This window comes from Anoplopoma fimbria, chromosome 23 (assembly GCF_027596085.1).
Source record: "Anoplopoma fimbria isolate UVic2021 breed Golden Eagle Sablefish chromosome 23, Afim_UVic_2022, whole genome shotgun sequence".
NCBI classification, from domain to species: domain Eukaryota; kingdom Metazoa; phylum Chordata; class Actinopteri; order Perciformes; family Anoplopomatidae; genus Anoplopoma; species Anoplopoma fimbria.
In genome coordinates, this window is record NC_072471.1 from 4,342,091 (window position 1) to 4,447,756 (window position 105,666).

The window sequence follows — 105,666 nt, forward strand, 5'->3', positions numbered from 1 at the left end:
ATTGCATGCTGGGTAGATTTTTTTTTTTTTTTCTTCATTTAATTAATGTTTCATTATCTTTATTTAATGTTTCATTTTCTTTATTTAATGTTTCATTCTCTTTATTTAATGTTTTATTATATATATATTTTTTTAAATTCACTAACTTTATTGAGACATTTGTTCATACATATAAAACACAATATATTTATATATATATGTATATATTTAAATTTTCAAGTTCTTATTTTTAAGATCTTAAGTTGATGCCACGAAGGCTGCAATATCATCTATTATCTTTATTTAATGTTTTATTTTCTTTATTTAATGTTTCATTCTCTTTATTTAATTAATGTTTCATTATCTTTATTTAATGTTTTCATTTTCTTTATTTAATGTTTCATTCTCTTATATTTAATCTTTTATTTTCTTTATTTAATGTTTTATTCTCTTTATTTAATTAATGTTTCATTATCTTTATTTAATGTTTCATTTTCTTTATTTAATGTTTCATTCTCTTTATTTAATGTTTTATTATATATATTTTTTTTTTAAATTCACTAACTTTATTGAGACATTTGTTCATACATATAAAACACAATATATTTATATATATATGTATATATTTAAATTTTCAAGTTCTTATTTTTAAGATCTTAAGTTGATGCCACGAAGGCTGCAATATCATCTATTATCTTTATTTAATGTTTTATTTTCTTTATTTAATTCATTTGTCTTTATTTAATGTTTCATTTATTTAATTAATGTTTCATTATCTTTATTTAATGTTTCATTTTCTTTATTTAATGTTTCATTCTCTTTATTTAATCTTTTATTTTCTTTATTTAATGTTTTATTCTCTTCATTTAATTAATGTTTCATTATCTTTATTTAATGTTTCATTTTCTTTATTTAATGTTTCATTCTCTTTATTTAATGTTTTATTATATATATTTTTTTTTAAATTCACTAACTTTATTGAGACATTTGTTCATACATATAAAACACAATATATTTATATATATATGTATATATTTAAATTTTCAAGTTCTTATTTTTAAGATCTTAAGTTGATGCCACGAAGGCTGCAATATCATCTATTATCTTTATTTAATGTTTTATTTTCTTTATTTAATGTTTCATTATCTTTATTTAATGTTTCATTTTCTTTATTTAATGTTTCATTCTCTTTATTTAATTTTATTTTCTTTATTTAATGTTTTATTCTCTTCATTTAATTAATGTTTCATTATCTTTATTTAATGTTTCATTTTCTTTATTTTATCTTTATTTTTTTTCTTTATTTAATGTTTCATTCTCTTTATTTAATGTTTTATTATATATATTTTTTTTTAAATTCACTAACTTTATTGAGACATTTGTTCATACATATAAAACACAATATATTTATATATATATGTATATATTTAAATTTTCAAGTTCTTATTTTTAAGATCTTAAGTTGATGCCACGAAGGCTGCAATATCATCTATTATCTTTATTTAATGTTTTATTATCTTTATTTAATGTTTCATTCTCTTTGTCACAGTCGCATTGCAGTGACTTTATTTATGATGTTTTCACGGATGTTTATCTGGACGGCTCATCCTCCTGTATACCGGTGTGCCGGATTACCGGCGTTTTTTTTCGGTACCGGTACCGGTGGATGTTTCAACCTCCTATTTAGCATAGCTAGATGAGGTTGAGCCGTCTGGGAGCTAGAGGAGGCGTCCCGGTAGAATCCCGGTGACCGGGAAATAGGTTCCGGCGATCACCGCGCATTGCATGCTTAGATTTTTTTTTTATTTTTTTTTTAAATTCACTAACTTTATTGAGACATTTGTTCATACATATAAAACACAATATATTTATATATATATATTTTAAATTTTCAAGTTCTTATTTTTAAGATCTTAAGTTGATGCCACGAAGGCTGCAATATCATCTATTATCTTTATTTAATGTTTTATTATCTTTATTTAATGTTTCGCGTTTGTCACAGTCGCGGTGCAGTGACGTTACGTATGATGTTTTCACGGATGTTTATCTGGACGGCTCATTCTCCTGTATAATGTTTACCGGCGTTTTTCACGGTACCGGTAATGGTTTATTCTCTCATTCCTATAGCTAGCATAGCTAGAGGAGGTTGAGCCGTCTGGGAGCTAGAGGAGGCGTCCCGGTAGAATCCCGGTGACCGGGAAATAGGTTCCGGCGATCACCGCGCATTGCATGCTGGGTAGATTTTTTTTTTTTTTTTTTTTTTAAATTCACTAACTTTATTGAGACATTTGTTCATACATATAAAACACAATATATTTATATATATATATTTAAATTTTCAAGTTCTTATTTTTAAGATCTTAAGTTGATGCCACTGAATATCTGCAATATCATCTATTATCTTTATTTAATGTTTTATTCTCTTTATTTAATTAATGTTTCATTATCTTTATTTAATTTAATGTTTCATTTTCTTTATTTAATGTTTCATTTAATTAATGTTTCATTATCTTTATTTAATGTTTTATTTTCTTTATTTAATGTTTTATTCTCTTTATTTAATTAATGTTTCATTATCTTTATTTAATGTTTCATTTTCTTTATTTAATGTTTCATTCTCTTTATTTAATGTTTTATTATATATATATTTTTTTAAATTCACTAACTTTATTGAGACATTTGTTCATACATATAAAACACAATATATTTATATATATATGTATATATTTAAATTTTCAAGTTCTTATTTTTAAGATCTTAAGTTGATGCCACGAAGGCTGCAATATCATCTATTATCTTTATTTAATGTTTTATTTTCTTTATTTAATGTTTCATTCTCTTTTCTCTTTATTTAATTTATTTAATGTTTCATTTATCTTTATTTAATGTTTCATTTTCTTTATTTAATGTTTCATTTATTTAATGTTTTATTTTCTTTATTTAATTTTTTATTATTCTCTTCATTTAATTAATGTTTCATTATCTTTATTTAATGTTTCATTTTCTTTATTTAATGTTTCATTCTCTTTATTTAATGTTTTATTATATATATATTTTTTTAAATTCACTAACTTTATTGAGACATTTGTTCATACATATAAAACACAATATATTTATATATATATATGTATATATTTAAATTTTCAAGTTCTTATTTTTAAGATCTTAAGTTGATGCCACGAAGGCTGCAATATCATCTATTATCTTTATTTAATGTTTTATTTTCTTTATTTAATGTTTCATTCTCTTTATTTAATTAATGTTTCATTATCTTTATTTAATGTTTCATTTTCTTTATTTAATGTTTCATTCTCTTTATTTAATCTTTTATTTTTTTATTTAATGTTTATTTAATGTTTTATTCTCTTCATTTAATTAATGTTTCATTATCTTTATTTAATGTTTCATTTTCTTTATTTAATGTTTCATTCTCTTTATTTAATGTTTTATTATATATATTTTTTTTAAATTCACTAACTTTATTGAGACATTTGTTCATACATATAAAACACAATATATTTATATATATATGTATATTTTAAATTTTCAAGTTCTTATTTTTAAGATCTTAAGTTGATGCCACGAAGGCTGCAATATCATCTATTATCTTTATTTAATGTTTTATTATCTTTATTTAATGTTTTATTCTCTTTATTTAATTAATGTTTCATTATCTTTATTTAATGTTTCATTATCTTTATTTAATGTTTCATTTTCTTTATTTAATGTTTTTATTTTCTTTATTTAATCTTTTATTTTCTTTTTAATTAATGTTTTATTCTCTTTATTTAATGTTTCATTATCTTTATTTAATGTTTCATTTTCTTTATTTAATGTTTCATTCTCTTTATTTAATGTTTTATTATATATATATTTTTTTAAATTCACTAACTTTATTGAGACATTTGTTCATACATATAAAACACAATATATTTATATATATATGTATATATTTAAATTTTCAAGTTCTTATTTTTAAGATCTTAAGTTGATGCCACGAAGGCTGCAATATCATCTATTATCTTTATTTAATGTTTTATTTTCTTTATTTAATGTTTCATTATCTTTATTTAATTAATGTTTCATTTCTTTATTTAATGTTTCATTTATTTAATGTTTCATTCTCTTTATTTAATCTTTTATTTTCTTTATTTAATGTTTTATTCTTTCATTTAATTTAATGTTTCATTATCTTTATTTAATGTTTCATTTTCTTTATTTAATGTTTCATTCTCTTTATTTAATGTTTTATTATATATATTTTTTTTTTTTAATTCACTAACTTTATTGAGACATTTGTTCATACATATAAAACACAATATATTTATATATATATGTATATATTTAAATTTTCAAGTTCTTATTTTTAAGATCTTAAGTTGATGCCACGAAGGCTGCAATATCATCTATTATCTTTATTTAATGTTTTATTTTCTTTATTTAATGTTTCATTCTCTTTATTTAATGTTTTTTTTCTTTATTTAATGTTTCATCATTTAATGTTTATTATCTTTATTTAATGTTTTATTCTCTTTATTTAATGTTTCATTATCTTTATTTAATGTTTCATTTTCTTTATTTAATGTTTCATTCTCTTTATTTAATCTTTTATTTTCTTTAAATTTAATTTATTGAGACATTTGTTCATTTAATTAATGTTTTATTATCTTTATTTAATGTTTCATTTTCTTATTTTTAATGATTCTTATTGATCTTTATTTAATGTTTCATTATCTTTATTTAATGTTTCATTTTCTTTATTTAATGTTTTATTCTCTTTATTTAATTAATGTTTCATTATCTTTATTTAATGTTTCATTTTCTTTATTTAATGTTTCATTCTCTTTATTTAATCTTTTATTTTCTTTATTTAATGTTTTATTCTCTTCATTTAATTAATGTTTCATTATCTTTATTTAATGTTTCATTTTCTTTATTTAATGTTTCATTCTCTTTATTTAATGTTTTATTATATATATATTTTTTTAAATTCACTAACTTTATTGAGACATTTGTTCATACATATAAAACACAATATATTTATATATATATGTATATATTTAAATTTTCAAGTTCTTATTTTTAAGATCTTAAGTTGATGCCACGAAGGCTGCAATATCATCTATTATCTTTATTTAATGTTTTATTATCTTTATTTAATGTTTCGCGTTTGTCACAGTCGCGGTGCAGTGACGTCACGTCATGATGTTTTCACGGATGTTTATCTGGACGGCTCATCCTCCTGTATACCGGTGTGCCGGATTACCGGCGTTTTTCACGGTACCGGTACCGGTGGACCGACCGGCTCAACCTCCTATAGCTAGCATAGCTAGAGGAGGTTGAGCCGTCTGGGAGCTAGAGGAGGCGTCCCGGTAGAATCCCGGTGACCGGGAAATAGGTTCCGGCGATCACCGCGCATTGCATGCTGGGTAGATTTTTTTTTTTTTTTTTTTTTTTTTTTAATTCACTAACTTTATTGAGACATTTGTTCATACATATAAAACACAATATATTTATATATATATATTTAAATTTTCAAGTTCTTATTTTTAAGATCTTAAGTTGATGCCACGAAGGCTGCAATATCATCTATTATCTTTATTTAATGTTTTATTCTTTATTTAATGTTTCATTCTTTTATTTAATTAATGTTTCATTATCTTTATTTAATGTTTCATTTTCTTTATTTAATGTTTCATTCTCTTTATTTAATCTTTTATTTTCTTTATTTAATGTTTTATTCTCTTCATTTAATTAATGTTTCATTATCTTTATTTAATGTTTCATTTTCTTTATTTAATGTTTCATTCTCTTTATTTAATGTTTTATTATATATATATTTTTTTAAATTCACTAACTTTATTGAGACATTTGTTCATACATATAAAACACAATATATTTATATATATATATGTATATATTTAAATTTTCAAGTTCTTATTTTTAAGATCTTAAGTTGATGCCACGAAGGCTGCAATATCATCTATTATCTTTATTTAATGTTTTATTATCTTTATTTAATGTTTCGCGTTTGTCACAGTCGCGGTGCAGTGACGTCACGTCATGATGTTTTCACGGATGTTTATCTGGACGGCTCATCCTCCTGTATACCGGTGTGCCGGATTACCGGCGTTTTTCACGGTACCGGTACCGGTGGACCGACCGGCTCAACCTCCTATAGCTAGCATAGCTAGAGGAGGTTGAGCCGTCTGGGAGCTAGAGGAGGCGTCCCGGTAGAATCCCGGTGACCGGGAAATAGGTTCCGCGATCACCGCGCATTGCATGCCGGGTAGATTTTTTTTTTTTTTTTTTTTTTTTAAATTCACTAACTTTATTGAGACATTTGTTCATACATATAAAACACAATATATTTATATGTATATATTTAAATTTTCAAGTTCTTATTTTTAAGATCTTAAGTTGATGCCACGAAGGCTGCAATATCATCTATTATCTTTATTTAATGTTTTATTATCTTTATTTAATGTTTCGCGTTTGTCACAGTCGCGGTGCAGTGACGTCACGTCATGATGTTTTCACGGATGTTTATCTGGACGGCTCAGCCTCCTGTACAGGCCCGCCGACAGGGGGACAAACGGGTACGTTGTCCCGGGCCCTGGACTGGCCCTGGAATGGGGGGCCCATAACTGGACCCCCATGAAGTTGGGATTAATTATTGTATGTATACTTCAAAATGTGTTGATTTAGAGAAGAAAAGTGCTTTATTTGCATTCAATTAATGACTCCTAGATTGTTTGCCTTCATTGCCCTTGAAAAAACGGCCAATAACCCCCTATCACCCCTATGCCAAAATGGTTTGGTCTTTGGAGAAGAAAAAAGACGACATCATTCCATTAGTGGTCAGTGCGCGAGTTGATTCAACATGCACAAGTCAGGAGCCCTGAAAAAAAAAAGAAAGGCGAAAAAGAGAGGAAGAAGCCGAAAGCCTGAGGGGATCTCTTTATAAATATTTCAGAAAAGACTCAGGATGCTGCAGGTACCAGTAAAGGCAGCTGTGCAGCACAGCCAGGTAAGACACGGCCAACTTTTTCCAGCCCCGTCGTCAAGTAACACAGGCACAGGCGGCGTGTCAAACATATTAGCGCAGCACCACATGAGCAAGTCACACGGAGATCAATATCAGACAGACAGGGGGCATTGAATAATTTGATAACCACAACGGCTTTATTACACTGTGTTTCATACGCCTATATCTAATTGAATCTTAGAATATGCACATTACCCCGCAAATAGGCCCATGTCCAAATCAAATGTTTCAGGCAGGCACGCGCTGCGCACTCCAATCAGGCTGAATTGATTTGAGAATCATTCCCAGTCAGCTGAATTACAGCCAGTGTAACGCGGCTCATGGTTTAAAATAAGCCAGTGGCATGGCAACATGTGAAATTGCCATTTAGATAGAGTTGGATGTAACGAATGGGTTATAAACGTGACGTTTTGGGGTAGCCTGTAACTTAGTTTCTGATTGCCGTTAACTTGAAACTCGCCAGATGAATGGGCTCCGCCTTGTTCCCCAAACATTCTCTGGAAGTTCAGCGGACATAAACGCGGGTCTGGCGATAAATAAAAGTACCCTTGACATGATTCCCCTTGGTCAAGTGAAAAATGGTCGATGAAATGTGCAGTTAATGAGCTCTAAGTGAATACAATAGCGTGAGTTTTATTGTGGTATGATTCTGAAAGCCATAACTTCACTCAGTCCATATCCATAGCCTATCCAATTAAAGTTGTAAATAATCCTTTTGGTTTATCCGTAATAAATGGGCTTGTCATCCCGACGTCATGTGTTTGGGAGCTGCACAAGGGAATTCTGTGGTTGTGTTTCGGCGTTTGACAATTTTGGGAACAAAAAAAAAAACCTTAGATTTTTAAACTTTTGTAGTCTTTGGGATAGAGTTAGCCAAGTTGATCAGTCTATTCTTTTCTGTGTTAAATCGTCAAATTAAGGGGTTTTCAATTTGTTCTTTTTTAAATGGTTCATTTTGACCCCTGTTAATTTAGATATAGCCCTTTTTATCGAAATATGTTCACCTTTATAGGAGAGGCTAGAGAGGATGAGAGAGAAGAAGAACAGGTTTGTTGAGTAATGAGTATTTTTTTGAATTTCCGTCATTTAAGGGTAGGGTAGGGACTGAGAAAGTAGAGGTGTGTGTGGTTTTTTTTTTTTTTTGGGGGGGGCCCATTGAGAGAATTTTGTCCCGGGCCCAGCCAAACCTGTCAGCGGCCCTGCATATATACATACATACATATATATATATATATATATATATATATATATATATATACATACATATATATATATATACAGTACCAGTCAAAAGTTTGTTCACACCTTCTCATTCAACTACTTTGAAGAATGTAAAATATAAAACATAGTCTGGTTTGTTGAGCATTTGTTTGTTTACCACATAATTCCATATGTGTTCCTTCATAGTTTGGATGTCTTCAATATTAATCTACAATGTAGAAAAAAATAAAAATAAAGAAAAACCATTGAATGAGAAGGTGTGTCCAAACTTTTGACTGGTACTGTATATATATATATATATATATATATATATATATATATATATATATATATATATATACTATATATATTAGAAAATGTCTGTTTCCATTTCAATGGAATAGAAAGTTCTTGTTTGTATATATATATATATATATATATATATATATATATATATATATATATATATATTAAACAAAAAGCACGTGATCTTAGAAAGTACGGAAGCTCGCTGGAGACAAACTACCTACTTCGCAAACATTACAGCGGTTGTTTCAGTGCTGCTGAATTCAATGCGTTTTAACAGGGTTTTTAATTAAGTGTGTGAATTATATATGAATCAATGAAATCCTTTTTAACAACTGGAATTTATGTGAAATCTCAAAAACCATTTTATTTATTTATTTTATTACAGTTTTTGCAGATCAGCTCATATATATATATATACATACATATATATGTATATACATATATATACATATATATATATATATATATATATATATATATATATATATATATATATATATATATATATATATATATATATATATATATATATATATATATATATATATATACATATATATATATATATATACATATATATATATATATATATATATATATATATATATATACATATACATACATACATACATACATACATACATATATATATACAGTACCAGTCAAAAGTTTGTTCACACCTTCTCATTCAACTACTTTGAAGAATGTAAAATATAAAACATATTCTGGTTTGTTGAGCATTTGTTTGTTTACCACATAATTTCATATGTGTTCCTTCATAGTTTGGATGTCTTCAATATTTATCTACAATGTAGAAAAAAATAAAAATAAAAATAAAGAAAAACCATTGAATGAGAAGGTGTGTCCAAACTTTTGACTGGTACTGTGTGTATATCATATATTAATCTACATATATATATAAAAATAAAAATAAAAATAAAGAAAAACCATTGAATGAGAAGGTGTATATAAACTTTTGACTACATACTGTATATATATATATATATATATATATATATATATATATATATATATATATATATATATATATATATACAGTACCAGTCAAAAGTTTGTTCACACCTTCTCATTCAACTACTTTGAAGAATGTAAAATATAAAACATATTCTGGTTTGTTGAGCATTTGTTTGTTTATCACATAATTCCATATGTGTTCCTTCATAGTTTGGATGTCTTTATATTAATCTACAATGTAGAAAAAAATAAAAATAAAAATAAAGAAAAACCATTGAATGAGAAGGTGTGTCCAAACTTTTGACTGGTACTGTGTATATATATGTATATATATATATATATATATATATATATATATATATATATTAGAAAATGTCTGTTTCCATTTCAATGGAATAGAAAGTTCTTGTTTGTATATATATATTTTTTTTTTTACATCTTATCAAAATGTCACATTACAAGTCAGTAATCTAACCCCAAGGCATTAAACATTATTTTTTATTAAAGTGATGTAAGATAATTGTCAGTTTTTATTTACCCTTTAACCCCTTGTAAATGTATTCTATTAAAGTTTGGCAGTTTCCTCCAGTGTCCAGTACCACTGTTGTCCGCTAGAGGGCGACATTCAATTACAACTTTTCATGTCAGGCAGAAAACAACACATCGAAGAGGGAGGAGGTGTTTACACAAACACCAAAGACAGAAGTCCATTACAGAAACAGTTATGTGAGAAAAAAAGCCATAAACTTATTGCAACAGGTGGTTGGATTGTATGTTTTTTGTTTGTTTTTCCCCTCTTTTGTCCTCCTACATTTTATTTACTCTCCCTTTATTAATGTTGTAGGCAATAAACACATTTATTTTACATATACGAATATTGGGAAAAACTAATACAAAGTTTGTCAGAACAAGCTCATAGTAAGTGTAACTACTTTTAGAGGGCAGACCTATAAGACATTTCTGTTAACATCATGTTTGTGCATCAATTTGAGAGAATCTAATGTTTTATATACAACAATGTAAAACAAATTCCTTAAAAAAAAAGTTACAAATATCCATTTACAATGATAAAACTTAGCAATGAAGGTATGTTTTTGGCCATTTCATTTTTTTAAATAATAAAGAGTAACTGCTAAACATTAGTCTTTAAACATAAATCCATAACTAATGATGCACCTGCCGAAAGAAAACAAAACAGTTTTTAATGACAAACAAATTGAAAGATTATCCCTCACATCACACACACAGAGATGCCATGGATGATACGGGTGCTTATGAGTTTTTGTTTTTATTGTCTCCACAAAGCGAGCTCTCCAAAGAAAAGAGAGAAATACAGAAAGTGGTTAAAGGAGAACTCGGGCGCCCAGATGTCATATTAATTATTACACTCGGCTATGACTGGAAAGCCCCTCAAGGAAAAAGAAGGAGCGCCCTCCCAGCCTCTGGAAGGCCAGAGAGAGAGAGAGAGAGAGAGAGAGAGAGAGAGAGAGAGAGAGAGAGAGAGAGAGAGAGTCCTCACAAAGCGCTAATTGGACTCTGGAAGCACACTGACAGGGCATGGATAGGTTTCAGAGAGCCAGGCCATGGTGAAGGGGAGCAGGGGGAGGCTGAATAGAACCCACGCTTCTTTTCTAAACTCTCTTGCTGGGAGGAAAAAAAAGGGCGAGAGGGAGAAAGAGGGAGAGAACAAGGGGGGAGGGAATAAAAGAAAGTATGGAGGGAGGGGGGGGCAGTGGGTTGGACTGGGGGTGCAAGCTTTTTTTTTTTTTTTTGAATGCCACTATCAACCCAGAAAAATGGGAAAATTACACACAAACTTAAAAAAACAATCCCAAGTGAGATTTCTCTATCCGAGCATGCACACACAACTGTCATACAACAACAAAAAAGTCATACAAACACAGAGAAGAACTTTATATGAGCAACAAATGAAACAATTATGCGCAAAGGAAAAAAGAAAAAGAAATTCCCACTTTGGTTTTATTGCACATGCATGCGTAAAAACCCCCAGAAAAACAGAGAGGGCAGTACAGTTTGGGTACAGTTTGGTTTTGGAGACGTGTTCTAGCATTCTGCACTGTCCACAGAGACCATAATGGAGAGAGCACACCGGGTGTATCCAATCAAACACAAAGCCTCCTCCTCCTCTGCAGATTTGCGCTCCTCCGTTCCTGATGATCTGCTCCAATCAAAGTGGAAAATTCGGCCTCTAACGCACAATGGAGGCTGAAATGAGCGGCATTCACACACAACACAACACACACTGGACTGGACCCAGAGGGAGGCTGATTTACGCGCAGAGTCCAGCCTGAGGAGAGCTGTCTTTCAGCACCACAGTTTGTCTCTGCAGAACAATCTAACAATAAACTAATAACAGAGTTTTCTTACTCTGAATTATGATCCCCCCTCCTCTCTGCTACCATGCAAAGACCTTTTAAGTGATTTTTTTGGAGGTATTTTAAAGTAAACAAAAACTATTCTTCAAACCACAAACTCTGAAACTCTTTTCCATGAATCTGTTTGTAAAGCAAGTTGACTGTGATAGTTTTGAAATAATCACTTGTTGATATGAGACTTTGACAACTCTGTTCAGTGAAACACAAAGGGGGGGTCCTCACACTCATCTTAACTTTACAAAACCCTTATGACACAGGACAGTTTTTATAAGACACACAAATATATATATATATACACAGTACCAGTCAAAAGTTTGGACACACCTTCTCATTCAACTACTTTGAAGAATGTAAAATATAAAACCGCATAATTCCATATGTGTTCCTTCATAGTTTGGATGTCTTCAATATTAATCTACAATGTAGAAAAAAATAAAAATAAAGAAAAACCATAGTCAAAGTTACAATCTACGCGTTGAATGAGTCCTAAATGGTGTTTTTCATGATATCCAAAATAATGCCAAGAACTATTAAACATACCGAATAAACAACTGTTATTTATTGATTCAAACATTAACACAAACAGGTTGTTTGCTTTGGAACAAAAAACCCTCACAAGTGTTGAGGACACACACACACACACACACACACACACACACACACACACACACACACACACACACACACACACACACACACACACACACACACACACACACACACACACACACACACACACACAAGCAAGAACAACTCACCACTGACTGTTTGTTTAGTGCTTCAAGTGGCACGCGTCCGGCAGGAGCCCAAAGGTGAATCCACGCGACTGGAGGGCGTGGCCAATCCTCCCTCCACCCCCACCCACCACCTCCACCCTCTCCTCCATCCAAACGCATTGAAAAGCAGAGTCTGTCCTCCAGGACCTCAGACCAGCTTTGAGAAGCGCACTGAGAACAAGTGTGCGTAAAACGGAGACGCACCGCCTTCAGACTTGGTTAACTCTTTTTTTTTTTTTATATATAACTTTATTCTTTTTTGGTGTTTTCCTTGGGAATGGACTTCACAGCTAAGATGGAGATCTGCGTCAGCCAGCAGCAGCTCCTGCAGCCCGCCTGCTTCTTCTCCTCCATGGCTCCTCAGAGTGTCCAGCTGAGCCCGACCAGCAGCACCAGCAGCTCCAAGTCGGGCTCCAAGCCTCCCAAGAGGCAGCGCTCCTCCTCCCCGGAGCTGCTGAGGTGCAAGCGGAGACTGAACTTTGCAGGTTTTGGGTACAGCCTCCCTCCGCAGCAGCCGCACGCAGTGGCCCGGAGGAACGAGAGGGAGCGCAACCGGGTGAAGCTGGTCAACAATGGGTTCGCCACCCTGAGGGAGCATGTTCCCAACGGAGCCGCCAACAAGAAGATGAGCAAGGTGGAGACCCTGCGCTCGGCCGTGGAGTACATCCGAGCCCTGCAGCAGCTTCTGGATGAGCACGACGCGGTGAGTGCGGCTTTCCAGTCCGGTGTGCTGTCTCCAGACATGTCGCAGGGATACTCTGGGGACATGAACTCCATGGCGGGTTCACCGGTGTCCTCTTACTCATCTGATGAGGGCTCCTACGACCCCCTCAGCCCGGAGGAGCAGGAGCTGCTGGACTTCACCAACTGGTTCTGAGCATCTATGTGGAAGGTGAGAAGACTGGAAGATGTCAGAGGTCATATGAGATATAATCATGATAAATACTGAACAGTGTTTTGACATTTCTTCTCTTCTTCTTCCTCCCACAGACATATGGATCAACTCACTTTGCTGTTGAAGTGCGCTTGGGATTGTCCCGGAGGAGGCTGTGGAAGTCCTCTGTCCTCTAACGCCCGGTCCTCCCAGACTGACAGAGAGACAGACCCGGCCTTAAGGTCCCCAAAACACTTTTGGGGGTAAATCAGGCCGGAGATCAGCGCCAAAGGATTAAAGGAAGACGGCTCACCTGACAGCGTGGGAATCCAAGCGCCTGTGCATTTGCCCATGATAGAGAAACAAACAAACCCTAAAGTGAATTCATGCTCTTCAACTATGCTAAACCCAATCACAGAACACCAAACCCTTTGGTAAACCTCTCAGACGTTTTCATTCAGAAACAAAAATGCTTCCAAGTCGCAGATTTATTCTATAAAATTCTATATCAAACGCTTTTTTTGAAATATATTAAGCTATTTTTGTATGTAAGAGATTTATAGATGTTTTGTACACATCCTTTTTGTATATATTTTGTCTATATATTGCGAAGTTGCTTCTATACCTCCTGCCTATGTAGACGTGTAGTCTATTATTCTCTGGCTCTTCTGTTCATGAGGTTTTCCAGAAGGAGTTTGACACTCCGACGTTTTTATTCTAGCACCAATGTGTCTTATTTAATAGCAAAAACCATGTTATTGCATCATGTCATGAAGTTCACAATGATCAAAACTTATGCAGCTATTGTCCAAACGGAGCACAGTGGCCATGCATTGTCTCTTTATACTGCCAGCTCTATGTTGTCTTCACATAAACAGATGTTGAAAAGAAGAAAGTCTTATAACCATATTTTCTACACTCAAGTCCAAGAATAAAATGATTTGCTACTGAACTACTCTGTCTTGTTTTTCTGGGGTGCATTTAAAGTAGGGAGGGGGGGCTTTTGGTTCCAGCTTTCAACTTCAAATGATGGAGATATGATAATACTGCACTGTAGGGACAAAAGGAAAGATAAACGACTTTTACGCACAATTTACGCACATTTTACGCACGATATATGTTCTTTCCAGTCTGTCGAAATCCATAACATAGTGGCTCCTTAAAGCTTTTAGTGTCATGTCCATCACTTAAACCCTCAATATACAAGTCTGCCTAATCTCCTCATTAAAAATGGACAGTATCTACAACAGAATGGATCCAATTTTTAGGGAAAAAGTAAATCTGGCGTCAGAAGTGCACAACATTGAAGCCATTTCTGTTTATTCCAAAGCATTATGAAATCCTACCAAACCAGCAGCTGTAAGACACAAGCACTGGTGAAATGTTTCTCAAAATAAATGAAGGAAAAAGTAAAAAAAGACCAAAAAAAAGATAATTTTCAGAAAACTAATTCATTCTTTATTTTGAGTTTAAACGCGTTGCCATCAAAGTTTGCAGCTTTAAAATGTGCGTTAACAGTTCCTGGCATAAACAAATACAAACTATATTTAAGGGCATTCACCATCTATAAAACAAATGAAGAGAGAGCATCAAAGTTGGAGCTTTCGGATGGAAGTATTTCTTATCCAAACTTCCCAAACTTTGCGGAAAATGTACATGAGAAAGTTTCTTGTGTATTAGCAGATGGAAGGAATGACGGTGTGATGACGACCACCAGTAGATTTTGACGGAGAGCTTGTGTTTAACTGCAAAACGAAGTTTGACAGGTAGGGCGGAGGCTGCAGCCGGACGCGTGTCTGCTCTAATGAGAGAATGGGTTCGTGTGGTGGTCGAGTGGAGACACGGAGCTGAATTGGCTGACGGCGTGTGCCTCCTGCCAGCAGCATGAACACACAGCAAGCACCACCTGGGAAGGAGGAGACAAGTGTGTGTGTGTGTGTGTGTGTGTGTGTGTGTGTGTGTGTGTGTGTGTGTGTGTGTGTGTGTGTGTGTGTGTGGAGGTACTATGGTTAGTCTTGTTGTTGTTTTTAGAGCTTTAAACTAGAAGAAATCAAATAAAAATACTCTCAGTTTAACAAAACAATTAAATATTTTATCCATAAAAAGAAACTAAGTACATTGTTGGTCATCAGTTGTGGAACCTGAAAAGGGGCATGGCTCCAAGAAAGAAGTAAAAAAAAAAAAAAAAATAGTTGTAAATATTTGTGATATTTATTGTTTTGGGGGGTTTGAGCAACACACATCATTACAGGGATTAAATGTGTTTCTGTTCGAGAAATGTTTTGCCTAATTGGACAGCAGTCAATACTTATTACTCAAAGTCTGCTATTTTTCAAACTGGTATCAAAATCTTTGGGAGTTTTCTTTCATATGCAACACAATTATGACAAATCTATTCTCCTCTGTTCGTGAATATGCCTCAAACATATGTGTATAATAACGTTACTAATCAGTCAAAGCTTTCAGTTACATCTGCATGTTTCATTTTTAAATTTTATTTGGATAAAAAAAACAAAGTATGAGGATTTCACAAATAAATTCACCAATAAAAGACACATAAAAATGCACAGTTGAAAACATACAATTATAATTATAAGCCACACCCTCAACCTAAATACTCAAGCCCTCACTCAGTTCACATGTGATGCAATTCAACATGTGAAAACAAGTCTTTGACTGAAATTAATGCATAAATGTGATTAAATATATATATATATATAATATACTGTATTTCTCTGTTCTGTGGTTAAATAACATAATGCTGATTTGTGTTATATGCCATACTTAAACTTGTAGAAACATTTTTACTGATTTTAAAGGAGATTATATATTTAATAATACGATAAGATGAAGTTGAATCCTTCCTGCAAACAACTTGTGGCAAAACTTTCCCCAGTTCTGTTACAGTGGTCATGACCAAACTGTAGCACAAGGCTGATCATGCAACAATTTAGCCAAATGATATGTAGAAACTATTAAAATTAAGTTTATTGTCAAAACTTCCAACACTTTGGAGACTCAGAGCTGCTACAGACATTTAGAACCATCGGGCAAGTGATCCTGAAAGAGTTACAGCTACAAATCATTTCCTCGCCTGTTAGCAACAGATTTTTATACCCAAAGGTCACATCAAAACAAGGAAGGGGTTGTAGTTGAAGGAAGAAAAGGCCAAAGTAGTGGATAAAACCCTGATAATAATCTTTATTTGCCATCAAAGATCTCTTATCAATGCTTGAATTGAACATCTACAGAGGATTTTTAAAAAGCTTTAGTTTGTAGAATCGCAGTTTTCTCTACTTTGATGTTTTGTTGTTGTTTCATGACGACATATGCTGCTTACAGGACGTCCCTCATCTAACAATCCAGGTTTGCTGCCTGTCAGAGTCCATTACGTTTTCCTCCATGGAGGTCTGTCAAGCGTGTATGAGCCGCAGGAGAGCACGGCCGTGTCTAATTGGCAAAGCTGAGGCAAAACAATGGCTCAAACTATATTGGTTGAATATCTCATTGAATATCATTCATCAGTGTTGATTAAATCGGATAGAAGAGAACAAAAGTCTGAGCTGCCCTAATATTGTTTTTTTAATTCAGAACAATACACAGTTGTTGCATCAAAACATTTTGCATGAGCTCCGCCCCTCCCAGCAGCGTGTATGTTTGTAGAGGGAGTTTTTATGTAATGCAACCAATATTATAGCACCGTGGTGCATTTGAAGCTTTGTCAAACTGCAGTGTAAGACTTTGTCCAGTGACAAATGATCACCATCCTCTGCTACAGAACATTTCAGGACCATAGACAGCACTTCACAGCTCTATGAAATGTATGTAAGTATGTAACAGGAACAAAAGATCATTTTATACATTGCCCTCTCATGAAGGCTTTTCAAAACTCTCTTAATCTCCCATCAATGATACAAATCTGAAGGATTCTAGAGAAGTCATATGTGATTGTGAAAAGAAGTTGTAAAAGTACATTTTAAAGATGCTCAATAGAGAATTCAAAGCATATTTATGTTTATGATCATTAGATACTAAGAACTTTGCTTGTAGAGTAAACTATTAATACAGTAGTGAATTTACTCCCTTTAATCAAAGCGCCTCTTGTTTCTTGTGTGTCCTTTTCACAGTACTGATACTTTAAGTGGCAGTTTGATGCTGGTACCTGAGCCACACGGGGGCTGACGGTGCAGTGACTGAGGTCAGAGGTTGCTGGAGTCATCCAGAGGGTTGGAGATGACCGACTTGTGAATGAGCATGAACAGCGGCAGGTAGGCCAGGAAGTCCAGCAGGTCCAGGGGAGGAATGTGCTGCAGCTCCAGCCGGACGGCCGCCTCCTGCTCCAGGTGGATTCCCCCGGCCTTCAGCTCCAGAAGCAGCTGCTCCGCGCTGATGAAGCCCCGCTGAGCTCCAGCGTCCCCTCGCTGCTCCTCCAGGAGGAACAGGAACAGTTGCTATATATGAATAATATTTGACATAAATAAGATTTAAAAACGATGCAGACTGGCTTTGAACTCACCCTCAGTGTGTGTGTGGGTGTATGCTCACGTTATTGTGTGTGATTCTCAGCCTCAGATTACCTCAACCTGTTTCAGGTCTTGTTTGAGTGCACCTGTTTGCACAGTTGATGCAGTCAAGGTGATAATTGCTGTGGTAGGGGGAATAATCCCTCTGGCAATTAGCCCATTCTCATGTTCCTCCTGCCTTTCAGTTGCTCAGCACTTCCTCGTATGAATGAGGGCCGGGCCTGCTAGCGAGCGGCCAGCTGGTAGGCTAGTCCCGGTCCATCTGAGATGAGCCGTGTGTGTCTCAGGCTGATTACAGGGCTGGGCGGAGTGGAGGGCATGTTCACTGCTGGGCACTTTAATGAGATTAGGGCTTTGCTAATCTATGAAAAGGGAAAAGCACCCCTCTCTTTCTTCCTCTGGCTTGTTTCCCTCATTTCTATGCATGCAGGCTGAGTGTCTTTCATTTAAAAAAAAAAGAAAAAGCTAGCTAGCTTTACAAAGCATGCTTTGGAATTGCTCTTCAAAGTGTTTACCAGTATTTATTTCATTATAATTATACCCGCGGAGCCATGAAAGAGAGGCGAAGACGGAGTTTTGTGGCATGAATGTGACTCATGTGAGAGTTAATCTGATGCTGCGTGGAGGCAAGTGCACCTTGTGAATACAAATTCAAGAGTATGAACATGTTTGGGGGTGGGGGGGCACATTAGCCCGAAGCAGAAGTTTAGGAGAATTGGGTGAAAGCAAACCAAACCTTCTAAATTACCTTCGCTTTGAAGAGCCTCACTTCTAACGAGCGGAAGTCCATGTCGGTGATTAGTGATCGCATGAACTCACTGGAAGAAAACAGCAAATTTAGCACATCAGTTGGTGAAAGACGCTTCTGCAAAAGAACATGTGAGCATAGATTTAAAAAAAGTTCATTTTCAATCGAGAGAGATTAAATCAAGAATGAGTTCTCAGTTCCTAGTATAAGTCAAACTGGATCCTACACCCCCCATAACGCATCTCAATAGCGTTTTGTGTTTCACCCTTCCTACCTATTGAATGCAAACATCCTCAGTTTGTAATATAAATTTCCTGTTATAAGTTTAAAGATAACCGTGACAACTTCATCTTAGAGGATGATTTAAAGTGTGATTGCGTCTTTAACAAGCCTACATTTCTCCAAACAGGGTTGTCGTGAATCACAATGACAATTATTTCACCCATCCACACTCAATGTAACATTTGTAACAGTTGTTAAATACTTTGGCGGGCACTGCAGACAAATCGGGACAAATCTGTTTGGTGGTGGCGGCGGCGGGTGATTTTTGGCGGGTCAGTCCCGTGCAAATGTTGTGTTTGCGGAGACGTGATGGTAAAGTGTTCTGAACCCATTGTGGTTGCTCACAGTGGCCTGGCTGCCAAACAATACGTGGGCACACGTGGACATCCCGCCACAGTAACGGATAAAAACTGCTCTGGTTTTTGGGGACAGTGGGTGTGTGTGTGTGTGTGTGTGTGTGTGTGTGTGTGTGTGGGGGGGGGGGGGAGTTGGAGCAGGGGGAGTGGGGTTAACAGGGGTTCGTGTGGAGGTTTAGGTGGGGGGATAAAGCGACCGGGGCACACTCTGGTGCAATGTGACCACTCACAGACCAACAAAATCTAGGTCCACTGGGACAATTAGAGGGAGACACGGCCGATTGTGTTGGGACAGACCTCTCCTGTCCAGCGTGTGGCACAGCGACGGTCGTCCCTTCTCTAACGAGCGCCCAGTGTTAATGAGCCCCTCCTCGCCGTGCACGCTCAATGATGGCCCGCTAGAGCGAAGAATGGCCGAGCGCTGGGCCAACGAGTGCAACTCACGCCTGAGTGCTCCCTGCGCTGCGACTGGCCCTTGTGCTCCAAACCACGGTGCAGGCGGGGGCTTGATGGGGATGAAGCGAGACAGGGCAGCTAATGATCATTAATTGCACTTGGTTTGCAGCAAAAGAGTCCGAACGCTGGTGTGCCAAGGACACTGGCCTGATAATGGCGAGCGTAAACGAGGGTCTCGGGGACTGGTGAAGATAATAGCAGTCTAACCCATTTTCTTTTGTCGGCCCTCCTCTGGCACCCCGCTGTGATCAACACAGAAGACTTCTCGCTTATGTAATGCGCAACATTTTGGCGGTATCCTCACAGGGGAGCCAGTATACAGTCCAACGGGGGGTGGGGGAACGCAAACATATTCTGACCTAATTTGATTTGACAGAATTGAGAGTTGTTTTGGGATGTTTTTGAGCGGTCTGCAGGGAGGGAAACTCTCTGGAGGAGGAGGAGAGACTCGTGTTGTTGGTCTTGATTCTGATGTCTCATGGTTCCACCAACGCCCTCCGCTTCTTGATTCATTTAAGACCAGTGAACTTCCAGTAACTCTCAGTGCACACATGCATGCTCACAAATCCAACACAAGCAACAAGGAATGCGAGAGACAAAAACAATGACTGCGACGGCTCCACTGATGCTGTTTGGAGAATCCTGTATGGCAATGTGCTTCTTGGCAGATCATGTGACTTGCCCCGAGGGAATGAGGCGCTGTGTGAGGTGGACTTGTTGGGGAGCACAATGCTACGCAGGGACAGATGGGCCGAGTCAAGGGCCAGAACAGTGCGGCGCAGAGAGTGAGAGGTAGGCAACAAGAGAGCCGGGGGAGAGACATGAGAGGGACGGACAGTTAAGGTTGGAAAGAAAAGAGGTGAGAGACGGGGGGTGCAATTAGTGCAAAGTAAAATTGGAAAATAAATATATATATATATAAAAACTGGGGATATACCTACTCGGATTTCAAAGCCTTACATGATCAGAGAGGCTGATTGTGTAACTACTGTTGCAGCTCATTCCTAAAATAGGATTAGAGACAACAGGATTAACCGAAACAGGTAGGAGGATCAATTTAGTTCAGTCGGGATGAGACGACAGAAGGATGCTATTGTTTTCTCCTTGTTTAGGAGCCGGGCCTTACGAACGCTGATCTCCTCTTCGTATTATTCAAATTGCAAAAAAGGGAGTTCTGTGAAAAGAGCTTTAATATGGTCATTCATTATCATTACTATAATTGCCTCCATACAGAGGAGACACCCTGGTCTCTCTGTGCCAGCGGAGCAGGCAGTCTCCAGGCCTCCTCTAACACACCACACAAAGGGCCGGCCGTAAATCAGAGGACCCGGTGACCCTGACCCTGTCCTCGCTGAGAGGGAGCTCTGACTCCGGGGTGAGGGCTTTTGGGAGCAGGCCTTGACCCTCGGAGACCTCCAGAGTAGGCTTGGCTCCACACACTCCTGTCTGTAGGGAAGCTTTACACCCTCAGGGCAGAAACAACAGCGATGTGTGTGGGAATCTGCGGCATATGGGTCATAATGTAGAGACATGAGGACGCTAAGGGACGAGTTCAAATCAGAGTGATGACTTCTGTCTGCACAGGGTCCTCTGTGCAGACAGTTACTATTATTATCGATTCATCTGCAGTAAATGCCGGTTATAGTTTCCCCACATTAACACCCTCAAATGTCTTGTTTGAAATTCAATTCAAAGTGATATAAATCAGAAATAAATCTGCAAATCCTCACATTGAAGAAGCTGAAGCCAGAGAATGTTTAGAATTGTAGTTCAACAAATAACTTGGTTTCAACATTGTTGATTCATTTTGTTGTTTGACATCCAAACTCATCATAACTTTGACCTCTAAAGTCATAAAATGTTTGAAGAGGCGAGAAGAAGAGGATCAAAGGCAGCTCCCCACACACGACGACAAATTCACCGGAACAAAATTTGCGTAGACACTCTTATTCTTGTTTATGGCGGGTCAGGGACTCCTCTTCCGGCCTCAATGAGGAGTTCAGAGTGTGTCTGCTGAAGGTCACTTACTCCATGGCGGCTATCTTCTGTGCCAGGCTTGCAATCACAGCAAACAGCCTCAGGTCCACGAGCCCATCTGTCACTCTGAAGTCCACCATCTCTAGGATCTAAAGACATAAAACCACAACTTAGGTTCAGACGCCATCATCAGTAAAACACTTTCATTTGTCCAACACTTTAGTTTTATGACCAAGTACCTTCAGCCACAGCTTTACTTTGTGCCTAGTGCTAATTAGCAAATGTTAGCATGCTAACACACAACAAGCTCTGTAACCATTCCACCTCACCAGGTTAGCAGTACTGGTGTTAGCATTGAATATTCAAGCTACCTGTAATAGCCACCACAATTTGAATTCCCTTGACCCAGATTTTCTGTTGTGCAGACGCGAAAGTGACATTGAATATGATGTCACAGAAGTTTCTCATAGTGTTGCTATGGCTTTTTGAGCAATTTTTTAGTAACATTGTTTTGCTTTGGAGTCTCTGATTGGGTTGTTTTTTCAGTCAAATGCAGTGTGTGTGTGTATATATGAATGGTGTACAGATACAGTGTGTGTGTATATATGAATGGTGTACAGATACAGTGTGTGTGTATATATGAATGGTGTACAGATACAGTGTGTGTGTATATATGAATGGTGTACAGATACAGTGTGTGTGTATATATGAAAGGTGTACAGATACAGTGTGTGTGTATATATGAAAGGTGTACAGATACAGTGTGTGTGTATATATGAATGGTGTACAGATACAGTGTGTGTGTATATATGAATGGTGTACAGATACAGTGTGTGTGTATATATGAATGGTGTACAGATACAGTGTGTGTGTATATATGAAAGGTGTACAGATACAGTGTGTGTGTATATATGAATGGTGTACAGATACAGTGTGTGTGTATATATGAAAGGTGTACAGATACAGTGTGTGTGTATATATGAAAGGTGTACAGATACAGTGTGTGTGTATATATGAATGGTGTACAGATACAGTGTGTGTGTATATATGAATGGTGTACAGATACAGTGTGTGTGTATATATGAATGGTGTACAGATACAGTGTGTGTGTATATATGAATGGTGTACAGATACAGTGTGTGTGTATATATGAATGGTGTACAGATACAGTGTGTGTGTATATATGAATGGTGTACAGATACAGTGTGTGTGTATATATGAATGGTGTACAGATACAGTAAAAGCCGACCCTGTAGACGTAGATTTCTTCCTCATCAGACAGCAGATCCGGAGGGATGATGTTTTTAAGAGCAAGTAGAGCCTGAAGACAGGAGATGTAGCCATCACCGTCACCGTCCTCCTGCAAAGAAAGATCATCATCATCATCATCATCATCATCATCATCATCATCATCATCATCATCATCATCATCATCATCACCACCACCATCATCATCATCACTGAGATCAGTGGTTTATTTGAAGGATTTTTAACGATCTAAGAGGCAAAAGTGAGCAGTATAGACAGTACAGGAAAATCTATATCATTGTATCTCCTTCTTGACCTCACAAACAGTTTGACACAATAACATATCTTAACTCACTATAAAAACTATAAAATGCAGTTGAAAGCAACAGGAAAACCAAGTGGAAATATGTTATTTTTTTCTTTTATCATGCCATTAAATTGTTGTGGGATCCCCCTTGGATATATCTTGAGAACCCTGCAGGTTGAGAACAACTGATCTTTTAGTCAATTAATCAATTAGTTGATTTACAGAAAAGTAGTCTGCAGCAATTATTATAATAGCTTAATGATTTAAGTATTTTTTTAAACATTTGCTGTTTTCTTCATCTCATATGCCATTCAATTTATAATCAACCGAATAATTAACTAAAATAATTGTCAGTTGAAGCCCTGTTATCATCATCATTGCTGTTGTTAGAGAAAAATCACCTTGTTCTGAATAGTGAGTGCAACATATTACAGTGAGTGAAAGAGAATATCCAGAATATAAAGGGTTTGAATGCCTTTTCACTTACTGCTTCAAAAGCTCTTTTGTACTCAGCCAGCTTCTCCTGACTGAAAATGCAATACTTTGCCAAGAAGTCGACTGCAAAGAGAAGAGAAGAACACAAAGACAAACCTTTAGAGCTTGAGGAATGAATACGAACTGGACTTTCTGACTGCATTTGTTCATCTGTGCTTCACATTTTATACACAAAAGTGATTTCCAGCTTGAGAAACAGAATTAGGGTTTCTCTGTGTGTGCAGAGTGGATTAGAGCAATATTTCTCTCCTCTGGTCGCACTCGGGTCACGGAGGGTGGACAATACAGGGCGAGTGGTTCACAGGACGTCCAGTTGGCCATGATCGAGAAGGGGCGGGGGGGCAGAGTGGCACTTGGCTGCTGAGTCTTTTTTATATAAAGACAGAAAGTGAGATGAATAGATGCTGGAAATTAAGCGGCTAAGAGCTTGAAATGAACCACAAGCAAAAAAGTAATTATAACATCTTATTTTGACCTGAAAAATGTATTGATCAGTCGATCTGCAGAAAATTAATCTTAAACTGTTTTGATAATAATTTAAGTCATTTGTTCATGCAAAAAATGCCCAAAAATGTCTATACACAGCTCCTTAAATTATTTAATTTGCTGCTTTCCGTTGTTCTTTTTAAATTAAACACTTTAAAACTAATTATTATGTTTAAGCCACAAAAATAAGTTAAAATATATCTGTAAAAACTCTCCAGAAGTAAAACTTTTTATGATTTTTTAATGTTTAAAATCGTCAAAGACTCTTTTTTTGATTAAAAACAGCACTTTATTCAACTCAAATGTAATGATGAATGTCTCCAATCTAAAAACAATGATTACACCAGGGGGAACAAACTGAGGCCAACCACACCCATGAATATTTCAGTAGGCAAATTTGGGAGGGAGAGTGACTTGGGAGAAAAAAAAAGGGGGTAGAAAATGGGGGTTTTTAAGCTGCTGCCACTTCAATTTAGGAGATGAGAATGAGTCTACTGAATAATGAATCTATTCAGTGGTTGGGAGAAGAAAGAGGAGCAACAGAGTTGATATCAGTCTGGACTTAAACCCCTGGACCTCTGGGGTTTCTCCGCAATAGCAGGAGGGCTGTTTGAATCCGCCATTTATCAGCTTAGGCCTAATCGAAACCGGGCCTTCCTCGGCCTCGTCCTTTCACATGCAAAATGTTACATTCGAATCTAGTCAACTTGACTTGTTAAGGCTTGATTGATCAAAAATAAAAACCTGCAGGGCCGGCTTCACGCATCTGTTTGCAAATATCTGTGATGAGAACAGGGTCTGCAGGACGAGGAGGATCTCTGGAGTCCTGCATGCAGCCCAGTTCAGCCTGCATGGGACCAGATTTAAAGTCCTGTTCCTTCAAAAGACACCCAACACACAGAGGCCGGATCAGTGAACTGGTCAATTTGCTAAAGTGAAACGGCAGCTTATGCGGGGGAGTGAATGGATCCACCTTCCCTCTTCTACAGCGAGGCAGGCTGAGGTTCACTGACCATCTGGAGGAGAGTCAGCAGTGATGACCTGTAGTGGTTCATTATTATTATCATACTCTACTAGAAATATTCAGGTTATAGATGTGTTATTATCTTATGACTCCATTTTTTTCCACATGTGGAAGAGCATCTATTCACATCCTATATTTAACCTCACTCATATACATTTTCCATTTTATACATTTACTCTACTTTATACATTCAACTCATTACTCATTATACTGCTGAATATACTAGTTTTTTTTTTGTAGATTGAGATTTTCCTTTTCTAGTTAGGTACAGTTAAATTCAATCCAATGCAAACTCTTCTGATATTAAGTTTACTTTTATGATGCTTTTTCTTTTTTACATAGAGTGTGCAGGAATGAATCCTAAAACCCAGAAATGAGTCAGCAATTAAAACACAAGCTTTAGAAATTTAAAAGTTCTGTTCTCCAAAATAAAATATATCAATTAATATCGCGCTTGTGAATTTGGGAGCTTTTACCTGTCTTGTGTTTACTTACGCTCATGTGACTGTGTTGTAGTTCCTTTATTACTTAAAGTTAGCTTTTTACTTCTGCCGATTGCACTTCTGCCGTTCCTGCACCATTCAATACAAAGAGAGTACTGAACTGTATGTCTGTATATGTGTGTTGTCTGGAGAATGTAGCCTGGTCATTAAATTATAAGTCATCTTCATCAACACCCACCTTGTTGGCATTGTACGCACTTGGGTCTGTTTCTTTCTGTCTTTTTTTGGGTTGTGTATGTAACTTCACCACAAAGAGCAGGCCATTTTTGTTCCAGGCAAACATTAGACATCAGTGGGATCACCAAAAACTCTTTAAAAAGAAAAGAACACCCGAGATGAAAGTAAAATATTTTTTTCTTAAACAGCATATTAGATAAAATGATCAGGGCCATTTCTATATTGAATGTTTTATAACCAATTAATTGGTTGATATCAAATTATGGACGCTATATTTATATCGGCGTATAAATTGAAATACAGAAATGCACAAATAAATATTTTGAACCATTGTCACTATTCTGTAGTTTCTTCAGCAGAGTAGAGACATTTTTTTTTTCAGCTGTAAAATGTTCTGCCCTGAACATTTCTTGGTCACAATTGTTAAAAAGTGAAAAAAACTAAAGAAACTTCAAGGGAATCTAATCAAAACTCAGCAATTATACTGGAAAGCAATCACCATAAAGAGATGAAATGGCTGTTTTAAGGAAAATACATCATATAGTCTATTAAATCATAAAACTAACTATGATTAACTTTACCATGATATAAACTGTGACTCTGAATGAAGCAGAGTTTAAGGAAGTTCAACCTCAACATCAGCCCTGACCACAGCCTTGCCTGGTCTTGTCTGCACTGCACTGCACTGCGACACACACACACACACACACACACACACACACACACACACACACACACACACACACACACACACACACACACACACGCACACGCACACACACAGTGGTGCTGGAGGAGGTCGGGGGGTCCCTGTCTGAGGGGAGCACTCCGTCAGGGAATCAGCCGGACAAAAGGTGCAGTGGAGTGAGAGATTGAGGGAGGAAGCGAGGGCGGGTGGAGGAGCAGGACAAAGCGGAGGCAGTAAAGCCTCCTGCCTGATAGCCTTATCTGATTCCACTCCAGCGCTTGATGGCTTTTTTTCCACCCTGCCTTTAAAGCGCACAGGTTGTGCCTTTGGTGTGAAGCCTAGCAGAAAATGTTAATCAAGAGAGGGACTGTGTGGAGAAAAGGCGAGAGAAAGGGGAGAGTCACTCTGTTGAGGCCATAATCTGTAATGAGACCGAGGCGATTCAGTTGCAATAGAGAGAGGAAGAATGGGGCGAATGATGATGATGAGCAGGGAGGTTCAGTCTTTCACTGGCGTTTGTTTTTTTTATGTTTTGTTCCTTTTCTCTTGCAGAGTCACTGCTCGCGCACCGGACGGTCACGACTCATTTAACGTACGCGTGGACGTCATTTTCTATGTCTGCAGTTGACAGATGAAAAACACTGCTGACTGCTCATCTGACAACTATTAGTACTCATCTGTGTATGATTTATGTTTTCCTTTTGTGACCTCCATGCTTTGTTTTTTTTGGTTCTGATATTGAAAGATGGAATCAAATGTCTTGAATGATGATTGAAACATTCAACACTTGAAAAGTTTGGCTTGTTTTGTTAAATGAAAACGGTTTTGTTGAAAAATTCTACAATGACATTAGATAAAAGGTGAGTAAAAACTACTGATCCAAAAATAATCCCTCACAATTATGATCCATTTGAAGTGTGTATCTACTCTTCTATTTTATTATTCTGCTATGTTCAAGACTGTTCTGGGTGTCTAAAGGGGCATTTGGCATTTTTAAATCATACCAAGCTCTACTAACTGCAGTTTAGAATAAAAGACAATCGTTTAGTGTGAACTTCCATAACTGACCTGTCAAATTTATAAACACACACACAGAGACACAAAAACACACACGGGTCTATTGTGTTTTTTAACGAGTTCACTTTTGTTGCTCTCTTTCCCGCTTAATCCCAGACTTTTGTTTCTGCTCATCATCACACTGTATAAAGTGTCCCGTAATTCCTTTAACAAAGGTCACATTCAGCAGGAGAGGAGGTGACCCCCTTTTTTTTTAATAGCAGGAGAATGTCAGAGTGCAACATGCCCCACATATACAGCCCTAAAATATGTGATTAAGAGCGCGAATTTAGAGCAAATAGCATTCACACACACACACACACACACACACACACACACACACACACACACACACACACACACACACACACACACACACACACACACACACACACACACACACAGATAAACAGAGTCTAAACCGATCTTTAACTGCAGCAAATGAGAAATAGGTTGATGGGATGTTTTTGGGGTTTGAGTCGGTAAACATGTGATGATGCTGTAAATCTACTGCCTCAACACGATGAGACAAAGACAAAAAATATGAAGTTTAGTGCTGGAAGATAAGGAGGTGAGAGGTCTTGAGCGGTGGCAGAGTAGACCTTTAAACCAGGCCAGGGGTATTATTTCATAATAGTATAGAAAGTTTTTATTTAAACAGGCTCCACATCAAAAGGTAAAGATGGAAATCTTATCTGAAAAAAGCTCTGTAAACCAGCAGGAGGTGCAGTAGAAGTGACTGATGAAGCATTTGAAAAGTTGATTTTCCTTCTATTCTCACATGAGTTTGATGCTATGATAGAGTAGAAATGCATGTCATAAAGGTTTAAATGAGCCTATGAAGATTAAAGGATTAAGATTAAAGGATAAGTAAACTGAGTCCCTCTTTCTGACAGTAAACCTGCATATTAACTTTACTCTCCCAGGAATGATGCTCACACATTTATAATAAATGTCAATATCTACAATGTCAATTAATATGAGGGAATACTAAGCAAAATCACTTCCTATTTACTTACTATAGTTAAAATAGGAGTTTCTTAGTCACTTTTTTCGTCTCTCATTTACCATGCTTATAAATCTGAATACATTTTTGTGTGTGCACGGTTTCCATAAAATAAATGATTGAATTGTGGCGAATCTAACCGATTTAACGATGTGTAATGTGTCCATATCGACCAAAGTTCCTCGGCGTCTAATTGAGACACAGCCGATGAGTAAAAGGGGCTCGGCTCTTAAATGAAGTTTTACACTAAGTCATTTTTGCATTGGTCAAAGGTTCCCTTAAATATGTTTCCAAGACAATAACGACGAGTCCTGACTGGTACATCAATATTCAGAGCGCCCCACCAGTGTTGTATGATAACAGTCTTTTCAGAGCAGAATTTGGCAACGTGTGCTGGTGTCTCTTGAGTGGGCTCTACAATGTAAAAGAGGGTGACAGTATTTGGCAGCGTTCTCTCGCAGGCGCTGTTGTTGCTCCATGAACGCACGACTCCTCCCCCTCACTTTCTCCCAAAACACTGAGCAGTGTGTGTGTGTGTGTGTGTGTGTGTGTGTGTGTGTGTGTGTGTGTGTGTGTGTGTGTGTGTGTGTGTGTGTGTGTGTGTGTGTGTGTGTGTGTGTGTGTGTTGAGGGGGCGGTTATAGCTCTGGCAGGAAAACAAATAAAGACAAAAGGTAGCGGCCACACTCCTGTCTCTGGCTGCACGCCACCGGCCTCACCACAAACCACAACTTATTGCACACACACTCAAAGTGTGCCACACACACACACACACACACACACACACACGCCTACGCCCCAATCAGCTCCAGATCCACGCTGATATGCCCCGCCGAGACTCCAAATCATCTGTCGTATTGCAATACCAGATCTCCAGAGATTACCTCACAAAGCAAAATCATCTGCTATTATTGCCCTCCCGCTCCTTGACATTGTGCCATTAATAAGGCCATTGTGGAGGGCGCTCTGTGTTTGGACGCCGTATAATAGACTCTTTGACAGATTGACTCTCTCCCTCTTACCCCCTTCCCCTTTTCTCTCCCTCCTATGAATACAGCGGGCATATTCCACGCTACCGCTCATCAATAGGCGAGCTGTTTGTTTGCCGAGTCATTCTGGCCTGATGGTAAATACATAGAGGTATTCCCCACCGAAAGGCTGAGCAAACAGGGGTTACATAAAGGCACTGTACCCAAACAGGCATTGGAGACATCCCAACCCCCCCCGCACACATACAAACAAACACCTCGCACTAATGCCCGTAACCTCCCTTGATCTCTCTTTTAAGCGACTGGCCTTTCTTGTTCATTCGGTCGACCGTATGCGTCTTTTTAGGCTCATTCACTGTTTGAACAACAATTAGGGCCTGATCTCCGCCCACAGGTAGAAGACAGTAATAGAGGCTGCTGCTGCTGCTGGTGGTGGTGGTGGTGGTGGTGGTGGGTGGTGGGTGGGGTCAACACGCGGCTGGCTTCAAGGCCGCCAGGTGTTCCATATCAACATTGACATTCATCAGAGACCTCAGCCCACAGAGTCCCTCACAAAACACACGCTGTCGCTGGTTAACAGGAGCTGGTTGGCTGCAACACAAAGGAGACCACAGCTACTTGACATCAGTGTCACCTCCATTCTCCATGCACTCACAGCCTGGGTTGTTCACCACAGTCACATATTATGGGGCTAAATGAGGCAAAAACTGGCCTCTAAAGTACAGATTTATTTTTTATAAAATGGCAAATTTCAAGTAAAACCAGGGCTAAACAATAAGGATTCCCCACTTGCACTGGGCAATTAAAATGCCACATGGGGCTAGTAGATCTAGCAACTCACCTCACCAATCGGGCAAGTGTTATAAATCTACATTGGGAGCAGGTTTGACACGACTCATCTCATGCTGAGAACATAATCCCATCTGTCCTTTGTGCTTATGTACATATTCTCTGTTCACTACAAACACGAGACGCATGTCAGCGACGTTGACTGATGAAAACCTGAAGGGTCCAAGTTGAATGGATGGATGGAGGCAGAGTACAGAAAGTTATATGTGGGAGTGCACGTGTGTGTGTGTGTTAGTGTGTGTGTGTGTGTGTGTGTGTGTGTGTGTGTGTGTGTGTGTGTGGGGGGGGGGGGGTCTTTGTTTTGGGAATCCTTTGGCAAGTGGTCAGCGCTAGACCGTAAAGCAACAATTACATAAAAGGACAGTTCGGCCCTTTCAGAGCCTAATGAGGGAACACAGCACAAAGTGTCTGGACAAGAGGTAGTCAGCACACACACAAATACACAAACAGATACAAACACTTTTGGCGCAGACAAACCACAGGTGTGTGTATTTACAAGGACACACACACATACACAACAATAAAAGGAACGCATGTAAAATGACGCATTGTATCAGGACGCACTTTGTCAAGACGCCACACCCGTAAAACACAGCGAGAGAAGTCTGCGAGTGTCTTTCTTCAAAGTATACCGCAGGAATAACACAAAAAACATTGTGCTTTTTATTTTGTAGGATCACCAATGTTATTATCATTAATCCTAGGGGAAACATGAACGTGTGTACTAAATTTTATGGCAATCAACCCAACAGTTGTCGAGATATTTCACCTAAAAAACACTATCAAATTCATTGTGGCGCTATGGGAAAAGCCATGGGATCACCAAAGTCATTAGGATGAATCCTCTGGGGAAGATGAATATCTGACGGATGTGACAGATCCACTGCTGCTATTATCATACTTTTAATCCTCAAACACTGTAGCCTAACATTGCTCTGAAAATATAGTCATATATGTAAAACTCCACCTGTTTTTTTACATAAATACAAGGACACACACACACACACACACACACACACACACACACACACACACACACACACACACACACACACACACACACACACACACACACACACACACACACACACACACACACACACACACACACACACACACACACCACAGTCCATACTCCTGTAACACAACAAAAGCTTTCCATTACTAATAACCTTCCTGCAGAATAGTGAAGCCAGCTGCAGGGTTCTTCACCCTGCTTGATTATCATCTGAACAAACCTGTCCACTCAGTCCCTTTCATGGGTGCCAGCACTCAGGGGAGAACTCTGACTTGACTGACCTCTGCAGGGGGCCGGCCCCTCAGCCTTGACCTTAGGTGTGGATGCCTATTGTCGGACCCGCCAGCCCCAGCACGCTCACAAAGGCCTGAATGCTAGAAATTAGGCACTTGAGGGAAACTCGAGAACTCCTAGCTAAACTCCTGTTTGCAAAAAAAAGACAATTCTAAAAAAATCAAGTGCTGTAATTGAGGGGACATTTTCAGAGAGGAGAAGAGTGTTGGTAAATGCGTTGGGTGTTTGTGTTTTTCCACGCATCGACTACTGTGTGAACGGGAGGCAAAGATGAGTGTTGGCAAGCTGAGATACATTGCACCTTCCAACATGGCTGAGTTGGAAAACCCTTGATTATAATTTCACACATAGCAATTTCAACCAGGACCCATTTCTTCTTTATCTATCTATTGAAATGATTCTTCTCCAGTGGAGTCTTAATAAGCCAATAGATACAAATTAACCCGAGGGGCCTTCAAATGAATGCCATTCCATTCACAGTTTCATTCAAATTTCAGCTAAACAGCCTTTGAGGCTAACTAAGTGTATCCCTTTAACTACCTAAACTGTTGAGGCCTGCCAAAGTTTATTTTGTCCCATCACAGTTTCATAATGAACCAGAATATATTTAAACCCAACGTGTGGGCTGGCTTGGTCCTTCTCAACGTGCATTTCCTCATCAACGGTGAGGGTTGATGTTTTTATCATGCGGAAAACAAACATCCAAGGGTGAAGAAGCAGGATCATTTACACAAAGATGCCAACATAAATGTCTAACCGGAGAGACGACAAGATTCGAGAAATTCTGTTCGTAAGGGCCAAAGCTGAAATAGTAAAACAAATTCAAGGAAGGGCAAAAGACTGAGTTGTTAATGACCAAATTACAAACTGGCTATGTGAACGTGGTTTAATCCACATCACTAAACTGAGTTTAATATTTCCAGTAGGTGGGAACACGTCTGACTCTGGGTAATCCCCAGTTGGGTGATATGTGTGAGAGGAAAACAATGTCCAGAGAATAAGGTCCAGACATTGTCAAGAGTAAAAATGAGAAAATGGTTTAAGATGCGTTAAAGTTAATAAGTCTACTAATAGGTTTAGTTTGGTTTAGTCTGCCCGAAGTCTAAAATGTAGTTTTAAGGATTTAAATAATCTCAATTTCATCAGATAAATAAAACTCACAGTCCTCGAAGTTGGAGCAACCTTTGCTCGTATTTGGCTTCCGAGGCGTGTTGTCTTGCAATTTGGAAAGCAAGCTCAGCACCTTTGTTTTCCTCTCCTCCATCCTTCTGTCCTTCTCTTCAGTTCTATGGTCAAGACTCCCGGGCCTCCTTCCTTCAGCTGAGGCCTCGACTTGGTCCTCCCATCCTGGATAATTGGCCTCCTCCTCGGTGGGGCCCCCTTCCACTCTGCTGGAACCTGGGGCCGAGAGATACAATATAAAACACATAAAAAAAAGTCTTGCATCTTGTAGTATTTTGCTTGTTGCTTTGCACATGGATTTACTTTTCGAATATAAAAAATACTTTAATCACCACAGTTTCCTGAACAAGAAATACCACATATGTATTCATTGTCATCTATGAGGAAGTAACTACTTGATAAAAAGCACTAAAAACCATTTCAGCTCCTTTGATAAACACTAATTCCCATCACATTGTTCTCCTAAATGCCACAGTCACATCTCCCTTCAGTCCTTTCAGAGTCTCACTAAGGATCGGACGCTCTCCCTGAAACTTAAACAGCCACCCATTTTGTCACTGACCAGCCAATTAAGAGCCCCATTATCTCTGAACATAAAGTCCACAGAATACACTTCTTGGTGTAGCAGAGCAGAGACAAAGAGCACCATCGATGCAGACTTGAGCTTAAGGAGGACTTCCATTGTCTTCTGCAACAGTTTCCATAAGAGTTTTGGACTCTTTTCTTCACGCTACTTTTGCAGACGTGAGTGTCGCTTGCGTGAGTGCATGAGCGATAATTCAAATGTGGTGCATTTGGAGATGGTTCTATTCATTAGGAGAAAAAAAGCTTGACCATTCGAGTAGCTGACGGGCAGCAGATTCATCAAGCCGTCAAAACACGGTGGCGTGGATTCATTTATCCCGTCGTCGAGCTCACAGAGGTCAGCGGTCCAGATTGATGGAGCCATGTTTCATTTGACAGGCCGTCTTCCGCCACGCTGCACACAATCACACACTCCCATCAGCCTCCACGTCCTGCTGAAGTCTCAATGTCACCAAAGCAGACGACGGGATGAGAGATGTATTCATCTCTAGGGCGCTGAATTCATCATTTTTCATTCATGTTTTTCTCATCATGCAACATAAAGCAAATGTCCAGGACATCTACAGTGACCTCATGATGAATGTGATGTCAAGATAGTAGTTTAGTAGTAAAAATCTAAAACTTTTCCTTAAATGCATAATAGATAACTTAAAGAAATCTGTATTTATTGGTCTTTTAGATTAATGTTTATTCTATAAAATATTAGAATATAGTATAAAATGCTCGTCATCGGAGAAGGGTCTAGCCGCAGATACAATAGCATGCATTCATTGTTTAGATTAACCCACACGACCTCCACCATTACATTAAGGTAAACAATGCAACCTTAATATATTTGTATATCTAACTTATAAAGGTACATAAAATTAAATAATAAGTTAAATTGTATCAAAGTATTAAGGTTGTATTGTTTACTTTGGTGTTATTGTTGGAGGTTGTGTGGCATAAAAGTGAAAAAATGTATAAAACATATGCTCAGTAGGATACTTTATCAATGATAAGTGCAATAAAACAATTCACAGCACAATATTAAACAGTGGCATGTTAACGCTATTTATTAAAAAGGAGATGCCAAAAACAAACCTAAAGAAACGTGAAAAAACCCAGACTGAAACGTCGTAAACCATTCCAGCAGTGAACACAACGACACAGACACATGCCTTGTGTCCATCACTTTGTAATTGGTTCCATTTTTCTCTGTGCAACCTGCAGCATTTCTGTATTTGGTTGTGTTTTCTATATTTGCAGCACATATTTCTTATACTGCAAATTAGTGAAAAAGTTTTCTTCATTTGTTTGTGTTTACTTAAGTTGTAGTGTGTTGAGCTTTTAGGGCCATCGTGCAAATGTGACATCTTCAAACGCTTGTTTTGTCTGATCAAAAGAATCAAAGTCCAAAGATATACATTTTCCAGAGATATTGAACATAAACAATTAACAAAAAAGTATCATATTTAAGCAGCTTGTTCACAAATATTTTAAGTTTTTCCTTTATAAAATGACCCTATTGATTAATCAACTAAAGAATTTGCTGATGAATAAATTCCTGATGATCAACTAACCGACTGAATTATTTCACCACTGGCTAAAACCAAAAAGTCCAAACCGTTCCTGCAGTCTACAGTCTTTAAAGTATGTTGAAACCACAACTAAAATTATTCAGGATTTGGTTTCCTCCCGTCCAAACCCTCCTATCCTAACCTCCCTAATCCATGAATGCACAGCAGTGATTACTGGTCAGTTCAAGCTGGAAACAAGAGCCCATCTAAAAACACACAGAGCAGGTTACCATACCAACCGCAGCATCTGAACACAGCAGATAGCTGGATTTTTGCTGCGAGCGAGTGGCCAAGTCAAATCCCCTAGTTCATCTGGGAAAAAGGCTGCCGAAGACAATAAACACACACACGCCGCCCACCCTTTCGTCCGACTCTCTCCAACACACACACACACACACACACACACACACACACACACACACACACACACACACACACACACACACACACACACACACACACACACACACACACACACACACACACTGCCTGGCCTTTACCATCCAGCGCAGCAGGCGAAGGCAAGAAGGTTGGACTTGTATCTCTTTCTTTTGCGTGTTTGAGAAAGGGATGAGCATCAGCGAGACAATCGGCGTGCTGAGGCTATTCACTGATGCCACCCAGAGCTTTCACTCCTCTATCTGCTCAGAGAATGGCAGAATAGGAGCAGGGTGGAGTAAAAAAAAAAAAAGGAAAATCCTCGCCAATTTATTATTCATGGGGAGAGGATTTTCCCTTTCAGAGCTCCTTTATCGAAGCCTTTCCCAACATGTCACCCTCTCTATCAGCCCTGACAAGTGCCAATCAAAGAGCTTGAGTCCAGGTTTTTTTGGGGTGAGGGGGGGGACGGACGGACGCTGGAGGATTTTGAAGACAATAGCCAATGAGTCCACAGTGGCGGTGGCTTAGAGACAATGGTGACATGGCTACACTGTCAGTGTGTGGTCCTCTGGGGGGGGGACGATCCTGTCTTAGTACACGACTAATCTCTGCTCGCACCATCTCTGTCTTTCTGGAGGCTAATCTGTCCCGTAGCTTCCTCAGCTTTCTGAAAACAATCCGCCGAGGTCAGTCCAGATTAGTGCTCTTTGTGGCCTCGCACATCGCTACATTCATTCGGACGCTAACATCTTTAGTAGCAGCTGAATGCTAAACTCTGGAGTGAGCGCGGAGTGACCGGGGGAACAGTCATGAAACAATTATGAGGGGAGGGATTACTCCACCTATGAATTCCTGATGAGCAGAATCGGACAAAGGTCTTAACATGAGCCTCACTGGGGAGCAGGAGCGTCTTATCGCAGCGTCGCTTTAATCTCGGAACTGGTCAACTGCTGTCCATACATCCAGAGACAGGAGGGAGATTCATTGATATGGATCATGGAGCATCAGAGGAATGGCTCATCAATACATTTATATTTAATTAAATGTGTCTCTGGAACAGCTTTACAAGGTTTGATAAAAGTTATTTTAATTAACGACATTTTTCAGGTGCATTATGGGAAATGTAGGATACATTTTGAAGCTTGCCAGGGACTCAAAGTCAGGATATCTTTGAGCTCTTGACATTCTTATTTCGACACCAGTGTTTTGTCAGTTCACCAGATTTATGGATGTGTGATACCAATTTGGATGAGTGACCTTTTAATCGTTAAGTGTACTTTGTTTTGGATCAGAGTGAATAATGTTGGTGACACCTTCAAATTGCTTGTTTTGTTGTACAACCAGCACCAAAATAAGAAATCAGTGATCATCTATCTGACTTTTTATGATTTATTTTGTTTTTTATAAAAGCTGTAAATACAACACTGACATATTATCGCATTATAATGTTGATAGCAGCAAATAGTTTACTTTTTCACATCCAGCAGAGACAGAGCAAATTTTGCAATCAGTTTTCGTCGTGTTTCTGTCCATTATTTACTCTCCATTTGGCTATATTTCTATCACAATCACCTCCTGAGAAAAATGGCATTAAAGCAGCTAGTTTGTCTCATTGTGTTCACCAACTAGTCGCTAACTCTGTCTGATGTTTGGTGCTGAGCAGGTAGCGTACAGATTGTCTATGTGAAGCTGAAAACAGCAGGCTGCTGGAAACGTGGTTGTTGAGAGCATTGAGATGGAGTTACAAGTTAAGTTGAAGGCCAGAAAAGCAAAACAGTGAGCTGAAAGACGCCAAAAAGCTCTTTGGAGCTTGTGGAAATGCAGAGCACTGCTAGCAAACATCCTTAACATAAAACATTATATTTAGAAATTTTGATTAGAGCAGCTTTAGATTTACAATCATATAAAAAGTTTGGCATTTTTGCTAGATAAATAACTTATATTGTTAACTGAATTTCAACCATTTATATATTTATATTTCCAACATCTTCGCTTAATCTAAATGTTAATCAGCAGTTGGTCATGTGAACTAATCAACTATTCCAGATTCAAATGGTGTCTCAAACCCCATTTTCTCCACTGTCTCATATACATTGAGTCATAATGGGGTCATTCCCTCCATTACTCTGGAGCCCCATTCAAAGGGTTGAACTGCTCACACCTCCAGGGGTAACCAAATCTCACCTATCCACACAAAGACATGCCACACACTGGGTATCTTTTAGAGACGGTGTGACCTCGGGCGTGACCTCTCCACGCCCTGCTGATGACCCCCCCCTCCCTTTCCTCATCACCCAGAGTGTGATCATGCCTTTGGCCTCCAAAAGGTCAAAGCACAGAAGCCATCACAGAGATCTTCTGGGTAACGTTTTTCTTCATTAGTCCAGTTTGTCTAGTTCTTACAGGGAAGTTTAACAGCTTTGTCGTGAAATGTCGAAGGAGCTAAAAAAGCTGCCTTTAAACGCTGAAGGGAATTTAAGACATTGTATTCTATGACAATGGATGTTTTTTGTATACATTTAACAAGCTAATAAATCAATCATTCTGTGTAAAGAAGAGACTGTTAAATGATATAAAACTCATTCCTAGTTCCAGGGAAGACAGAGGTGTGATCACACAAGAAAGTGAGCAACACATTGCACAGTAGAGTCAACAAGTGTCTGTATACATGCCTCTACGTTTCACGTCCCGAGACCAATGACATCGCCACCAGTTATGCTAACCATTAGGTTATTATGCATCACTACATAAGAGTTTTTAAGCAGTTATTGTTTACAATCATCTAAACCGATATGCCAGGAGACTGTGTGATGGCTTCAAGTGTCTTCAAAATTGTCTGAAATGTTATGACAGATTTCAAAGATTAAACCTCCAATTTTAAATCTCTATTGGGTTTGGTACGCTTTTGAACAAACTGGGTCTTATGAAGTGCCTTCCAAACAGGTGTTGTGAATGGCGAAGCTCAAAGGTGGGGAGAAAAGCTCGCTGATGCAGAGGAAGAGACACGATGAACCGTACTAATAGAGATCACTGCGCACACCATCGGAGAGTCTCTCGTAAAAGAATTTGAAGTGTTGCATTTGGTTTTAAACATGAAGAGTGTCGGAAGCAGCTGTGAACAAAAAAGAAACCTTGAGGGACATTTCACAATCCTGCATACTTTCTAACCTCAACACATCTGGTCCATCGCTGCATAAAGCGAGCTTGCTTGTCGCTTTGTCAGTTTTGAAATTGTACAAAAATTGACGGACCCAGCCTCCTGAATTTCAAGGTCAGAAAGGTGTGGAGGGAAGGTGTTTCACATGCTATTCAACAATTGAAAAACACTGTTGTTTGAAGCACATTGAAACCCTGCATCAGGCTAATCCCAACAGGATCATTATCCATGCAATTTTTTTGAAAACTGATTGATGGATTGTAACAGCAAAACCTGATCAGTCCACCTTCCTCAGTCAAAATCAGCACAAACGTTGAGTGATATAATAATTAAGATTAGCAGCCTTGGCACTTGACATCAGCCATGTTGGATAAGAAAGACATTCCACTGTGCCTTTGTGTCAACGGTTAGCTGCAGCTTGGCCCTCAGACATATCAATCTCTGATATGATTAATGCATTTGTAACATCCTTGAGGCATACAGCAAATCATGGGCCATTAGCGTGATAGAACAATGACTGATACTGGACGAGGGAGTCACCGGTGACACAGAGAGGGATGGCTCTCCTTTTCCATGTGGTGACGGTGCCTGTCTTTCGCTGCCAGCTCTCCAGTGTTTGTGGTCCGTACAGTAGGCGCTGCCTCCGAACCATCCCTCATGAATGTACACAAGCCGACCACACAGGTGAAGGTGATACTGCGAGGCAGCTGGCCCTCGCAAGGATTAGCGGGCTTAAGTGTACCGGAGGCTAGGGAACGCCAAACACGGCGCTGACAGTGAGGAGACAATGGCTCCTCATGAACCAGAGCTGACGGGGACTGAGTGGGCTTTTACCGGATCAGACGCTAATGGTGAAGACGGGCTCTTGTATTGATTAACTATTGTTGTCGTAGGCTCTTGAGAGAGAGCGCCGGTTTTAACAGAGAGGCGATATGCCATAGCAGCACACACAGATCAAGAGAAATAACTATTTTTCTGGGAAGGTTTAAAGGGTACAGTACCGTGATTGGACACGCAGGGAGAAAGGGCGGATCTGAGCATGTTGAGTGATGGACTCTGGTCTATGATCCATGAAGACGGAGACCCAGAACCTCCTTCAGACTGATCCTGCAGGGAAACAGAGGACAGAATAAACAATAACTTTACATTATTATTTTGGGTGTCAAGGGTTCTGGAGGGCATGTTTATTTTCTGCATGAAAAATTTTTTTTCTTGATTATTTCTTTACTGGGAGGAGTGACTTCCTCGAGTCTAAACTTGCAACCTAACTGTGACGAAGTATCAAACTTCCTATCTGGCAAGAAAAGAATAATCATATTTCTCAAAATGTCAAACTATTCCTCTAAAACTCCAGACACTCTTGAGTTTTTATGTTGCAGAATATCTGGGGTATCAATAAAAGAAAATAAAAAATATTCCCAACCCAGAACCAGCAGCATCTCCCTCTTCCCAAACTGGGTTCATCACTTTCTCTTCTTTATAAATAATCCAGTGTGTGGATACTTGCTTCAGTGAGGTGCATTATGCAAATGGTTGTATGAATCCCGCTCGGAGCACTCCAGCTCGTCATTGTGGTTTGGCATAATTGCAGGGGGCTTATGAGTCTCATTCATGCTTTTCAGGGGCCCTCTCTCATTCGTCATAAAGGGGAGATTAATCGTAGATCACGTGGAGCACCTGCGTCCATTCCGCTGCAGCCCAGCATGCTCGGGCCCCGTTTACCCCCCTGACCCCCTCAGCCCCGGTCTGATCCTGGTGGTGGTGCATCCTCTGAAAGAATCCCACCGTGTCGGGGCGTTTAGCCAAGCGTACCCCCCTGCGACAGAGCAATGAGCCGGTGTAAAAGCCTGCCTGCTCCTGTACAGTCAGGCCCCCCCCCCCTCCTCCAGCAGCCCGTGACTGATTAACCACACACCTGCTGCACGCCGCGTGCCCTCTGTTATATTGTGTCTCAATTATCAACAACAATTTGGCTCTTCTTACTGGAATGACAGTTATAAATGCATGTCAGTTCAAGTTGGTAAAAGAGGGGGTCTTTGTGTGGGCGGGGGAGTGTGTGTGCTAGGTTTTGGAGTTATTATCTGTTAGGAGTTGATTGTCGAAGGTCTTGTGTTTGCTCACGACAAGGCCTGCCTTTGGAGGAAAGTCTGATAGATGAACGGAGGAGGGGGGTAGAGAGTGAAAGGGCGGCGTACCAAAGGGGTGGCGGCACTCACCGATTTGTTTCCCCGGAATTTCCCTGCAGAGTCACACCTTTCAGAGAGGCTGCCAGCTGTGAGGGGCCTCAGACCACCTGACAAAAACCACACAGGACACAGCGTCAGGCTAAAAGGAGAGGAAGCGATTGTGTGTTTGCAGTCGGCAGGCGTGTGCACCCGTGTGTGTGTGTGTGTGTGTGTGCGTGTGTGTAGGTACATAAGTGTTAGCCTCCGGCGCACACTTACCTGCACTTGCCTTTTGTACTTGAGTGTGTGTGCACAGATATGAGTAATGTTGTGTATTAGTTCCAATTATGGCTTTTAACCTCTGAGCAAATAATGGCAATAAATAGAGCAACAAAACCCTGGTGGAGCACCTGTCTGCTGGAGCGTGCCAGGTGCAAACATTGTCCTGGAGACACAGAGAGAGGAAAGACCAGCTTCAAGCAAACTCAGACAGATTTTCTCTTATTGTAAACATTGGTGGGCACAGAAGCGTGGATACCACAAACAAAAGCGCCGTCATATTTGTCTTTTGCTGGTAAAGAAACTTGTTTAACCAAGTTTTAAAAAAGATTTGCTAAATTGCATCTGGTGATATCTACGCAGCCATGCAGATAGATTTTGGGTTTTATTTGCTCAGGTTTTGAGATAACTGCCTCTGAGATTTCTGAAGTTATGTCAAAACAATGGAGCTCAATGGAATTTCAATGGTGCTGCTAAATCAGGCTAGTTCTTCAGAAGAAAGTGATGCAAATTATAATCATTCACAGTGAGGTTTTAGGATTATCCAGATTAAAAAGGTACAGTCACATTTATTTAAAAACAAATTAGTTTGTAAAGATAATCATCCGATCAAGTCTTGAGACAAAAGTGTATATCTGTTCTGAATGACCACACAATCAATGGTGGAGCAAAGAACTACAATCACATTAACAACACGTAGAGATCATCATCACGATCTCTACGTGCTGCCCCAAAAGTAACTTTTGGTGTCATGTATTTGCATATACAAAACTTCTAATAACCCATCGGGAAAATGACCTGAGTAAAAGTTATCATCGTGAATAAATATATCCTTCTATTGCATATTGTAGTCCTTGCTGTTGGTTGATTGGAGCTATAGTGCCTTACGCAAAGAAACTACAATACAAACTGCAGCACCAGGCTTTCCAGAACCAGCGTCTCTTGCTTGAAGGATGGGAAGGTCTGAGGAAGGTTACATTTTTGGGGCGGAGTCGGTATGGATGAGGGGTTGTTCGGCCATCAATGAAACACTTTGTTTGCAGTATACTGACACCTTTCGCATTCAATGCAACAAACATGTCAATGTAAGAGACTGGGATATCAGCTGTTGATGGCCATTCACTGAAACAAGTTTTTCTCAAAACACATCCCTGTTTCTATTGGCGAAACGATACAAATTGTGCAGGTCAGAGTTGAAGAAACAGGAACTCTGACCTGTTAGATTGCACCAAAATAGAAAATGTAATCCTGTTTTTGTCTTTTACAATGTTATAAATTGAAGTGACAGAGCCAGTATTTGCTGAGACTTGTGCTTTAAAGTGTCAGTATGCCCTGCAAACCTTTCCGAAGACAGAATCATGGGAGCAGAATCGTGTGTTGTACTGGAATAGAGACAGAAATCTCAGCAGCATATATCTCAATCCCTGTTCAAATACAAGTGAGAGATCTTCTTTTATAATTTGTTTGAACTGAACCTTTAAACGTCTGCAGCGTTTATCTCACTCCCTGAAGCGTTATCAGACTATAAATGACATAAAGACTAAAAGGCTTCTCTGCACAGCCTGGTCTCAGTTTCTTATCCACTGTTATGCATGCAGTGCTTGGTTCTAAGTGTCTCCAGCTATCTCAGTCGGACTTTCCCGGGTTAATGATCCACTCTAGCGGTTTGATCTTTATTAATATGGCACATCCTGATATCCCTATAAACCTGTCCTCTGAGCTGCCACACCTTCGGGGGGGAAAGCAGTTAAGAGCTCGCAGCGGCATGCCTGGGAGCAGATGAGAGGCGGTATCACAGCTCGTTAAAAGAAAAGCCGCTTCGACGCAATAAATGCATCGCTTACTCTCAAGGCCAGCCGAGGACGGAGAAAACACCTAGAGAGATGTGTTTTTCCCGCCGTTTGGCACACACATACACAGGGAACCACCTGTTTGACTGCTCCCTGTTATTAAAGTGACGGTTTTGCTTATCAAACGATCTCATTCAAACTGTCAGAAAGATTTGTCAGAGCAGGAGGATTCTACTTAGTGAACTGAGATTGCTTGTCAGTCACAATGAACTTTACAAATACAGGCTCAATAATCATTAATCATCAACAATTATTTCGCATGACCACAAATCATAGATACTTTGGATGATTGATGACGGATTTATGAATTTTAAAAGTTAGAAAGGAAACTTATTGTTGACTCATTGGGGCGTTAACTTCCGCTTTTGGCTCCTGGCATTAATGAGATGCTTGTATCAACTGTATCTGGATGTTTTTGCTAGATTGTGTTTAATCCTGGTATTAAAACTGTGTGTATGTGTCTTTCCCTCAATATTTCTATCAACATCACTTCCTCTCAAATGATTTTAAGTCTTCAAATTTGACAGAAAACTCTTTGATATTGGTTCTGCATGGAGAGGCTTTATTATTAGAGATGTTAAATGGCAACTGGTAGATTTTATTCTGACAAAATGGTATTTCTGGAATTTTCACACTCGAAAATGGGGCTTTAAGTGCTTCATATTGTTTCTTTCATTGTGTTTTGGTGGAATCTATTGCTAGATTTGATATTTCAAATCAGTTTTCAGAGAAAATTTGCTTTCATTTAAACAGAATTACGGCTCTAAATATATATATATATATATATGTATACCTCCTGGATCATACTGCATCATGAGGTCAGACCAGTCCTGCACCGGTGAGAGTTCCTCTTCCGGACCAAAGGGACTCTGCAGGGTCTCGGGCTGCGGTCGGTCCAGGAGGAGCAGCTGGACCCGGGACAGGGAGCCCAGATTCCCTGAGTCACAGCCAACCGTCAGCGCCGCCAAGCCGGGAGACAGCTCTGCAGGGGGAGACAACAAAGTCTGACACACGAGACCGACATCCCGCGGCGATGCAGCACATAACAATTAATGACCTGACTTCTGTCAAACAGGTTTGCTTTTGCGTAGGTAAAACATTTAGATATCTAAATAGATCATGGATGGTTCTGTGAAGCAGCTGCTTGACAATAAGCAGACAAACAAGTTATTGCGACTTATATCAAGACATAATATACATCTGCCACTTATCAGGGGACGCGTTGCCGTGGCAGCAGGCTAAGCAAGGTAGACGAGACATCCCGATCCCCAGCAACGTTTTACCGAATACCAAAGGGTTACCAAGCCAGATGAGATATATAGCGTGTTCTGGGTCTACACCAGTTGGATGCACCTGAAGGCATCCTGATCGAATGCTCGAACCACCTCAACTTCTCTTTTTTCTTCTACTACGAACTAGAACTCCCTCCGCAGGTCTGAGCTCTTTCCCCCGTGAGCCCAGCGATCGTAAGAAAGGAAACTTATTTTGGCGCTACATAAAAAGTTTTGAGATCTACAAAGTTATTACAATTCATCCCCAGACGGAACATTGATGCCAAATTCAACTGCCATCCATCCAATGTGAAATTAACCTCATGGAGGAAGAGTCAAAGGATCACCAAAGTCTGAAGAATTCAGCCTCCTGGTACCATAAATGTCTGTCCAAACATTAATTGGAATCCATCTAAAAGATGTTGAGATATTTCAGTTTAGACTGACCTACCAAATGACAAACAGACATTGCCATTCCTAATACAATTGCATGGTTAAAAAGGTGAAGAAAACACTTGAAAATGAAAACATGTTCGCAATAGATAGCAAGTCCTAAAATATTAGAACAGTTACTGTTAAATATCCCTCATACAATCAGAGAAATGTATTGATAATAAGTACATTAAAAAAATGTTTACCTTTGAAGATAATTACTCACAATGACTTGTTGAACTGAATTATTAAATTGTAGTGTATTACACTGCCTGCTTTTCACAGAACTTAAAAACACACCCCACCCCAGACCACTTCCCCCCCCCCCGGGGCTCCAAAGTTCTAGTCGTCACACCCAATTAAAAACGGATCAGTGACAGTGTGGCTCGCTGCCCATGCAAATCCCCGGCCCACGCTGGCTGGGTGTGGAGCTGCCATTCCTCTCTGAGGGGATTTCACACAACAGGCTCTGCTACAGGTACCCCACTGAACACACACACACACACACACACACACACACACACACACACACACACACACACACACACACACACACACACACACACACACACACACACACACACACACACACACACACACACACACACACTGTCCGTCTGTGTGCTGACATTTGGTAAAATAATCCCTCAGGTGCAGAGAAAGGAACTGTTACCTCTGCTGATAAATGAAGGAGTCGTTGAGAGGAAATCCCAGGGATAACCGCGTGCGAAACATAATGTGACGGGACACGCTTTCAGTTAGGCCGGGGTATTAGTTCATCATTAGCCAAAAGTAGCCGCCAGATGTAAAGACATTCAGCAAACACAGTAAAATAAGAAAATAACTAAACTTGTGATTAAGGTGTTGGACACACCAGTTACCACCCAATCGGAGTGAGAAAGACAGCAGACACACTTCAAATTCAAATGCATTATACTATGGTCAGATTAGGTTTGAGTTAAATACCTGGGGCCTCATTACAGAAAGATACTACAACTACTTGTTCTATCTTAACTTCAGTTTAAAATACAGGAAAGATCTTCCTATTGCAGTAGCAATTCCCAAACTCATGGCTGTGTCCAATCCTCTTATCTTAACTTAAGAAGTCATAACTATAACTTTAAATATGATTCTTCAAAAAAACTGGCAGAGTCATGCCTCCTTATAGACTTCTCCAGATTTGGACGTAGATCGTCGACCACCTTGATATAAATATATCCATTAATACATGGACCAGCAAATTTTTAGCGCCATCATAGGGTTTGAGTAGCCTTTCAATTATTATAGTTTGGTGTTCATATTGTTCCCAATCTTCAATGTCATTGTCATATAGACCTAACATCGAAGCTGCTTCCAGTTTGGGCAGTTATATTGAATTTAGGACAAAGTCTATGCCTTCCTAATTTGGGAATTCCTAATATAGGAAATCCCCAAGTTAGGACGGTTCTGTAATTACAAGATTCTTATTGAAATATAAGATAAGATAAGAAAAAACATGTTTCTGTTATACCAGAAATCCTAAATGTCACCCTAAACTGAGATAAAATAGGATTCAGACTTATTTTTCTGGTCTCATGTCCTTTGGAGAAGTCAGAGATTCTCTCAGTCAAATCTAATCTTTTATGTCTCTGATGCTGATCAATTTTGGAACTCAGCATTAGAATATTTTCCTTTCCAAGCTGTGTATATTCAGGCTGCAGCTTAAACTTATTTAGTTCCATTATTGTAACTATATATGTTGTTGATTCATCTGTGGATTACTTTCTTTTTCACTATTTTCCCTTTCTGCAAGCTTAATCGGGGCCTGGATCCCTCCGTGTATTTGAAGATGAAATATTCTTCTCATTTCAGCCCCTTTGTGATTGAGGCTGATAACATATCTCTATTTTTCCAATAAAAATCCTGCTCAGTGGAGCTTTAAATCTGCCACATTCTATAAAAATGCAAATGGTGCTTCATGTCAGTCTCTGATAAAAATCAGTCTGGAGCATTAGCTCACATTTGGCTTGAGCCCTGGGTTGATTTTTATCACGCTGTGGTTTCCATGGCAGCGGTCGCCCTGATCCTTCCACATCCTCGGGGCAAAGGTCGTCGGGGTCAGATGGAGGTTCGGGTCAAGCAAGCAGGTTAAACACCTTGTCAGGGATTAGTGGGCTATGAGGGAGGTGGAGGAAGTCTTCATTGGCTCTCAGCCGCTCACTGAACCACCTCCAGGACACACACACACACATTTACCCATAGTATCTATCACAGGCATGCACACACACATGGCATTTACTCTGCTTTTGTTGGGCAACATTGGCTGACACAAAGACCTGACACAGTGAGCGCTCAGATAAGCCCGTCCTCGTCTGTAACAAGGCCGAAGTCTCAGAGGAAGGAGAGCAGGTCTAATTGAGACATTACTGGGAGCCACGGAAACAAACAAATAAACAAACAACAAAACATTACGCACAACACAATGGAGGAAGTTTCAATCATATAATTATAGATTTTCTGCTGGAATATACTGAAATAATATATTATACAAGCCTTGATATGATGTGCTCAAGCCATTATGTAAAATATATTTAAACAAGATCAAGAGCACTTTTATAATGTAAATCTCATAATAGACTGCTGCAGGAATGAGTCAGCATTTTTGCGTTTCTGGTTTCCTCGTCTCAAAGTCAATAGCTCTTGGTTAGATACCTGAAATAAGGTCTATTGGTTAACACAAATTTATGGGATTTTTGTTCTACGACATAAAAAACGCCCACGCTTGTGAGTGTTGAAGCTTTTACGTTTCTTTAACAAGGCTGTTGCTAACAAGTGAGACGGCCTTCACAGCCTCGTTGTGTTTATACTTGCCCTCGAGCAAACTATTCTCAGTCAAACTTTCCAACTTGTAGATCATTGTAGATGTTCTGGGTCGGCCTACAAAATACGTTATCTCTGCAGCCCTCTATGAAGATGTCTGCAATTCAGGTGTGATTATCAGTTAACTGTGAAAGTCACTCAACAGGGCAAATTCTTGTTCCCTTGTTTAGATCTTTGTTAATGGAACATCTTAGAGTTTTGGATTGTTGGTCGGACAAAACACGCTATTATAAGATGTTACTCTTGTTGGTACTTTGAAACTGTGGGAAAATTTCACCATTTTATGACATTTTGAAGACAAAAGCATTGATAAGTGAATGGAAAACAATACTAAGAGTATTTGAGCTAAATGTTAACGTCATAATGACAATCCCAACATGCTGATGTTCTGTAGGTTTAATGTTCACCATGATCATGATCATAGTGCACCGCTTTAACATGCTAACATTTGCTAGGACTAAACTAGACTTAGGTTGTCATTCATTCTTCAGGTATTTGGTTATAAACCTAAGTATTGGACACATTCAAATTGTGTGTGTGTGTGTACCTGTGTCGGGTGAAGGGCAAGCTGATGAGTCTGATATCTGGTCCAGAGACGGACAGGAAGTGGACCGAGGAGCGATGGCCTCCAGTTCATCAAACGCATGGGACTGACTGCAGCTGAGCTCCGAGTAGCGAGATGCTGCCGAGCCACAGCGTCCTGCAAACAGCACAGAGTGGGTGTATTGTGTTATGATGATGAAGATTAGATGTTACTTTAATGATACACGTGGGCACGGTGGGTTGTCTCATTAGGAAATAATAGGAAACAGCGAAAAGATGTGTATGAATAATAAACAACTCAATGAGCGTGCTGCAAAAGGGTCAATTGAGGAAAGTCACATTATCTTAATTTAGGATGATTAAATCATTTATTTTCTTACCCAAGATTATTACAACATTGTTTCAAGGTAAGTGATATAGAATGATATATTCAATAATCTTTCATCCAGACCTGACTGAATTTGGATTTTTATATTTTATTGCAAACATCTGCTGCATTTAGTTGAACATTTGGGGAAATCCACTGGGCAGATGAGAAGATCCATACCACTCTCAGATATCAGAGGGGTATCAAACTTCTCATCTTTAAACAAGAAAGCCAGACACTTTTTTTTTTCTCCAAAATGTCAAATTATTCCAGTAAGAGAAAACAAGATGGCTTTTTTATTTCAAAAACTAATGTGCGTTTTATTTTTTATCCTATTAGCACGGGTTTTGGGTAGCAGATTCTATTGATTACGTTCCATTAATTGTATATTAATGGAAGAATTTGTTAAGCAGCGCACTTCAAACAAAAGAACATAATAATAAGTACCTCACAAAAAAAAAAAGAATGCATCAAATTGCATTTCATCCGCTTGTTTTGATTTCCGTAAATCTCAGGGATGTAGATACGATTGATAACGGATGAGATGTAAATAAAAAAGAACACCACAGAAGCCGACAGATAAACAAAAGCTCCTGGAGGAAGTTTTCCTGTGCAGCTATCAGACTACAAATCTTGGCTTGAAGTTGTTGTGGTTTTAGTTAAAGCCTGTCCCTTCCAGGTTTTACACTCTGACAAGTGGAAAACTTCCAAACACAAGCCCCGAGACCTCCATGAGTGAAACCCCTCGGGCGGAGTATGAAGATCCGAACAAGCCGTTACAGTCGGACCTCTGGGGCGAAAGAAGTCCCATCTCACCTTCAATAAACAAACAGGGGGCAGAAACCTCTTCCCTTAAACTCTAATTACCAAAGACCTCACTCAAAGGAATGACCAAAAAAAACTGTCAAGCTAATCACTAATTACTTATCTCCTCTCAAACCATCAAAACAAAACTGTTTCTCTCAGCCTGGTTTAGAAAGAAATCAGAGGATTAGCGGGAGAAACAGTTTCACCGGGTGGTTGTGTTTTGTCGTCGTCCTGAAAGAGGCTTGTCGCGGCTTTTCTCACATTAGAAATGCAGAACAGCTCGGCTCGGGACAAAAGGATAATATATACAGAGGCTCTAAAAAAGGAAAAAAGGCAAACTCAGCTCCTTGGTGTCGGCCCACATGGACAAGTTTAAATGTACACACGGAGCCACCCTCACACAGTCAAGTATGCGGACGACCACGCACACACACACCGCTGCACCATTGTGCACTTGAGCGGCTCGGCGCTCTACTCAGAGAGACAATGGAGGGACTTGACTCGACACTTCAAAGCATATTGCTGCTGTCAACTCCGCTGTCATTCTCAGCAGACGCGGAGGGCTGCACTGAGTCAGGGTGAGTTTTTTCGGGGAGGTTAAAGGTTGCGGTGGGTGTGGTGGGGGGATTGTCAGTGAGTTTGATAAGAGTTAGAGGAAGACAAGGCCTTCTCTGTGAGACTGTGGCCCTCTTTTCCTGGTCACAGTGCCGGGGCTAAAAGGGAGAGGAGAGGCCAGGCCAGGACAAGACAGTGACCCGCTTCATTGTCAAGGACAGTTACACTCTGGATATGTTGCTCAAAAACAGGTCAGCTCAGGGTCACGCTCTGGACTGTAGGGGGTCTGAAAAAACACGCCGGGGGTCAAAAAGGGCTGACTGAGATCAGATATATACACTATGTGTACCTCCTTGAATGTAATCTGATTTGCTGCTGCAGAAACAGGCTCATTTACTACTACTAATACTTTTCTAAGAAAGTTCTTCTTTGAATCAGGCGGCAACCTCTGGGTGCTGCCTGGAGGTTGCCGCCTCCTTGGCTAACAAGTGTCTGAGAGCAAGAGGGTTGTCGGGGGACACTGCCTTTGAAGCCTCGTTGTGTCTAATCTCGCACTCTATTATAGAGTGAATAGAATAGTTTGCTATTTGAGTTGGAATAACAAACTATTCCCGCTCAAACTATCCAACTTGTAGATCAATTTTCATCCGGTCACGTTAAGAAGAAAGGCTTCTATAGATGTGCAAAATCAAATGTGAAGTTATGTGACCGTGATGTTGTTCGTTTAAAGCTGTAACGTCAGCATTTAACTTCTGTTAATTGTATTTATGCTTCAAAAGTCATAAATTCATGTATTTGTGTATACTATTTTGCTGAACAAAATGTCATTAAAGTATCATTGAAGTTTTATTTGCCACAGAACTTATTTTCTGCAATAATCAAAAATCAAAAATGAGAAGCGAAAGGACATGTTTTCAAGTCTACGTTAAAACAAGACTTGCATGCCTATCTGCACGTTAAAAAGGAAGCAGGAAAGAAATCCCTTCCTAAAGCAATTTCAATGTGCAAGTGATCGGGGACAAAATTCTCAATCGGTGCAAAAAGGGACCCCAGGGAGTGTTGAATTTGGTGCAATTTGGACAATCAATATTAATAAACTTGAAATAAAAAGGCGAAAGGGTCCTGTGCAGCATCGGGGGCGGAGCTTCAGGGCTCTATGGACTTGAGTCAATCATCTGCAGCAAGCCTTTACGGTCCACTTTTGATGCTTAATGTTGCATATACTAACATTACAACCAAACTCTTGGATGCAATCATACTTCCCTGGTTGCAACAAGCAATCAGTGGTTCTCCACAACACTTCAAGCAGAAATACAGGGGGCTAAGCAACTGGAACGCTCCAAACGCCAAGCAACTATCTGGTTCAACTGTACGTGCTGTAGTTCCTGTGCAATGCTGGACTTCTACTGACATTTCTGGTGCTCTCACTTTTTGTTTAACCTCCAAATAAAGTGTTAAAATGCTCTGGCTAACCTATCCAGTGGTTACTTGTCAGACTTCACAGTAGCAGTGTTGCTTTGGTCCTGGATGTCCGCAATTACTTTTGAGAGAACAATGTCATCATAACAATTAGAAATGACGGCCAAAGCTATGAAAATAAAGCCAAGTTGTAATAAAGCAGAATTATCCTTTAAGCTTTACACGCTGCCACATTGAGGCCGCATTGAGCCTGAATATCCTCCATCTGCAGAGAAATAAATGAACCAGTGACACTCGCTCTGTGTCTGCCGTGAAGAGAACAGCGTGCTCCGATACAGCATGGGCCCCCCCGCAGTACAGCGCCACACAGAGAACAGTAGATGTCTCTGATAGAAAAGAGAAAATCCCTGCACAATTTCCACATTGTTTGCCTTCTTTCATAAAGTTCCAGGAGGAGTCAGATGTCAGTGGCCCCGTCCTTTATCCCCATTGGGGACGGTAAATTAGCGTCCGCAGGAAAGCTGCGGAGGTATTCTATTGTGGCGTGCCTCCACAGTGTTCTGTCGTCAGCGAGCGGTGGTCAGTGTGGATTTATGACCGTCGGCCTCACGTCTCTCTCTCAGAGCCCAGAGAATAGTGAAGGCACGGGGGGAGCCGAGGCTGAGAGCCACGGCACACGAGGTAGGCACCCCGGCTTCTATTGTTGGGGCCTCACGCCTTTGAACAGGGAATCAAACGGTACCAGCTTTTCATCAAAAGCCCTCCTTTCTATCGCTGATTTAGAAGAAAAAGAAAAGCTTTCTGTGTTATTTATTACGGGGAGGGAGGAGGTGGGGGAAAAACAGGCTGACAGCAATGCTTTCACAATGTGTTGATGGGGGCAGGAGCATCATAACGCCTCACTATGGAAGCAGGCTTTGAGTTCTCTGTGTCTGGCCCAGTCTCTTTGTCTACGGGTGAATGTCCAGCCATGTTCAGGACAATCAGGCCCCTAAGAACACGGGCTGGAGCGGAGTGCCGGGCGGGGAGGAGGCTGTGAACGAGCCATATGTGGCCAGCAGAGCTCATTTCTCACCTCCGACGGGGGAGATGGGAGGCAGGACGGACCAGCGATGGGACTCCAGCCGAGTCACTGATGCAGAAGGGGTCAGCTTTGGTCCTGACCCTGAGGAGTGGGGAGTGGTCCTCTGTGGACTCGGGCAGGAGGACCAAGTGGCGGAGGGGAAAGCCAGGGTAACGAGGCCGTGATCGGAGGCCAAGGATGGGTGGGGACCAAGATCTACAGGTGCATCTGGGTGGAGATTCTCTGTTATTATAGAGCTTTGAATCCTGCTCAGAGGTTTATCTGATTGAGGAGGGTCACCTGACTTTAAGGGAGGTGAGAGGGGTTTGGTTTGGCCAAATAGCGGTTCATAGAGTAGAGGGGTGGCCGTAGCATTCGGCGATGATCGGCGAGAGTTGGATCCCACTGGAGGGTCAGAAGCCAAAGGTGACTTCATCACTGGACAAGGCTGTAGCGGCGACAAACAAACGTTGCCTTCTGGGTCCGAGTCTCTGATATCTGCCGCAAAACAACAAAGTAAAATTAGACTGTACCTTCATTTAACACAATCATTATGTTTTAAAAGCACAAATGAAAGAGGCTGCAGCTGATCTAGTTTTACCACCAGAGAGGAAGCTGCTCCTGCCACTGGCGAGGTCCGTGCTGCGGCTGAACAGGCTTGACGGTGGACGACTAAAATCTGAGAGAGACCCGTGTGAGATCGTGGAAAGCGGCGGCGATGAGAGTTCTGGTCCATCTGGCTCTGGATGCAGCTTCCAGTCTGACTCTGGGATGGACACCACAGCAGGGTGATGTGCTCTCTCCTTCTCCTGAGCTTCACCTTTTCCCTCCGAAGCAGGATGATCGCAGGAATGAGATGCCGGTTCAGTGTTGGCCTTGCTTTGTTGTCTCTCAAAGTCGCTGAGAAGGGTGTTTTGGCGGGGAGGAGTTGGATTAACGGTGGATGATGGTGGAGCAGCAGGGGGTGGAGGACAGGGAACAACAACAGCAGAGCGAATTCCTGCCATCCGCACACCATTTCTTCTTCTGCCTGGATTGAGATGGAAGTAACCTTCAAGAAAGACAAAAACAGAGTGTTTCTCTTAAATTGACGTTAAATATTGGTTCGGCAAAATGCATCCAAGAAATGATTTTTGTTGTTAGGAGTTCTTATAAAAGCCACTTTTCAGCGTTGCTTTTCAAAGGCCAACATGGTGAGGGTCATTTTATTTTTAACTGCCAAAGTCTCCCACTTTGCTCAGCCCTGAGCGAACGTCTGGTTTCCCTGCTGGGTGAGTCGGCCTGCTAACAAAAGCAGCGAGAAATCGCCCGGCTGGAGCAGCTGCCTGTTTCCAAACTCAATATTCACATCAGTAATCAGAGCTGAGGGAAAAGGAGCTTGAATGCAGAATATCACGTCAGTTACAGGTGTCCTAAAACAAGTGGTTGAGGAATATCAGCAGCAAGGTTTCCAATGATGGGTTGAGTTATTTCTTTGTTTTGATTGTTAAAGTAAAAATGTTTTGAAGAGGGTTGTGATCATTTCGATTATTTATTGCACCAGTCGAGTGGTTACCCAAAGACAAAGTTCACAAAAGGGAAGCCAAAATTAAAAAGACTTAGTTAAATTATAGTTATATTAACAAAAACAGAAGACCAGAGGCACATCTTATATATTTTGGATGTCAAATCAATTTAAAATATAGGCTACTGTGCAGGTTGGAGGCGGTAATTGGCCGACTTTGTGTCAGTCAAATCTGGAAAAAATCTGCATGATTTGATTTCCAATACTCAGTAAGAAATTATTATTTTAATTATTTATTAAACTCCTGATTGATTTCCATTTAATTTATTAATTCTTCAGTCTATAAAATATTAGAAAATAGTGTAAAATCAACCAAAAGATATTAAGTAAAAAAAAACATTAACTACTTTTCATCACTACAGAGAGTTCATAGCCCAGCTCATTTCTAAAGCACTTGTAGCACTGTTTTATACATCCATCTCTCTTCCCACAACACCCATTATCTCCCCTTCTCCAAATCCTCTTTCTTCTCCAGAACATTTTCTTTTCATCACTCTGAGATTCTCTTCCACAAACATCAACTCCATCCAGCGCCGCCCATTTCCCTTTCGCCTCCTCCATTCTTCCCCTCTTTCGACTTAGCACACCCCCTTCCTTTCTCTCTTCTCCTATTTTTTTGTTGACCGCTGAGAGAGAGAGTGTGTGTGTGTGTGTGTGATGGGGGGGTGGAGGGTGTCAGACAATCTGCTCTTGTTTCCTGGGGGTCTGCCGCCAAGAGGAGTCAGCACAGGGGGATAAAGAAAAACGCATTGGAGAGCACATTTCTGCACTGCCTCCTCTTACAATGCCCTGCCATTCCCATCTGTTACACACACGCACACACACACACACACACACAGTGCACGATGTGCGTGTGAATGACATGTGTCGGAGTGCAAAGCCACGGCGCAGGGTGCAGCACGTTTCTTTAGGGAGCAGGGTTAAGGGCGATTGTGAGGGAGCCGACCACCATATGGCAGAATAATTAGTATTAGACCCCGGAGCTGAGAAATGCACCCCTCCTCTGCTATGTACACACACACACACACACACACACACACACACACACACACACACACACACACACACACACACACACACACACACACACACACACACACACATTCAGACACACACACACAACGGCAGCATCGTGAAAGCAGTGCCCTGCTGTGGAGCCGAGGTGTGTGTTGGGGAGAAATGCCTTCACATCAGAGGCCGGGCTCTGAAAGGAGCGGCAGGTCTCCCGGGCCCTGGGCCTTTTCACTCCCACCAGAAGACCACCAGGAGGGCGGCGCTGTGGGCACTTCCTCGCCAGAGAGGAGATTTGCACTTAACCAAACAACCACAGAGAGGAGAGAGAGAGAGAGATTAAGAGCTAACGACGAGTCTGGTGGCCTCTACCTCCACTGCTCCAGGAGGGGATAGAAAAGGCGAGAAAAACTTGTTAATGAGCAGAGCTGTGGAGTCAAAAGGAGGCGGTGCCCTCCTCCTGTTGTGGCTGTGATGGTGTGAAAGCACCAGGTGTTTTGTTGATAAGCCTCACCCTCCAGCGTTTGGGTCTTTGGGGCAGTGAGAGTGTGTGTTTTCGCCATCCTATCCTGAGATGGAGGCAGCGGTCTGGACTTGGCGCTCAGGTAACAAGGAGGTCTGAGGTCCTCAGGACGAGCTTTCATGTGAGACAGGAACCGTGGGCACACTAAGGGACGATGATGTGGACGATGGTGGGCCTGGAAGAGAAGAAAAGGAGAAAAACTCTTAGTAATGGGCAAAATTAAAGTTGGAGGGATAAACTTTTTTTTTTATATGATTCTGTAACACACGTTAACCTGCATGACGGTTTGTTACACAGACCCATCTGAGAAGGCTTAATCATAAACTGGTTTGCAAACGGAAAGCACTTTCACTGGATAAACCATCTTTCAATCAAACTCTTGACGAAGCAAGTCGGTAGAGGAATGAAAAACTCTTTTCCATCAAGAAAAGCCTTCAGTCTGAGTCCAGTTTAAGTATAACTGATGCTATTGCAGCATTTACATTAACCTTTTTCGGAGCCGCCATTGTTGTTTAGTACGAACTTTTCGTCTACCTAAACCACGCACATAGCTGCCAGTAGCTCCTCACAAATTCAGCTGCGGTGCAAGATAAATCAAATGTCACTCAATTATATATATTATATAATACTTGAATCAAATAAAACAAATAAAAAAGGTTATTAAAAAATACATGCCTAAATAAATACATAAGATTTATTGAAAACAGAAAATGCACAAAAAGTATGTACATGTAATAAAAAAATAAACAAAAGTAAAAAAGGCAATAAAAACAATCAATAAATAATTAATATTAATATTAATTCGGGGGGAAAGATCACTGAATTATTTGAAAAAAATTGCATTTACAAAAATGTAAATCCATACTGGAATAGTATTTTCCTTTAAATTAACCTGTCAGTTAAAAACAGGAAGAAAAGGAAACTGAACAAACAGTACATTTAAACTTAATTCTTAAGTTGGGGAGTTCAACTCTTCAATATTTTTCCATAATGGAATGATCTTCAATAAACAAACAATACATTTGCATTAACTTTGTTTTTTGTTTGCAAATAAATACATTTGTATTGTTTTTACTATGCACACTAAGTTTATTCTCCTTTTTGACCTTTTAACACTTTGTGGTGATATACATTTATTTTTAAGAAAACATGATCTATATGACAATAAATACCCAAAATAAAACATCTGTGTCCCATGCTACTACAAAATAAAAGCCTGAATGAGAATCCCTGCTCAATTCAAATGATGAATGGTACCTGTACTGCCCCCTTGTGTTGTTAAAACAGATCACACACCTCTAATCCTCAGCACACAAAGTAACTCCAGCTGTCTCTCCTTACACACCACAACCTTCCTCCTCCTTAAAATAAAGGAGGCAGAAAATGATCTGAAGGGGGATAAAACTCTTTAGAGCACACGGTCGGGACATAAGGGAGATAAAAGCAGACGGGACGGTCAATATTGGAAATGTGGAGGGACGGACGGCTGCCGGCAGCACGCCAACCAGTGAGAGCCGGCCCAGCGTACGCCTTGGTGCCAGTGACTCATTCAGTCGCTTTCTCTGGCCTTTACAGAGCAAACAGATGTAATAAATGGCCCACAGACGCAGAGCTTTATTTGAACTTCATCTTAAAACAAAGTTCAGCTACTCACCCTTTTAACACACGATAAAAACAAACAGAAAATGCACAGATACATCTGTCTACAATACAATAATGAACCAGGAGAGTTTCAGACAGAGAGAGAAAGGGGGGAGAAAAGGGGAGGGAGGACGGTGGGGTCACTGTCTGTGACTCACACAGGGAGGATCAGCTTTTTAAATCCCTGCACCATCTCCGCTGATTCCCTTTCCTCAGATCTGGAGGCTTTAAAGATTTGCATTCTTGTGATGTAAAGAGGGAGAAGTGAGGTAGAAGCAGCAGAACAAGAGGCGGTGACGGTGGAGCCTTCATCCTCCTCGCTCCTCTTCCTCCCCTACGGCCTCCTCATTACCTGTCACTCAGGCCCCGTCAAAAGGCTGAGGAGGGCTTTGTGGGGCTAGACTCGGCGGGTGTCATCAAACAGGTCAGGTCCGGGCACGAATGTGATGTCAAAAATGGGGATTGCGTTTCTACGTTGTGGCATTAAAACTGGATTTCTGGTCCATTATTTTTAATCTTAATCTATTGTAAATGATCATTCTAATCAATTTCTTGCCACATGTTGAGCACTTTGAATTGCTTCTGTTTGAAAGTTGATATAAACAACAACTTAATAGGGCTTTCCAGCACAAGTTCACCTACTTCCAAGGAACATGGAGAGGGATGAAGAGTCTGAAGAGGTTAAACACCAGCAACACTTGTGTAGTATATGAAACAACTTTATCGTTTAGACACCTGTCTACAGGTCTAAAAATAAAGTTTTACCTCTTTGTGCGAAAACACTCTTTATAAAGACTGAAAATTGAAATACCAATGAATTCATAGCATTGTATGGTATATTTTATTTTGAATGAACCTAAATTTACGTAGTCTGAAGTCAATATGAAGCTGTGTCATTTCAATATACATATATTCATATTCATAATTAGAGTAAACAAATTCAGATATTTGTGCCCCTCTGAAGAAAATGTTGAGAGTTGTATACAGTTTGTTGACTTTACAGATATTAAAGTACAGATATAATGAAAATATAACTTTGCATTACTAGAAAAGATTCTAACGTCCCCATAACATCTCACAGAGGAAAGCTTGTCCACACAGACAGTAGATAATAATGTATCTTCTGTACACACCCAGAGCACGCGTGTGGGCTCCTTCGGGCCCCTGCAGGCCCCCAGGAAACAGGCTGACCTCCTGGCGTCAGGCAACCCACACGCTGTCCTCACACAGCCAGAACCGCCTAATGTCATTACGGGCCTGTTTGTGGTCAACAGCTCCCTGATTGAGATGTACAAGTAGCGCTGCTCGATGAATGTAGGAAGTCTATTAGTTAGTCATAGAGTCCCAGATGGCCTACAGAGGACAGACTTGCGTGTGCTCCTTCACTCACCCCCCCCTCACCTCTAAACACTCAAGCATACATAACACACATGCACACGCACACACACACACACACACACACACACACACACTTAATTACACTGCCTCCGAGTGAACCCTCTGACAGGCGGACGGCTACGAGCAAAGACAGAAGTGTGTCTATGTCCCAGTGTCTGCAGGAACAGAGAATTCTTCACAGAGCTGATGCACAAGAAAGCCAGGCTTAGGCCCTAACAAGGTTAAACCCCCTGAAAAAAGAGTGACTTTTTAAATCATGGAGATTTGTGTTTCTGCGGGGTGTAATTAGCTTTGCGGCGGGGGGGGGGGGGTGGGTGGATGAGGGGTCGGGGATGCTGGCGAAGCGGGGGGGGGACGACGACAGTGGGGCGCATTGTGGAGGCCGGCGGATTCAGGGGAGTAAATCTGATTATCAGCTCGTGTCAGAAGCCAGGCTCAGATACAGCTTAGCATTCAGAGCAACTTTCTACTTTCGATGGTTAGACAATGACCCCCCTCCTCCTCCCTTTTGCAGGCCCACGCAAACCCAGAGGGCCCGGAGACTCTTCCCCTTAGAGCCCCAACTGAAACAACACAACACAGGATGACAGAATGATGCAGCATTATATACATCCATGGAACAAGTGTTTAGAGACTTTACTTTAAGGGAAACAGCACCCATTTTACTTTTTACTTCAAAATCTGTTTACGGGTGTAACGGGGAAAACTACCTCATATATGCATAATCATATTGTGGCTCCAGAGCGAGCTGTGTGAGTGAAGTCTCAAATCTAGGGGTGTAGAGGAAAAGAAAAAAGTGAGTTTACCAGACCTTTGCTTGAGGCTAGCAACTAGAGGCTACATTAGCTGCTTTTATAGAATAACACACCAGAACAAACACCGACTGACCTGTCAGGCATTGTGATGCATTGTGGGTAATGTAGGCACCAGATTTTGCCAAGGAAGAAGAAATAAAGAAAGATATATTTTGTTCTGTTGCATTTGATCCTTAGCTGTCCACCATGAGTCTCACATGCTATATAAGTGCAATGCTAATCTCTTTTAAATGGGATATTTTCACTCGCATTTTGCTTGGGTTCGGACAACATGTTTTCATGTTTTAATGTTCAAAAAACACATTATTTTTCTCGTACTGTTTAGTCTTAAGACCATCTCCCAAAAAAGCCCTGTCTTCATTGATTGGCTTAATAGAGACATGTGTCTCACCTGTGGAGGGGTAGTTTTCAAGCCTTAGGTGGAGTCACTAAGATTGGAGGCAAGATATTCTTATTATGAGCCTACATAGGAAGGGAAGTCAAATCTGAATGGCTTGAATCATGAATCACATATTTTATGATCGTGGCAGCCCACAAAAAACTGACTGGGTTGTCCAATTTCACAGTTTGTGGGTTGGGAGGCACTCCAGATACCCAAATGTATGTGTCTACGCACTGAAAAAGGTAGTTTTTCATGATAGGCGACCTTTAAAAAAGGACCAAATATGGTGTTGTATTAGTTTTATTAATGCTATTTCTGCTGTATATCGTCAAAGGTTTTTGGACTTCACTCACAATTGAAGAAAACATAAAGCCATAAAACCTGGTTGAACTCCTCGAGCAACAAAAACACACATATATTAGGTGTTAAATCGGAGCTCTGCAGCCTTGTTTGGTCACCTCTGCATTCTGACCTGGACCGTCCCATTGCAGCTCGTGTCCCGGGTGACAGTACGGGAGCTTTAACGCCTATATAAAGCACGATGCTGGGTCAACAGCCTCTCGTCGGCTGTCCGTCTGTTTGGACAGGGACACGCTTGTTGTAAAAGTCGTGTCGCCGTATGACGGGAGCAGTTTCACTGTCACAATGCCTGCTCGTGATTTATTAGATATAGCAGGAACGTTCGAGAGGTGGAGGGATGGCAGAGGGCGATGCCAGGCCCGGTGAACTCGGCTGAATGCAGAAGTGCTGAAGGCAGTTGAGGATGTAAATGAGGCTGTAAGGACCAGCGAGCGTCTTTGTCTGTCGACTTTACTTGTTTGTTTAACCAGAGGCCAAGACAGGAAGCCAGCCCACACAACTCTGCTGTCCCCACGGCAACCGCACTGTCAATTGTGGCACATCCACTCCCAGACTCTTTTCAGCAGAGGGGAGAGGTGGGGACTTTTGAGTGTCGGACGAGAGAAAGAAGAAGAGGAGTGTGTGTGTGTGTGTGTGTGTGTGTGTGTGTGTGTGTGTGTGTGTGTGTGTGTGTGTGTGTGTGTGTGTGTGTGTGTGTGTGTGTGTGTTTCTTTTCACTTGTTAGAGGACAGGCAATAATATTGGGTTTATGTTAATCATTTTTGGTTTCCCATCAGTGAATATAAGTTTGAGGTTTGGACTGTTGGTCAGACAAAACAAGCATTTTCAACTCGTCTCCTTGTACCATTTCTGAAATTGTATGAAAGTTTTATCAATTATAAATTGTAAAAAATAAAGAACAGAATCTTCAGGTACTACGACGCCCCCCAGGAAGAGCGTCCGGCTTCGAGGGAAATTTTACAAAGTGGCCAAATGGAATTTAAATTTCCAGGTCACAGTCACATGACGCCATTAAGGCCGAAAAGTACTTTTTCCCATTGACTTACTTTGCGAAAGAGACGTCTGTAAATCAGTGGATAATAATTTTTTGGTTGAAGTAAATCAACTTCCCTGTATGAATACTTAGATCTTATTAATATCATTAGATCAGCATATATTTAAAGTTCTACGCTATCGCCTCCAACTCTGTATCCACATCTCTTTATACATTCACGGTTACAAACCTAAAACAGCTCTTTCTTAAAGGATACTGTGTTTAGGTTATCAGTGTCTGTTTACTACGATATCTTGTGACCACTTATTTTACTTTTGTGTACTATAATAACCCTGGCGTGTACGAAAAAGCCTTGTAGGCTTACAATAGTGTTTGTGCACTCACAGCGTAATGGCAGAGTCCTCTCTCCCACAAGATGGCCTTGCTGACAAAAGACACATAAATGGGGCTCTGTGAGGAAAGAAGAGAGAGAAAACAAGCCAATTAAATATTTAAAAAAGTATTACAGAAAGAGGGCACAGGTACATGTTGAAATTTCAAAAACAGATTTACAAAGAGTCAGATTGAGATTGATCAATCAAGGGTTCAGAAATGAACTGCTTTCAGTGGCTCAATCTCCTGCTCCGTGGGCCCCCCGGATGAGAACAATGACTGAAGCCTGGCAAAACAAATGTAAAGCCACACAGTGAGAGGGCTCTCCAGAGACATTTAAACCCCCGCCAGTGCATTAATAACCCCTCTGTCTTGCTTACTGAGCTGCTGTGAAACTCTTCCAGTGGTTTGAGCCACCAGAGCAGAAGACTCAATGACGCAGCCGCTCTCCCAACATCTGCTCAGTTTACAAAAACGTCTGCTCTTCATCTCTTTGCCCCCTTTTCTTTTTTAACATGTAGCTGCCTCAGGACAGCATGGTGGTTTTATGGTTAGGGTGCATCAGTTTGACCCCAAGGAGCAAGGGGCCGCTGTGTTAACTCATCAATCACCGGAGACACATCACAAGCCGATGCCCAGCAGTCAGCAGAGCGGATCATCCATCTCTCTCTCCTTTTGCGGCTCTCAGAAACACAGAGTCAGCTCCAGAGTCGGTCCACTCCAGGGAGCGAGAGAGCAGATCCTCCCAGGACTCGCCCTCCATTCATGGGCTGTAACCCCAGAGCGGAGTGGGTGACAGGGGGCAAGAGGGGCTCGCAGGGTGGGAGGACAATGGAGCTTGATGTGTGCATACATGTGTGTGTTTCCCTTTTTCTTTTGGAGTGCACTGGTGTGGAGCTCTCTGCCAGCTTGTGCCAGACTCTAAAAAAAAACCTTTTCAGTGCCACCATGAGAGGCTAGAGGGCAGCGTCAGGTCTGGCCATCTCACCCACCGCCTTTGTCTATTGGCTTCACTTAGACCGTACCTGTTGTATTCAACAAAGCACAACACATGTGATTACGCACATTGTGGCAGAAATACCTCGCAAGCTCTCCATCCTTAATAGGAGCCTTAATTGCAGCGGAATAATGAATATCAACCAATTTTCCCCAGTGAATCACGGGTGCTCGCCGCCCGATGACGTTGTTGTTACTAATTATATGCTGAATGTGAAATCAAGTACATTTTGAGACGGTAGAGGATGAAGTGGCTGGGGAGAAATTATTTTAACCGAAACAGAAAATAAAGCGAAGGATAAAAGCCAGAATTCAAATGTAAATCTGAAAGAAAATGCTTAACCAATACTTTATATACATTATTTAGTGTAATTTTATGCTTTTAATTTATTGCTTTTTATTTGTTTTCACTATTAGGACTGTTGGCTAAACCCCTTTAAATTTCTCCAGAATTTGAAGCTAACATAACATGTTTAAAGGCAAATGTGGAAAATGTAACTTCTACAATTCCATGATAACTGGGAAAAACACCATCTCCTGATGAAGATCATGTGACGCAATCAAAAGATCAAGAGAAGTTTTTACTATGTTTTGATTAATAAACTACTTTAATGATAAAAAAAAGAATAAAATGATGTACAAAAAAGTATTAAAATAACACACATTTGTAAAACTTTGCCAAAAACTAAGCCAGTGTTCTATCAGCTCAAACCAAAATGCAAAGTTCAATGGCCTCTTTCTGCCTTTGATGTCATCATTTGACCCATCACCACAAATACAACACATAATCCCATATAGGGTTTGTCTAAAGTGATTGCTGCTCCTCTTTTCCTTGTTCAATTAAGTTAATGAGATTAGGGAGATTCTTAGCAGATGGGATTTCCACTGTGTGCATGCGTCGACAGAGTTTATCTCCCCCCTATTTCCACGAAAACTCCACCTCATGGTACTTCCTGTCAGAGATACTGAGCGCCAGAGTGGCGTGGGCTGGCAGGATTCGTGCAGACAGGAAGTGATGTGGTGCCGGTGTGAGCCAGCAGGGGGACATATGGTCAAATGTGGTCGGTCTTATTAATAATGAGTAGGTGGAGCGGGCTGGATCAAATTACCAATTTAGAGCTAATAACCAAAATGGTGACTGGTCTTTGCTCTGTCCCATCTTTCCCACTCTGCTTTCTCCTCTCTTGGGTGGTTCCTGCAGCCATCTGTCTGTCTTTCTCAGGGGAGCCCTTCCTCCTTTTCCCGAGCACCACACTGGATGTTTTATTAATTCCGTTTCACCTGATTACACCCTGTCTGTGAGTCAGGGCACATTAATAGGCATTTAATCAACGTTTAATTAAGGGAGCAGGCCCTGAACGCAGAGCCACAGAGCAGAGCTGCATCCTGGTGAGGTCAGCACCAAGGACACGCTAACACGCACAGTAGGAAGGAAAGAAACCAGCATGTAAACCTGTGTAACACTGTAATGTAGAGCGTTTCACATTAATTACCTAGACTGTGCCCACACTGTAATATTCCTGGCTGCATTCAAGACACCAAGGCATTTTGAGGACACAACATCGTTTGAGGCGAGTTAACTAACTTTACAGTATCAACTAATCCAAAAACACAATGGTATTTATGATATTTGTACTGACGTATCGTCATGGTGATTGATTGTCGTGAAAAACAATGTAGGCTATATCTAGCAATCTAACGTTAGCTAATTATCTGACGTTAATACTTGGATCAAGCCTCTTGATTTAGCTCTCAACGTGCACCAGATTGATGCATTCTCACTTTAAAACATACAAAAAGAATTCCATTAACCACCCACCACCGTCCAGCCAGTGGGAAACACTGACGTATACAAAGGATTTCTCTTTTAAAGCTCTTAAATTTAGAAATATAGTCATCAAATTTTATTAAAATAAGGTTAAAGTATTCAAAACCTTTAAACTAATTTTAGTCCACATTTTTGATACTGTTTTTTCTGTTTTGTGCTGTTATCAACTTTAGAGAAAATGGAAACCAAAATCCACAAGCATCTACTCCATGAAATCCAATTTCTTGAAGTGTTAGCAAACATTTGCATATTTACACATTCAGCAGTTACAGAGCAACATCATCATTGCTTTTGACTCGTCTCTGTCCACTCGGCAAATCAAATTGCAATCATCGCTCTCTTTTAGCTCTGTCTTTGGTCTCTACCAACTGCTGAGGGAAATATCTGTCTCTTTAGATGCTTAATGCTCCCATGTTCATCAGCTGGTCGCTAGCTTGTGGCTAACTGTTCACACAGTGTAAACTGACTTGGCTGTTTAATTTCTTAGACAAAGATCCACTTTTACTATTTGTTTTTCACTTTCTCACATTTGATGATATTAATCAGGAAGTGGGTTAAATAAGTTACTCCCCTTTTACATCCTGTCGAGGTAGTACATAACAACGTAAATGTTGGTTTTCCCCAAATCCTGTGTTATTACTGATTTCAGACTAGTGCTTTGAGACTGAATAAGTGAGACTGTGGTAACTCAAACATTTCTGCTTTCACTCTCAATGTAAATCCTTTCAGTTCAACTTCCCCACCGCAGTAAAGGTGGCGGCGATGAGATCAATACACATAAATCAGCTGCCAGATTTGTCGATAAACCAACCAACTTCGAGACAAAAGAGCTACACAGACAAAAACTTTAAAAGCACACCACAGGAACTCCACGATGCAGCGCAACACAACTGATGAGGAGATCCAGTTCAGAAAACAATCAAGCAAACGGCCGAGCTATCAATGGGCAAACAAAAGGACGAGTGTGACCACCTCAGCATGGCTTTGGCCAGGTTAGAGGCAGAGACAGAATAGGAGAGCACCCAGATTGAGAGAGAGAAAGCCCGGGGTCAGCTATAATGAGCCGTGAATGTGAGCATCCGACCAATCCTGTTTAATGGAGTTCATCCCTGGAAAGGTTTCTGTCCGGCCTCGCACCGGTGTTTGTGTGTGTTCACGTTGGGGTTCGGGGTCAGGGAGCTGCAAGGAATCTGTGACCCTGAAATGAGCTCAGGGAGTCAGTGGGGACCCCCGCCGGCAGGACAGAGCTCCTTTATGCTTTAATCTGCAAGCAAGAAGGATCAATATGGCAACTATTGGTGCTGGGGTAAGCGGTCCAGCCATTTTAGATGTCTCACAGGGGGTTGGCGCACCCCGACAAAAGCACAGCCCCGCTGCCACCACCGGCCACAATGACCTCTGGGACAGTGGCACACCAGCAGCTAACCTACTTAACATTCATTAGTGTCAGAGAGGTGGACAGATGCTCCGGGGTCTTACGGATCTTCTCTCTCATGTTCTCTACATGGGGCTCATTCAGCAGCGTTTGACGTGTCTTTCATTCGGGATATTGGGAGTTGTGGGCGGTGGCGGCAGCAGACTGCTCAGCTGTGGGTTTTAGGAAGAGCCGGGTGGGCACGGATGGACTCACCCTGCGAGCGTGGTGTGCGGAGTCGGAGCTGTCAGGCTGCCAGGCGCTGGTGCTGACGGGATGCCTGGGCCGAGCCAGAAGCCTCCGGGGATACTTCAAATCCTGATTTCTGGAAGCTCTGTTTTCCCAGTGAGGCTCTGGCGCTCCTCTTCTCTCGACAGCAGACATGTCCAATGAGCTCTAGTCTTTCACTTTACCCATCTTCTTAGTAAAAATGTGAGCATTTCACCACGGCAGTCCTTGGTGAGAACATTACACTACAAGAGAAGTTGAATATTATACCTTCAGCGCTTTGTAGCTGACTGATTTAAGGGGAGGGGATCTGAGCAATGCCTCTCTGTGGGAGGCTAAACATTTTTCTGTTTTAAAAGCTTATGGCTGTTAATGATTACAATCCTGCTAAACTGGTGCAACTCTCTCATGCATATCGTTTCCTTGGCCACCATAAAAAAAGCACACAAGACAATATTCCCTTGCTACGAATTTGCAGGGAAATAATAAAGTTAAACCCTGAGTTCCCTCCACATGCACCACAGAGACGCGCACTACAACAAACCAAAGCTTTCAATTAAGAAGTGAGCTGCACTGTATAGCCCCACACAGTGACAGAGGCCAGAGCAGAGATCAGGAGCAGCTGGACAGAGAGAGGGCTTTTCAGTCCGACTCCAGACACAACATGGATCAGGTTCTGGGCTGCTATACAGCAGCATAAATCTCCTGGGCTTAATTACATTACAGGGCATATAGTGGCAAGCTCTGGGGAAACAATGGACCCTATCAATTGCACAAATCAGAGCTCAGCCGATTGTGTATGTGCTTCTGTGTGTGTGCAGGTTCTGAACAGCCCTCTATCTGTATCTCCAATCAAAGCTTATTGTCTAGAGTTTGACTTATGTTGGAGGTTCTTCAGTTTAAGATTTGTAGTGCAGGAAAAAAACAAGTAAATACACTCACGGTGTAATATTAACAAGGGTTGTGGACAAGTGGGTGGAGTAGAGTGTTTTCCATGGTGACCAGACCAAACACTTGTAGTGGAGACACAAGCAGCCAACCCCTTTACAACTCATGTCTTCAGCTACAAAAATAAATCTTTTAAAGTTGTAAGAGTTCTTACAGACGTATGTTCTCTGCAGAAGCTTCTGAAGCTGCAAAAAGAAGAATCTGCTTCATTTCATTTAGAGATAAAAAAGAAGACATTTTAAAATACTCTGCTCACATTAGCCCAACTTGTGATATGTACTAAAGCTTCTCGGGACCATCTGAGATCAACCTCTCCTTGACATCGCCCTTCCTAAAGCCCACTCTCTCTCCCTCTCTTCGACCCTACAGGGGCTCTGCAGTGCTTTTTGGGTAATCCAGACGCCACAATACCAGTTGCTAAGACACTGCCAGAAAATGCATTGTGTGAGGGGATGTAAGGTTGGAAATCACAGTACTTTTGTGGCACGGATGTGAATGTTTTTTTTCCAATGACAAGAACGTTTGGGTAGTTAGTACAGCCCTGTTTTAATGCAAGCTTGTGTCTAAATGTGAATAATCAATATTAAGTGTACTGCTGAAGATACTCTATTCTTTATCTTTTAATCCTCACCTTGTATTCACCTGTTTTGATCTTACTTGAGATCTGTTATATTGTTATTTTAAAGGCTACTTTAACATCTGGTTGAGGGCAACATTTTCATACAACCCTTTGTATGATATCTTATGAAAAGTGAATCCTCATTAGTATAAAATAAACTTCCGTCTTTTACAGAAAACAGCTGGGTTAGGTTTACGAAAAGGGAATAGTTTGGGTTAAAATAACGACAGAAGTGGTGTTACCTAAGTACGAAAGTCACTTATAACTTCAGAAACGAATAAAGCAAGGTTGACTTTTGTTTTTACACGGGACAGCGGTCTCCTGGGTGAAAGTCCGGTGTTTTTGCAGCCTATCCACCACGATACTTTCTGGTTTATAATTCCATGGATTACATAAACATTGATTTTGTGGGATATATACGAATTATGATGCATTACTTTTTAGGTATAGGTAAAATCAGTGTATGAAAACAGCCTGCTGACCTGCTGAGGGATATTAGTGGAAAATTAGCCACTTAGTGTTTTTGATCAATGTGCATTTGCTCTTTAGAGATACAAATCTAAACAGCTCGTACAATCAAATTACAAACATACAAAACCAAGAGGTGAAAGATGCTAAAACTGCAGACTCAGATGATTCTCTGTGGGTTATCACTTGCTTTCACAAACAAGTTGTCATACAAGTATATACTCTCTATTAGACTTTTAAAATATATCTGGAGTACAACCCTACTCGTAAATGAACATCTAATAGAAAAACAGTTGAAACATTGCTAACACTGGCACATTTACAGTAAATGTCCAACTTAAGACAAAATAAAAATGATGCACTTTTAAGATAAAAAATGCAATGAATTAACTCTCAATTAGACTCAAAAAAAGCACCCTCACACACACACACACACACACACACAAAATAAACACATACATCAGCACACAAAGCTGACAAAGCCTCTCACCAAACACATAAAAATACAATTACAAGGGCTTTCATGCTGTTCTAAGGAAAGCAGCCCAGCCCACTGCGTGCTGCTCTTTGTCGGCAGCAGGACCCAGAATCAAAGAGCGTTGACCTGCGCCAGCTCTGCCCGGCAGGCCTGCGGGAATTCCTGCTCTGACTCCAAAACCCTGCTTGCCATGCCATGCTGGGACCCCCCTCCTACTTCGACCCCCTCCCCCGCCCCCCCGGTTTGCTCCGTTATTTCCTCATCTCATCAATCTGTCAGCTAAGCCCTTTGACACGCAGCACAATATGGTCCCAGTATTTCTCAGTTCATTCTCCCTCTTTTCAATATGGTTCCAGCATTTCAAGATTAGTCAGCTCACCCACAAGTTCTGCTCCCCTGGTGCCTTTAGGACCAAAGGGGGGGGGGCGCAAATATGGTTGCTAGAAGCAAAGCAATGGCAGCCTTTAGGCCTGAACAGGAGCCAGAAGATGTTATGTATTTTAAATCTCTCCACATTTGTTATTGCATGACAAACGTTGACCAGATTTGTGTTAAAACTCCAAATGAAAGTTCAAAAACGACCAACAAGTTTAATTACAAACTTCATTTCATAAGACAGGCTCACAAAATCCTACTCTTTCTTGCTTTGATTTTACTCGAACCAAGTTTATGTACATCACATTATCCTGACTCAAGACGAATCAGACTCTTGCAGGCCCAAAAAAACTATTTTCTCAATCTGCTTTTACTGTGAGAAATGAGGTCCTAAATAAACACAGTTCTGTGCCAAAGTCAGGACAGTTTTGGTTATTTGCAAGTTGCATACTAACACTATTCAGGTTTTGGTTGATGGCTAAAGTTGCCAGCACTGTCAATCAAATCTGATCAAACTGCACACAGCAGGGCTCAAACTTACGGGTCTCTCATCGTTGGGAAAACAAAATAAAAATACCTTTTGGGACAGTCGCAGGAAGGAAAGTAGACCTAGCCTAAACCATGACTAATCTGTATGGCAGTTATAATGGAATCCTAAAGCGCTGGAGTGATTTTACGCTTTATAATCTATGAGTTGTGATGCAACAATAATATGTTTAATGTTTAATGTGAGCAGAGCAGCGCTCTTTGGGTAAATACGCTCAGTATATTATCATTTATTCATCACAAACGCATGTCAGTAATTATTATGAATAATCAGGCAGTCGACATTGATCTAGCACGTTTTAAATGTGCCACAGAAATGTCGTAATTAGGGTGCAGAGAAAATGACCCGGGTAGTGGTATGTAAATCAATATGTATATGTAAAAACATATGTTATCAAATATCAAATGTGAGCTAATTTGGAATGGAACCATTTCTATGATGTTTTATGAATGCCACACATCACTCATGGATATACATTTGATTATTATTTTATAATAAAGTCATTGTATAATTGGGACGGCCAGCATTTACTTCGGGACGGTTTTAGTCACGACTACTTTGAGTTGCAAAGAAAACACTAAGATTTGAATACAATTTAACCAAACAGTCTGAAGATACAACAATTTAACTTCCAGGTGAAAAGTCCTTGGTAAAGCGAGGGATAATTCTAAATGATTTTAGTGTTAATTGATCATAAGAAACTTAAATAAGTTTTTCAGAAACTTAAATAAGTTGGGAAATCTTCAGGGATATATTTTTTGTAGATCTGGGAGCTAAACATACGGAATTTATGTTTCAAAAAACGTTTCGGACATGCAGTTGTTTAGGCTGTTGTTTTGAAATAGTATCTTACACTATTATGAATATAATAAGTGCTATTTTTTTTGTAATCTACTTCTGTGTGATATTTTACACCTTTGCCAGGCTGGCTCTTTAACTCTGACCAGCGTTTCCTCACATCTGCTTACTTCACACCTTTCAGTACCTAAATATAAATGCTGAATACTGACAAAGATTTTAGCACATCAAGTCTCGAAAGATACTTTAAGTAAAAGTTGGCCACCTGTGGTTAACAATTTTATGGAGCGAGAGAGGGAGGTGAAAAGGAGAGTGTGTATTCCTGCCGCTGGACCGGACTCACTCGAGGACACACCATTCAATTTATTTTCAAGTAAGGATGAAAGGAAGACTCCAAACTATGCATGTCGTCTATTCACGGGCAACGCTCTTTAAAGAAAGAAAAAAAGACAGCAAAAAGAGTTGGGAGAAGGTGGAGGGGTGGAGCGCTGCATAAATTTTACATACACAAGGCAGCAGACAAAGTGATTGTTGCTTCCCCAAAAACTTTTTTTTTCTCCTCCAGAAAACACTTTCCTCGCTGAATAGGCACCTATTAGTGACTCCATTATGGGCACAGGGCTCTTGAATGGCTCCTCACTGTGCGTCTTTATCATAGTCAGGCCGTGAATACAGGCAGCCCCCCCCTCCTCCCGAAGCCCCACCACACTCCTTACAGCTTGTATTGATAGGTGCTGTGGTGCTGGTGATGATGGGTGAGGCAGGATGGGGGAGTGGGGGACTGCCACTCTCACCTCCTGTTGTGTGCTCCAGGTGTGGTGGGTTAAGCGTAGCGCTTCGTAGCCTCTATTGTGCTGCAGACTTTTTTTCTTTACCACTTGTTCCAATAAAAAAAAATGGATGCAGTGTTTTACATGCATTAGCTGATCTCCATAATGCTATCCCCCCCCGCTGCACCCCAATACAAGTCAGGCCTCCGGCGAATCGCTGCACACCGCCTCAGAGCCCTGTATTGTTGCTGGATTATTCAGGAGTTAGCTGAAAGAAAGAGACAGGCAGAGTGGGGTGTCTGTACTTTATCTCCAGGGGAGACAGAGGCTAAAGACAGAGCTTCTTTTAGAGGAGTGAGTTACTGCGACGAAAAAAAGGCCCAAAACACCTGCAGAAGACGAGCGTGGGGAGGCCGAGGCGAGGCGACCCCTATTGTTTGTCTTTACTTTACATGTGTACCCTCCGAGGTACTGTAAACTACTGAATGCAGGAGACTTCATTTATCACAAGTGCTGTCTCACAACCTGTCACAACATTATCACCACGCGCAGTCTGTATGGACAGACCCATCAGAATGTGGTCGGCTTCAATCAGCAAGGCTTGAACAAACATCAGCGTGTGTGTGTGTGTGTGTGTGTGTGTGTGTGTGTGTGTGTGTGTGTGTGTGTGTGTGTGTGTGTGTGTGTGTGTGTGTGTTTCAGTGAAAGCATGATTCATTCAACTTTGAAGTTATGTGTGTACTCGCAGTTGAAGGAGGGAGAAGCGGAGAGTAAGCGAGACTTTATGATGAATATGGAAGCATTGTTCAGCCATGCTTACCTCCACAGGGAACCATCTGCTCCCTGTCAATGCATCACCTGCTCGTCTGAGCCGTCTCCAGGGCAACTCGGGGTAGGGTGGGGTGTGGTGGGGGTGGTGGGGAGGATTAGGAGAGGCTATGGCTTTAATGGGAGGGGCCGTCGCTGGGGACAGAGAAGAGGTTGACTGGAAGAGGAGGAGGAGGAGGAGGAGGTGGAGGTGGAGGGAGCTGATGGGTGGGAGGTTGCCGGGCGAATGTCGTCCTCTGCTGGTGGAGAGAGTTTTACAGTCAGAGTCAATACTTGGTAGCATTTCCTACAACAGAGGACACTTGTTGAACATGTTTTTGGTGGTGAAGGAAGAATTAAGCACAGAATTGTTGGAGCCAAAATAGAAAACAAGGGATTTAAAAAGGGTCAATTCACCCCAAATTACAAAAACACATGTTCTTTCATACATCTCATGGTGTCTAATGATGCAGATACCTTTGGTTTTATTTACCCATGCTTCCAGTTATATGTCTCAGAGATTTCTGTGAAATACGAGTGATTGAATATGAATCTTTAGCGCTCAAAATTCACAAAAAAAGACAATTAAATTCAACTGCAAATCTCCCTCCAGAATCAGTGTCCCCATTACTGTGGATCGAAAATTCACCGATCTCACCGGCCCTTTTTAAAGGGACCGTTTCTTTGGTAGGAAGAAGTTCTGATGGAAAAAAGTCTGTGGAACCTTGAAAGGTACAACTCAGCCTATGAAAACAACTGAATAATCGCTTCTGTGTCTCTGGAGGGACATTTCCAAACTGTGTAAATCCTCTCAGATTGGGTTTAAGATGTATTACAGAGAGTCTGCATTACAAACTGGTTACTAATTAACTCCCAGGCCAGAACCACAAATATCAATAATCGGCTTTTATTCCAGCTGCATTGACATTACCCATAAATGCTTTTCCAACTATTAAGACATTTATTATGAACTCAAAAAAAAAGAAGAGTTAGTATGGGTAGTATTGATACAATCAATCCATCACCACTAATATCTAGAATGCAAATAGAAATGTAGCCCCCCTTTTTGTGAGATTCATGTATAAATAGGTGTGACACTGACAGTGAAGGTGAACTGCATTACACGTCTATAGAGAGGAAATAACGCGTGATTAGCTGCTGCAGAGTGACAGTTCCTCTGTGTTTGGTGAAGGCAGTCATGCAGGTATTGTCAGTTATATCGTGTGACGAGCAGCATGAAGGCCAGTCAATCACAGAGTTCTCATTAAGTCTCCGTGTTCCTCCACCTACAGAACACTGTACGTTCTGCCAGTGACGGCTGGGTAAACACAGACCTGAGGACAGCTTAGAAGGCAAACACACACCTGATGACTGAGACTGATGTTTGAGACACAACCGAACAACAACCCTCAGTACAGTAGAGTCACATCTAACATAGGATTAGTTAAAAGGAATAGTTCAACATTTTATGAAAATAGTTGTGTGTTAGACAAGAATCTCGACAACATTATCTTATATGAACATCTCCTAGAAGTCGAACAAAAGAATTAGAAATATGGCCTACATTTCTGTATTATTAGAATAATTGGCAGAGGACTGAGATGAGCTGTTTGACCACAAAAATGTGAATATATCATCATTTTGTGGAAATTTGCATACGGCCCTAACAACCTCAACCAATGTAGCTTGAAAGAGGGTAAGCAAGGGCAAAACAAAAGTCCACAAAGCACTCTCTATTGCTGACAAAGCTTATATTATGGACAACTAAAACAATCCAGAGTTAGGCTTAAAACTTTTATTAAAGGTTCTCTCTTCGATATAGTGGAGTATTGACTACCTGAGGAGAGAATGAAGTCTCTCTCCCACTGTGTGTGTTGTAATCTGAGTTTCTCTGTGCTTCGTTTACGTTGCCGGCTAAACTGGCTGTCTTCAGGCTGCCACCCTGCACTGCCCTCATATGTTACTTACAGCTGATAGCGTTACCTCTGAGTCACCCTCATGTAAACACTGTTAGCTCTGTCAGCACTGCTGCCATTGTGTGCACTGAGAGCGCTGTTATTTCCGTTAGCTGCGAGCTGCCGGCTCAGCGGTCGCCATGACGAGATGCCGAGTTGAGGCGATAGATAGGCTCTGAATTTTGTGTTGAGAATCTGTAAACAGAATTGCAAAAGTAAAAGGCGCCAAAAATAACACTAGGGGTACATGTCCTAATTGTCCACCCTTGAAAACAAGATGGTGACCTACAGTCTGTCATTGAACATTCACTGTTCTGCTTTGACCTAAAATACAAACGCTGAATATGCTGTGCTTGAAAGGTTTTGATGGCAAACTACATTAAATGCAGGTTTTTTTTGGCCAATACTTTAGTAACTGACACTAAGGACAAGAAGGCCCTTCAGTTAGGAGCCGTTAGCCAGCGCTCACCTGGAGCCGCCTTCCATGGAGAAAGTCTGACTGACAGGTGAAAGTGACCACGGCTGCAGGGAGGAAACACCTTTTGTGTTTGGTCAGAGAGCCGGTGAGGGCGGTGAACCAGGTCCCACTGCCGTCGAGACCATCAGCCTGAGGCCAAGGAGGGAGGGTGTGGATCACTCTCTCCTCACCTCAACAATACATCCCAACCTTTACATGTCATCCCCCTCAGTTAGGGACCTCAACTCGCTCCCCTTTAACACCCCACTCAATCTAATCTCCATCTTTACCACATGTGTAGGAAACATCGTCCACCTGCAGGTAACACAATGCCTCTCTGTTATCTGTTGCACATTCTGACAATACAAGCCTTAATAGCATGCAAATCGTGGGCATTGATAAACCCAACATGAATAGTTTGAATTGTTCAGAAACATACAAACTCAGTGCACAAAATATTATGGAATATTCCCTTTTCCTTGGGGACACATACAGCCTGTATGCCTTATTGTTTCCTAAGGTTTTTTGTTAATTCAGTGTGTTTTTGATTGAGCTTACAATCATTCTAGCAGCTCTGAGAGGCTGCAGTGGTGCTAAATGCTAATGTCAGCATGTTAACATGCTCATAGCAGGTACAGTAAACACACAGTACAGCTGAGGCTGACCGGAATGTCATTTTGAAGTTAAAGTTTTAAGTCATAAACCAAAGTAACAAATAATGAAAATTTGGCCTAAATAAGAAGTTAAGGGATCACCAAAGTTTTTACAATTCAACAGGTGGTGGACAGGAGTGTTGGAACCAAAGCTCACATCAATCCATCCAACAGTGGTTGAGATATTTCACACAAAAACACAAATGTCAAACTCATGGATGTGCAAGAGGAAAGATAAGTAGATCACAGATGTCATTATGATCATCCTCTAGTGACCATGAATGTCCTTGCAAAAATTTCATGGCTTGCCAAAAGCTGCAGAGATGTTTTAATTTGGACTACAGTGGCAGACCTGCCGACTAAAAACAAGTGTCTCCTTCACATCACAGCACCACTTAATAAAACAACCACTGGGCCCAACTCAGACTCTTTGCCTGGGTGAGATGTTGATCCTGGGAGAGTTCCTGTCAGGGCCACGTGTAGTGAAGGGACCCGGCCAGCGAAAGGGGGTGACTTTCTTGGGTGTAAAATTCAATTATCCAGCGGGTGAGCGTGTCTGAGCGTGTCTGTTGTGAGCGGTGGGCGGACGGCTGCCCGTTCCCAGCATGCGACAAGGGGGTTAAGAACCACAGAAAGGCCTCCATTATCCCGAGTGAGAACGGCCCATGTGGCTGGCTGCACGGCCCCCGCTCTCATTCACTCCCCTTTACAACAGCACTGCCGAAAGCCTCAAAGTTTAATTCTCTTTTCTCTGCTCCCACTTCTTTTCTTCTTCTTCCTCCTCCTCCCCCCCTCCCCCTCCTCCCCTTCCTCACTTGCTCTCCTACTCTCTTCACAATGCTGCTGGAAGGCTGGAGTGGATTCTTCAGCACCCCTGCGGACAGTGCACATGTGGACAACATTCACAGGATGTCTGTCAACTAGTCCATTAATCAACGGCATCTCATGAAAGCACAATTAGGAAACTCACAACTCTATAACAGATATTCATCTCTGAGCACCCCCGCTACTCGTCCTGCACAGCAATGCTCCGCGCTGAAGTTGGTTTTCCCTCGTCCAACTGCACTTTTTCACGACAATTATTATAAAAAAAAAAGCTTGAGTTGCATAATCGTGCTGCAGCTGCAGCGTGTAAAAGAGCTCATTCCTTGCAGTCTGAACCCGTCGGGCAGTAAAACTGACGCATCTGGCTAATCATTAGTTTGAGAATGGATCTTCAGTGTGTGAATAAGACTGAGGCCCTATGGAGAAGGGCCATTGTAGCGCACACTGCACCACTTCTAGTGATAAATGAGCAATTGTCTCCATCACCATTAAGGACAGTAAATGACGCAGTGGGGAGCTCTCCATCCACTGTACAATTTGAGGAGGACACTGAGGAACAAACCACTGACTGCTGGAGACAAGCAGACGACACATACAGTGGCCCATTATGAGTCCCTCTCTGCAAGAAAGAAAACGTCTGCTGGCAACTTTGGGCAGCCAAACAAGCTGTAAACACAATATTGTCATATTATAACCTGTGGGTTTATCACTATAAGCGACCTTACGTTAACGTTACATACAGTCATCCAAACCATTGTAAATAAACTATTGAATGCTGCAGTTTCAATTGTCCCCTCAAGTAAGAATGGAACTTGGAACTTTTCCATCAAAACAACTAAGAAGAAATAAACAATAACCCAACATGTGAGAAGTATGCACAATAAAGAATTATATACAAATTACATCCATCCATCCATTTTCATTAAGCACTTATCCTGTTCAGGGTTTCGGGGAGGCTGGAGCAATTTAGTGTCATGTACAAATAACAAACAGCCTTTAAAAAGACACCAGAAATTAAACAAATAAACTGAAACATCATCAAATTCCTACGCAAAATAGTCCAATGTCTTCATGACTATTTACGTAACCTAAAATATAATACTGAATTATCATGTTCCCCAAATTATGTTTTACAGTGGAGCAACAAAATGACATGATTTTTTGCCTTTACAGTGAGTTGATTGTAAAGAGGTGGACAGGAAGAGAGACATGCAACAAAGTTTTAACAGGGATGTGCAGATTCCATTCAGCTGTGGGGTAAACCTGTTTAGATAACAGGCAGCTCCGTGGGGCATTATTCTATTTAATTCCCTTTGGGGTTTTCCATTCTAACAACACACTTTCACTATATCACTTTCCATAAAACAGTTTGGGTTACTCATAAGTTTAATACTGTTTCAAAATGTTTTCTCTGGATGTTGAATGTGTTGCTCTGTGTGCTGGACTGGTGGCCTGCTCTCAACATTACCAAACCTACACTGCCCTCATGTGGCACCTGTGGACCTCCTCACTGTCAGGTGTGATAGTTGGAGCTAATTTGCTTGCTCTGACACAAACTTGTTCTCCGTTATTTCTAGTTGTTACATGGCTTCAATATCAATATGGCTGCAACATAACTTTTTTTATGGCTTAATATTTGTGTTAGTTTAGCTCTTTTAAATTCTGTTTGTTTAACACATGATTTATCACTAAGTCCTGCGCATTTCCCAACTTAAGAAGGTTATACAAGTGAACATTTTAGGAAGGTGCTTTCTGACTTATTGCAGGCTAAAAATCACTTGATAGAGAAGAGACAAAATTAAAACAAATAGGAAAAATAGTTAAACTTAACAAGTATGACACCTGTTGTCACATACCATATTTTAACAGTCTAGAAGATATGGTCAAAATGTTCAAACTAAACTGATGCAAAACTTCTTGACCAGTCTGATTCTTTCCACACTATTTAGTCTACTTTGCAGGTTAAGAGCCTCTCATACGCTACTGTCTGCCATTCTTTATTATAAGATTTTTAATTCATTTTTTTAAATCACGTCTTGATTAAACCCCTTTTTAAAAATTGTATCATGACATTCATCTCTGTTCCTTAAACAAAGTGAAGGAGTATTGTTACCTGTGAAGCAGGATTAAAGGCTTGTTATACTTCATGAGAGCACAGGCAGGTGGTGTAGTTCTTTAAGCCACTTAAAGCATCCAGTGAGCCATGTTCTCTCCACCAGTCATCCAGGTTTCTATGAAATAAAAACAACTCTGCAACACCCTTGGCTATGGTGGATTTTTGGTCACATCTTGTGAACACACTTTTAAATTCACTGTCCAGAGATATTTGTCATTGTACGCAGGGTTGCACAATGAAATTTAGATTGTAGTCCAAATTTGCTACATAGGAATGGGAATTCTATATGCAGAAATATGCAAAACTGCACACATGTGGATATGTATATATACAGTATATATATATATACACACATATATATGTATATATATATACATATATATATAATATATGTATGTCAAAAAATTCTATTGGTCATTTGATGGGCAAATGTTGGCATGCAAACATACTAAACTAGGATGGTGAACATGGTAAAAATGATATCTTCAAAACATAGATATGCTATCACTGCACTCACGCAGATACGTCATTACGTAGCTAGAGGCAGAAGGAATTAACCTGTAGTGCCACCAGCTGGTCAAAAACTAAATTTTTAATGTTAATATTTTTTGCTTAGGAAAAAAACGGATGCAGATATTTAACCTATTATACAGTGTTTCTACAATGTATAATTGCTAACTTTTTCAACCAAGTAAAAGATCAAAGCCTCTCTTCCACCACTGGGTGCCAATAAATGCAGTTATTGTAATACATAAGGTGACTTGTTGTCTGACAGGTTGCATGAACACGAACATGGCTATAGGCAGCTTTACATAATAAATAATAATAAAAGTTCAAGCTGAAAACCAGCAGTGCATAACCAGAGGCGCTAGACAACGAGAATCAGATGTGCCATTGTAATTCTGTTTCACAACAACTGCCCCGTGACATACCGATGCAGAGGGGGGTGTGGTGTCACGTGAGTCAGCCGATGCAACGGAGAGGTTTTAAAGACAGGAGCTGCACACACAGAAAATTGATCCCAGCTCCACTGCAGCGCACACAGAGGTTGTTCACCTGAAGAGCAAGAGGATGGAAGCAGCATACAAGAGAGTGAATGGAAACCACGGGCCAGAGGGAGAGACAGAGGAGCCAGAGACAGGGGTAAATCTCATATATGACCTGTTGTGATACATTCTATATAACTTTAAACATCCCTTTGCATTTGGTTATGATTCCACTTTTTTATTTCCAGAAGTCCATCAACTTATTTGTGCTCTTCTGTGATGATATGTGCATTTGGTCTGGTCATCATGGTCTGCTTTTAAAGCAACAACAGTGATAGAGCCAGTCAAAGCTGGAATGTTCCAGGTAGTACAGCAGACAAAGCAGGGGGTAGTTGAAGAGAACAGGGGGCAAATAAAAACAAAACAAAAAACACCTGTTACTGAAAAAATGGGGAAAAAATGATATCCTGTCAGTAATGTTTTAAAGCTTTAGTCGTTCAACAGAAAGAGGAATCTGCAACTATTTTAAACTTAACCGTTATTTTCAAAGCAAAAAAATGCAATATGAGGGTTTCCTGCCTCATGTCAAATATAAATATATTTGTGTTTTATGAAGACATCCCTTTGGGTTGTGGGAAATACTGATCGTCATTATCATATAGTCAAAACAATGGATCAAGTAATATTTAGTGGAAATAATAGTTTTTTGCAGCACCAATAGAAGCCCTCTGGTTTAAAGTATCCTGTGCAGTCATAACAATCTTTAACTAACTTTTAAATTTAACATATTTCATATAAGATGTAACATTTCTGTTCATGAATTCTCTCAAGTAAAGACTGTGATGAAGCACCATATGAAATGTCAGATTTAATAAATAACTATGCGGAATTTCTACATCTGTAAGATATTCTGATCCGCTGTTTTCTCTCAGTTGTTAAAAATCCTCTCATGTGGGGAACACATGGTCAACCCCATGCAGTTGCGTAAAGAAGTTATGATGGGCCCCAGTGCTCGCTAGTTATGCAACACACAAACATACTCATTGTATTGACTTGTCAAATTATCAAATAGAGACTTGACATTGACAAAAATACCAAAGAAAATAAGAAATTATATATTTGTTTGAATCGTTTTTTAGTTTATTTAGCTTTTATAGGTTGTGTAGAATAAGAGTATAATTTTGTTATTGCTACTGAAAAAACAAACCATGGTGGGTTTGCCTGTAACGGCATATACAACACATACAGTGTTATTAAGAAGTAGTTTTTCTTTGAAAAAAGACGTAACTCCTAAGTTAACTGGGTCTTTTGCATGAACTCCCACAAACTTCAGTTCAACCACACTGCATTCACTGCTAACATCTACGCACCGCATCACATGTGTAAAGAGGTTAAAGGTGTAAAACCTTTAAAGCCCTAAGATCAGACACTTTGACTGCAGAATGTCACGGCCTTTCTACTAGATTTCACGCACTTCTTCCTACATGTGGCGGTGCTTAGACACAGATGTGCAGAATGAGGTCACAATGCAGATGAAACAGCAAAAAAGCATTGAGAATATTTTGTTACAGTTTTTTGTTTTTGTTAAGAAAACTATAAAGCACATGATTCTCATAGATCACAAGAAGACAACCCACAAAAAATACGACATATAGTAACACATCCTTCTGTTTCATTGATTCCTGCAGTAAAAGTGGTTTTGTCTGCTCCCCCGTGATTCTTCTTGTGCGTAAGAAAAAAAAAATGCCTAAAGCACTAGGAAACCCGTGAGTCAGTGTGACTCCACAACTAAAGCCCTGTGCTCTACTTTGTGTCTTTCTCAGCGGAGGAGAAGGGGCTCCATGTACCTGGAGGAGGAGACCAGCAAGAAGTCTGAAGTGATCTCCTGCATCTTCTCCCTGAAGGAGGAGGTGGGAGCTTTAGCCAGGGGCCTTCGACTCTTTGAGGTAAACGTCTCTGCTGACGGCTCACACACACGTCGTCACCTCCTGACTGTTGACCCTATTTTTTCCCTTAGTCATCCTCAGCGTTGACATACAATAAAACTGACAGATATATGGCTTCACCCATCATTGGAAGATCTATCCTTTCCCTCAGATCATGACATAAGTTACAAGGTAACAAGCACGAAAGGAAACCTGGTCTGAATTGGCCACAGGTCTGAACTGCAGTTGTAGTGCTGCAGTTTAACACGAACCAGAGCATGCAGGAATGTTGATTTAACACTAGGATGGTACTTTGGGTAAAACTAACCACCCCATAATGTGGTTAAAAACAAGTTGTACTTTTTGCAAGTCGCCAAGATTGACTTCCCCTCTAACCTCAAGAAATAAAGGGCCAGTATGTAGCATTTAGGGGGATATATTGGCATAAATGGAATATAATATTAATAAGTATGTTTTCTTTAGTGTATCATCCCCTGACAATAAGAATTGTTACTTTCTCTTTAGCTTAGAATAACACATTTAAATCATTATAAGGAGCAGCCAGAAGCCATGGTTCTACATGCATTTGAGTCAGAGGAAGACATGGACGTAGTCTCCGTGACGTCATCCATAGGTTTCTGAAGAGACAAAATGAAGCTTGATTCTACATATTTTTTTAAGCCTTAATATAATTTAATTAGGTGAGTTATACATAAATTCGAGCCCAGTTGTGATGAACTGGGACATTACTATTGAGACCAAAAGCATTTTTTTGTACAAGGCTTTAAACATGTTTATTTCAGCAGTAGAGTTGGGTATTTTGACATGGGGGTCTATGGGGATTGACTCGCTTCTGGAGCCAGCCTCAAATGCTCAAGAGTTTTGGCACTTCTGACAAAAATGTTCAGCTTGGTTTTATGTATTAAAAATTTGAAAAAATCTTTAAAAGAGTGAAAAGGAGAGTGAATATGCTGGATGTTTAAATGAATAGTTTGAAATGGGATATCCATGCCGAGAGTTAGTTGAGAAGATCGATGCCACTCACGTCCGTCTGTTAAGCATGAAACTACTACGACAGCAGCTGGTTAGCGTAGCTTAGCACAAAGACTGGAAGCAGAAGGAAACAGCTTTTGTGGCTCAGCGCAAAGGAAACAAATGCACCCATCTTCACCTCTAAAGCTCATCGTCTAACCTGTGCTTTTTTACAGATAAATATTAATATCACTATGTTCTGCTTAAGAGGGGTTATGTGCCTGCAACCAACGGACACTCCAGGAAGTTATTGGTCAAGAAAGAACAAACTGTCCCGAACATAATCCTGAGTAAACAAGCATAATATAACGTGGAGCTTTAGAGGAGCTGGTACACAGATATACCTTAAAAAAGATCTTTATGCTAAGCTAACCGGCTGCTGACACAAGCTTCATTAGCAAAAAAGCAAATAAATGAAATTCCCAAATTGTCAAACTGTTCCTTTGTAACATTAGTGGTCCGATCCAGCAGATAGACATAATGAATTAATGAAGAAAGTTATTTTATCTTCATAAAGTTATTGATTAACATTTACAAAACATGCTACATGAACAGATAGTTTATTTAAAACTTGCGCTACTAATATATTATTAGATCTTGTTCACCAGTTCATGTAGTTACGACATTTCATTTGAACAGTTTTTGTGTGTAGTTTTCTTGGTGTCGTTTTCCTGCTGACCCTATAACGAAGGAAGCTAAACAAACTGAGCTTATCTCAGATGTTTGTGTATCAGTCGTGTGCAAACATGACAGACGACTCTTTGATCCACTCACCCACCTCCTCCAGGCCTTCTATAATAATGAAATAGTCAAACATAAAACTGCTCAGAATTTTACTGATGAATGTACTTGATCTATTCGTCCAATTTTGAAATATTTCTTATTTTTATTTACCACTTAATACTTCTACTCCACTACATTTATAACAGTTGAATACATTTTACTTCTTTACTTCACAGCAATTATTAATTACCTTTACAATTTTGACTTTTACATACAAAATATATAATAATATTATAAATTGATACCTTGTTACAGATTAAACAGGCAAATAGTTTTAAAGTAGTTAAATAAAGTCCACTATTACCAGCTGCTATATTGAAGGGACACTCACTGTATTAAGTTGGAGGACTCTCAAGAGACAGATTTAAAAACAAAAGATTAAAAACATTTTTTTCTGTCCTTAATGTGAGTCTGGGTGATCCAACGTTTTCCCATAATGCAACTCAACAGTGTCTTTAATAAAGGCACCCAGTGTATGACTTTAAGTGTGGTTGCAACTTCATCCAACTGATTACCACTAACTGGGCCATTAAACTTTGGAAAGCTCTCTTTAGGGCCACATAGGACATTATACACCTGTTTTCACAGGCTTGTGATAAATATACAGAACTTTATGTGTAAAATCATCCCCTTAATCGTCGGTAATAATAATCCAATATAATATAATACCAATAACATAAAAACGTATACTTTCTGCTAATAGTTTTGTACTTTACTAAGGTGGAATTTTGAGAATTGTAGTGGTATTAATCTTCTCATTTAGCCGTCGGAAAGAAATTAAAATAAGAGTATTTTACAAATTTTCCACGACGAAGGTCTGATCCAACTGGATGATGAAACTTTTTTTAGGTCATTCAAAGTCACAAAGTTACTAATTAACAGTAAACAAAACAAAAACACGTATTTGCCCGCGTGTACGTGACTGTCTGAAGGCTCGAGGTGAACACTGAGTGGCAGCGCCTTCATTGTTTAATCTTCAGCACGGACGTCATGTTGAGGTTCTAGTTTGCTATTCTTGCAGGCAAAACTCGTCTTTCTGAACATTTTGCAGGAAAACAATTAAAAAATGTCCACAAGAAAAAATATGTTTTAGGTTAGAGAAAAACATTTTTTTGGTAAATATTTTTTTCTTCTTACATTGTGGGGGTGGAGATGTGGGTTGACTCTGTTCAATATCAAGTATTTGCCAAATGCAACAGTGAACACATCAGGATCCTTTTCTAAACCTATGGGCTCCCACTCTCCCGATCCTCCCCCTGCTCCACCCCCTCCACCCCCTGGTCTCCTCTTCTTTCCAGCTTTGATTATAAAACAGGTCAATTTACCCCCAAACCATCAACCCCCCTCCACCCCCTCCCCTCTCCCTTACAGCCATGTAACACATGTTGATTCCCCTAAAAGCACACTTTAAAGAGAACAAACTCTCTTCCTTTTTTTTTCTCTGACAAATTGAAAAGGACTGTGAGCAGCCGTGGCATCTCGCCACATGTGCGTTTCATTCCATCATCTTGTGAACGTCTAATCTGCATTTTCAGTCTTTGCACTTAAACCGCCACACACTGTTTATCCGCATGTGACACGGCAATGTGGCTTTCATGTGACGAGTCGGAGCCACGAGCCGGCCTTGACCTTCGGGCCTCAGCCAGGCTGGCGGGAGGGTTAATGTCACCTGCCTTACCCGTAGAGGGACGGCTCGGAGGGGTACTGAAATCTGACGAAGTGACTCCTGCATCGTGCCGGGTTTAGGATTTAGGGTGGGCTATGTTAAGCTGGACCAGGCCACCAATAGAACTCATGGTGAAGTATTTCCCTTTGTGCACAGATAAAAAACAGCACTAAAAGTTATTTTGAGCTTTCGTCTGAATCATATAATAATAAACAGACTTCACTTAAGAAACGTTTTAGAATTTAAATGTTGAAATCCCAAAGCTTCTCCTTTCTGTTACTTGTTGCTGAATGCAATGAATGTACAAAAATAGGGCGCATCTTTTGCACCATACATATCTTAATTTTTATTTATTTTTTCCTAAAAGTTTAAACTCCTCTGACTTATTTTTCAGACTAAATGTCTTCCCTTATACCTGTGATAGAATTAAAAGGGAAATCAATGATGTATAATGAGATTTACTTGAGCTACCTTCATCAGTTTTTCAATTTGAAGTGTCCTGTATACATAATATATTCAATGTAGGCCATACAAACGGTTTTATATATCATATTATTTAGTTTATTGAGGATATTTGCAGTTATTTAGTTGCGTTATTGAGACCTTTTATTGTTTTTTCTCCTCTGATATACTTCTAAAGCTACTGTAGATCTGCTGACAGCAAAGAGATAACAGCCCGTCATAAAAAGAGATTTACATTTCATTCGATTCTCAACATGGACTCCTTTTGTGATCTCTGTAGTCCCTCCTGTGGGATGCAGAACCACATGGTCTTTAAAATAAGCTGTTAAATGTAGAGCAGAATAGAATCCAGATGGGGTCTGCTGCACACGCCCTCCTCTTTACTTAGCCTATAGTAGACAGAGAACAACACACTCCCTCTCCCTCCCCAAAGTTACATAAACAAGGAAATGCATCTTTGATGGTAATTGCCACTCAGAGATAGTCACGTTCTCCAGCACGAGCTGCAGCCTCTCTGCTTTATTGGAAATAAAGAACTTTCGTCCAAAAGTCTTTGGAAACATCCCAAAGGTTTTGTGTTCATGCTGCAGACTGAGAAAAGGCTCAATGCCAGCAGAGCGGGATGACTTATTCCACTATGTTGCACTACACCACTACAATATGTCCTGAATGCTTTTACCATGCAAGTCCAGTCAGTTTGGCTCACTGTCAGCTGGCAGAGAGAGAGAGTTGGCCTGAGGTCATGGTGGACTCCACAGAGAGGGATCAATAGCCACAATTTAGTAACAGCACAATGCCATCTAGTGGTCGAATGAAGGCAGTGATGCAGCCTGTTGCAGCACATACAAGTTTGTCTAACATGCATGCATTTTGTAATTTGCCACTTTGTTTTTATGATGACTTTGTCTTCAACAAATTTAAATTCACATAAAAAATGCATGAAACCAACAAAGATCTTTAAAACACAAACAAATCAGGTCTCACCGTTGTCTTCCCCTTTTCTTTCTTCCTGCAAACCTCAGGAGAAGGGCATCAACCTGACGCACATCGAGTCCCGTCCGTCGCGGATGAACAAAGACCAGTCCGAGTTCTTCATCAGCGTGGACGCCAGCTGCTCCCAGGTCCTGGATGAGGTCATCGACGGCCTGCGAACACAAATCAGCGGCCACGTGTACGAGCTGACACGCAACAAACAGAAGGACACAGGTTAGTGTGACTGTAGAGAGCGGATGAGTAGGAGATATTTTGCAACATACGTTAAACGTTTGACATGATGGTGATGCTGGAGAAAAAGTCAAGGGATCTTGTAGGTCACTAGGGTTCATCCTCACAGGATCATGAATGTCTTAAGTAGATTTTGTGCTGATCCATCCAGTAGATGTAGAGATATGTTGCTACATAGGGGAGACTTTTGACCTCATGGTGATGCTAAAGAAAAGATTAGGGCATTGCCAAGCATTTAAGGTTCATCCACTGGGGATCATGACTGTCTTTATCAGATGTTGTGCTAATCGATTCAGTAGATGAAGATATTTTGCTATAAAGTTGAAAGATTTTAACTCATGGTGGTGCTAGAGAAAAGGTTTGAGCATTACCAAAGTAATCAGGGTTCATCCTCTGGGGATCATGCATATCTTCATCAGATTTTGTGCTAATCTATCCAGTAGATATTTTGCTATATACTATATGCTAAAACAGTTTACCTCATAGTGGTGCTCGAGAAAAAGGCAGGAGGACATAGGTTAGACTTTTGGTTTTGTTTTGGTACTAAAGAAAATGTCAGAGAAATGCCAAAGTCATTAGACCACAAATGTATGAATGACTTACAAACCCAACTTCATGCAATCCATCCAATAGTTGTTGAGGCATTTAACAAAAAAAACAAAAATGTCAACCTCACGGTGGAGCTACGAAATAAGTCAGGGGATCACTTAAGTAAGTAAGATTTATCTTTTGGGGACCATGAATAGTTGTTAAGATGTTTCAGTCCAGGCCAAAGTGTTGAACCAACCAACCAACATTACCATCCCTGGAGCCACACAGCTAGCGTGGCTAAAAAAATCTAATTACACGGACATCAAAACGGCTGAAGCGGTCCATTTATCAACGAGTCCAGTGTTGTTGGGTCGTTGGGTGGCGCCTCATGACCTTCCAGTCAGACCGATTAATGGACAGCCAGCGCCGCCCATGAGACCGATGGCCCATCGCCCACATCTAGACCCCCGTTATTAGTTGTTTCCAGAATGACATTAGTTTAGCTACTGAGGACCAAGAGGCTCAGCAGGAACAGAGGGCCTCTGTGTCCTGGTCCTGGACCAACAAGGTCACGGCAGGCGGAGACGGACAGGGCCACCATGGATCCTCCTTCGACCTCGGTGAAGACTCTGTGGTCTGCTGGTCAGGGTCAAGTGGACGAGGGGATATTTATGGCCCACTTTGGAGACGGCCTGTTTATAAAGGAGCCTGGCAGGGACGTGTTGTTTTCTGGGGGCCTCGGGCTGGACCACACTGCACAAATGTAGATTAATGATCGGGCCCCAGTGTTTTTGAGTGACATAAATCCATATGAACAAGCAGATGACCCTTGATTACTGTTCTGCTAAGTGTCAAGATGCCATGGCAGTGCAAAAAAAGGCAAATCATCATCTATGTAACCAACATCAGTCAAGAATCAGACAATATTCAGGCTGCAACAAACAACTAATGTCCATAACAGTTATTCTCCAATTCACGTGTTCAAATGTCTTGTTTTGTCCCAACAACAGTCTAAAACCCAAAAATCAGTTTTAAGATTATATAAAACAAGAGATAAATCCTAATTAGGACAACACATTTGAATTATTTGGCATTCAAATATATTACGTAAAAATATCCAGAATTTCTCAATTTTCTTAGCTGTGCACAGTGTTTGTGGCGTTAAATCCTAATTGATTTGATGTGAATATATAAACATGTTGAATAAAAACATAAACTGTCAATGTTTAATAACTGTAATTATTCTCCAGTGCCGTGGTTCCCTAATGACATCCAGGACTTGGACCGCTTTGCCAACCAGATCCTCAGTTATGGCTCCGAGCTGGACTCTGATCACCCGGTACGGACTGACTCATCCATCACTGTCTGTGTGCCGCATCCTGCCTCCTCATGTGTGTGTGTGTGTGTGTGTGTGTGTGTGTTTGTGTGTGTGTGTGTGTGTGTGTGTGTGTGTGTGTGTGTGTTTGTGTGTGAATGCGTGTCCACTCACGCCCACGTGTCCTCTGAAAGACGGGGGCTGCAGGGAGATGACAGGCTGCACTCTGCCGTCTATTCTAATGGAAACTACCGAGACACACAAATTGATGTCATTGCTTTAATTGAGCCCCTATAATTATAGATAATTGCTCCCTTTCGCCGACGCCATTAAAGCAAAATGCATTCATCATAAGCTGAAAAACCCTCTACAAAGGCTTCATTTGAATATGTATTTGCATGCTCTTATTGGAGACGGAGTGCATAATGCTGTCAAAGGCCACAGGGTTTAGCCTCAGCAGAGGATTTCCACTCTTTGATTTAGCTGAGAGTGGCCAGGCTGCGATCATGAGATCTAACATGGCTTTCCTTTCCTTTGTGTGTGTGTGTGTGTGTGTGTGTGTGTGTGTGTGTGTGTGTGTGTGTGTGTGTGTGTGTGTGTGTGTGTGTGTGTGTGTGTGTGTGTGTGTGTGTGTGTGTGTGTGTGTGTGAGAATCATTTATGTCATATGAATCATTTATGTCATATACATTGAATGTGTTGTATCTCTGTTATGCTGCTCATTCTGTACACATGACATCTATTGCATTCTGTCCATCCTGGGAGAAGGATCCCTCCTCTGTCGTTCTCCCATAGGTTTCTTCCTTTTTTCTCCCTGTTAAAGGGTTTTTTTAGGGGAGTTTTTCCTGTGCCGATGTGAGGGAAGGACAGAGGATGTCGCATGTGCACAGATTGTAAAGCCCTCTGAGGCAAATTTGTAATTTGTGATTCTGGGCTATACAAAATAAACTGAATTGAATTGAATTGAATTGTGTGTGTGTGTGTAGGGCTTCACAGATTCAGTGTACAGAGCCCGCAGGAAGGAGTTTGCTGACATCGCCTACAACTACAGACAGTAACTACTCCTTTATTTTTAAACTCTATTTTATGTGTGTTTTTAAAGGCTGGGAGGAAGTTATGAATTAAATCATTTTAATATCCGAGGGGTTATTCCGGCAGATTTATTTCTCTACTTTGCCTTGAAAATGATCATAAACAAATCGTAACTGTGTAATACTGTGATAATATAACAAAGAAAAGGTGCTGTGCTCACGTAGTCTATCGTCATGGGGATGTTTGGAAGGAAACTAAAAATAATATAAATTGTTCAAGAGAAAGTTAATTCAGTTTATAGTGCAGAGTAGAAGCAGGAGGATATATTGAATAAAAAAATGGCAGTTACATTTTCATGATCATGTTTATTCGTTTAAATATTCTTAGGAAAGTCCCTAGAAAAATTGGTACTAAATATAAAGGGAAAATGAAAGCACCTCAAATAAAAAAAAAAAAATAAAATATGTCTATAAGCAAGCATACAACTCAAAATAATAAATCAGTGAATATTTACGTGGATCTGCTTACGTATATACTGTCTATCTGCAGTTAAACTATGAACATAACATTTATCACTTTTTACTGTTTACTAGCAGTGTATTGCTGTTGAACGAGATAAACGAGGAAAGTTGGTGGGTTGTGGATGTTTTCGTCTAGGATGGCATCGTTCTTTAAAGTGCACTCTTATGTTATTACAATGTCATGATTGTGGGAGAAAATTTATGCAATGCACGTTGCCTATATGGATAGAATAAGATTACAGATCTGTTGGAGGTTTAAAATTGAAATGTGGTGACATAATACACTTAATATGGCATATTGGCATATCAAAAAGGTTTTAAGTTTGCATTGTTTGTTTCTAAAATGGAACAAAACTCAACAACAAACAGCTCAAAGCTCATTCAGTGACCTCTCGTCTTTGTCCCAGTGGCCAAATCATCCCTCGGGTGGAGTACACAGAGGCAGAAAAGGACACATGGGGGACGGTGTTCAAGGAGCTGAAGACCCTGTACCCGACTCACGCCTGCCGCGAACACAACCGGGTCTTCCCCCTGCTGGAGAAATACTGCGGCTACAGGCCGGACAACATCCCGCAGCTGGAGGACGTGTCCCGCTTCCTGCAGTGTAAGTCCTTCCTTTCAATATTGAAGACCCCAGTGTGTTGGATGTGGGAGGTGGGACCTGTTCAAACGCCCTACTTCCTATTCCTCCCCCTCATTAACTGCTCTTATTCAACACAACCAAACACTCACCTCTTTCATCCCTCCGTCTCTTTCCTGCAGCGTGCACAGGCTTCCGGCTTCGCCCGGTGGCCGGCCTGCTCTCGTCCCGGGACTTCCTGGCCGGACTCGCCTTCCGGGTCTTTCATTCCACGCAGTACATTCGCCACGGCTCCAAGCCCACATACACACCTGAGCCGTGAGTGTTCAAACCTCTATCTATAAAAAGAGAAAAGAAATCATGTGTTGTGTGATTTGTAAAGAGTCATTATGGTTTCTGATGCAGGGATGTCTGCCACGAGCTCCTGGGACACGTTCCTCTGTTCGCTGACTCCAGTTTCGCCCAATTCTCTCAGGTAACTAAGTGTCCTGTCAGGGAAGAAGTGATGAAAAGATACGGGGGTGGCTAAACTTTTTGGATTGTGGGCCATATACAGAAAGATATAAGGAGTCACAAGTGAAACATTTTTTGTAAATGTGTAATTTTCAACCAGTTAAACTGCAAGAAAATCTGTGTTTCTACACCAGAAAATCCCAAATTTTATCTTAAAACACAAATCTATGTAACATATGTGATTCTGTAACTTTTTATCTTCTAATCTTCATCTTTTCTCCATTTATTTTGTGTAGGAAATCGGTCTTGCCTCCCTCGGTGCCCCTGATGAGTTCATTGAGAAACTTGCTACTGTGAGTACTGCATACACGAGAAACAATAATATAGACAATTTATTATAATAATATGATAATTTATTCTTGCTTAGAACTAAGCAAGAAAAAATATATAATTCTGGAAGGCGTCAGAACAGGTGTCTCTACACTTCTTCATGTCAAGGACCCCCAGAAACATTAAATATAAAGCCATGAAACATGAAACATTGCTCAAAGGCAGCTATTTATCTTATTTCTACTTTTTTTTTTTTAACTGGGATAAGCAATGCAACATATGTAATGTACTGTATACGATGTCTATCTGGTTAAGCTTTTAAATATAGGTTAAAACAAACAAATGCATGAAACAAATTAGATTAAAACCACCATAGATCAATGTAAATGTCTAATCTTTGAGGGCCTTAATGGGCCAGTTTCCTAAAAATTACAAACATAAAACCTAATTAGTAGTCTTATGCATGCAGTTACTTTTGGTTTCATTTGTGCAGGTTTTAAGGTATTTGTCTCTGTGATTTCTGCCACCATACGATGCTGAAAAGTGTTTCAACTTTAACAAATTTCTACCAAACAAACAGTTCCTATGGCTGCATGTCATATCCGCCTCTCTCCATGTTTCCTGTTCATCTCTACAGTCACTGTCATATAAAGATGAAATGCCATTAGAGAAGAAACACTGAGTGCAGGTTCTGTTGATTGCTCTTAAAAAAAGAGGCCACAGTTCGAGTTTTCATCAAAAGCATATGCATGACTAGATAGCACAAGATGACTCTGTCAAACTTCTCTGGGATCTCTGGGTTTGTGAAATAAAAGCCTTTCGTGGATTCCTGTCTGAGTTTGGATATTAGATCTAATATATTTTTTATGAACCTTTCTGTGTGTCCTCAGGTGTACTGGTTCACCGTGGAGTTCGGCCTGTGTAAGCAGGGCTCGGAGATGAAAGCTTTTGGAGCCGGCTTGCTTTCATCGTTCGGAGAGCTGCAGGTAAGAGAGAGAGGGGTGAGGGGGTGGGGGGGAGGTTTGAGTCAAAGGTTCCAAAAACAACAATCTGTACATCACTTTGAGCAAACATGGAAGCAGCAGCACGATAAAAAGCACACTTAACCTTGTTGCGTTGCAAAACAGCAGCGGTGCGGGCAGTGGGTTAGTGGTCCACTCAGGTCGGGGTTTTGTGTGTCACTGGGTGGAGTCGGCCTGTCTGCCCAGCGGGGGGTGCGGGTGAAGTGGTTCAGTGGGTAAGTGGGGGAAAGAGAGAGGCGGGAGGCGGGAGGCAGGTCAGTGGTTTCTTAAGCCGCTGTCAGCAGAGGATGTTCACTCTGCCAAGTCACATCAACAGCCCTGAGTCATGCTGCACTTCCTGTTTACTGTAGTAGTGGTGGTGGGAGTAGAGGCACTCATTGAGAAAATGAAAATCCATATTGTAAAAAAAACAAACACTGTTGTCTTTCAGTATTGCTTGTCAGACGAGCCCAAGATCCTGCCCTTTGACCCCGCCAAGACCAGCCTCCAGAAATACCCGATCACAGAGTACCAGCCGGTCTACTTTGTGGCTGAGAGCTTTGAGGACGCCAAAGAGAAAGTGAGGTAAGTAAAACAAACTTTTTTTCTATTTGATTTTGAAGCTTTCCTGCATATAAGTACAGTAGGATTAGGTTTCATATAAAAAAAACATTGACTTCTCTCTGCCTACAGGAAATTTGCAGCCACCATCCCGCGGCCCTTCTCGGTGCGCTACAACCCCTACACCCAGAGCATCGAGGTGCTGGACAACGCTCAGCAGCTCAGGAACCTGGCTGACAGCATCAAGGGTATGTGGCGTCTCTGCACTATTTGTATTTCTGTCCGCTGTTGTTGTGCAAACTGCAATATATTTATTATTTATTATTTATTATGTATTATTTATTATTTATTATTTATTATTTATTATTTATTATTTATTAAAAACGTTTTACTTTTTGGGGTTTGTGACTCATTAAAATGAAGCAATGTCCTTGTTGGGATCAGTCAGTCAGGCTTTCACAATAGCATTTCTTATTTGCAGGAACATAAGATTAGATAAACTGAGAAAAAAACTTCTGTAATGCTGAATAAGCCAGTTTGAAGTTGCAAGAATAAAATAAAAATTCATGTTTCCCCATTGTGTTTGGCAGTATGTGATTTTAGGCCTGCTATTAAGGTTTAAATAAGACTCAACTATAAAGATTAAAATAATTCCTAACTAACTAACAGATGGGAGGGCTTTGTAGCAGACACACACAACAACAAGTCAGGGTGCAAACCACACATACCACTAGTTCCTGTCTCTATCACTATCAAATAAAGGCAAAACATGCCCAAAGAATAATCTTAATAAAAAGAATATCATAGATTATTATATCTGTTTTCACTACAGGACTGGAGGACTGAGCAGACTGCAGATAAAACAGACACAAAACACAAAGAGCACTATGAAAATGTTATTATTAGAGTATTTATATGTACCCATGCCTCTTGTACATCACTATCATTTAATTTTTCATCTATTTTTACATTAGCAGTGGCACGCTTTATTAGGTGAGGCAGGTGGCCTTCACTTTAAAACGCTTTAAAAAAAAAATCAGAATCATTTTTAGAGCCATAAAGGGGTCAAATTGAGAATTAAATTCCAGAAATGTCAAAAAAATGATGCACAGTTTTGTGTAGAATGAATGTTTAATTTGTGTCCTGTCCTTTCATCATCCTTTAACCCCTCAGATTTATCTTGTGACCCCATTTTGAGTCGTTGGGAACCACTCATTTTAAAGAAATACACACAATCATTTAAAAACAAATCGACAACGTTACAATAAGTTGAATTAAAACTGATGATGGCATGGGCCAGGCTTCATCAGTGTATGTTAATAACAAGCTATGGACGATATCACAGGGTTATTTTTGTCTAATTGCTAATTGGCTAATTGTATTGATGTGTTCTTCCTCTAGAGATGAAGCTAATGATCATGATTCGTTTTAGGCATCTCTAATAAAAGAACAAGTTTTAGGTTAGTTTTGTTTTACTCTAAATTTTGATTCAGTTTTTTCTCTTATTTCAGGTGAAATGGCGAAACTGTGCGAAGCCCTGCGGAAACTGGATTAACTGCACATGTAATCTGAGCCGAAGCTCCCTGAGAATCTCTTCACTTATTCAATGAAATGATCGTTTCTCATGGGGCTGTTTGGGGTTCTGCTTGACACACTTGCAATTTAGCTTTCTTTGTATTAAAACAAATAAATAATGGCAATATTACTGTAATCCAAGTAGTGTTCTAGTTAAGTGAATACAGTGTAGCCTGTAGGATAATCATGAATGGGTTTGTGATAGGTGATAGACTTTTATTTCAGATTAAGTGTTATTAAGGGGCATATTTTTCAAAATAAAAGGTTTTTTCAATATATTTTTAGTGACTTTGATAATTATAAAACCCATTATGTAAACATCAAGTTTTATATCTAATATGATGTAAAAACATTTTTTGTATACCCATGAAATGTGTTGATGAACCAAATAAACATTTATCTTCTCTCTCTCTCTCTATCATTCGTGTTTTCTCCTTTGCTGGTAGTTACGTCATAACTTTTTATAATATTTAGACTGATTTTTTTTGTCAAGAAATCTTGCATGAGTCCAGGAGGTCCAGGACAACACAAAATGATAGGGAAGCACCAGGACGCTTCACATTTTCACTCAGTAAAAAGTGTTTATTAATATGTTTCCCAGCAACTATAAATAATCCTGTAAGTGGCTGCTGTATGGACAGATAATGAAATACTATAAAACACAGTTGTAAAATCATATATCTTCATAGAAGAATTTCTAATTGTTGAAAAATACTGCACATTCATATACAGAAGATTGTGTTGTATTGTTTTTTCATTCATATACTGGGTTATAGTGGTGGAGTTAAAGTTGTTGCTAAATATATTAAGTAACGCTTAAAAATGTTCTAAAATGGCATTATAGTTTGTTGTTGACCATTTCTTAAATGCTTATTATCTTCTTATGAATGGGGGTTAAAGTGTAACCGAAAATCTAATAACATACAGTACCAGTCAAAAGTTTGGACACACCTTCTCATTCAATGTTTTTCTACATTGTAGATTAATAGATTAATATTGAGACATCCAAACTATGAAGGAACACATATGGAATTATGTGGTAAACAAACAAATGCTCAACAAACCAGAATATGTTTTATATTTTACATTCTTCAAAGTAGTTGAATGAGAAGGTGTGTCCAAACTTTTGACTGGTTACTGTATATATAATGTTTTTTTGCTCTAAGTCTATAAAAATATTTTTTAAATATTGATTTTTCAATGAGGAATAGAGTATAAAGTCTGATGTGCAACACAAAGCACTTTTAAGATGTATTTGATCTCCTTCTATAAATAAGACTGTCACATTTATGTAACCTATACTTTATTATTATATTCCTTTATTGATCCCCATGGGGGGAATTTAAGTGTTGCAGCAGCTCAACTACACAGACACAGACAATAAATACACATACTATACAACTACACAGACAATAAATACACATACTATACAACTACACAGACAATAAATACACATACTATACAACTATAGACAATAAATACACATACTATATTGTACACAGACAATAAATACACATACTATACAACTACACAGACAATAAATACACATACTATACAACTACACAGACAATAAATACACATACTAACTACTATACAACTACACAGACTAAATACACATACTATACAACTACACAGACAATAAATACACATACTATACAACTACACAGACAATAAATACTATACAACTACAAAGACACATACTACAACATGAATGCATCTGTGATATATACAATTGTGTGGTTGTGTTTTTTTAGAGTGGTTCTATTCTCCCCTCCTGATGCCACTATATTTTGCCCCATAGAGAGATGTAATATATCATGACGCATAACAGGCCTAAAAAAAGAAACCCAAACGCGCATCTCATCTCCATAAAGCCCTCAGATGACGGACTATTTAAGCTCGGAGGTGTCGGTGGCACACATCTGTCGGCTCCGGTTCCACTGAGGAGGATCCAGCGGAGAGATGAAGACGGACAGCGGGGCGCAGACGGCTCCGTTCGGCGGGAGGAGGCAGAGTCTGATCGAGGACGCACGCCGGGAGCGCGGCAGCGGCTCCGCGGGCTCCCCGGGGCCCTCACGGCACGGAGACGGGTTCGTGTTCGAGGAGAAGGCCGGCAGGGTCACGGTGAACGTCCTCTTCAGCCTCAGCACCGAGAAGAACGCAGGCTTCTTCAAAACGGGGAGAATATTCGAGGTAAGCAAATTCATAAAGTATATAATAACTCATAATGCTGATGACACAATAGTCATTACTCAAGTTTAATTTAAGAGCATACTTACAATTTCTGATAGTCAACTTGTATTGCACTTCTCATAAGAAAAAGTTTTTATGATCATTTGTATGAATTGTTTTTAATGTGAGTGTTACATTGTATATTATATATTATGATGTTGTAGCATTGATCTGCAGCAGCCAATCAATAGATTCATCTGTTGATTATTTTAATGATGAATCAACAGTCCAAGCAGCAAATACTCACATTTGAGAAAACGGAATCATTTAACATCTTCACTTTTTTATTCTGGCTGAAAAGTGACTTAATTGATTTACAAAATAATTGATGATTAAGCAAGTGCAGCTCAATATGTGGCCAATTGTAGGACGTTTTTAACACAAATAATACAAGAAAATCACGATTTGTATGTCGGTTTATGGTAAGAACTATAACTGGTATAGTATAATATAACTATAACTGGTATAGTATAATATAACTATAACTGGTATAGTATAATAGAACTATAACTGGTATAGTATAATAGAACTATAACTGGTATAGTATAATATAACTATAACTAAGTATAATAGAACTATAACTGGTATAGTATAATAGAACTATAACTGGTATAGTATAATAGAACTATAACTGGTATAGTATAATATAAAAAGTACAATATTTCCTCTGAAATCTAGGGTGAGTAGAAAGTAGCATTCAGTACATTTAGTACCTCAAAATTGTGCTCAAGTACAGCAGGCCCGCTGAAGAAATGTACTTGGTTACTTTCCACTAATGCACAAGGGCGTGATGTATATAATGCATGGTTGTAATAGTAACATTATAAAATACTTTGATCATATACATTTCAGTTTTGTTCACATTGACTACTGATATTAATAATGATATCAATATAATGATTGATGGTGTAAACAAACCTTTAACAGCATAAAAATAACATTAACAATAATAGATTTAAGTCCCTATAAGACCTTGTCATGAATTTGATGATCCACTCTTGTATATATGATTTGAGTTTTAGATCTTTTCCTTAAAGTATGGGCAAAGTTCCCAAAATGCATCACCTGACGCTTCAACTTCCTACAATCTGAACTTATAAACATTTGAATGATTGGTGACAAGATATGACTCGGTCAACTTTGATTAAATGAATGAAAAGTGAATGTTGTTCTGCATTTCTTCATAATAATGACAAATAAAATCATCTATAAGGCCATTTTTGGGACACAAAAGTTTCTCCTGAGTGTCAAGAATAATGTTGGTCTCTCTGCGTGTCACAGACGTTCGAGGCTAAACTTCTCCACATCGAAAGCCGACCGGGGAGGAAGTCAAAGAACAGCACGACTGACCTGGAGTTCTTCATGAAGTGTGAAGTCCACAGCTCCGACCTGGACGTTTTCATCAACTCACTGAAGAGAGTGGTCGACGACGTGCGCTCCATTCCTGAGGAAAAAGGTACCTGAATGTAACATTACACTTGAACATTAGAGTTATCCTTCCTTTTAATGTTATATAATAATAATAAGGCCAATTTCAAAAGCACTAATTACCTATTTTTCCTCTCATCACCATCACAGTTCCCTGGTTTCCCCGACAGATAAAAGACCTCGACAGGTGCAACAGTCTAATAACCAAATTTGATCCGGACATGGATCATGATCATCCAGTGAGTGTTTACATATCTGCTGCAGAATGTGTAAAAAAAAACATCTTATTTATGGTGATTTAATGTGTTTTCTTTCCTGCAGGGATACAGTGATCCAGAATACAGAAAAAGACGGGCTTTCATCTCAGAGCTCGCCTTCAGATACAAGCAGTGAGTCAGATATTCATCCATCCTCATGAAACACAGAGCGTCATTTACATATTCTCTCTTAAGATAATTGTCTTTGTCTCAGGGGCGACCCACTGCCCACTGTGGAGTACACAGCAGAAGAGGTGTCCACATGGTGAGAGAGAACTGCACAATCCTGCACGTTAGAAATGCAGAATGCATGCTGGGAGGATGATAATAAGTAATATGAATGTGTTGTTGTGTTGAAAAGGAGGGAGGTGTACCGGCAGCTGAGGAGCATTTATCCCAGTCTGGCCTGCAGACAGTTTCTGGACGGACTGCAGCAGCTGGAGAAGGAGTGCGGCTACGGAGAGGACCGCATCCCTCAGCTACCAGAGGTTTCTGCCTTCCTGAAAGGTGACAAAGATGCAAACATTTAGAATTATGAGAGCTTTAGGTCTTGGAAAGATAATACGGATTGAAAATGTTTATAAATGAGTGCAAAAAAAAGATTCTGAAAGGTAGAATTATAGGATATTTTGGTCTCTCTACTCTAAAAGGTTACAGAGATAAGAAACAAATTAGAAGTAAGAACAGTTAGAGAGACATACTAACTAGCAGTTAGAGGTATTTTTTATCATAAAAGAAGACAGAAGTAATAAATTATAGGCATCTGACATAAAGAAAAGTTAACACAGAAATCAAAAAGAATTATCAAAAGAAGCACCTGCCTTTCTAAACTGAGAAAGAGATTTAAAAAAATGCAATTATGGATTTAAAAAACTCTTCAAAACACATTCAAGAGGCCATGAAAGAGAGAAAAAAGTAACAAGAAGGTTCTGCCATTATTAAAGATGACAAAGAGACAAATTAACAGTCGGACCAGGAAAACAAACAAACATTGCAATCAAAATATCTGTTAATGACTCAAAAGTGCTGTTTTTAAGTTACAACGTGTCAATTACCTATTTAAATGTATTTTTTTTAATTCATTATAATATCTGTAGGCATATGAATTAACTGTTTTGTAGGCTACCTACAATTTGTTTTAATCAAATATGAGTTCCCTTAAAAGATCAAACAAACTTCAATATCTGTTATATAAACAGGAAAAAAATGCACAAAGTCACAATCCTAATTGACATAGAAGACAAAAACACTTGTCACTATATATATACAATTTAATAAGCAGATGAAATACAATCTGTGTTTGAGATACTGCAGATGGAAAAAGAAAGAGAAAAGAAATGAAAGATGACTAAATATGGACAAACAATGCGCCAAAAAATAACGATTCACTGTACAACTCCAGATGTTTAATCATCTATTGGCTCTTCTTCACTTTGAGCTCCATCACAGCGTTTTTGACAGTTTCTTCTCGTTTCAGAGAGAACTGGTTTCCAGTTGCGTCCAGTAGCCGGCCTGCTGTCAGCCAGAGACTTCCTCAACAGTCTGGCCTTCAGGGTGTTCCAGTGCACCCAGTACATCCGTCACTCCTCTGCCCCCATGCACTCCCCTGAGCCGTGAGTCATCGTTTCCTGGGACCTGAATTGTTCATTCATTTATTTATACATTCATTTATTCGTCTGATTTTTCTTTCTTTCATTGACTCGCTTCCCTCTGCTCTGACAGGGACTGCTGCCACGAACTACTCGGACATATTCCCATGCTGGCAGACAAAGAATTCGCACAGTTTTCACAGGTAACTGCACTGCGTTGATTTGACATAATCAGATTGTATTCTAGTTTTATAACCCTTAATTCTAACTAATTTGAACTATTTCAGGAGATTGGATTTGCCTCGCTTGGAGCTTCAGATGAAGACATTGAGAAACTGTCAACGGTAGGTTTTTATTGAGATTTTAACTTTTAGAAAAGGTACTTGAAGTGTATTTATAACATATTTGGACATACCTACGTTTGTATTGACAGCTTTTCATCACAAGAACAGAAAAAGTACACATTTTAAGCTAAAGCAGATATTGAAAATGATTTTGTACCAGCTCTCTTTATGCTGGGAACATTTTGCACATTTAGTTTTTTTTGTTTTCAAAAACTGTAGCTCTTTTCTATTCCATAGATATATTTCACATATTTTTCATACTTTTTATGGTACATTTCTATTTAATATTAATGATTCTTGACTTTTGCGTGACTTGTTTTTCATTATTCCTTGTATGTGAGAACCTTCTTGGCAATAAACCTGTTTTGAATTCTATAAAAGGCTTTTAATATCTGAGGAAACACAGGCTCTCATCTCATTTTGTGCATTTAATGGATCTTCACTGCCATCTAGTGGCTTAAATAAATGACTGAACATCATGTTTCAGATTTCTTCATCTGCCTTTTTTTTTAATTATCTGTTCTCCTTTTCCAGTTATATTGGTTCACTGTGGAGTTCGGCCTCTGCAAACAGAACGGGACAGTCAAAGCTTACGGCGCCGGACTCCTGTCGTCTTACGGAGAGCTTGTTGTGAGTTTGTTCTCTGACGTTAACACACAAACATTCTGCTGCATGTTCTTGTTTGTTTCTGCCTGGTGCACCTACAGTCTCTGACCTTTGACCTGTCCCTTACAGTACGCTCTGTCTAACGAGCCGGAGTACAAGCCGTTTAACCCCGAGGAGACGGCGGTGCAGCCGTACCAGGACCAAAACTACCAGCCCGTTTACTTTGTGTCTGACAGCTTCGAGGACGCAAAGACCAAGATGAGGTATCCGCTTGTTCCTTTGCTGTTTTTGTGTGAAAACTGTGTTCATTTAGCTGTATTTTTACATTGACATTATATGATAAGCTGTTCCTTAAAGGAGCTATAATATAACACATTGCTTGTCAAAATACTGCACATGAAACTTTGGAATAACTCTCAGAACCAACATCTCTGCTGAGTCTAAATGAAAGATGATTTACTCCTAAAGCTAAACTTCATTTACAGAAAAAATGTTTGAGTTTCTAATCTTAAAGAAAACGGACTTTTAAAATACTTTACTACTTCACAGAATGTAAAACGATAGTCTTACTTGAGGGTGGGAGTACTAAATACTTTTATATACTTCAATGACAAAGTGTTAGTAGTGTTCAGTACATTTAGTATATATGTAGCTTTAAGAGCATTGTCCTACTGTTTGTTCAGTTGACACTCTTTATTTTCTTGGTTACTAACAGTTTAAATGAGAGTCTTGCTACCTAGATTCTATAATAACGCAGTTTCTCAATGGAATGAATAAAGTACTCGATCTATAGATGGCTGCAAATAAGGTGGAAATCTAAATTGAGGATATCCTGTGGAGTTTATTTGTAAATAAAGTGTGTGTTCCTCTCCAAAACACATTTTGTGTATCATTGAGAGGTTAAAAGCTGATTTTTGGAATATTTAGAAATCTGCATGATTACATCCTTGTTTACTAGCTAGCAGTCTTCTTCTTCTCTGCCTTTAATCGTGCATCTCTGCATTTCTTGGTGTGTTACCACCTCCTGGAGTGCACAAGAGGGACAATCAGGGACCTGTTTCTAAAAACCTTTAGGATGACTATTGATCAAAAACTCCACAGGGTGTCTTTGATGAGTTTGGAAAGACCTTAGAAAGAGACTTTGGTATAACTCAACCCTATTTACTCATGTTTTTGTGTCTAACAAGCACTTTAAAAGGACGTATATTGACAATGAGGAGTTGCTTTAATGTGTTTTTTTCTTAACATTTGTCTCACATCTGTATATCTGCATCTGTTAATTCTCTCTAATGCATTCATTCACTTCCACAGGAGATACTCTGCAACCATCAAGCGTCCCTTTGCGGTTCGCTACGACCCCTTTACCTGCAGCGTGGAGGTTCTGGATCAGCCCGGCAAGATCCAAAACAGTCTGAGTCAGATGAGAGAAGACCTGAAGACCCTTCACAATGCTTTGGAGAAGTTCAGCTCATCTTAAGACCCGGGGACAGGCTTTCTGTAAGGAAAGAAGAAAGTTGTGCAGAAGAAGAAAAGGATGTACATTTGGCATTTGTAAATATTGTATATGAGATCTACTATTATGAACAACACATAAAGAAAATCATGATGTAGTCAGGTTTGTGTGGTTCCACATGACCATTTGTTTGTGTGTATAATGTATCATATACAAATGAATAAATGTTTATTTTCATGAAGAAGAGTTTTTGCATTCCAGAGACAGAAAATAAGTATTCAGGTCCTTTACTTGTGTAAAGGTACGAATAACACACTGTGAAAATAATCCACTACAAGTAAAGGTCCTGTATTCAAAAGCTTTTAAGTAAAAGTATGTAAGTATTATCAGCAATATTTACTTTAAGTATGAAAAGAGTATTGATAGTACAGTCAGTGTTTTAATATTATATCTGATGTTCCTGCTGCATGAATGTGTATGCTGCATTTAAACTCTTTTATATCCGGTTGGCTTGTTTAATCTACATCAATGCATCATATTCTATAAAATCATCTGTGTTTGTAGCGTTGCTATGTATTTCTAAAAAAAAAAGAAGAAAAACAGCCTGTTTTCACCTTTGTGACGATGCTTTTTCCAGCTAAGTTTATGGAGCTGAAAAAGTAGGAGGATTTTATCAAAACATAAAGTAAAACTTCATCCTTCAGTTCATCGCAAATATTCAACATTAACACATCTGGAGATACGTGGTTTTCACTGGACAGGAAGGGGATGAAAAACTATCATCTGAAAAGAAACTAAAGCTGTCAGACAAATGTAGTGGAGTAAAAAGTACCATATTTAATTCTAGGATGTAGTACAGTAAAAAGTACTATTTTTACTTCTGAGATGGAGTAAAAAGTACTATATTTAACTTTGAATGTAGTGGTGGGGAAGGATGAGGTTACATAAAAAGGAAATACTCAGAACGAACAGTACAAGTACATTGAATTTCAGTGCTTAGAGTGAAAGTACTTTCTTAAATTCCCCCCCCGAAGGCAGAAACAACAGAGACGTGTTCCAGCAGGAGGAACAAGAGAGAGAGAGAGACTGAACCACTACAATACAGAGCTCGTCTGCCATTTTCTAGCCTTTTTTTTTAACCAACTATTTCCATTTGGAAAAAAAGGTCTTGGAACCCATTTATCATCATGTGTTATTAAGCAGAGGGGAAGGAGCTAATTATGAATGATTTAAGTATCATGTTCCCTGTGCCGGTCAAGGCCGGAGCCAGCAGAGCGGCCCAGAACATCGGTATGGTGGGCCAGGTCACCGGGACCTCACAGTCCACCACAGCACGGTCCGCGGGCCTGCACTGCTGACAGATGCTCTTCTCTCTTTATTTCTCTTTCGCTGTGCAACTGCAAGAATCTTGGCCTCCGTTTTTATTTTTTTTTGACGGACAGCCAGGGGAGGCTTTGATCTCCACGCGGGCGACAATGCATATCAGAGCTGCGCACGTCAAAGCTCTTCCCTTAAAAAAAAAAAAGAAGAGACAAATCATCTCCATCTGCAGGACTCATAAAGCATCACCCTCATCATCACGGCGGCTGGTAAAAACCCTCCCACCTTGTGTTTGGGAGCTTCCCCTTCCCATAATCCCACTGAACAGTAAATCAAGCCCTGCTCCGGCCTCCCAAGTAAACCCTGTGTTTGTGGAGTAAAAAAAAAAAAAAAAAGTGTGTAGAAAGAGAGAGAAGGATATTAACACGGTGATCTACTGCTTGACAAGTGTGCATGAACACACACAGTCCCACGCTCTCTCCCTAAAACACTTTATAATTTCACAATCTCGTTCTATGTCCAGCACTCTCAAAATCAACGAACGCTGTGTCACCCCGACTCTAACAATAAGTGTTTATTTTTATGGATGTCAGAGCCATCCCATCGCTATCATCTAAACGTCAGAACACTGCAACCTAAAAACAAAGGTTTGTCTATATAGCACTAAGGTCGTCCTATTTTTATGGTTCTGAATGCTGGCGACACACTGATAAAGGATTAAGGGATTCCACAATGGATGCATGAGAGGTTCATCTTCTGGTCTGACTACATCTAAACCTTGGAAATATACAGAAAAACAAAACAAAAGCAAGAACATTATCAAACACAAGCCAGAGGTGAGTCCCAGAGGACGGACTCAGCTGAACTCCTTCAGGCAAAAGAAAACCTGGATGACCACAGTGACCGGGCGATGCTCTGGCACTGAGGGGGATAAGGAATAATGGAGGGAATAAGTCCCACAGGAGCAAAAACTAAATATGTAAGAGGTACTGGTTGGTGTGTTTCTCCACTTTGTACAAAGCAAGGCCAGCCCTTTGTTTCCAGTCGTTAATGCTAAGCTAGGCTAAACAGGCCCTGATTCCAGCTCTGCAGTGCACACACGAGATTGGTCTTTTCATCTCTCTGGGAAACATTTATCTTAAAATGTTGATTTACACCTTTCAAAAAGAACAAGTGTTTCGTTTGCCAGTTCCTGAAAACATCTGGTTGGCTGTCTTATTTTTTATGTCCTCCAGCATGACAATTGCTTCACCATCTGAGTTAGTTTTTAAGTTTATTAGGGTAACTCCTTCAATGATCCAAAATGAATGACGCTCGTGTGTTTCTCACTCTATAATTCGCCATCAAATGTGTCGTTATCAATGTTAACTAGCCATTAATAACAGACCACATGGTTCTCATTTCCTAGTGAGCCAACAGCAAAAGCTAGTAAGTCATCGATACTATAAATTCTCGGTTGTCACTCATAACATCAAGACAGCAGATGTGAATATTTAAAAATTTGCTAATTGACTTTGGTTGAGATGCTCTGCAGCATTTTCCAGGAGGTAAATGATCAAACTGGAGGAGAACACTTTGTAACCATTCTTCTTTTTCACGATTACGAAGCATTAATAAATCATTCATTAACCGTTAACAAAGCTTGTTACATTCTCCGATTTATAAAGCCATAAAGCATCCGTCACACACTTGTGGTGGAAACTGCTTTGATGCTCAACAAACTACTCAGAAGTTGTGATGGAGCACTTTTCAGCAGACTCTCTTCTACTCGTGATGATCAACGTAATGGCTTCATTCTGGGAAAATCACTGCAGAAACAAATCAGCCGTGAGATTAAATCAAACACCGGCCTCAAAGAGCTTTAATCTCTTCCTTTGTTTCCCTTCATATCATGCTCCTCATTATTTTTATTTGCTCTCTTTTTGTTGAGCCCGGGCTTAAGAGTTGGCGGGGCACGCAGAAGAATTATCTGAAGAGGGGAGATTAGGAAAGAAAGTTGGTGAGGATTTTAAAAGGCGGTCTGATCTCGCTTTCATCCATTTCAGTTTATTCGTGCAGAGAGATCAAAAACCGTTTGTGAGGCTTCATTCAGGTTACATCAAAGGTAACGTGGAGGCCAGAAGGGGGACAGTGACATCTGATGACGTACTTCAAGGAAAGAGGTGAGTTTGGGAGATCTCCAAGATGGATCACATGACTTTCGATGCGGTTCTGCTCATCAGCCATCAGATGGTGTCCTTGAGTCACTGGGATTCGTGAAGCCGGCGAGATTCATGACTCATGTTTCAGAGGGGAAAGTGGCTCAGTGAGCGGTTCCAGAGTCCTGTTAGGGAGCTTTTATACTCTTTGGAAAACGTAGAAATGGCAGCTTCTCGCATCTGTAGTTGACTTCTATCAAAGTGTCACACGCAGCCGCCTCCGAGCACCACTTGCGCCTAACGCACAGCGAAACGCAGAAAGCGGAAGAGAGACCACATTTGGACTTGTTCAAACAAAAAAACAAAAAAAAGCGCAGAGCACGAGAGCAGTAGCATGTTATGCTTTGCGGATGGCGGTTAACGCGTCCCCGTCCAAGAAATATACGAGGTTGACGAAACCGGGTTTTTT

At 40.0% G+C, this 105,666-nt stretch overlaps 4 protein-coding genes across 4 annotated transcripts; 3 read left to right on the forward strand and 1 right to left on the reverse strand.

Moving 5' to 3' along the window:
* The first annotated feature begins 12,960 nt into the window (after positions 1–12,960).
* ascl1a (achaete-scute family bHLH transcription factor 1a) lies at positions 12,961–13,560 on the forward strand. Its single transcript, XM_054624977.1, has one exon. It carries the CDS (start codon positions 12,961–12,963, stop codon positions 13,558–13,560), a length of 600 nt encoding a protein of 199 aa, XP_054480952.1.
* A 4,196-nt stretch (positions 13,561–17,756) lies between these two features.
* Positions 17,757–66,249, reverse strand: LOC129112825 (uncharacterized). Its single transcript, XM_054625058.1, has 15 exons — positions 66,027–66,249; positions 61,585–61,650; positions 55,602–55,785; positions 53,114–53,563; positions 52,525–53,010; positions 48,306–48,458; positions 43,990–44,178; positions 41,119–41,195; positions 39,904–40,009; positions 33,200–33,436; positions 23,942–24,012; positions 23,149–23,259; positions 21,951–22,048; positions 18,829–18,898; positions 17,757–18,008 (listed from the first exon to the last, which is right to left on the reverse strand). The coding sequence occupies exons 1-15, from the start codon at positions 66,192–66,194 to the stop codon at positions 17,757–17,759; spliced, it is 2,718 nt and encodes a 905-aa protein (XP_054481033.1). The 5' UTR covers positions 66,195–66,249.
* Positions 66,250–78,856: 12,607 nt separating this feature from the next.
* On the forward strand, positions 78,857–94,248 carry pah (phenylalanine hydroxylase). Its single transcript, XM_054624257.1, has 13 exons — positions 78,857–78,997; positions 80,664–80,786; positions 85,731–85,914; positions 87,714–87,802; positions 88,764–88,831; positions 89,738–89,934; positions 90,093–90,228; positions 90,316–90,385; positions 90,660–90,716; positions 91,584–91,679; positions 92,146–92,279; positions 92,388–92,503; positions 93,767–94,248. Exons 1-13 carry the CDS (start codon positions 78,926–78,928, stop codon positions 93,808–93,810), a joined length of 1,386 nt encoding a protein of 461 aa, XP_054480232.1. The 5' UTR covers positions 78,857–78,925; the 3' UTR covers positions 93,811–94,248.
* Positions 94,249–95,792: 1,544 nt separating this feature from the next.
* th2 (tyrosine hydroxylase 2) lies at positions 95,793–101,911 on the forward strand. The gene is made up of 12 exons (XM_054624391.1): positions 95,793–96,023; positions 97,344–97,518; positions 97,641–97,729; positions 97,812–97,879; positions 97,962–98,012; positions 98,109–98,254; positions 99,225–99,360; positions 99,470–99,539; positions 99,624–99,680; positions 100,215–100,310; positions 100,416–100,549; positions 101,598–101,911. Exons 1-12 carry the CDS (start codon positions 95,793–95,795, stop codon positions 101,761–101,763), a joined length of 1,419 nt encoding a protein of 472 aa, XP_054480366.1. The 3' UTR covers positions 101,764–101,911.
* Positions 101,912–105,666: the final 3,755 nt, after the last annotated feature.

What these genes read in the sequence shown, in the direction of transcription:
- LOC129112825 (XM_054625058.1), bottom strand. Translation starts at nt 66,194, where the DNA reads ATGTCTGCTGTCGAGAGAAGAGGAGCGCCAGAGCCTCACTGGGAAAAC. An exon ending in CCGCACACCACGCTCGCAGG is followed by an intron (nt 61,651 to 66,026) that starts GTGAGTCCATCC and finishes CTTTCCTCACAG; the next exon opens with AGCCCCATTTATGTGTCTTT. An exon ending in ACAAAAGAGCTTTTGAAGCA is followed by an intron (nt 23,260 to 23,941) that starts GTAAGTGAAAAG and finishes CTTTCTTTGCAG; the next exon opens with GAGGACGGTGACGGTGATGG.
- pah (XM_054624257.1), top strand. Translation starts at nt 78,926, where the DNA reads ATGGAAGCAGCATACAAGAGAGTGAATGGAAACCACGGGCCAGAGGGA. An exon ending in CGTGTCCCGCTTCCTGCAGT is followed by an intron (nt 89,935 to 90,092) that starts GTAAGTCCTTCC and finishes TCTTTCCTGCAG; the next exon opens with CGTGCACAGGCTTCCGGCTT. An exon ending in CCCACATACACACCTGAGCC is followed by an intron (nt 90,229 to 90,315) that starts GTGAGTGTTCAA and finishes TTTCTGATGCAG; the next exon opens with GGATGTCTGCCACGAGCTCC.
- ascl1a (XM_054624977.1), top strand. Translation starts at nt 12,961, where the DNA reads ATGGACTTCACAGCTAAGATGGAGATCTGCGTCAGCCAGCAGCAGCTC.
- th2 (XM_054624391.1), top strand. Translation starts at nt 95,793, where the DNA reads ATGAAGACGGACAGCGGGGCGCAGACGGCTCCGTTCGGCGGGAGGAGG. An exon ending in ACATGGATCATGATCATCCA is followed by an intron (nt 97,730 to 97,811) that starts GTGAGTGTTTAC and finishes TCTTTCCTGCAG; the next exon opens with GGATACAGTGATCCAGAATA. An exon ending in ACATTGAGAAACTGTCAACG is followed by an intron (nt 99,681 to 100,214) that starts GTAGGTTTTTAT and finishes CTCCTTTTCCAG; the next exon opens with TTATATTGGTTCACTGTGGA.